Raw genomic sequence first — 144179 nt, 5'->3', positions numbered from 1 at the left:
TATGGTATATATATTTAGTCATCGCACGATCCCTTTCTAAAAATACAATTTGGGAAGACAAATGTGCAATAAGTAACTGTTACCATTTTACATTTTTTATAAAGTACTAACAATTAGTAAACAATATTGTAAAGTAGACAGTTACTAAACAAAATCAGTGTTAATACCTTAAAATTGTCGTATGGAAAGTAAATGTTCTCAACTTCATTTTTCAGACTGATAAGCTTAGAAAATTATAGAAAACGTTGGCTCGCAGTTGTAATGTTATAACAATTACACAGTGAATGAAGATTATTCACTATTCTAACTTGCATGAGCATGAGCAGTGGGATCGCTTCAGATATCCAATCAGCTCTCACATTGCAGTCGGTTTCATCAATAACAGGGTTCCCAGTGCAGACCAGACAGCGAAGGCTTGCAATTTTCTTTGAGAGTATGATCGTTTCGCCACTTATGGCTCGTTAACAGTGGTCTGGATTCAATCCCATGGAAGACTGGCAAAATTCTTAAAGGTTTCTTCAGATAGTGGTGCATCTATAATGTTTTTGATTTATTTCGAGTTTCTCAGCCCCCCAAACTTTTAAATAGGTCCGTGAACACATTTAGACAGCGTTAAGGAAATTTTATTTCCGGATGAATAATGGTCTCTTGGCAATGCAACTAATAAAGCGATCGCCGTACTGGTTTTCTCTAAAGCATTGCCAATTCGGAAAATAGCTTTAAAGACAGTTGATCCAATAACGCCTTCCCATTCAGATTTATCGCTAAAGCAAGTTAAACATTAATTTCTGCCTATTCATATTGTTTTTAAGAGTTGAAAAAACGTCCTTAACACATTCAGCCTTCTTTCCACCGCAGCATGTCGCTGCCACGGTTCAATTCATTACATCCAACAACAAAAGAAATCTTGTAAATGATGATGGCTTTCTGTCTGAAGGTAAGACTGTAGAATCAGTTGTACACCCAAACTGACGTAGTCACAGTTATTCCTGTTTATAATCTTCCATAACTAGTATGCTATAAAGTACAAAAATTAGTTAAGACTGGATATTCAGAATTTGTAAATTGCTTATATTAAGAGATTAGTACCTTAAAATCAATGTGTTATAATTACACATTGATAAAACTGTGCAATCTCTTAATTTTCTCACTATTGCATTGAGGAATAACAAATAGGGCTAGAGAAATACTGAGGTTAAGCCAAACGTATGCTACCAACAATATTCGGAAACCTAAATTCCAAAATAGTGTACAGCGGAAGTAACATGTATGCAAAGTAAGAACACGTTTAAAATTTTGCAGGCAAGGGCAGAAATATAGCAAACAAACAGAGTAAGTAGTCGAAACATTGTTGTTGTTTACGGGACATTAGAATCTTAGTCGATACTAAGTTAATGGGTATTAAGTCTGTGGGGGTGTATGTTCATGGGATCAGCTGACGTACAGCAAGTACTGAAGGCCGTGGAAGGATTCCTTCAGTCTCCAACAGAATTCGAATTCAGGCTTCTTCAAACAAGCCAAAAGTGGCGAAACCAGAGTTCTGTCAGACAGACCAAAACACTGGAAAGAAATCCAATTTTTGGAGAAAGGAGTGAGAGCAAATCGAGCGACGAACCTCATAAAAAGTTACTTTCGAACTGAAAACTCCAGCATTGTTCGTAAGAACCTCCAATTCGGTAGGAAACTGTATGGCATGTGTTTCTGTGACAGAGCAGCTACTCATAAGCAAACGCCAGATGTTGTTTGATGGTAGCTAGCCATCGTTTTAGGACCTGGTCCTATGGAGTGACGATTTGCGTTACAGATAAGGCCGTCGAGTTCGGACGATGAGAATTCCTGGGGAATATCATCTACAGCAATGTGCTGTATTCACAGCACATTGCGACAGATGATTCTGTGCTATGCTATAGTGAAATTCGGAAGACGTTGGGTTACTACTCTCGTGGGTCGCACTAGGACCATCAGTTGGACAATTACGTGATGTTTAGCTGTTATAAGGAAATAGGCCCTCTATGTTTCAGTACGATGACGCTCCATCAATAGCGCATTGGCTAAAACTTCGCTTGAGAAAATTACGTCGTGCAGGTCCCTTTCTCTGCCAGAAGTCCAGATCTAAATCGTACATTTTTAGAATGAACTGGAATGAGAGATCAGAATATGATCAATACGCCACTCTTTTACAGCTACAGCACTGGAAGCGGAATGAACAAAATTTCTGTTTCTTGCTGCAAGGAACCCCTAGTCGGTTTAACTATCTTGTTTTAAAAATGTGATGGGTGGGAATAATTTTCAAACGGCAGTGTACACTACACTGTATGTCTGAATTGAAATTTAGCAAACGCCATCTTGGGATTAAGTTCTCTTTTGACTCTTTATAGTCAAATGAAATAGTTAAATGTAATAATTCCTAATGACAACAATTCCTACTGAACCAAGGCAATAATTAATCAGAATCTTACCTGAATAAGAACTCTATCGTTTCCTGCGTTAGAGAGTAGAGATTCTACCTAACTTTCTGCCTATTTATACTCATTTTAATCTTTTCCTAGAACAAATGTAATCTGACAGCTTTTCCTTCTTGAGATCGCTGTTCGTGAAAAATATTTCCATGAATGATTGTGGCAAGCGGGAAATTACCTTTATGTTGCATTCAGTTTCTTGAGTAATTTCCTGGAATGGATATGAGTTCTGACAAAGTTATTCAGGAAATTTAAACATCTTTGAAGTATGCATTTGGAAATAAAAGTATAATCCTTTGGTGGAGTTAAACAACTTTAAGGCACCTTTCTGTAATGGCTGTGTTTATGCGTGCATACTAAGTTTTCATTCTTAAGCAAATTGAACTTCAATGTAGAATTATTTTATATTTTTGTATTAACATGCATAGTTAATAAATGAATTTGCCTGAATTATTCTTGAATTTTGAATAATTGCCTCGAGCTGTCACGAGCTACTTTAAACATAACTAACATTGAGATATCCACTGAGTGATCACTGAATTATGACCACCCCTATGAAAACTGAATGCGACACGTTGACCATGCGAAGTACGAGAGAGCGCAGTTAGTCTACCTACGTAACATAGATAAGGTGTCAGTGGTTCAGTAGGTAATAAAATTCCGAGTGTGATGGGTAAAAGGAAGGATTTATCGGACTTTGATAAAGGACAGATTGTGGGTGCTCGACGAGCTGGTGCCTCGATTTCCCAAACAGCTGAACTGGTGGAGTGTTCGTGAGCCGCCGTAGTTAAAGTGTACCAGGACTGGCGTTAAAATGCTCGAACAATGACCGGATGGCAAAACTACAGCGGTCAGCGAAAGGTTGATGTTAGAGGTGAGCGCCGGGTCCGACGACTTGTACAGGCGAACAGGCGCAGCACTGTTGAAGAGTTGACTACCAAATACAACATAGGCCAACCCGGAACAATATCTGGCATGACCATGCGTTGCACGTATGGTCCGCCGATATCAATCCCGTATGGGCTATACGAGCAGACGACACCTACGGCATCCTTTTCTAACCAATGTTCATCAGCGTAAAAGACTCGCCTGGTGCAAAGGGCATGCAAGTTGGACGTTAGAAGACTGGAAGAAGGTGTGCTGGTCGGATGAGTTACGTTATTTACTCCAAACCGTGGATGGTCGTGTACGGATTTGGCTTCAACAACATGAAGCTCTTCATCCATCGTGCATGGTATCAAAAGTGCAGGTCGGTGGAGGCGGTTGTTGGGTGTGGGACATGTTTCACTGGCAGGAATCTGGACCCCTGGTGCATGTGGACCAACGTATCAGTGGTATCCGCTATCGTCAACTGCTTGCTGGCTGTGTGCACCCCGCTATGTTACACTTTTTCCCGAATGGCGATGGTGTCTTCCAAGATGACAATGCGCCGAGCCATCGGGCACTTGTTGTAGAAATGGTTTGAGGAACACAGTTCTGACTTCCAGCATATCGAACTCCGCCGATATCAATCCCATAGAGCGCTTGTGGGACACTATGGAAAGGCATATCAGGAGTCTGGATACAGCAATCACATCCATACCTGAATTTCTGACTGCATTACAACACACAGCTTGGTTGGCCATACCTCCCGAACGCTTCTGACATCTTGTTGAATCAATGCCACGTCAGATAGCTGCTGTACTGAGGGTAAAAGGAGGACCTACGAAGTATTAGGTAAGTGGCCATAATTCAGTGATCACTCAGTGTACACTCTCTGGCCAAAAAATTAGAAACATTTTGCAACTGGCGCCAACAGATAATTAAATGTAGGGTATGCCAATATAAGTTGTACCATGGTATAATGGAAAGAATTAAGTGTGGACCTTCCTTCGTGCGAAGAGCCATTGTATAATTGCAATCCTCTCCACACCTGGTGGAAAAGACTGAGTTTAAATCCCATCAATAACGCGACGAATTTTTATAGTTATTTTTCAAAACCAACGTGGCTGAGTTAGTCTGTCTCAGACGAAGATACCATGGTTTTTGCTCCCAAAAACCCGGGTTTTTCGTCCATAAACAGCAAATCGATCACAGAACACACACTAAGTAACCAACCAACCAGTTAAGTTTGGAGCAATATAATCGCTTTAGATAGTCAATCGTCTGCGTGGTTAGCACAGTGGTTAGAATCACCAAGCTCCGCACTCTGAGTGAAAGTCCCGGTTCGAATTCCGTCAATGACGCGAGGAACTTTTATGAGCATTTTCATCAGTGGCTCAGTTAGTCGATCTCAGGCTTATATAGCAAGGTTTTATTCTCCCAGAAACTCTGGTGTTTCGTCCAGCAAACTGGCAAATCGACCAAAGAAAACACACAATTTATGGACATAATGCAAATGGGCAGATAAGATGACCTTTCTGTCCAGAAAATAAGAGTTTTTTTTCTTTTTTTTTTTTTTTTTTAGTTTCAGATAGCTATTCAGTTCTCACATTGTAGCCCATTGACTAACATTATACCCAACATTAGAAACCAGACAAAAAAAATCCAACTCAGTGATTGTTATCACTCGTTTGGTGAAGTCTAGGTGCCAATCCATCGGTAATTGGAGAAATTCTTAAAGGTTTCTTCAATTAGAGCTCTAGTTAGCCGATCTTAGAAGGAGGAGTAAGATTTTCGCACATGATTTATTCCGAGTTTTTTTAGCATTCACAACTTGCAACTACAGTAGGTCCATGAACACACTTGATCAACCATAAAAGACTTTAGCTGCAGATTGAATCGAGACACATCGGAGAAGAATGCACTGCAGTCGTTAGCGTGCCTTTAACTGACAAGCCATTTGGCAGTTGTGGTAAGTGGTGACTAAGGCAGCTAGCCCTCCAAGAAGAGGGCAATCTCATAAAGCCTTAGCATTACTTGTCTGCTTGAATCCATTCTTCCCAAATTGACAAAGTGACATATAGATGGCGCAATATTCTACCTCTTCAAACGTTCTTAAGACATTCAGTCTTCTTTCCACCTATCTTGTGACTGTCTTAGTTCAAATCATCTTACAGAACTGACTTTGAGCTATTAACTGACATCCCTATCATTCAATTAATCCAACAACAGATCAGCGTTCCATTATCAATTTTTTTTTTTTTTGAGAAGTTGCAAGAGCAGAAGACCAGACCAGTGTGGTAAAGAGGAAATGGAAATGTTACATCGTTGGCTATATGAAACCGCGAGGCAAGAGAAGTGTACCCCTTCCTGTAAACTCCTGTTGCTGTAGCAAGTTTGCATTTAAGTGAAAAAAGGGTTTTCTCTTGCGATTACTATGCAAATTAATTTTGTAAATTGTTAACAGATATTTTCCCTCCTGGGTAGCACAATTGGTAGAATCGACGTCCTCCCCCACACTGGGTGGAAAATACTTGAATTCGAGTCCCGTCGATGACGTGAGGAATTTTGATGGACCTTTTTCACAACGTGGCTGAGTTAATCGGTCTCAGGCGAGGGCCGCACAATTTTTTCTCCAGGAAACTCGAAATTTTCGTTCGAGAAACAGAAATGAGACCACAGAACACGAGCAATTTACAGATACTATATACGGATCAATACGGCCTTAGTTGTTGATGCTTCTAAAACCCTACAACAACAACAACAACAACAACAACAGATATTTAGATACTGTTTCAAGTTGTAAACACCGTGATTGCATAACGCACTGTTAGTATGCTTAACGTTGCTCGTCACCTCTAGAAGCAGTTATTTAAGGTTTCAGAGTTAGGTTAAGTATATTGTATCCACAATATGCACATTTACATACGTATAAAAAATCGTACATCACTTTTGAGTTTTCCATAAAAGGAAAACTTGCCTACAGAAATACAACCATAACTCAAAGGCGCTTTGAAGTGCATTTAACCCTACAAAATAATTATATTTTTATGCCGAATGTACATTGCAAAGATGTTTAGATTTCCTGAATAATTTCGCCTGAAATTATACGCATTCTAAGAAATTTCCCAACAAATCGAATGCAACACAAAGGTAATTTCCCCCTTTCTACGATCATAACGAAATAATTTTCGCAAACGGCGATCTAAAGAAGGAAACTGTCGAGAGATGGGAGGTATTCTTAGATTACCTCTAATCAAGAAGTGATCTAACAGTAAATATAAAAAACTTAAAACTGAGTTTTAATAGGAAGTATCTTGGGAAGAATCTCGACTGTTTGGGTATGAGTAGCAGATTTATTATTAAGGTATGATTGTGATTAATTATATCCTTGATTCGGAGGTAACCGTTAGTCCATCAGGATTTATTATATCTAATAATTTTATTTGATTAATAAAAATCGAAAAAGAATTTCATCCCAAGGATAACATTTCAAATAAGAACGACTTTTGGTTATAGCCTTCCGCAACAAAAGTGTTTCAACATCATCTCCTTTTTAAAAAGGAATACATCGATATCATCTAGACTGGCCTTTGGCAAAAAATCACAGACCAACATTACAATAGGAGAAAATTCAAAGAAGCATTTTGCATAAAACTAGTCGATTCCAACAATATAAACAGGTAGCAGGGGTAGCGTTCGATCAACAGTACAGTATCTTTAAGAATACAGTAGAAGAGGGGCATAGAAATTATTATCATCGTTAGCCATATGGTGCAAGGAAGCCTGAGGCTTATACTGCACCAGCTAAAAAATTTTTTTCTGAATTACCCCGAGAGAGAGAGAGAGAGAGAGAGAGAGAGAGAGAGAGAGAGAGAGAGAGAGAGAGAGAGAGAGAGAGAGAGAAGTAGAAGGGAATCACCAAGAAAAAGAATAATGATGATATCCAGCTCAGGACCCTGGGTGTGCCATGCCCGTACTCACCAAACGTAAGCCCCTGGGGTTAATAACATATACACCAATAGAACAACAGTACCCCATCACAAATCCCAACTAAACTCAGTGACAGATAATAATGGTTAAGGGTTAGTGTTTTTTTTTTTTTTTGAGAGCGAAGCCTCATGAGCCATAACAGTAACACTTCTTTAGTTTCGAGATTTCAAATTTTGAATATAACGAGCTTGGATTCGATCCTAAGAAGCGCTGCACAGACGAGATGTACTGGAAGCAAACTCTTGCTGAAACATATTACTGATAGTGAAAGACTTCTCTACCTAAGGACGTAATATCTTACACTGGTGTGCAAAATTTAAGGACCAGTCAGGTTTTCACCTGTAGCTTCTCATAGGAGTGGCCTTGGTATGGGAAAAGCATACCAAAGGAACCTCGTGAGGTACAGAAATGATGAATGAAACCATACGGACACAATAACGGAAACAAAACGGTACAGAGGGACTTTATTCAAAAATGTCAACATAGCACTGGCTGCCATGATACAGATGCATCACTGCGAAAGATGTAACAAAGGGAAGAGGTGGTCCTCAGTAGGAGATATGGCCACCCCTAATGTCAATGCAGGCTTTGCACCGCTTCTCCATACTTAGAACAATGTTGTTGATAAGTTCTTGCGGTAACATCGTCCATTCCTCTGTCAGCACCATCTTCAGTGGTGAACATTTTCTGGTGGGTGTGGACGTGCCGCTAGGCGTCTATTCAGAGCGTCCCATATGTGTTCGATGGGATTTAGATCGATGGAACGGGTAGGCCAATCCATACGAACAATGTCTTCACTTTCCAAAAGCATATCAACAGCTGCAGTGCGATGGGGTGTGGCGTTATCATCCATAAACACGCACTCTGGGCCAATAGTACCTCGGAACAGACGCACATGGGGAAGTATTATCTCAGTACTGCAGCGTGCACCGGTTACAGTATCGTCTTCCAGTATCTGGAGTTGTGTACGACCATCCAGGGTAACGCCTCGGCAGACGAGAACACCTCGACCTCCATATCGATCCCTTTAAGTGATGTTTGCCGAGTGATACCGTGTGCCAACCTCTCACCAGATTAGCTGACGTCCAGAATCGCTGCTGAGACTGAATCTACTCTCATCAGTAAAGAGTACCTTAAGTAAAGAGTTTGTGGTTGTAACCTTTAGAAATAGTGTTGGTCCTTAAGTTTTGCACACCAGTGTACAAGAACGAGCAAGCTTGCTTCTTATGACAGTCGTGTGTAACCATTTTGACACAAGGGCTATTTGAAGAGGGAAAAAATGTTTGCGGTTCCGAATTATAAATGATGTCCTATATTTTTTTATTTGTTACTAATGACATTACAAATTGCCCAATGCTGTTAAAGCAAGTGCCCAACATTGGAGTTGCCATTGTTATTATATATAAAATGCCCTCGTGGGTAGTACAGTTGGTGGAATCGCCGCCCACCCCACACCGTATGGAAAGGACCTGAGTTCGAGTGCTGTCGATGAGGGAAGGAATTTTTGTGGATCTTTTTCACAACTTGGCTGAGTTAGTCGGTCTCAGAAGACGGTTGCATGGTTTTTTTTCTCCCGGAAACTAGGATTTTTCGTCCAGCAAACCGAAAAATCACCTCAGAACACACGCAATTTACAGACAATATACACGGAATAATATGGCCTTAGTCGCCGATGCTGCTAAAACCCTACTACAACAACTGACATTATATTTGTTGAAAGTCATATTTGATTGTAAATAAGAAGGTAAAGGTGTAACAAGTTCACAGGAGACCAGAAGAATCATAATTACTAGAAAAAAAAATTGCTCCCTTTAAGGAACTATAAAGAGATAAATATTTTCTAATTTTTTCATACTGAATCCAGTATTGGTAAAAAAATGGTTAATATTCTGTTGTTTAATTAATTTGATTTCGCTCCTTTCAATGAGCGTAATTTTATTTAGTCGTGAAATTCTAATGGTTTCAAATTTGGCATTTATTAACATTTTCTGTCTAACGTTTCACTGATTTCAGTTAAACCTGTTGCATAGCGACTTATCTCTGCATTTATTATCGTTATTATTATTATTAATATTATTATTATAGGCCGTGTATCGGGCTACAATCCTCGTTTTATTTGAAATCAGCATTTGGAGAAGACGTCAAAGTTATAACTTACATATGAACATGTGTTTTTGTAAAGGGCGGTTCTTAGAACTCAGTTCATCTCCGCCTCGTATCTCTGTGAAGAACTGTACCACTGCAAAATAGCCAGGTCGTATTATATAGATTGATTATATAGATCGTATTATGTAGATTGGATGTACCAGTGCATCCACAGTCAAAAGGCCCGTATCAACTAAAGATGTATACGTTGCATTTTTAGAACGCATGTCACTTTGGGCTTGAATATCTGTAGAATGGTCATGAACAGGTTAAAGTGTGTCCAAAACAGCGTTGACCGACCCGTACCAGTTTGTTGTTTCTGTGTTATTGTTCATCAGTATTCTCTAATGATAGGTTTAACATAAGAATTCTTCAAGTCCCATTAGAATTACATAATCGTATAAGAGTCTGACACTTCAAGGAAGGGCCAGCCTCTTTTTCTTTTAAATATTCGACGAACTTAGTGAAAACCAGTTAGTTCACAAACTTAACTTTGTTGTCCCAATGAATAGGGCTGTAAGGCTCTGCGTTGCCCTAGACTGCAGTTTATTCGCGTCCCTCCCAAATTATTAAATGTAAAATTCTTGAAGAAAACTATTTATCAATGAGTTATGTGAAAATAATACTGTTTTTTTTTTTTTTCAAAAGAAAAAAATATATATATTATACTTCTATCAATCTTATTTTCTTTTTGCTTAAAACATTAAACATGTATTCGCATACTTATTAATATACTTAAAATATACAATGTATAATAATATCTAAATTAAAACACTCTTATACTATTTATGAAAATTACTGCTGACTGCAACGTGAAGTCTTGGAAGAAAATTAAAAAACTAAACTAAGTTAATTGATATATAAAACTGTCATTTAAACTGTCAGAGAAACAAATAAATATGCATCAGCCTGCACCAAACTAATGAAGCTCAATGGTACAGAATTCTGTACCTTTAAACTTCATCAGACTCCCAAGAGATATAGCAAAGCAAAAGAAAAGGAAGTAGTAACTTGATCATAAGGCATTTGCTACTGTAAATATTACTAAAGCTCTGATTTCTGTCATAGACTGATGGCCAGCGAACATGGATACCCAACAATGAGATTCATAGACAAATTAAACGGAATACGTACTGTCCTTATCAAATTTATTCGAATTAAAAATTAAATATGGTGCGATCATTCAGGAATATACACTGTGCTGCCACTTTATTAGGTACACCCCTACTGTGCACACAAATGGTTTTACCCACAACGTTGCAAGTCACATGACCACAGTTGTAGATATAAATGCAGCAGAACAACCTTTCTAGTATCAGTTAAGCGTACAAACCGTAGCAAGAATGGGGAAAAGGAGTGATCTAACGGACTTCGAACGTGGCATTGTAGTAGGTGCAAAATGTGCTGGACACAGCATCTCTGAAGCAGCAGTTTTCCTGAACTTTTCAGGAACCAAAGTTTCAAGGGTGTATCGAGAATAGTGCAACGAACAGAAAACATCCTCTCAATAGCACTCCTGTGGAAGAAAATCGCTTGTTGATGAGAGAGGTCAGAGGAGGTTGGCTAGAATTATGCAAGCAAACAGACGGGCCACAATGTCGCATATCAAGTCAGAATACAACCTTGGTGCGCAGAACAAAATATCGCAACGGACCACTAGTCGCGCTTTGTCGCGAATGGGCTACAACAGCCGACGGTAACATCGCGTACCTTTGTTATCAACGAAGAACAAGAGAGCACGCCTCCTCTGGGCACATCAATACCAGCCCTGGACTAACGAGGATTGGAAAATAGTTGCTTGGTCTGACGAGTCGAAGTTCCTGATGCATCATGTTGACAGAAGGCTCACAATTTGGCGAAACAACATGAATCCATGGACCCGTCATGTCTGACGACTACTGCGCAAGGTGGTGGGGCAGTGTTATGGTGTGGGGGTGTTTTATTGGCACACGTTGGGTCCATTGATACCATAGATTCACGTCTGAATGCCACACCGTACCTAAGCATCGTTGCTGACCAAGTGCATCCGTTCATGTTAACAGTTTATCCTCAGTCAGATGGTTACTTCCAGCAGGATAATGCGCCGGTGCACAAAGCCCGCATCACTATGGAATGGTTCCAGGAACATGACAATGACATTTCTTTGCTGCACTGATCTCAATCCTATTGAACGTCTTTGGGATGAGCTGGAAAGAGCTGTTCGCTGCAGGCCTACACCTCCGTTGAATCTCAAGTAACTGCGTAACACACTCATGTCTACATGGTACTCCATTCCTACCCAACGTTTTCAGCATCTTGTTCAGTCCATGCCTAGACGAATTCAGGCTGTTGAAGGCTAAAGGAGACTCAACACGCTACTAGGTAGGTAACAAAGTAGCAGCACAGTGTATCACTCATGAGATGGCCAGGTCTTGAGAGCATAATAAGAACTGGTTTGCTCTGCTGGCTCATTCATATAGAAAAGAATCAAATTTTTATAACAGTCAATATTCTGTACAAACAAGTTTGAAAGCAAGTAAACGAGCAATTACGTTAAGATTACTACAAACTGGCTAACTGCATTTTTTGCAGTTTATTACATTAAGAATAACTTTTTCTAAATGTTTCCTTCATTTGACTAGTACATTCAAAGGTAACTACTTGGTGGTGTTTCAATTGTGCAGAAGGACAAAATCAAAACTCTATTTTGAGGAGTACATGAAACGTCGCCAATATGGGGGGGGGGGGGGCGATGCTTGTAGCGTAGACCATCGTCAAACCATCAGTCATTATCAACATTGTCATAGAGAAAACCCGAGATAAGTCTCTGTCAACTGCAACAATCTGTGAATATATTATTTTCTTGTGGGCACATTCGACTCTTGAAATTCGGGTCTTTCTCAATTTCAAACATTAAACCCGATCATTCAGCTCACCTTGAGCTATCGAGTGAAGCTTGTTTTTCTTGGAGTACTATGTTCATAGTCTTTATTCTAATCTAATAATTCCATTGGTTTATCTTAAAAGATGCTGCAGCTCATCCGAACTTCCAGCTTCCACAGTTAGGAACCAGTGTGTGTTCGCAGTAACCTACTTGCCTCATGCAGCAGGAAGAAATAAGGTATTCAAATTTTCTTATTACTTTTAGTGGAAATCCCAGTGATCTCTGTCAAACAACAATAAAAATCTTCAAAATGATATTTTTACTCTCACAAAATCATGCCTCTTGCAAATAAATAAAATGTATTTTGTCCTTTTAAACGCTGTGAGAGTATTGCTGCACCACAATTGTGTAGTGTCCAAGAATTACTGTTGCCTCCTAATTTGCAACCAAAACAAAGCGAAAGGGAGTTGTTGTAATCATAGTTATGTCACGCTCGTGTTTTTGAATCACATATTTGCTATACATACTACTGTGAAAACTGACCACAAACCCTTGAGATTTAAATAATATATGCAAACCATGTGACAATAGGTATAACAAATACATTGCACGACAAAATTAACAGAACAAAATGTTTTTCATCAATATTTTATTGTAAACAGTGTTACCGAATCTTTGATATAATAAGCATCCTGGCATGCAAATTCCGAGTATCCTATAAAAATCGATCTACCACCTTACACAGCTGCATTTTACATGCCTATAAAATTATTATTCATGACTATAAAAAGCATAAGACTCAGGCTTCCTTGCATCATATGGCTAATAATAAAAATAAAAATAATAATATCACTTTATTCCCGTTTTTAGCTTGCTCAGCGGGATAATCACATCTTCAGTACTCAGGATGGCAAGTGATTGTCTTTTAGATGAATCCTTGAGATGGCGGGCCGTTGGACCCCTTGACGCCTGGTAGTCGCAGGGAGAGGTGGCACGTTGACTTAATGTGTCACGCAGTATCGTCCCGGCCCTATTTAAGCAGTTTACAGGTCTAGATAGCAAGATTCCCTCCCCCCCCACCAGAAACTGGGTTTTTTCTTTCAAATGTAGGAGATGAGGTTTAAATGAAAGATTGTTATCTAATATTATTCCTAAGTACCTTAGATGGTTTGCTAGTTTAACCGTAATTCCCTCCAACTTGATTTGTGTAGGGGTCGTGTTATATGAAGTTTATCTTTTAGGAGTATTGAGCAGGTTTTACGGGTGAGATTTTGAGGCAATGAGCACTTATCCATTCTTGAAATACACTCAGTGCCAATTTGCAAGAGTCTCCGGCCTGGCTCTAGAGTCCGAGGCCATAGTCCACACTAGAACATCAACAAAAGCCTGTGATCTAATTTCCCCTAGGTTGATTGGCTGCTAATCACCACGGTTAGCAGTCAATCAGCGCGAAGCAATGGTCGGAGCTACATAGGACCATCATTTGCTATAGCAAAGATTCATGGATAAGAGTCTCTTACACAAGTTGAGCTTTACACCTTACTTTTAAAGCAGTGCTCCTCAAACTCTCTGTTGTAAAGTACCCGTTTCTTTTATTTCCAAGCAGTCGCGGACCACAACTTTTGTAAAGTAGTGATCCTCCATGCATCAAGAATCTGCAGATAAGGGAACCACAAGATGGCAGTGATCACAGTGTGCTGAAGCGGGATTTACTCAAAGAGGTAACTACTATCAAGGGTAAAGGGAAGGGTTTTTGCTTTCGTGAAGGCGACTACAGGGGTCTGAGACAGTATTTAAATTCTATACAGTGGGACCAACTGATGATGTTACCAACAGCAAATTCAAAATGGGAAGCATTCAAAGAATTAATCTTGGAAACTAATGGGCTTTACATGCCAACTAAGAAATATTGTTCAAGGTTTAGGTCTAAATGGATGTCAGATGAACTAATAAGACATTTGGCAGAGAAGACAAATGCATTAGGTACATATAAATTAATGGGTGACATGGAAGCCTACGATAGATATAAGCTGGTCTGTAACCAAGTCGCAAAGGAGGTTAGGCAAGCAAAGGCAGATTATGAGAATCTTTGGCAAAGGATGCAAAGAAAAACAGCAAAGAGTTCTAGACCTATGCAAACTCTAGAAGGAAGGGGATGAATCAGATTGGTCCATTGGATATCGAGGGATCAACTGTTAATGATCCTGCTCGGATTGCTAACAAACTAAATGAGAATTTTGCATCTACATTCACACGTTAGGAGCTATTCAGGGAGAGGAATGACAGAGGGGAACAAAACTCTGGCAGTGAGTTAGATTATTTTGTAATAACTGAGAGGAAAGTGGAGGAGAAATTGTTGAAGATAAACAAAAGAAAGGCACCTGGGATGGATGGAATCTATCCAGTTATATTAAAAGAGGCAGCAAATGAAGTAGGCAAACCCTTAGCCCTAATTATGAGAGCTTCCTTGGACTCAGGGGAGGTACCCATGGACTGGAGATGTGCAAATGTGACCCCAATTCACAAAGGAGGATCAAAGGGCGACACAAATAATTATAGACCTGTTACTTTAACTTATGTTCCAGGGAAATTAATGGAGACACTGGCTAATGAAGCACTGCAGAATCATCTAGACAAGACTTCAGTTATATAGCTCGGACACAGCATGGGTTTGTTAAGGGGAAGTCTTGTCTGACCAAATTGATTGGATACCATGATGTGGTACAAAGCAACTTGATGCAGGGAATAACTTTGATATCATATATTTGGATCTTAGAAAGGCTTTTGATACTGTTGCATATGGAAGACTGCTGAACAAATTGGAGCAGTGTGGCATTAGAGGCAAATTGCTGCTATGGATAAAGGGCTGGTTGAGTGGGAGAAGACAGAGAGTGGTAATCAATGGACACTGCTCTTTGTGGACTAATGTTATTAGTGGAGTCCCTCAGGGTTCAGTGTTGGGTCCATTGTTGTCTTCTATATTTATAAACGATATGGTGATGGGATATCAGGCTTAATGTCCAAGTTTTTTTTGTTTTTTTTTGGCTGATGCTGAATAAGCTTGCTTTCTTGCATCATATGCCTCTGCTAATGCTAATGCTAATGCTAAGTTTGCAGACGATACGAAGGTTGGCAAAGTTGTTAATGACACTAATAACAGTATGCTGCTGCTGCAACAGGATCTAGAAAAGTTGAGCAGATGGGCTGATAGGTTGCAAATGAAGTTTAACATTGACAAATGTAAAGTACTACGTATGGGAAGCAGTAACCCCAGAGTAGCGTCTGTGGGACTACACTGACAGTGGTATAGAATGAAAAGGACCTGGGAGTAATATTGCAGGCAGATATGAAGTTTTCTGACAGTGCAAACGGTTTGCAAGAGTAGCTCATGGTGTCTTGTCAACGATATACAGGAATATTTCTAGCAGGGATAATAAGGTGATTATCCCCTTGTATAAGGCGATGGTCAGGCCACACGTTGAGTACTGTATACAGGTCTGGAGGCCTTATTTTAAGAAGGATGTGAAGCTGTTGGAACGAGTACAGAGAAGGGCAACAAGATTAGTGATTGGAAGAAAGGGTTGCTCTTACGAAGAAACGCTTAAATTTTGCCGATTACAGCGTTTGCAGACTAGGCACCTGCGAGGTGATCTGATTGAGGTGTATAAAGCCTTAAATGGTGTGAGCATGCTCAATGCTGATGGGATTCTTCCTCTTGCTCAGAATAATCACCTGAGAGGGCATAAATTCAAATTGACGAATGACGGTTGTAGGATAGGTTTGCGAAAGTTTGCCTTTATCCAGCGGGTGGTTGATTGGTGGAACAGACTTCCATCTTTTGCTGTGGAAGTTGATAGCCTAGATAAATTTAATGCTGAGCTGGACAGGTATTTGGAACGAATGGAGGGGTGAAATTGGAACTTTTTTTTTTTTTTTTTTTGGCAGATGCTGTATAAGCATCTGCCAAAATTCTTGCAGCGTGTGCCTCTACTAATGCTAATGCTAATGTTTGTTAGATCTGTAAAGCACGATATAAAAAACACCTGATACTGAGCTCCCTCAGTGTTACTCTTGTTCTTCAGATGAGAAAGGCAGCAGACTTTAACGAATTTGGCTAATGCCAAAAAATTTTAATTGCCATACAACTGGTCAGAGCATATCCAAAAAACCCCAATATTATATTTAGGTCACCCAAATAATTATATTCATCTGCCGTGCTGTGTGTCATATGTCTGTTAATTGCGTGTGTTTTATGGTCGATTTGTCTGTGTGCTGAACGAAAAACCCCAGTTTCTGCGGAAAATCCCTTACTATCTATGCCTGAGACCGAATAACTCTCCGAGCATATTCGAAACGGCACGGTTGGTGGGATGCTCACGGTCAGCCCTGGTTAGTTCATACCGAAAGTGGTCGGAGGAGGAAAACCCACGAACCGCCAGTGTGGTGTTTGACCACCACGGCTCATCGATGCTCGAGGTGAGTGAAGAATCTCGCAGATAGTACCCGGCAACGGAAGGACGACTGTGGCGCAACTCGGCGGTAATTGTAATGCTGGTGACGGAAGTAATGTGTCACAACACACAGTACATCGAAATCTGCTGAAAATGGGGCTGTGTAGCCGCAGGCCGCTCCGAGTGTCCATGCTAAACACGGTCCACCGGCGACAGTGCCTATAATTGGCACGCGAGCATCGAAAGTGGACCTTGAGTGATTGGAAGAAGGTCGTCTGGTCCGATTAATCACGTTTCCTGTTGCACCATGTGGACAATTAGGTACGTGTGCGTCGTTTATCTGGGGAAGTTATGGCCCCTGGATGCACTTTGGGACGAAAACAAGCCAGTGCCGGCGGTGTCATGCTTTGGGCGATGTTCTGCTGGGAAATCCTGGGTCCAGTAATCCATCTATGTGCTGGGCACTCTGATGTCTGCCACCTATCTAAACATCATGTCTACGTGGGTAGCACAGTGGTATCGTCACCGTCCTCCTCACACTGGGTGGAAAAGGCCCGGATTCTAATCCAGTCGATGACGCAAGGAACTTTGATGGGCTTTTTTCACTCCGTCGCTAAGTTAGTCGGTCTCAGGCGTAGATAGCAAGGTTTCCCCCCCCCCCCAAAAAAAAAAAACTGGGGTTTTTTTTGCCCAGCAAACAGGCAAATCGACCAGAGAATACACACAATTTACAGACAAAATACATATATCGGTATATATTAAAAATAATGGGTGGCCCTAATATAATAATTTGATTTGCACGTGGAGAACCAACATCATATTAGGTAGGTGGTCATAATGTTTTGGCTCATCGGTGTAATTCCGTCATGATGTGAAAAGCCCATAAAAGTTGAATATACCATCGACAGAGTTCTTATCCAGACCTTTCCTCGCGGTAGGACAGCGATTATAACCATTGCGTTATCCACTGTGGTACCCCTACCGACACATCAATAGCGAGTCGATGTATATTGAAAATGCATGGCTATCCCAACATTTTTGGTTATACAGTGAAGATTAGCTGTAATTATAACCTCTTTTTTTTTTAATTCCAAAGTGCTCCGTTATTGTAAAAAAAAAAAAAAAAAAAAGGTGAAAATTATTTCAAAGGAGTACTGGCTAAGGTCGTTTTGTCAGCTCAGAGCACCTTACCACTATGTAGCTCAGAGGGCGTAACAGTCTAAAAATGTTGTAGGTGTGAAATGTATCTATGATCCTGTGGTGAAATTTTTCTTTATTTATTTTTGTTAGGCCAGTTTGTGTGAAAGTGGCCCATCATTATTAAATTTATAATGTTACCATTTTGGTTTACATTTAACGTTTTTTTGAAAAATTTTTTTCTATAAAGTGAAGTAGTAACTGCCTTCAACGAATTTTCAACTGGGGTGCAGCAGGTGGATTTGATATCTGGGATTGGTTTAAGCAGCTTTAGGTTTTAGTAAACCAAGTTATGAATATCATTTGCCATCTAGTATACTGTTACCCCGCTAACTCAGCCCTTTCTTTGTGGCTAGATTAGGGGGGTTACACACCTCAGTTCCTGTGTGCGTTAGTTCACCACCTAGGTGACTTCTAGACACCTATAATACCTTTAGAGTTGACTGATAGAATATCTAAATTAGCAATACGGCTTCTAAGTAATATTAGTTTTCACAGAATATATACGTTGTCAAAATTACTCGTCTTTCAAAACAGCTCATAGTGGGTTACCAAATATCCATATTGAAAGCATTGTGTGGATGCTGGAGAAAAGCTGTCATATGTAGGTCAGCAAACTTTCAGTATCTTATTGGTTATTTATTTATTTTTTTTTTTTTAAGCAGGAGCATCAAAAGAGAGAGGGAAATGCAGATGCATTAGCTGTGGGAGGAGTGTCTGGAATTGGATTCTAGGCCTTCCTATGGAGAAAGGTGGGCTTTCCCAGTGAGGCTGTTTAAGAGTAAACAAAGGTTTGGGGGTCTTTGCTTATTCTTAAACCTGTCCATCAGTATGCCTTAGAAATATGATAAATTTTATGTATACACTATCCTACCAAACCATATGGGACTCAAAGTTATGAGCAAGACGTATTTATTTGTATTTGTGAATGTGTTTTATAGCTAATAGCATTTGACGTACCATTAACTATAATGAATACTGCAATGTGTCTTGTAAGAAATTTTGCTAACTTCTTTGTATATTGCGGGCTCCAGGTAAAATGGATGAAGTCAACCTTTAGTGCCCCCTTTGTTTTTTTGGTTTAGTAGTAAGGGAGTGGGATATAGGACAAATACATAAGTGTTATTGCTTATTGTAAGAATGCAAAATTAAATAAAAAATAGACTAAAAGCATGAAAAATATCTAGAAAATGAATAATAGACATATAAAATTAATATAAAATATATACAAAAATTATCTATATTTTTTGTTTCTTGAGCATTTGGTGCCATTTGAACATTGCATCAAGGACAACTGCCAAATGAGACAGTACCTTGAGAAGACTGGTATTGTATTGGAGGATTGTTTTCTGCAGCAGCATGTTCGAGAGGCAACCAGAGAGGGTAATACTCTTGATCTGGTTATCAGCAGTGATCATTCGTGTATTAAGAATTTGCAGATAAAGGAACCACTAGGTGGCACTGATCACAGTGTACTGATGTGGGATTTATTTATAGATATAATTACCATCAGGGGGTAAAGGATAGAGTTTTTGCTTCCGTAAAGGTGAGTACAGTGGTCTCAGACAGTTTTTAAATTCTGTACAGTGGGATCAACTGACGATGTTACCAACAGTAAATTCTAAGTGGGAAGCATTCAAAGAATTAATTGTGGAAGCTACTAAAAGTTTCATACCTATTAAAAATATTGTTCAAGGTTTAGGCCTAAATGGTTATCAAATGAACTAATGAAACTTGTGACAGAGAAGAAAAATGCATGAGATGCATATAAATTATCAAGCAACTCAGAAGGCTATGGCAGATTACGAGAAATCTTTGGCAAAGGATGCTAAGGAAAACAGCAAGGATTTCTTTACTTATAAATTCTAAAAGGAAGGTAAATGAACCTGATTGGTCCACTTCATATATTGATGATCCTGCTCAGATAGCAAACAAACTGAATGAGTATTTTGCATCTACATTCACACATGAGGAGTTATTAAGGTTTTAAAATGGCAGAAGGTTATCAAATTATAGCAGGGTGCTTAATGATTTTGTTATAACTGAGAGCAGTGGATGAGAAATTGTTGAAGTTAAACATAAGAAAGGCACTTGGGGTGGATGGGATCTATCCAGTTATATTAAAAGAGGCAGCAAAGCAACTAAGCAAACCCTTAGCCATAATTATGAGAGCATCCTTGGACTCGGGGGAGGTCCTCACGGACTGGAGATGTGCAAATGTATCCCCAATTCACAAAGGGGGATTGAAGGGTGACAAGAGTAATTACAGACCAGTTAGTTTAACTTCTTCTTCAAGAGGAGTGTTTCCATTTACAGTGGGTTTCCTCAGCCTGCAAGTTATTTCTTGTTAGGCATTTTTTCCTGCCATAAAGTGCGGTTCAAGGTGTCTTGGTCGGTTAAGCCTCGGGCTGTCATGCACTCCCATACTCCATCCATCCATGTCCTCCTAGGTCTTCCTCTTCTTCTTCCAGGAGGTATTCATTCCAGGATAGCCTTTGGATATCTGTTTTCTTGCATCCGTTTTACAATGTCCATACCATGTTAGACGCTTTTCTTTGATGGTGTCAATAATAGTCTTTTTCACTTCCATTTTTTCCCTTATGTCTTCATTCTGTTTTCTGTCTCTTCTAGAAGTTCCTGCTGAGCATCTCCAAAAATCCATTTCTGTGGAGAGCAATTTGTTTTCCGCTCGCCTATTCAATGTCCAGATTTCCGCTCCATACAATAGAAGACTTTGTACAATCGTTTGAAATATGTTTCTTTGTTTTATTTAGGATATTTTTGCTCCACAGAACAGAGTTTAACATGCCGATAGCCTTTCTGCCATCTGTAATTCTCTTATTGATCCATCACTTTGTAAGATTGATCCCAAATATTTGAATTTATCGACTTGTTTGATTTTAAAACCTGCAATATTTAGAACGTGTCCTGGTCCTGAAGACAACATTTCAGTCTGTAGGGTTTTTTTTTTTTTTTTTTTTGGCTGATACTGTATAAGTTGCTTCCTTTGCATCTTCTAAGTCTTGTGCTATCACCACCTGATCATCTGCAAAAAGTGAATTGTGAATATAGGTGTTCTTATTAATCGGCAATCCCATTTTATTACATTTTTTTGACCAGGATCTTAGGCAGATGCCGATATAAATTTTGAAAAGTGTTGGTGACATGAAACAACCTTGTAATAAGCCTTTTGAAGTGTAGAATTCAGGTGACAAAGCTGATCCCACTTTAATTCTGCATCTATTATTCCTGTAAATTGCCTTAATAATGTTAATCAGTTGTCCATCAATATTTGCCTCTTTCAGTGCTTCCCATAAGAGTTTTCTTGGAACACTGTCATATGCCTTTTCAAGGTCAATGAAAATCATAAAGATTTTTTTTCCTTTTGATTGGCATTTTTCAAGGATCTGTCATACTGCTGAGATATAATCTATACATGACCTCCCAGCTGAAAAACCACTTTGTTCTTCTGATACCTCAATTCGGACTTCTAAATGGTTCCTGATCCATTTTCCAAGGATCTTTAACAGCGGGTTCAGGACGCATATTCCTCTGTAATTTGAACAGCTTTTCCGATCACCCTTCTTATAAATTGATGTAATATATCCTGTTATCATTTCTTTCGGTATTTCTTCTCCTCTCAGTATACTATTTAACAGTTTTTGTATCAGAACAGCCACTCCTCTTCCTCCATATTTCAAAAGTTCCATGTAAACTCCTCCAGGTCCAGGTGATTTGCCATTCCTTCCTTCCTTCAGCAGGAGTTCCACTTCCCTAACAGAAACTTTCAGGCCCGAGTCTTCTACACCAAAATCCTCCGTCTTCTTGAACTCTTCCCAGTCTTCTTTTAAAAGTCCTTAGTAGTACTCCGTCCAGTCTTTCAAAGGTATTAATTGCAAACCACCATTGTGTTTATTCTGTTTTCTCAAGTCTTTAAGGACCTTCCACGATTCCACTGATTGCTTGAAGCCCAATTTGCTATTAATAGTTGCGCATTTCCTTTCCCATTCTTCATTTTTCGCTTCTACTACCAACCTATTGGCTATTTTCTTTTTTTCAACATAAATGTTCCTATATGCATCATTCCTATCACCCAGCCATTTCTGATATGCAAGTTTCTTTTCCTCTACAGCAGCTCTTACTTTCTCTGTAATCCAGGTCTTTTATGGTGCTTTAGCTCTTCTTTTTACCTAGGATTTCATGAGCTATTTTTTTTACAGTATTTTTTAAATATTCATAGATTTCTTCAGGATTACCTTTTATCTCTATGTTAATTGCAGCATCCAGTCTTTAGGTGAAGTTGTTTCTAATGCTGTCATCCTGGAGTAGGTCAATGTTAAATTGATCCACTTGTAGCATTTCTCCTTCCCTGAATTGTTGGTTGTCCACACATTTTCTTAATTAGCTGAATGTGGATCTGACCAAGAAAATGGTCAGATCCACATTCAGCTTCAGAAAGGTCAGATTCAGAAAGTTTCTTTTAGTTGAAAGGCCTTGAATATTCCAGCATCCCAAAATTATAGTCCTTTTCCATTTGCCGAGTCGTTTCTGAAAGTGCAGTCCATTTTCATTTTCACTTGTAGGTTGTTTAGCATTTGTGTATTTTTTACACTGAACGAGGAGCTAGCCCGTTGCAGCAACCCCCAACCTGGAGGGCCGGGGTATCTCTCTTAGTCTGGCCCCTACCCCTTGACCTGTCCGGCTTGGGAGGCCCTACCAGTAGCTAAGCTACCGCCGACTTAGCTCTGCGGGTCATCGGGACATGCAAGGGCCCCCCCCCACCACGATGCAAAAAATAATTTTGATATCATATATTTGGATTTCAGGAAAGCTTTTGACGCTGTTGCGCATAGAAGACTATTGTACAAATTGGAGCAGAATGGTATTAAGGTAAGTTGCTACAATGGATAAAAGGATGATTTAGTGGGGAAAAGACAGAGGGTGGTAATCAATGGGTGCTGCTCTTTGTGGACTAATGTTATTAGTGGAGTCCCACAGGGTTTGGTGTTAGGTCCACTGTTGTTTTGTATATTTATCAATGATACTGATGAAGGTATATCACGCTTAGTAGTAGTGGCATGTGATGCAAGAAAGCAAATGTATGAGCTTATGCAGCATCAGCCAACAAAAAAAAAAAAAAATCGCACCATTCCCTCCAAATGCCTGTCCAGTTCCTCCTTAAATTTATTCAACCTATCAACTTCCAAAACGACAGATGGAAGTTTGTTCCAGCAATTAACCACCCGCTGGTCTACATCTGTCTTTTCTTAATTTGAATTTATGTCCCCTTAGGTTCGTAATCTGAACAAGTGGAAGGATCCCATCAGAATTCAGCGTGCTCAACCCATTCAAGGCCTTATATACCTCAATCAGATCAGATAGTGTCGAAGTTTGCAGATGATACAAAGGTTGGCAGGGTTGTTAATGGCAGTGTGCTACTGCAACAGGATCTAGAAAATTTGGGCAGATGGGCTAAGAAGTGGCAACTGAAGTTTAACCTTGACAAATGCAAAGTACTGCATATGTATAGAAGTAATCCCAGAGACATGTACCACACATCTATTCTACATCTGTCTTTTCTTAATTTGAATTTATGCCCCCTTAGGTTCGTAATCTGAACAAGTGGAAGGATCCCATCAGAATTCAGCGTACTCAACCCATTCAAGGCCTTATATACCTCAATCAGATCAGATAGTGTCGAAGTTTGCAGATGATACAAAGGTTGGCAGGGTTGTTAATGGCAGTGTGCTACTGCAACAGGATCTAGAAAATTTGGGCAGATGGGCTAAGAAGTGGCAACTGAAAGTTTAACCTTGACAAATGCAAAGTACTGCATATGTATAGAAGTAATCCCAGAGAAATGTACCAACTGTGTGGTACTACACTTAAGGTGGTAGAAAATGAAAAAGACCTGGGAGTAATTGTGCAGTCGGGCGCTTCCGTAGCCAGGTGGGAAGGAGCAGTAGTGCGTATCACATGCTTTTTGATTAGACCAGGGTTCAAGCCTGTCACCACCAAATACGGAAGATGCAGAGAGGTCAGGGAATGACCACCGCATATCCCGGAGCAATATGGCCTTAGTTGGTAATGCTCCTAAAAACCAAAACAACAACAACAATTGTGCAGTCAGATATGAAGTTTTCTGAGCAATGCAAACAGGCTGCCAGGGCAGGTCATGGGGTTTTCTACTATTACTACTACTACTACTTTCGCAAATTCACAAATATTCCTTTAAAGCAGAGATTCCCAAACATTCTCGGTTCGCAGTGCCCTTACTGTCCCAGTAATTTTTTTCACGGCACCCCTAGGCCAAAAGAAATACTAATATAGTGGTTTTCAACCTTTTAATAAGTGGTTGTAACCTTTTAACAACTATATAAAGAATAAAATTATATAATAATTTTATTCTTTATATAGTTGTTTGTTATTTGGTTTTTAGGAGCATTAGCAACTAAGGCCATATTGCTCTGGGATATGCGGTGGTCATTCCCTGATCTTTCCACATCCTCCGTATTTGGTGGTCACACCTTCGTCTAATCAAGAAGCGTGTGCTATATACTGCTGCTCCTGCCCACCCGGCTATGGTTTGTTTGTTATTTGGTTTTTAGGAGCATTAGCAGCTAAGGCCATATTGCTCCGGGATATGCGGTTGTCATTCCCTCACCTTTCCGCATCCTCCGTATTTGGTGGTGATGTGCTCGAACCCTGGTCTAATCAAGAAGCGTGTGCTATGCACTGCTGCTCCTTCCCACCTGGCTACGGAGGCGCCTCTTTATATAGAGGTACTAAATAAAGATCAATTATAGATCACCGCAAAATTAAAAAGATACAATACAATGGATATTGTACCGTACCGTTTATATTGTACTCATTTTATAATGAAATAAATATATAAATTTAAAAAAATATATAACTTTAAGTAACTTAAATCCAAATTACACTGCACCCCGGCTGAAAACCACTGCTTTAAAGTATTTGTGAGCTCTAACAAAAGAGGCCCTTTCTGTAATATGTTCCTATTCATTCTGAAGATGATAGGTTGGTTGAGGTTGGTGTCCTCTGCTGGCTGTGCAATGTCGGTACTTGGTTGTATGCTCAGCTCGAAGCAGTTCACACTACCTAAAATGTGTCATCCCTACAGAAGCATGGAAGTAGCAAAAAAGTAATGTGGGAATGGGACTGAGCCATATGCATTACATACTCCAGTATGTAGATGCATGCAGAAATTAACAGCTTACCAGAGTGCAGGTTTATCATTTTGCTTCATTTTTTTAATTGCATCAAGCTTGGTTAAGAATGCAAAGAAATATAGTAAAGAAGTCTTTGCTTATGTTATCACTAGAAAGAAATGGATGAACACCATTGGTCCACTAAATATAAATGGCATAACTGTTGATGACTGCGTTCAAGTTGCTGACAAACTAAATAAATATTTTGCATCTACATTCATGGGTGAAGAAGTTTTTAGGAATGGGAATACCAGAAGTATACCAAGTTATAATTAGGAGCAAAATGTTTTTTTTTCATAACTAAAAAAAAAAGTGGAAGGAAAATTGCTGAAACTAAAAGTAAATGAGGCACCGGTACCAATGGGATCAACCTAACTATGTTAAAAGCAGCAGAAAAAGAGGTAAGCAAACTTTTGAATATAATTGTAACAACATCCTTGGATTTATTGGAGATTCTGAATTTGAGGCATTGGAATTTGTCTCCTGTTCACAAAGGGATGATGTGAGCAATTATAGACCTGTAAGCTTGACTTCTGTTTCAGGGAAGATAATGGAGTAAGTGTTTAAAGAAATATTGCAGGATCTTAATAAAGAAATTATATGGAATTCACAGCATGTGTTTTCTATAGGGGGGGGGATCCTGCTTGAATAATCTGATTACCTACTACAATGCAAATAGTAATTTGACACATGATATATTTAGATTACGGCCTCTGTAGCCGAGTGGTCAGAAGCAGGAGTGCAGTAGCACACGCTCATTGAGTAGACCGGGGTTCAAGCCCCTGACCGACTGAATACGGTCGATCTGCCAACTCGCACTGGACCAGCATGGCAGATTATGGTCCAAATCCCCTCAGCATGAATTGTTGAGGTGGCTTCCATCCTGCAGTGGGTTGATAATGGCTGCACTTTACCTTTTTACCTATATTTAGATTTCAGTAGTTTTTTACACTGTTTCAGATGAAAGACAGCTGTATAAATTGGTTTTAGGAGTAAGTTGCTGCTGTGGGTAAAGGGATGGCTGAGTGGCAGAAGAAAGACAGAGGGTGGTTATAAATGGACACTGCTCTTTTTGGACTAATATTATTAGTGGTGTCCTTTACTGTTCACTGTATTTATTAATGAAGTTAAGTTTATTATCTAAGTTTTTAAATGATACAAAGAGTAGCAGGGTGGTTAATGATAGGAATAAAGTGTCATACTACCATAGCAAGACCTAGAAAAATTAGACAGTTGTGCTGAGAAGTGGTGATTTATTTTTGGCATTGGGAAATGCAAAGTACTCCATATGGACAGCAGGAATACTCAAATAGCATTCCTTAAGGTGTACCACACTCAAAGTGGCGAAGAATGAGAGACCTGGGATAATTGTGAATTCTGACACGAAGTTCTATGGGTAGTGCAGACAGGCTGCTCATGGGGTTCTGTCAATCATATATTTAAGAACTTTGCCAGCAGAGACAAGAAGGTGATTATCCCATTGTATAAGGGAATGGTTAGGCCACATCTTGTGTTCTACTGCATACACATCTGGAAGTCTCATTTTAAGAAAGATGTGGATTGCTTGAAATGTGTGCACAGAAGAGAAACTAGATTAGTCAAGAACACAAAAGGGTACTCTTACCACAAAAGACTTCAGCTCTGTAAATTGTAGCACTTGGTTGAACTGTTTAAAGCTTTAAGTTAATTGAATAAACTGAATGATGATGGTGTTCTTAGTCTTTCTCACACAGTGCACACAAGGGGACTCTAATTGAAAATGGATGACTGCAGTGTAGCTGTGTAGAAATTTGCTTTCATACAGAGTAATTAATTGTTGGAACAAACTGCCGTCTGGTGTTGTGGAAGTGAGTAGATTGAATAAATTAAAAGAAGAAATATACATTATTAGAAAGGATAGGTATATGATGTGTGTGTGTGTGTAGGGTTTTTTTTTTTTTTTTTTGCTGATACTGTATAAGTTGCTTCCTTGCATCATTTTCCACTTCAACTACTACTAATAATAATAATTTTAAAAAGTCATTTCAGAAATTATTTGCTAAGAAATACCTGTTGTTCCCTGGCCACAATATACAATCAGTTTAGCTATAACGCACATTTTTGCAACGCAAATTTGCTCCGTTGCGACTGATATATTAGGGAACAGTGCGAGTATAATGCAATTTTCACGTTGGCTCATGCGCGATTTCATCTGTGTTAACCAGGTGAACGCAAAACTCGACGCCAAGCTGAACATAGCGACCTGCCCAGCAATACAGAGAGATTATTTGTATGTATATTTTCCCTTGCGCCAGTATATAGTATTTAATGATTAGAAGTGAATTTATTGTATACATTTGTTAAAATTGGTCTTTTAATGTTTTTTCTTTTTTTTTTTTTTTCAGATTTCTCTGAAAAGCCTTAAAGAAGGCTTCATCAACATCTTTCCCTCATGGCATCTCTCCTGTTTCGCTCTCATCTTGCACATCGTTTGGGTGGAGTGAATAATCTGATCTACTTATACAAGACTTGTATTCGTACTTTTTCCACAAGGTCTTATTTGGAAAATTCAGTTGAAAACAAGGATTTTTTTTTTTACCAGAAAGAAGATATAGAATTTCAGAAAGAATCATTTGATTGTGTGCTCAATGAATCTAATTCATTTAATTTATTACCAGAACAAGCAATTTCTCTTTTGAATATTCTTAGCAAATGGACTGTGCAGAAACACATTAAATTGGATGATTTTGAGAATGACCCAAGATTCCAGAATTTCTGTTTGTTTTTAAACAAGGAATGCAAACATCTTGATGATTATTTGTTATTGAAGGGAATTAGGAGCCTTTCAATAATGGGAATTTCTACAGACTCGTTTGTGCGAAAGGAAATGGAAAATGAATTGTTATGGAAAGCACATAAAATGACTTTGAGAAAATTAAAAAAATCATTTTTGTATTTTATATCTAGAAAGAGTATGCAAAAAGGAAATATTGAGAAAGTCTGTAATATAATAGAAAACAGGTGGTTTGAAATAACAGATGTCTCAGATATTTGTGACTTTTTACATCATCAAAGATATTTTAGCAAAACCTTTTTGAACAAAGTTGAAGACCGTGCTATTGCTATAACAGATAATATGTCAGTAGTGGAATTGCATCAGGTGATCTGTACACTTTCAGAGACAAAAAGACGTCCAACACCATTGCTTCATGCCATATCTTTTCATCTAAATCAGAAATCAGATAAATTAACTGTTAAACAGATAGTAAATATTCTCTTTGCACTAAAGAATTTAAATTTCATCAGTCCTATATTATTACAACGATTAGGAAATGATCTGTTGCCACAGATTTCCTCTATTGAGAAGGCTAACTTGATTTCTTCCCTACTGATATGCCTTGGTAATTTGAGATGGAGACATTCAGGTAATGTTAATTTTATTGTTGGAATACCTTACATAAAGAAAATTTCTCTTTATGGTACTATGATATCAGCAGTAGAGTCACCCAGCTGGGTGACACCAGTGCTGATTGCATAACAACCCAAAGTAAATAATATAGAAAAATACTGATGTTGTTATGCTTATTTTCTCTAAAAGAATAATGTAGTGATCCAGTTGTTAAAAATTGGTTCACTACCATCACTGGTTATCAGGAAATGCAAATGCTCATAACTGTGATAGTTACAGTTATGAGCAGTGAGGTAATTTTATTTGTTTTTAATGTTCACAACTCCAGCTGGTTCCAGTTTTCTGGTCACTCAGACCTAACTAGTTGAGATTCTGAGGTTTTTGTGATTAATAATGCCCTTGCCCAGATTGTTCATTAACCTAAAGTTGAAAACTTGCTTCTTGTCCAAATGGTAGTTGAGCACAGCATTCTCTTGCCAAAGTTATTGGCTGCAACTTTTGCCCGCCTCTATTTCCACGTCTGTCAAAACCAGTTGGTTCTATTGCTACTTCAACCAAAGATGAAGCTGATGTTGTGGTACTTGTGCATATGACCATTCTGATATTCACTGTCAGAGATGTAGTAATTTTGAATCTCCTCTTTTCGCTGTTCTCTGGCTTAAAATCCCTCTAATTCATGTGTTGCCTCTATCATTCTTCCAACTCCACTGATTACTTTGAAATCTTTGACTTTCTTTCTTTGAAACTTGACTTTCTCCAGTCCAACTTTCCTAACAGTAAGGTAATTTTCCTTGGTGATTTTAATGTTCAGAACTTCAGCTGGCTTCCATTTTCTAGTCACATGGACCCAGCTGGTTGAGATGCTGAGGTTTTTGCAATTACTAATGACCTCACACAGATTGTTCATTTATCTACCAGAATACTTGACAATCCTAACCACATAGCCAATATGCTTGATCCTTTTCTCACAAGTAACCTTTCTAAATACGCGGTTTAGGTGAATGGTCCTCTGGGCACCTCATATCACAACTTGGTGATGGTCTTTTCTTCTCTCGAGTCTTTCTCTTGTGGCCATACTCAACCTCTTTGGTGTTACAAGAATGCAAAATGGGATGATCTGCTAGATTTCTTTTCTTTGTTTCCTTTCTCGGATTACTATTTAAAATATTCTGATGTCAATATTTGCTCAGGTCGTGTCAATGAAATTATACTTGTAGTTATGAGATCCTTTATTCCACATTCCAACTTTAAAGTCTCATTCTTTATCTAAATATTTAAACCTTGGTTTTCCAATAAATGTGCTAAGGCTGTTTTGAGAAAAGAATGTTGTATATCGTAATTTTGCCTGTATCCAAATTTCCCAGTTCATTTTCTGTGTACACCACAGCTCACAAAACTGTATATAGCAGTTATTAAGTACAGTACAGAGTGGAAAATCCGAACGTCAATAATTTGAAACATCAATAATCCAAAAGCCAGCATTTATTTATTTTGCTGTTTTTTTTTTTTTTTTTTTGCTGGTACCATAAAATAATTGCAGTAAGTGGTGGTTATTGTGATCACATTTGCGAATTGAATTTTGTTCCTATTAAACAGCGATTGTAATTAGCGAAAATTGGAGGAATATTATGCACGGGCTATAAAAATGAAGATATAAAGCACAAATTTATACTTATTTTATCTTACCAATTAACAAAATTAAATGATACATGAAAATCGGAAGAACTAACTAAACATACAGTACTAACTAAACATGACACTTTGTAATCTGATATTTCTATTCATTGGCATTTTTTTTTTCCCATTGTAAAATCTGAAACAGTGAAAAAAGATAACTGTCAATCAATAACAAAGAACACGGCACGCAAAAATTGCAACTAATACGATACACGCAATTGAGATACAAAGTAAAATGTCTACGAAGTTTAGATATAGGAATGAAGAGATTCTGAACATTTACAGGGTTTTATTTTACCATACTGAAGTTATGGTCTTCTTTGTCTTTTAAAAGGAAGCAGAAATTTTTAACAATTAATTAAATTGAAGATTGAGATTTTAAACAGACTTTCAAAGGGAGAAAGCGAGCCTTCATTTGCAAGATTTTACGAGGTTGGAAAGTCGATCCTAGCAGAAATTAAAAATAACAAGGAAAAAAAATTTAAAGTTCACATTGCAACTTGATTCAGATGACGTTGCAAAAAAAAAAAAAAAAAAAAACTGAGAATAGCTAATGACCTATCCCTCAAAGATGCTGTTTATTGTTGTTATAGTTGGGTTATGGGAGCATCAGCAACTAAGGCCATATTGCTTCATGTATACTGTCTGTAAATTGCATGTTCTGTTGTCGAATTTCTGTTTGCTGGATGAGAAACCTGAGTTTCAGAGAGAAAAAGCATGCTACTCTCACCAGAGACTGACTAAATGAGCTGCATTGTGATAAAGGCCCATAAAAATTCCTCCCAGAATTGTTGGGACTCAAACTCCGGTCTTTTACATGCAAGATGGGGAAGACGATTATTCTACCAACTGTGCTACTAGGACTAGGTACAAGCAACAAACTGAATACTGTTCAACTAAGTTACTCGAAAAGGCAAGAGATCTGACAGCAAAGAAACAAAGTTCTAAAATGGTGAAGCAAAAAATAAGTAATTATTTTCATTAAAGGCCTATATATATGTGTTATTGTGACTGAAAGTTCCATTTTTTTTGTTACCTATGAATAAAAATATGTAAGTACAACTTAGTGTTTTTATTTCTAAACTTACTAAACCTTTTTTTTTTAGTCTCCAGAACTGTATTTTTGACAAGTTCGAAAATCCGAACAAATAGGAAATCCGAACTACCTCCAGTCCCAATTGGTTCGGATTATCAATGCTCTACCTAGGGTAGAGCATTGATAAACTTGCTTCTTGTCCAAATGGTAGTTCAGCATTCTGGTTTCTTTCCAAAGCTATTGGCTGCCACTTTTGCCCATCTCTGTTCCCACCTCTGTCAAAATCAGATGGTTCTATTGTCACTTCAGCCAAAGATGAAGCTGACCTAGTATCCTACTTTTCTTCTAACTTGAGTGTTAATGATCTTGGTAAACCACTTCCTATCATTCTCAATATACTCTATTCAATGCTTCCTGTTGTCTTCCATCAAAAGAATGTCAGAAGGATTTTGAAGTCTTGATGGTATTTTCCCACTTGTTCTCAAAACCTGCGCTTCTGTGCTTACTCCTATTTTGTCACCTTTTTTTCAATTTCTTATTCTAAAGGTGTTTTTCTTTCTGCTTGGAAATTTGGTCATATTCAGTCAGTTCCTAAAAAAGGTGACAAATCCCTGCTGCTCAATTATTGTCTCATTGCAATTACTTCTACTCATTTCTAAAGTAATGAGAAATCAATTAACTTCCAACTCTTATATTATCTAGAAACCCTCCATCTAATGAGTGATCACCAATATGAATTCCATCAGTGTCAATCCACTGGTGATATTCTGGCTTATGTTACCCTTCTATGGACAAATGCATTGGAAAAGTTTGGTGAAACCCAGTCACTTGCTCTTCACATTTCAAAGGCTTTTGATAGTGTTTGAAATAAAAGTCTTCTAAATAAGGTGTCCTCCTTATCATTTGCTGACTGTTTTTTTGTAATTGGGTATCCAGTTCTCTCTATCTTCAAACTTCTCTACTAATGATGTTCCCCAAGGTTCAGTTCTTTCTCCACTCTTTTCCTCTGTATAGGCCTTTCTCTGTATAATAATGACTTTCTTCCATTGATTAAATCATATCCATGGTGTTGTTGACGATAGCATGTTGCATGCCACCTTTCAATTTGAGAAATTTGCTCTGCAAAAACAGCTTAAATTTTTCAAATATCCATTACCAATTCCTTAAATGCTGATCTCCAAGTAATTCTCCAGTGAGGCAACGATAACTTGGTTGATTTCAGTCATGTCTTATAACTAGCAAAAAGGATTCTTCTGTTCCTATGCTTGTCTTCTATGACACTCTGATTTCTAGGCAAGATCATATATCTCTATTGGGGATTACCTTGTCTTCTAATTTCTCTTGGCATGAGCACATTGCAAATATTGCTTACTCTGCATCAAAAAAACTAGATTTTTGCTTTTAGCATTACTTTTTTCAAACAGCTGTTCACTCTATACAAATCACAAATCTGCCCTACCATGGAATATTTTTCGTGCATCTGGGACATTGCCTCCAAAACCTCTCTCAGGCTTTTAAATTCCATTCAAAAGTGGGCAGTTAGGTTAATTAATGACATCTCTAACAAAGTCTCTCCACTCTCTGTCTTATAGATATTGTGTTTGTTCTGTGCATGCCTTTTCTGTAGATACTTCCATGGGCACTGTTCTTCTGAATTGGCTTCTAGAATTCCCACTCTCTCTTTCAAACCAGTCTTAATACGTGCTGCAACCGGTCAACATCCTGTTACTGTCTAACTTCAAACTTGCATAACCAACTTTTCTTCTTCCTTGTTTCTTCTCTTCATTCAGTTTCTGTTTTATGGAACAACCTGCCTTCATATGAATTCCTGAATATTGCAATCTACAGAAATTCAAGTCTGATGTCAATGGGTATCTTCTTTCATCTTCTCAACCTTCAACCTATGCACAGTACTAAGTATCATAGGTTCTAATACCTCTTGTGCTTGGGAGTTTCATATAAAAAAAAAAAAAAAAATTTGAACAGTGATTATTAATTTTAAAGAATATTGTACTATACTTTTATACAAAATTTTAATAAATATAATGTTGCAGTTATTATATTTTATCTTTACAAGAGGCACTGTTTGCAATGCAGTGAAATGATTAAAAGCAGGTGAGCACTGTGCCAGAAGAGTGTTCCCTTTGAAGAGCTGTATAACCAGTTTCAGTAATACAGAAAGATGAAATTTACAGCAACTGGTTGCTTGCACAATTTTTTTTGTTTTTTTTAATAATCATCATTGTATATATTTGTTTGAGTTAATTAACATTTTAGTAAATGACACAATTAAAATATGAGGCGCCTCCGTAGCCAGGTAGGAAGGAGCAGCAGTGCGTAGCACACGCTTCTTGATTAGACCGGGGTTCGAGCCCGTCACCACCAAATACAGAGGATGCGGAAAGGTCAGGGAATGACCACCGCATATCCCGGAGCAATATGGCCTTAGTTGCTAATGCTCCTAAAAACCAAATAACAACAAATAACAATTAAAATATGAAAAAAGTCGTTGTGCACTAGGAATCATTCAATAATAAAATTACTTTGACACAACTGATTGAACTTCATTAAAATAAGTGTAGTATTAGTAATAGTGGCAAATGTTGCAAGAAACTAAGCGTATACTGCATTAGCAAAAAAAAAAAAAACCACCAACACCTCACCTCCTCGCATACCACCTGTCCAACCCTTTATTCGGTTTGTGTAGCTCTTTCTTGAATAAATTCACGGAAGAACTAGAAATGCATGGGTCCCCATGTCAGCCTGCTTTTGCTGCTCAGAGAGCTCCATATCTGATTGCACAGTTACCTGCAAGTCTTTATTTTCCACTTCTCTTAGATTGGTACTATATAGTACAATTAATCAGGAATTACTGATCTCCATATGAAATACCTTACATTTGTCAATATTAACCTTCAGTTGCTACTTCTCAGCCCATCTACTTGATTTGTTTAGATCTTGTTGAAGTGGCATGTCTTGGTTACTGTGCTTTACTACCCGGCCAGCCTTCATATCATCTGCAAACTAAAGGATTCCTTCATCAGTATCATTAATAAAGAGAGAAAACAACAACGGGCTTGCACTGAAGCCTGGGGAACTCCACTAATAACATTAGTCCAAGAAGGGCTGATACTTCTCCCACTGAACCAACCCTTTATTTATGGCTGTCTTTTATGTGCAACAGTATCAAAAACTTTTGTGAAATCTGAGTATATATCAGAATTATTTTTTGAAAACTTCTGAAATCTAGTTCCTTTGTTACTTTGTCATAGTATCCAGTCAAATTGGTTAGACAAAAAACCCTTTAACAAACCCATGCTGTGACTGAAGTATAATTGCACTCCTGTGTAGATTATCCTGCATTGCTTCTTTAACCAGTGACTTCATTATTTTCCCTGGAACAGAAGTTAAGCTAACAGATCTGTTTTTATTCATATGCCGACCAGGCTAGCCAGGTGTGTAAAGTGCCTGCCTGGCAACCCAAAGGTTGTGGGTTCAAATCCCATCGGGCTTGGATCAGAGTAAAAATGCAAAAACTTTGGGAGGTGCATTATGGCCACGGAAGCCGATGCACCAACAACTAACAAAAAAAAAAAAAAAAAATTAATCGTATCACTCTTTGACTACCCTTTGTGAATTGGGGATATATGTGCACTTGTCTAGTACATTGGAATCTCCTGTGAATCCAAAAATGTTCTTATAATCATGGCTAAAGGTTTTCTTCTCTTTTGCTGCTTCCCTTAATATAATTGGATTGATTCCATCCACTCCTGGGTGCCTTATTTACTTATTTGGTTTCAACAGTTTCTTCTCCAGTTTCCTCTCAGTTATCACAAAATCCTTCAGCTCTATGTTAGAATTTGATACGCTTCCAGCGTCATCTATCCCTAAAAAATTTCTCGTGTATGAATGTAAATGCAGAATATCTGTTCAGTTTGTCAACAACCTGGACAAGACCATCAATAGTTAAAACCATTCATATCTAGTGGACTAATATGATCAATCCCCTTTCTCCTAGTGTTTACATAAATAAAGGAGTCTTTGCTGCTTTTTATTTTGCATTGTTTGCCAGAGACTTTGTAATCTGTCTTAGCTTGCCTAACCTCCATCGTCACTTGATTGCAGACTAGTTTATATCTGCTGTTTATGACTTCTGTATCACCTGATAATTATATGTATTCCGTGCATTTTTATTCTCTGCCACAAGTCTCATCAGTTCATTTGACGTCTGTTTGTTTGTTTGATGATGAATGCTTCCTATTTAAAATTTGCTGTTGCTAACTTCATTAGTTTGTCCAATGGCATAGAATTTAAAAAACCTGCTGAGACCTTTGTAGTTACCTTTACGAAAGTAAAAGCCCTTCTCTTTGCCTTTGATAGTAGTTTTATCTTTAAGTAAATCCCACATCAATTACTGTGATCTCTGCCTCCTAGTGGATCCTTTATCTGCAGATTCTTAATGCATGAAGGGTCATTGCTGGTAATCAGATGAAGAGTATTGCTGTCTTTTGCCTCTCTAACATGCAGGTGGAGAAAACAATCATCCAATAAATCCGCCATGTTTTAGTAACTGACCAACACGGTTCAGTCAGTATCTGGAAAGTTAAGGTCCCCATTGTAAGACATTCTTATATATTCATACTATAATATTCATATAAAATAAGTCAAGAGCGATAAATATAGAAATAAAAATACACAGTAAAATTAGTTGAAATCATGAAACATAAGAAGGTAAAATAAGTTAAAATCACAAACATATATGTCTGTATTTTTCGTATACTTGTTATTTTTGTATATTTATTTTAATAAACTTCAGTCAGTTGTGTCTAGTAATTTTATTAGTTTAACCTTTATTAAAATTAACCATAATTAACCTAATATGTAGGTTAGTGCAAGTGCATCATTTTAACATAGCTGTCTACCAAAGTAGTTAAATTAATTAAATTGGCATCGTTTTGGTTATATCGCATATTGTGACTGCCTTCACAACGAGTTGCCATGGTATTGTACTACCTCGAATAAATAACACTTCACCAGTGGAGAAGACTATTGTTATTTATTCTCAGTGGATACCACCACCCAGACGGCACCGTTTCAAAGCTTGTTGGCTTCTCTTTGGTGGGTTGGCAGGTACCCTGGTGTTGCAATAGTGACAACCCAGTTATGAAGTATAACTTCACAATATGAGAGATACCTGTTGGTGCGTAGTGATATAGACTATAAGTATTTAAGGGCAAAGACCTAATGCTACAAGGTAGAATTGACTAATATGTAGGTTAGTGCAAATGCATCATTTTAGCATTATAAGGAACCCCTTGTTCTTCCATTGTCTAGGTGGTGGTATCCGCTGAGAATAAATAACAATAGTCTTCTCCACTGGTGAAGTGTTATTTATTTGAGGTAATACAATACCATGGCAGCTCGTTGTGAAGGCAGTCACAACATGAGATATAACCAAAACGATGCCAATTTAATTAATTTAACTACTTTGGTAGATAGCTATGTTAAAATGATGCATTTGCACTAACCTACATATTAGTCATTCTACCTCATAACATTTTGAGGCCTTTGCCCTTAAATACTTATAGTCCATAATTAATCTTTATTAAAAAACAATGTTTATAAATTGTTTTGTGTAGAGCTCTAAATGGATTGAATAAACTAAATGCTGATGACATCCTTACTCTTTTTTAGGATAGCATACATAAGGGGACATAAATTTAAATTGAAAAAAAGAAGGATGGTCATATGATAGATATGAGAAAATATATTTTCAGACAGAAAGTAATTGGTTTTTGGAACAAACTTCTATCTGGTGTTATGGAGGTAGGTAGCTTGAAAAAATTTAAGGAAAGATTAGACAAATTGTTAGCAGGGATTTGTTTATGCTTCACCCTCCATTATAGTATAGTGGTTTCACCACTTGTCACTTGTTTGGGGAGGTTTTTTGTTTGAATCCCATCATAGACTATAGGAATTTCTAAAGGTTTCTTTGTGCAGCACTGTACTAGCTAATTTCTAGCTTTGGTTGGATCTTAATTTCTCTGTATGTTTCCTGCTGTCTAATATGGCCTCTTACTACTACAGAGCTAGAGAAACGTGTATAGGGTAAAGCACAAAAATGTTATTAGAAAACAACATCATCAACAAAAGAACATACAGTTTTACCAGGCCTACAAATAGTGAAGCCCCATCTATTTGGTAACATTAAAATCCATAAGGCCCATTGTAAGTAGTAAGTTTTGCCTGGCCAAATGGCTGGTAAAATTTTTATAACTGCTCAAGGAGAACATAATCACTGATTGTTAGGGGGGGGGGAGGGATGGATAGTACAAGGGCATTCAGTAAATTATCTACCTACCTATGAAGGAAATGAGATAGAGACAAAAATCATCTTTTTATTTTTCATTGTAACTCCCCTGAACTTCAATATACTTGTTCTATTTTGTTGGCAATGAGGAAATACCAGAAAAATAATATTCTTTGTCTTGTCCATCAAAGAATGCAGAAACACAGACTTTAGTTCATTATCATCAGCAAAGCAATGTCCACATACATTTTTCTTGAGGTGTCAAAACAGGAAATAGTCACTGGGTGCCAGACCCAGACTCTTAAGGTGGATGGGTAAGTTCTGTAAAGTCAGTCTCTCAAAGCAGCAGCAACAGCATGTGACCTGTGCACTGGTGTGTTGTCCGCAGCGTTTTTCCTCTATGACATCCCTTAGGTTGTAAAGTAGCGATGCATATGACACTCCAGTGACTGTCTGCTTGTGTTCCAAGTAATGTACAAAATTCCCTCAGCATCGCAAAAAATGGAGGGGGGGGATCCTAATGTTGCCAGCTGAAGGTTGTCTGAAATTCCCTTGTTCTTCCATTGCACTGATTCTTGCTTGGTCTCAGGATCCCAGTGATGAACCCATGTTTCACTGTTGACCATCTTTGATGGATTCTCTACTCCACTTGAATTGTTTTGACCAGAATTTCACTTGGTACTTTGCAGGTGCACTGTTGCCGTACACACCCACCATCGTTTGATGAATGGCCATTTTCTTCATTTGTAAGAAACTTGAGGACTGAATGATGCTCCAATTTCAGCAAATCCATAATTTGATACAGGTGTCTTCCTTCTTTCTGTTACAGCAATGCAACCTGAAAATACAGCAGGATCAAAATTAGTATTGATTCTAGTTGAGATATGTAGGAACATGATGATAAATCATGACTCATTGAAATATTACTATGGAAAGTACTTTGGTAGGTAATTTATTGAATGTCCCTTGTAGGTGTTTTTTTTTTTTCTCTCCTCCTCTTGGCTGATGATGTTATACTTACTTTCTTAACATCATCAAAGTACTTGAACAAGAATGCATAAAAAATGGAGACATTTTAGCAAGTATCTGAGTTAATGACATATTTACTAACATTCCAGTTGATTAAACTGTTAGCATCATAGAAAGAAAAATCACAGGTTTGAAGTTAGTGTTACAAGCCAATAAGATATTATCTTATAGAACCCTATACATCTCATCAGGATATTACCTTATAGAACCAATATACATCTCATCAGGTTATATTCTCAGGTATACAGTAAGCCGATGAATTCAGGTGTACAGAAAGCTGCTGATACATAAACTTTGCATTTTATCACCCACACTAAATTAAAACATCTGACATTCCTAAATGGATGTCAAATGAACTAATTAGACATGTGACAGAGAAGAAAAATGCATGGGATACATATAAATTAACATGTGACACAGAAGCCTATGATAGGTATAAGCTGGTCTGTAACCAAGTTACAAAGAGGTTAGGCAGGCGAAGGCAGATTACGAGAAATCTTTGGCAAAGGAGCAAAGAAAAACAGCAAAGAGTTCTTTACTTATGTAAACTCTAGAAGGAAGGGGACGACATCAGGTTGGTCCACTTGATAGCAATGGTTCAACTGTTGATGATCCTGCTCAAGTAGCTAACAAACTAAATGAATATTTTGCATCGACATTCACACATGAGGAGTTATTCAGGGTGGGGAATGCCAGAGGTGTATTCAACTCTGGCAGTAAGCTAGATAATCTTGTAATAACTGAAAGTAAAGTGGAGGAGAAATTGTTGAAGATAAACACAAGAAAGGCACCTGGGGTAGATGGAATCTATCCAGTTATATTAAAGGAGATGGCAAAGGAAGTAAGCAAACCCTTAGCCATAATTATGAAAGCTTCCTGGACTCAGGGGAGGTATCCATGGACTGGAGATGTGCAAATGTGACCCCAATCCACAAAGGAGGATCAAAGGGCGACACAAGTAGTTAGACCTTTTAGTTTAACTTCTGTTCCCAGAAAAATTAATGGAGGCACTGGTTAAAGAAGCACTGCAGAATCATCTAGACAAGACTTCAGTTATAGCTCAGACACAGCATGGTTTTGTTAAGGGAAAGTCTTGCCTGGCCAATTTGATTGGATACTATGTGTGGTCACAAAGGAACTGGATGCAGGAAATAACTTTGATATCATATATTTGGATCTTAGAAAAGCTTTTGATGCTGTTGCACATGGAAGACTGCTTCACAAATTGGAGCAGTGTGGCATTAGATGCAAATTGCTTCTATGGATGAAGGGATGGTTGAGTGGGAGAAGACAGAGTGGAAATCAATGAATGCTGCTCATCATGGACTAATGTTATTAGTGGAGATCCTCAGGGTTCAGTGTTGGGTCCATTGTTGTTTTCTGTATTTATAAATGATATTGATGATGGTATATCAGGCTTAATGTCCAAGTTTGCAGATGATACAAAAGTTGGCAGGGTTGTTAATGATACTAATGACAGTACACTGCTGTAACAGGATCTAGAAAAGTTGAGCAGATGGGCTGAGAGGTGGCAAATGAAGTTTAACATTGACAAATGTAAAGTACTACATATGGGAAGCAGTGATCCCAGAGTAACGTATCAACTCTGTGGTACCACACTGACAGTGGTAGAGAATGAAAAGGACCTGGGGATAATTGTGCAGGCAGATATGAAGTTTTCTGAGCAGTGCAAGACAGTCTGCAAGAGTAACTCATGGTGTCTTGTCAATGATATACAGGAGTTTTTCTAGCAGGGATAAGGAGGTGATTATCCCCTTCTATAAGGCAATGGTCAGGCCACACCTTGAGTACTGTATACAGGTCTGGAGGCCTCATTTTAAGAAGGATGTAGAGCTGTTGGAACGAGTACAGAGAAAGGCAACAAGATTAGTGAATGGGACAGGGTCGCTCATACGAAGAAAGGCTTAAGTTTTGCAAATTACAGTGTCTGGAGACTAGGCACCTGCGAGGTGATCTGATTGAGGTATATAAAGCCTTGAATGGTTTGAGCATGCTCACTGTGGATGGGATTCTTCCTCTTGCTCAGAAATCGCCTAAGAGGGCATAAATTCAAATCGAGGAAAGATGGTTGTAGGATAGGTGTGCGGAAGTTTGCCTTTAGCCAGTGGGTGGTTAATTGTTGGAACAAACTTCCATCTGTCATCGTAAAAGTTGTTAGTTTAAATAGATTCAAGGCAGACCTTGACAAACATTTGGAGCGAGTGGATGGGTGAAATAAAGGTTTTTTTTTTTTTTTTGGCTGATGCTATATAAGCTTTCTTGCATCATGTGCCTTTGCTAATGTTAATACTAAAACAGTTATTAAAATGTTATTGAAGATAAAAACAGTTATTGAAATAGTAGTAGTAATAGTGGCATGTGATGCAAGAAAGCAAGCAAGCTTATGCAGCATCAGCTAAAAAAAAAAATTCTTCCGTAGCTATACCCAAAAAAGGAAATTTAGAAAGGCACTTCAGCGCACTCCATGGTAAATACCAATCTGATTTTCTGCCTAATAGTGACCTTAGAAAAAATAAATTAAAAGAACTTAAATCCAGATTATTCTCACAACAAAATTTCTTTGTGACACCTAACTTACAATCTACAGTAGTAACTGTAGCATTATTTAAAGTGAGGCATCTTCTTGCAAAAAAAAATGCAAACCACTTTCTGATGGTCAATTCATCAAAATGCATTTTTAGAAATAACAGATTCTTTTTTTGAAAATTTTAAAAACAAAAATGAAATTAAAAGTTCTCTTCAAGATCTGCAGTTATCTTGAAATACTCTGTGATGCGACACATAAAAAAAAATGAGTAAAAATGTGAGCAAACAATGCGTGCTCATATTGCTAATTTGTATCCTTTTATTTACAATTGTATGAATCTACTGACGTCGGTGATATAGCTCAATTGCTCTTTTTTATTCGCATAGTTTTTGATGATTCTGCCACTAGAGAAGAACTGCTGGGTATGGTTTTGTTAAAAGAAAGAACTAGAGGTCTTGATATATTTAACACATTCAAAAATTTTATTGATAAAATAAATTACCACTATTTAAGCTCTTATCAATTACAGCAGATGGAGCTAAAGCAATGGCAGGGCATCTTAACGGATTCATTGCATTGTACCAAAAGAATGATGAATTCCCAGGTTTTTTGAGTTACCACTGTATCATCCACCAAGTGTTAGCCAGCAAAAGATTAAATACTAAAAGTGTTATGGACATAGCTTTCAAAATCATGAATTCCATCAGAGGATAATCTCTTCAAAAGAGACTTTTCAAAATGCAACTCGAAAATGAACCAGATCTGATATTACACACAGATGTGAGGCGGCTGAGTCAGCGTAAGTTTCTATAGAGATTTAGAAATTTTCTGAATGAAATTAAAAAATTTGTTGATCAAAGGGTAGATGATTATCAGCAGCTACAAGATACAGAGTGGTTGTGTGATCTGTCTTTTTTGGCCGATTTTACCACTAAATTAAGTGATCTGAATTTGAAATTACAAGGAAAAAATAAAAATGTGGGTGACATGATTATTAGTATTTCTGCATATAAATATCAATTTTTGGCAATGGCTAAGGATCTCAAAGAAAAAAATTTGATCATTTTGCAGATATGCGAGATCATTTGCAAAAATATCCTGTTTTGGAATTTAATAGTGAGAAATATGTTTCTGAAATTGAGAAAGTTGTGGATGATTTTTAAACCAGATTCAGTGACTTAAAACCAGATTCAGATTCTTCACAATTAAAACAATTGAAGACATTGTTCAATATATTTCTTATCCATTTAATCGAATTATATGAAACAAATTGCAGAAAAAATCGCTGAGATTTTTCAAATGGAGAAAATATTACTTGTAAATGATATTATTACATTGCAAAACGATATCTTCTAAAAGCCAGGTCATCAGAAAAAGACTTTTGGAAATATGTTTGCCAAGAAAAGTACACAACTATAAAAAAATGCAGTGGACTTTTAATTCCTTTTTTGTTCCACATATCTGTGAATTGACCTTTTTGTATTTGAAACAAACAAAGACGAAGAATCGCTCTACTCTTATGGATTTGCATGCAGAAGATTCTTTATGGTTGGCTTTATCACAGTATATCCCCAATTTTGAAAGCTTGGCAGATGACTTGAAGACACAAACTTCACATAAATTAAAAATTTAAACACGTATGAATTTAAAATAAAAATTCTGAATTGTATTTAATTTTTAAAATTTATAAACATTTTTCAACATGTGTTGATTAACTTTTTTAACAATGGAATGAAATTCTTGAGATGGTAGATCACGGCACATTTTGAAGAAAAAAAGTCTATCGCATCACACATTAAGTTGGCCGTCCTCCTGCACTAAAGAATCAGAATTGGCTGAGCGTGCATAGCTGTGCATTCAGGCAATAGTCATAGGATCTTTGCGGTAATGGGGGTAGGGTAAAAAGACTTTGAAAAAAGAAAATTAAAGAAGCCTTTTACATTAATGTTAAGAAATTTAATGTTTCTGTTTAAAGCAACCTGGCTTTAAAAAAGGCTTGGGGCTTGCTGGGAAACATGAGGCTGTGAGAACACTAGACATTGGAGTGGATATACCTCATATGATATGATGTCAACAGTTAAAGGCCAGTTTATAATCTTTGTGCTTACCCACTGTGCATGTGAACATGAAACCAGTAAATGGGTTTGCTCGTGTATTAAAATTATTTATCGTGATGTACAAAGTGTGTGAATAGATTTCTGGATGGATAACACATGCAAAGAAAGGTCTCATTTAATGAATGACATCTAAATATATTTCTTGACTAAATGTCAAGAAATATATTTAGTACAAAGAGTACGAAAAGTCTGTTTAAGCATAGGTAATGCATCTCCATCATTCCAATACCCAGGTAGTATGTATGCATAATTTTATTATATCTCATATTGTGAATACCTTCACAATGTTGCCTAGATATTGCACTACTTCTAATAAGTAACGCTTCTCTGGTAGAGAAGACTACTGTTACTTATTCTCAAATGGGCACCACCACCCAGATGGCACCTATTCAAATCTGGTTAACTTCATCAGTGGGCGGGCAGAAAAAATATATTGAGCTTAAACCAAGAAACATAGAAATATGGTCAAGAAATACAGTCGATTCCGGTTATTTGGGACACATCGAGACTAGTGCATTTTGGCCCGATTAAGCGGCTGCCCCAATTATCCGAAGTTTCACGTAAATAGTTAAAAATACAATGCCCCCCCTTTACAATTGGTTCACTGTACAATCAAATCACGTTACGATGGAGTCACCATTGTAAAGTACCATTCACTATACGATGTGTAGTAAGCACTGATCATTGTGATCACGTTTGTGAATTGAATTTTAATTCAATTAAATAGCGATTCTAATTAGCGAAAATAGGAGGAATATTATCCACAGGCTAAAGATATATTAAGCATAAATTTACCCTTTATTACCTTACCAATTAAAAAAATTAAATGATACGTGAAAATCGGAAGAATATACGTGATAATCGGAATAATTAATACGTACTGTAATATGTACATACAAACTAGTTGACATTTCTGTTCACTGTCATTTGTGGGTGGGGGTTAAAATTTAAAACAGTAAAAAGATAAGCAATCAATAACAAAGAACACGGCACACACAAATTGCAAGTAACACGATACATGCAAGTGAGAACGGAGTAACAAATTACGAAGCTTTAAAAATAGGAATGAAGAGAAGATTCTGAAAATAATTTTTTTTTTATATGATTGAAGATTCCATAGAAGTGTAAACACATTTTACCATAATAACCCACAGAATTCCAGCTGTCGGCATTATTGCAAATTCAATAAGATCGAGTTTGCTATCAGTTTATGATAGATTTCACTAACACAAAAGCCCAATAAACAGGTGACTGCTAATTGTTTTTATTGTTTTATGGTTGTGACCTCCAGAAATCTGACCGAACTACATGGTACGGTCGGAGACAATCGTAGGGTAATCTCCAGTGCTGCGGTCTCCTGCCCCAATTAAACGGCATTTTGTCCCAATTAAAAGAAGTAAACCCTGGCTATTTTCTCGATTGGGTTCTGTTTTTTAAGATTTGCCCGAAATAAACGGCTGCTCCGATTAACCGGTGGTCCAAATAACCGGAATCTACTGTATTAGATTAAACAATGCACACCATCAAGCATCTCTCATATTGTGGAGTTATAGTTCATAACTAGGTTGTCACTATTCCAACAGGGTACCTGCCCACCCACCGATGATGAAGCCAACCAGCTTCGAAATGATACCGTCTGGGTGGTGGTGGTGCCCATCTCAGAATAAGTAACAGTGGTCTTCTCTACCAGAGAAACGTTACTTATTCGAAGTAGTGCAATACCTAGGCAACCCGTTGTGAAGGTATTTGTAATATGAGATATAATAAAACGATGCATGCATACCACTTGGGTAATAGAAATGATGGAGATGCATTACCCATGCTTAAACAGCCTTTTCATAATAATTGACATGATTAAAACATCATTTATGCTCACATAAATTTTTTTAATGTAATAGGTTACATCTCCTGTCTTCAATGGATTATCTCCCTCCCTTTTAAATTTCTGCATGTGGCCCTGCCATGAAAAGCAAAAGAATTTATTTTCTCCTAAAAAGTTAAGACACAATTAGTGTAACTCACAAGAAACCCTTGACTGGTATTCAAGGAGAAAAACCTGTATACACAGACACATTTCAATAAAACATTTGTATCTAGCTACTTAAATGAATTCCATCTGACTGTGGTATCAGGTCCATGTGACTGCCGAGTGAAAGTGGTGTGTCGGTACAGGAAAATTGTCAGTTTTTTGAAAGTGGGGCAATATGCAGTATTCCATAGTAAATGGTGGTAGTAATCAAAAGAAAAAACTAAAAAACCATGTGTAAATTTTCTGTAAATTTTTTGGAATGTTTATAAACTGATACCTGACAACCAAGTAAGATTTCAGTTCTCAACTTGGTAATGTCATGAGGGCTTTAATCTGAAACTGGACTATAACTCAAAACTATTCTGAAAGGCTATTCAAAACTATTTAAAATGGATGCACTATTCAGTGCATCCATTTTAAATTGGTAGCACTTTAAAATTGTAGAAGTTGCTTGGATCTGACTTATAAATAAATTTATAAATGCACTCAGTTGACACACCAGATCTGCTAAGTATTATTATTATTATTTTTTTTATTTGAACCCATTATTACTTTATAAAATTCAGATCCAAGTAATTTCTACATTTTTCAGGTGTTATTACTTTAAATGGATGACCATTCAGAATAGCCTTTTGAGTTATAGTCCACTTTCAATTTAAAGTGTGATAACATTTTAAGGGCCTGTTGATGGAAAGTCACTTGGTTGCTAGGTACCAGCATCGTAGTAGTTGTATTGTTAATAATCTCTGTTACCTTATAACCATTCCCCTTCTGTCTTTAAAAAATACCATTGATGCCAATGGCACATTGAAACATACTGTGGGCACTGATGGCAAAAGCTTGTAGCTAGTGTAGTACACCCTGCCTACCTGTTGAGCTGTATGCTTCCCAAGAGGACAGTTGTGTGTTTGTTCCAAATAGTGTTTACACCAGTAAAATTATTTGTTGTAATTACAGTGCATAATTAAATATTATGTAAATTAATGATAAATGAGTGAGAAAAGAAAGCAAATTGTTTCTATGAAAATTAAGTTGTATTCACTAGAAAGACTGTTGGATTTCTATTGAATTATATGTGGGAAAGACAACTGTAAAAGAATGGAAAGAAAATGATAAAAAATCTAGTAGAATTTTGCACTCAGTTTATTTTTCATGGATAATTAAGTTCTTGCTTCACTTTAAAGAAACCAAAGTCAAAGTAACAGTGCATTGTGGCTGTGGTTTATGTTTATGCAAGAAGGACAACATGAAACTCCATTCAGTAGATTCATAAGAGCAGCATAAAAAAAAAAAAAAAAAAACAGCTTATCTTCTATCAAAAGAATGGTGGTACAGGAAGTTTTAGAGCAAGTGATGGGTAGCTTGACTATCAGAAAAAATGTTGAGTGGAGAGAGATTATGTGCTGTATCAGCCTGCTGCTCAAAAATTTACCCAATATGTAAGGTTATTTATCACTACTAATACTAATACCAAATCATATATACCATGATGTTATCTATAAAAAGCACAGCCTGCTGCACCAGGATACAAAATTGGATTATTTCAATATGACAGTTTGTTGAAAGATAAAATTATGCACAATGCGGAAATCATATACAACATAATGTGGAACAAATGGATTTAAATACAAAGAAGAGATTGAATCAAATCCAGGTCTAAAAATTATTCAGCCACCAAAAACACCCAACTTAAAATTATGTCATACAACAGCTTGATTGTATCAAGCTGTTGTGTAACATAATTTTGTTGTGGCCGTTGAATCGTCTAAAGATTACTGATTATACACATGCATTAAACATACACGTACAGTACATTCATATAAATGAATGTACTGTACGTGTATGTTTTAAGTGGAAATAAAATTCTTAAGGTATGTATGTATACCCCCAGGGACTCACATTGGTGAGTATGGGCTTGGCAGACCTGATGTCCTGAGCTGGGGGGCGCCTCCGTATCCAGGTGGGAAGGAGCAGCAGTGCGTAGCACATGCTTCTTGATTAGACCGGGGTTCAAGCCCGTCACAATCAAATACGGAGGATGTGGAAAGGTCAGGGAATGACCACCGCATATTCTCGGAGCAAAATGGCCTCAGTTGTTAATGCACCTAAAAACCAAAATAACTAACTAATCCTGAGCTGGATATCATCATTCTTCTCTTTCTTGGTGATTCCTTTTTACTTCTGACTCTCTATCTCTCAGGGTAACTCGGGGATTTTTTTTTTTTTTTGGCTGATGTAACATAAGCCTCAGGCTTCCTTGCACCATATGGCTAATAATAATAATAATGATGATGTATACTTTTTATGATTCTCCACTTAAACAGACTTTTAAAAGTCGGTTTAAGTGGAGAATCATAATCAAATATTCCTGATCACACTGGATAAGAGGGGCTTCTACTGTATTTAAGGCTTTCTATGGATTGAGGAAATTAAATGCTGATGACATCCTTAATGTTTCTCAGATGACACTCACATAAGAGGACATAAATTGAAAGGATGGAAAAACAGCTATTTTAAAATTTGTTATTCCAATCAACTGATAATCAGAGAGTAATTGATTGTTGGAACAGACTCATCTGGTGTTGAGCAGTGAATAGATTGAATACATCTAAAGATGATTAGATAAGTTATTAGAGGGAATGGACAGATGATGTAGGTAGTTTATTTTAAGCTGATGTATAAACCTGAATCCTTACATCATTTGTCACTACTAATACTAAATGTATAGTATTTTTGAAATCAAAAATACTGGAATAAAAAACTTAAAATTTGAATTTTTAGACCAGAGTACCAAACATATTTTTATAATTAGATAATAGACTCTTCTCTGTTTTATATTCTTTTGCTTTGCTATCTTGGAGAATTTTGTCCCACCAATATTAGTAACAGGCTTGGGCTTATAATCAAGAATGGAATGCAGAGAAGTATATTTTATCTAATTATTTCAGTTCCTTATTATTAGTTTGTATTTATCAAAAAATCTCTCTCTCTCTAGTACATATTCAGTTAGTCCATATAAATTATACTATATGGTATTGTTGTTACTTTTTTTTATGTACAGCCACAGTATACTAACAACATATACATGATGAGGAAAACAACATAAAAGCACCCTGCTACATGTTCCTTCCCATAAAAACAAAGGCAGCCATGAATCCTCAGATATAAATGAAATAGGGTCAGTTGGAATGTATTATTATTGCTTCTTGTGTAAAAATACCTTTTTTTTTTTTTTTTCATTTCAAAGTATTATGTATATCAGATGTCATGATATATCAGAAGGATTACCAAATTTTTTCATTGGAAATTTTTATGAAATAAGTACATAAATATTGATTTCAGATTGGTTTGTGTTAATTAATTTGTATTTCATATTTTACAGAACTCCTTGAAAAATGTGGAAAGTGGATTCAGGAACATTTAGATTCTTGTGGATCTCGTGAATTTGTTTCATATGTGTTGACTCTAGCAAAAGTAAATTATATTCCCAAAGAAGGAAAGACCATTTTCAGGAAGTTACAGCCTAAGCTTGCAAGGGAAAACATGGATGGAGATTCTGTTTGGTTGGATGTGGTGTGGTCATTAGCAATCCTTGGGCAGTTGAACAAAAATCACTTAACTTCTGTCTTTCAACCTAACTTCTATCAGAAACTAATTGGTAATATTTTATTTCTTCTCATAATGAGCATTTTGTTTAATAATGAGCATTTTGTTTAATAATGAGTATGTATACTCATAAATTAGTTAAAACCTTTCACAATAATAAGGACAATAATTTATGAATATTTTTAATTAATTATTTTTTCTGGTTAACAATATTATATGGATCCTAAAAATAAAATATCATTTGTATATATTCCTGTATATTTATATGTTTTTCAAAAAAGCTTGTCTGCTCTGATTGGTTATATAGGCACTTTTTAATTGAAATTTTAGATGCCTATTAATGCTGCTACTAATAGATATTTCTATCAAAAATTATTTTTACTAGTCACTAAAACTAGTACCATAAAAAAGAAATATTTTTCCCTTTGCTCTTTGAACTGTGTTTATGTATTGGCAAAATATTGACACTTCTCCAGTCTAAAGGAATATCCCCTGACCCCAAAGATGCCCTTATGATTAACCTTAATGGTTCAATGCTCTCTCTCTCCCTCCCTCCCTCCCTCCAGAATTACTTGATATATACTATAACTCCAGGAGCTTTAGTTTCCTTGGCTTTGAAGGTTTTCTAATAAACTTGTACAACTTTAATATTGCTTTTTATGCTAAAAAGCAATATTAAGCAATAAAAAGCAATTTTACATCTAATCACCTGCTGATGAATTGAACAGCCCATTCTGTTCAATTCATCAGCAGGTGAGTAGGTGTAATGGAGACTGTAGATTGGACTCTGGTATCACACCCATGATGCAAGATTCCAATATGATTTTTTTGTATTCACATATGTGAAATCTGTGGTACTTTTATAGATCAACTTACAGCTGTTATAGACTTCAGTACTTTTCATTGCTCTGTAACTTTTTCATACCATGTTTTTCTGCACTGTTAACCCTTTACAATCCAGCATTATTTTCACTGTCTTATTTTTGTATTTAAATGAGCTAATATATAAACAACATGACAAAACAGTTTAAAAGTTCTAATGCAATATATATTCTTGGAAGAAAATATTCACAAAATATTTCATCAAGATAACTTAAAATATTTTTTTACATTGGAGCACCTACTTTGAACTCCTTTTGCTGGTAGGCAGAGAACAGTCTTGAAAAATTTTTGCTGGTACCCCACCGCAGGTAACTTAATAACATTCAAACGTGCATGTGCTAAAGCACATTACGTAAGACATCAGAGTCAGAAGGAATCTTGGATCACATTCACATCGCCGACCGGGCTAGCCGAGTGGGTAAAGTACCTGCCCGGCAACCCAAAGGTCGTGGGTTCGATTCCCGCCTCGGGCTTGGATCAAAGTACTGCAAAAACCTTGTGAGGTGCAATATGGCCACAGAAGCTGATGCGCCAACAACTACCAAATCAAAAAAAAAACATTCACATCTTCTATCAACCAGGCTTCATCATCTAAGCTTGTTTGGGATAAAGTCCGGAAAATGAAGGGGAAATACACATCACACCCTTCCTCGATCCTGGAGTATAATGGATGTGCAATTGCAGACCAAACTGCAATTGCAAACACTCTTGGGGAGATATTTGCTAAAGTGTCTGCCAAAACAATTTACCACCCTGAGTTTCTGGCCCTCAAACAAAATGCTGAAAGGCAACATTTGAAATTGTCATCAAAGAACTGTGAAGAATATAATCAACCCTTCACAGAATGGGAAATGAAAGCGGCACTATCACTATCCTAGGCGAGTGCCGTAGGGCCAGAAGACATCCATTATGAGATGATTAAACATATTTTGTCTGAATCTCTGGATCAGTTGCTCTGTTTGTACAACAGAGTTTATCTTGAAGATGAATTTACAGACTCCTGGCATAAGGCAATCATGCTTGCTTTTCCAAAGCCAGGAAAAGATCCAAAATTTCCAAGTAATTGCCGTCCAATTTCTCTGACAAGCTGCTTGTGCAAGACCCTGGAAAGGATGATGAATGCCCGGCTCATGTGGTATTTAGAAGCGAATGACCTCTTTTCTAAAGTTCAGTGTGGTTTCTGAAGGAACAGGTCAACACTTGACCATCTTATAAAACTGGAAAATCTATCCGAGATGCTTTCCTTAAACGCGAACACCTAGTGTCGATTTTCTTTGATATCGAAAAAGCGTATGACACGGCTTGGAGATTTGGAATCTTAAAGGATATCTATGATCTGGGTCTGTGGAGCCATCTAGCCCTCTTCATTAAAAATTTCTTATTGAACCGATCATTCCAAGTTTGTGTCGGCTCTGTTTTCTCTCAATCTTTTTGTCAAGAGGAAGGAGTCCCCCAAGGGTCAGTGTTAAGCTTTTCGCTATCAAAGTTAATTCTGTTACTGAACAACTTCTCCAACTGTAAACAGCACCCTCTTTGTTGATGATTTTACCATCTTCTGTCAGTCATGCAACATGAGGGTTATTGAACGACAATTGCAGCATGCCATTGACCATGTCAAAACTTGGGCAATGGCTAATTGTTTCAGGCTCTCACCTCAGAAGACCGTCTGCATACACTTTCGTCGCAAACGGAACCTTCACCCTGAACCAGAACTCAAACTCGGACAACACATCATTCCAGTAGTACCTGAGACAAAATTCTTGGGTCTCACATTCAATAAGAAGTTGGCATTTTTACCACATATCCGTCAACTGCGATCAAAGTGCATGAGGGGATTGAATCTCCTTCATGCCATCTCCTCAAATAAATGGGGGGCAGACCGATGAACTTTACTCCGCCTTTATTGTGCACTTGTTCGTTCAAAATTAGACTATGGGTCCCAAGTGTACGCATCGGCTAGAAATAGCATACTATGGTGGCTAGACCCACTCCACCACCAAGCCATCCATACTGCTACGGGAGCATTCAGAACATCTCCTGTTCAGAGTTTATACATTGAAGCAGATGAATTACCACTATTGCTCCGACAAAACAATTGTCACTAAAATATACCTTTAAACTAAAATCCCTGCCAGACAACCCAATGTGGACTTGCGTTGTTGAGCCACGATGGGAAATGCTTTATAAAACCCTTCAGACTGCTAGTCGATCCTTTGGCATCCGTGTCCAAGAGCTGCTCAGAGAGCTCAATATCACGGTAGACAATGTTGCCCAGTCACCAAGGCATCTACTTCCACCCTGGCATGCTCGCTTACCATCGTGTGACTTCTCCATTAAAAGCTGGGGTAAGGCCATAACTCCATCCTCTGTCTACCAACAACTCTATGCTGCCCACCGATCCAATTACTCTGATTTTTTGCCTGTGTTCACCGATGGCTCGAAGTCAGAGTTGTCTGTAGGATCTGCTGCTGTCTTTCCAGATAGTACTATATCTGGGAAGATTCCCCACGAATGCAGCATATATACAGCTGAGTTGTATACTATAGCGCTAGCCTTGGACCACATTAAAACCCATAAGCACCAAAGCTGTATGGTGTACACTGACTCTTCAAGTACACTGCAGGCTTTATCGGGGATGAGGTATAATCCTCATCCGTTTGTGATCCGGATTCAGCAGACATTACATTCCCTGTTTGAGTGTTCATTCGACATCCGTTTCTGCTGGATCCCAAGCCACATTGGGATCGGGGGGAAATGAACTGGCAGATGCTGCAGCCAGATCACCAGAATCCCACAACACTTATTTCCTGTAAGTCCCCTATACAGACTACAGGCAGCTAATACAAGCTAAATTACTGTCCCAGTGGCAATAATCTTGGCATGAGCAAGTCACAAACAAGCTCTATCAGATAAAGCCTGTAATCCGACACTGGCAGTCTAGTCTGTACAGGAACCGCAAAGAGGAAGTTGTTCTAGCTCGTCTCCGCATAGGACACAGTCATCTTACACATGCTTTTCTGCTGAGAGCAGATGACTGTCCTATGTGTGAGAACTGTGCACCATTTTAACTATTCATCACATTTTAACCGTGTGTCCACGTTTTAGACACAAACGTGATTTATAGTTTACCGTTTTTAGTCATCTGGCTGAGTCTTATACACCCAGTCAGATTTTTTCCTACAATGACCATGTGTCTGCTGTTTTTAGCTTTTTAAAATCAATAAACGTTTTTGCTCATATCTAAAATTTACATTTTATTGTGATTTTTTATTGATTTATCTTTTATACCTTTTATACATTTGTTATTATATATTTTGACATGGTGACCTAACTAATTAGGTCACCAAAGTTTAATTTTTTATATATGACCTGGTCTTGGCACATTATAGCCTTAGTTGCTAATGCGCCAATAAAATCTAAACCAACCAACCAACTGAAAAAAACGATCAGTACACACAGATTTATTTTTTCCGATTCATTTATATGAAATATAAGTGGATGGCACTACAGTGGGAAAACAAAATTTATTAGATACACTGCCAGTTGTGCTGGCTTTCATATTGAGGGGGGAGAGAGAAACTACTTGCCATTAACAATTGAATATAAACATCAATTTAGTTTTGCAGATCGTTTATATTGAAGCTTTGGGAAAATAAATTTCATAACCAGGAATACCATCAGTTGCTTCAGTTGAGACATTTGGACTTGAAGACAAAAAAAAAAAAAAAAAAACACTGCCTGCCATTAACAATTAAATATAAATTTATATTCAGTCTGTGTTTCTGGTAAAAAAAATTGTGATTATTCAATCTATGTTTCTGTTGCACCACCTGCTGTTAACAATTGAATATAATATTAATAAACATTAGTTTAACTTTTCAGATTATATGAAACTTTTCTATTTATATGAAATGTAAATAGGTGGCAGTACAATAATTGTACCAACACAGCAGGAAAATAAATTCCATAATCAGAAATGCTAATGGTTCTATCGCTGCAACATTGGATTGAAGTGGAATTTTATGATGTAGTGATTGTGACATCAGACTTCAAAAGGTTAAACTGGCCAGCTCTGTATTCATGTGTCATTGCATTCACCTTGTGCTGTATTTTCTTAATGGTATTATATGCAGTTATGGCTTCTGTGACTATTGCTTTAAAGATAATCCATAATTCTAATATATTCACCCTCACTCTACTAAACTGCCCAGTTGATAAAAGCCATGTACTGCCTTAAACTCTCATAGACCCTTTTGCTGAATCCATGCCTTTATCTTTGGTAACTGCAACCCTCTTTCTTCATTGTCCAACTTAGAGTTGAGTGATTACCTTCTAATGGTTCTTGTACTGTCAGCCCCATGATGTCATTTGGTTCACTGGTGATGATCCAGTCTAGAATATTCTTGCCCCTAGTATTATAATACAAATAAGTTTTTTTAATAAACAAATTACAATTTTTTTAATAAACTAGTTTCCCTTCCACATGTTATAGTCAATAAGAGGAAATTTGAAATTGATTATAATAAGACATGCACACTCGCTCCCCTATTCCATTTGCATTTAGTTGCTCTCATCATACCCTTCACAATCTTCTGGTTGTAGTATGCTCCCACTCTCATTTTGCCTTTGTTTCCAGCTTGTCTCACCATGAAGATTCCATGCTGGCACATTGTCAGCTTTTGTGGCTACAAACAAGAAATTTTAAGGTTTGTACATGTATTATTTTGACCCATGTCATAATCTAATTGCATGTCTCTGTTAGCCCTATATCCCCTAACTAGCAGTTTCCCTGAATCTTTAAAGTATCCTCAATAGTATTGGTAAAGTCTCTTGCACCACCTTTGTTCAAATGTGTTCTATGTCTGTAAAGTAGGTTCTTCTACCTACTAAGGTATGCCGTGGTGATAAAAATTTCTCCCAAAAGCCTTACAGAGTCGGTCAAGACTTAAGTTAATTCAAAAGGTTTTCAGTACAATAGTCTCTCATATCGTGCCTGAGAAGAATTGTAGGCACGTACATTCTGAGCTTACTGACAGCATTTTTTCAGAACGGTTGTATATTCAACCATTGCATCATCAGTTAGTGCACACTAAATGATATTAGTTCACACATGGATAAAATTTTTGTCTTGACCTCCCTTAAAATTTGGCAATCGTCTAGTAACATCAAATGTAGCTTCTGGGAAATGCACCCTGGTTCTAGTTCACCAGTCCTTATAACAAAACATTTACCCATTTCCATGATAGTGGAATTGCCCAATAAAAATAAATCTTTATTAATATCGAATTACTGTGTCCACAGTAATTCGATATTAATAATGAATCCAGAGCACACAGGCCTCTTTAATCATAAAAGTAAATCCTATTGAACCAGCAATATGTATTTGATTGTTCTGTTCTGATCCAAATTAGGGATGCATCACCTGAATTTTATTAGATATTTGAGTATTAGCATTAGTAAAGGCATATGATGCAAGAAACCAAGCTTATATAGATAGCATCAGCCAAAAAAAAAAAAAAAAATCCCATTTCACCCATTCGTTTGCTCCAAAAGTTTTCCCAGTTCTTACTTGAATTCATTTAAGCTATCAACTTCTACTACAGATGGAAGTTTGTTCCAGCAATCAACCACCTGTTGGCTAAAGGCAAATTTTCCCACATCTGTTCTACAACTGTCTTTCCTCAATTTGAATTTATGCTCCCTCAGGTGTGTAATCTGAGCAAGAAGAAGAATCCCATAAGCATTGAACTTGCTCAAACCATTCAAGGCCTTTTACACCTCAATCAGATCACCTCGCAGGTGCTTAGTCTCCAGACGATGCAATTTGCAGACCTTAAGTCATTCTTGGTATGAGCAACCCTTTGTTTCCCATCACCAATATCTTTGCCCTTCTCTGTACTCTTTCAGCAGCTCCATATCCTTCCTGTGGCCTGACCATTGCCTTATACCAGGGGTGGCCAACAAGTCGATCGCAGCTTTAATTTCGGTCGATCACGACGAATTTTAAATATGCAGTCATCCCTCGATTTTCACGGTCAGGTACACTATCAAAATTTTATATTGCACAGTGGGTTTCACTACCACCTCATTATTTTTATTTTATTTATTTATTTTTTTTTTTTAAGAAGCTTCAAAAATAGGAATGAAGAGTAGATTTTGAAAATTTATTTTTGTTTTTTTTTTCCTTGATTGAAGATTTCATTGAAGGAGAAATGCATTTCACCTTAATAATAATAATGTAAAATACCACAGAATTCCAGCTGTTGGTATTATTGCAAATGCAATAAGATTGAGTTTACTACCCATTTATAATTAGATTGCACTAACAGAAAAGCCCGATAAACTGAAGGTGCAATTTTTTTTTGTTTTATGGTCATGACCTCCAGAAATAGCTTTAAAGAAATATCACAAAAGCATTCAAAACCGATTCTTATAACGATATAACCAAACACAGCAATAAACAGTGGTGTGTTTGTCCAGTTATTTTGGAAACAACTTCTTCATTAGGGAATCCTCTTCATCAGTTATCCTACGTTAGCTGTTTGGACAGAATATTTTTCCGGTTCGTGCAACTTAGTGTTTTAATTGGTAAGCATTGCTTTTGCTGTTTCAATAACTGGACAGTACTTATATGTTAATTTAATACCTTTTGATTTGAAATGAATACTACGATAAAGAGTAAAACGTATCATTTTCATCTAGAGTGGGAACTAGAATACTTTTTTTAATGGTGAAAGAAAAATGTTGCTGTTTGATTTGCAATGCTTCCGTGGCTATACCCAAAAAAGGAAATTCAGTAAGGTACTTCAACGCATTCCACAGTAAATACCAGTCATAGCATCATTTAAAGTGAGTCATCTTCTTGCAAAAAAATGCAAATCATTTGCTGATGGTCAATTCATCAAAGACACATTTTTATAAATAACAGATTCTCTTTTTGAAAATTTTAAGAACAAAAATGAAATTAAAAGTGCCCTTCAAGATCTGCAATTATCTTGAAATACTGTGATGCAATGCATCGAAAAAATGAGTAAAAATGTGAGCGAACAATTGCGTGCTGGTATTGCTAATTGTGTGTCCTTTTCTTTACAACTGGATGAATCTAGAGATGTCAGTGATACAGTTCAGTTGCTCGTTTTTATTCATTAGCATTAGTAGAGGCATACGATGCAAGAAAGCAAGCTTATTCAGCATCAGCCAAAAAAAAAAAAAAAACACACCACTCCCATTTCACCCCTCTGTTCGCTCGAAATACCTGTCCAGTTGAGCCTTAAATTTGTTTAGGCTAACAACAACAAGTGATGGAAGTCGGTTCCACCAACCAACCACCCGCTGGCCAAAGGCAAATTTCCGCACATCTATCCGACATCCGTCCTTCCTCAATTTGAATTTATGCCCTCTGAGCTGATTATTCTGAGCAAGATGAAGAATCCCATTGGCATTGAGCATGCTCAAACCATTCAAAGCCTTATACACCTCTATCAGATCACCTCGCCGGTGTATGGTATGGTTTTCGATGACTCTGCCACTAGAGAAGAACTGCTGGGTATGGTTTCGTTAAAAGAAAGAACTAGTCTTGATATCTTTAACTCATTCAAACATTTTATTGAAAAAAATTAAATTACCATTATTTAAGCTTGTATCAGTAACAACAGATGGAGCTAAAGCAATGACGGGGCATCTTAACGTATTCATCGCATTGTGCCAAAAAGGACAAATTCCCCGATTTTTTTGAGTTACCACTGTATCATCCACCAACAAGTGTTAGCCAGCAAAAGATTAAATACTAAAAGTGCTATGGACATCGCTTTCAAAATCGTGAATTCCATCAGAGGACAATCTCTTCAAAGGAGACTTTTCAAAATGCAACTCGATGAAAATAAACAAGATCTGATATTACACACGGATGTGAGGTGGCTGAGTCGGAGTAAGTTTCTACTGAGATTTCGAAATTTGCTGAATGAAATTTAAAAATTTGTTGATCGAAGGGGAGATGATTATCAGCAGCTACAAGATACGGAGTGGTTGTGTGATCTGGCTTTTTTGGCCGATTTTTACCAGTAAATTAAGTGATCTGAATTGGAATTACAAGGAAAAAATAAAAATGTATGTGACATGATTATTAGTATTTCTGCATATAAATATCAATTTTTGGTAATGGCTAAGGATTTCAAAGAATAAAAAATTCGACCATTTTTCAAATACATTGTTCAGTATTTTTCTTATCTATTTAATGTCGACTTAGATATGAAAGAAATTGCAGAAAAAATCGCTGCAATTTTTCACAGGAGAAAATATTACTTGTAAATGAAATTGTTACATTGTGAAAAGATATCTTCCTAAAAGCCAGGTCATCAGAAAAAGACTTGGAAATATGTTTTCCAAGAAAAGTACCCCAATATAAAAAAAAAAATGCAGTGAACTTTTAAATTCCTGTTTTGGTTTCACATATCTATCAGCTTTTTCGTATTTGAAACAAACAAAGATGAAGAATCTTGTACTGTTACGGACTTGCATACAGAAGATTCTTTACAGTTGGCCTTATCCCAGTATATCCCTGATTTTGAAAGCTTGGCAGATGACATGAAGACACAAACTTTGCATAAATTAAAATTTATAAACAACATGTTTTCAATATGTGTTGATTAACCTTTTTGACCTTGTGCAATGAAATTTTTGAGATTGTAGATTTCGGTACATTTTGAAGGAAAAAAGTAGATCGCATCACAGATTAAGTTGGCCACCCCTGCCTTATACAAAGGGATAATCACCTCATCCCTGCTAGCCAAATTCCTGTATATTATTGACAGGATCCCATGAACTGCTCTGGCAGCCTCTCCACCCTGCTCAGAAAACTTCATATCTCACTTCACAATTATTCCCAAGTCTTTTTTCATTCTCTACTATTCAGAGTGTAGTACTGCACAGTTGGTGCTACCCATATGCAATATTTTGCATTTGCCAATGTTAAACTTCAGTTGCCATCTCTCTGCCCATTTGCCCAACTTTTCTAGATCATAGATCATGTTGCAATAGCATACTGTCATTAACAACCCTGTCAACCTTCATACCATCCGCAGACTTGGAAAATAAGCCTAATATACCTTCATGAATATCATTGATAAATATAGCAAACAGTAATGGGCCTAACACCCTTGGGCACTCCACTAATAACATTAGTTCATGAAGAGCAGTGTCCATTGATTACCACTCTGTCTTCTCCCACTCAACCATCCCTTTATCTATAGCAGCAACTTGCTCTTAATGCCATACTGCTCCAATTCGTACAGTAGTCTTTCTTCCATGTGCAACAGTATTGAATACCCAGTTTTATTTCCATATACCCAATTGCTGACTCTTGCTAACTATTGGTAGAACTTGACAGTAGTAAAGTATAGTAGACCCTTAGTAGGTACCAAACTATCAGCAGCATTCTATTACAGAACAAGTGTCATTGGTTGAAAAAAGCATGACAAAGAATAAATGGACCAACCAATAAAAGTCCAACAAGAGTAGGCACCCTGGTCACTCATTTGAATAGTCACTTTCATTTGAATAGCACAGAAGGTAAAATCACCCGGATAGAATTTTATAATTTGTTTTTTTCCAGCAAACATTAACCTTTTTTGGTAATACTGACTCCTTTTCTTAGCTCCTGGAAGCTTCTTCTTATCTTTGGTAGCAAGCCTGGGAAGAACTGCTGTTGCTTTTGGATAAAGTATCCCAAGTCTCCTATACCCAGACAGCACAGGCATTTTCACAGATGAAGCATCAAATTGTTTATTTCTTTGAATTCGGTGAGACTGTCAAATTGGAGACTTAGGATACCGTACCCAAAAGCAATAGCAATTCTTTTGAGGCTTGCTACCAAAGACAGTAAACTTCCAGGAGCTGAGAAGAGGAATCAGTATTATCAGAAATATGGAAATCCTAATTATGGAGGATGCATTGGAGAGCAATGATATGACAATTAAATACCATTCTTTTTTATTTGGTCAGGGGGAAAATAAATAAATATTTGAAGATTTTGCATTCATGAAAACATTATACTGTTTATCTTATAGAGCTTTGCTGGCATACAGATTGCTGTAAGTCAGGTACTCATAACTATGGGAGGTAATTATCATATCTTGTATATTTTCAATTTGTTCCTTCAGTACATTGGTAATAATTGATTTATCATTTAAAAATAATTTATCGTGTAGATGAAAGTTAATCACATAAAGAAGTTTAAAAACTTAATTTTCATAGAGTGTAATTATCATTGAACTAGTCAGTATCATAGCATAAGTTTGATATTGATTTCTTTGGGTATTTTAACCTTATCACATAAAGGAACAACTGTTATGCGATAAACTAGGAGGAGAGTTTACTGTGTACCGGTTGTCCCATCAAACCTTTTTTTTTTTTTAAGTATGCTGTCCCCCACTTTACCTGCAACCAACTTTTCTGCAAGTGCCCCCTAGATCTTGACCAGTTTGTTGAGGTGTAATTAAGTTGACAATTGAAATAGTTATTTAGTGGAACATTTTTTAGTATTGTCCCATCCCACTTTTTAAAGCTTCATATGCTTCTTTCTCACAAAACAGCCTTTGTAAGGCCACGAACTACAGTAGGAATGGACAACTAATGATTGGATCCAACTTTTCCGTTTGACCCATAGTAGCTTGCTAAAATTGGTTTGAAGTCTATTTCTTATTGCCTAATCAAAGAATGGTCACACCTTCCAGTCATCTAGCTCAACCTTGTTGACCACCAGTGTGATGAATTGGAGTGTGGTGATTAGATTGCTGTCAAAATCACCTTCTTCTAAACTCCTCTTGCAGCAACTTTTCAGGAGGAATAGAGGTGAATTCAAACTGACACCTGAAAACAATGAAGAAAGGAGAATTTGAACAAATCATTCTGAAGCTCTTTTTTTTGTGGTTCACACAGATGAGTGACAAAGGAAGGCTGATTTCTGAACAGATTTTACAGGCTGAGGCCTTAGAATTTCATTAACATTTTAATGAAGGGGAAGAGCAATTTACCACAAATATTGGTTGGTTGAATTGTTGGAAAAAAAGTTTGGGGTTAGAAATCTGAACATCACCGGGGAAAAATTATCAGCTAGTATGGAAGAAATAGCAACATTTACTGTTAAATTAGCAAAAATTATTTAAGAAGAAAATTTAAATTTAGATCATATCTACAATTGTGATGAAATGAGCTTGAATTATAAAATGCTCCCATCCAAAACACTTGCAGCTAGAAAATAAAAATCAGCTGGTTATAAATTAAGCAAGGAGAGAATTATGGTACTGGCATGTTCAAATTCACCAGGGGTCGTAAGTTTAAACTGACTCTTATCAGAAGTCAAAGAACCCCTGAGGTTTGAAAAATGTGAAAATTTTGCCTGTTAACTATTGAAATCAAACAAATGTGTGGATGGATTCAAGTTTCTTTAAAACATGGTTTCATGAAGAATTTGTCTCTAGCACAAAAAAAATTTGAACGAAAAGAAACTTCCCAGTAAAGCACCTTTAATTTTAAACAATTCTCCATCCCATCCAGATGAAAGTGAATTAGTTTTTGGCGACATCAGAACTCTGTTTTTACCACCTAATGTGACATTCTTTCTTCACCCTCTAGATCAAGGTGTTTTCTTTGACTTTGAAATGCAGCTTTTTGTGACGTTTCTTGAAACAGGGACCAGAATTGTTGAGAATCTTAAAAAAATAAACATCAAAGACGTTATTTATGGGTTGGCAGAAGCATGGAACGATGTTGAAACATCTACTCTTATTAAATCCTGGAAAAATATTTTATATTCCCAAAATGAAGCCAACGAGAACAAAATGGTAAATAAAGATGAAATCGGTGATGAAACCCTTTTAGAACTAGCAAATAACCTTCCTGTTTTGGGTACTCTTACTACAGAGGATATTAAAGATCATAAAGCTTGTTCATGATCATAAAGCTTGTTCACGAACAAAAAGATGAAAGTGAAGATGATGATGATGAAGAGTGCACAGAAACTACAAAAAAAAAATTACACACACAGAAGTTCTAAATGTTGTTGATTCAGCTTTACATTAAACTGTACAGCAGGAAGATACCACCTCCGCCAATGTTTTGTTAGTTAGGCACCTACAAAATATAGCAGCTGAAAACAAGAAGCTTCTATGAAACAGAAACCCATTAAGGAATTTCTTATATATTAAAGTGTAGTGCTAACAACTGTAAGTGTACATTTTTTAATTTTTATACATGTTTTTTTTTTTTTTTTTAATTTTTGCAATAAATAAAATTAAAAAAGTTTTGTGTATAATTTAAAAGTCATTATGTTCAATAAGTAGATCTAACCTGAAAATAGAGTATACATCATCACATGAATGTATTCAAATCCAGTTTATTTCATAATAATTTACCAAACCTTCTGTGTTATCAGAGTTTTTGATTATCCGAGGTTCCCTCGGTCCACATTACCTCAGATAATTGGAACTCTACTGTATATTAAAAATTGATTTATTTTAAGAAAGTTAACTAAAAATGGGATTTTAATTTTTAGAGAAAGAAGATTTTTCTAGCATGATTTGTAAGATGAAACTGATGACTCTGAGTGTACTAGCCAAAATTGATTTTCCTGATTGTTCACAGTTTCTACATGAATCGTCTTTTAAATGGACTGAGGTGAGTTAAAGTGATATTTATAATTCTAAAAAAAAAAATCACCTTTGAGATGAATTTAGAATTGTTATTTTTATTTTTTTTTTTTATTTGATATTATTTCAAACATTTTATATATTTATCATAAATTTAGTTTTGAATTTGAAAAATTTTTCTGTAGATAAAAAAATTTCATTAAAACTTGCTTTGCTTCTGTTATGGAACATTAATTTGAATAGTAAAAATATAATTCATTATTGTATGAACCCAGGCTTACATTTTCAAATGAATTAACCTTAAAGCAGTCTGAGATAAGGCAGTATTTCCAGTTCAAAAACTGGCTCTGACATATGCATTCAATTTAGTTACATGAGCATTAGGAGATTGTAAAATTCTGCCATGTATATAGAGAAAAAAGTAAATTATGCAGTTTACAGAAGTTTCTCTGTGAACTGTAAAATAAAATGAGTATGGCATTAAGAAATTGTGATAAAATAGTAAAAGAACTGAAATTTGCATCTGTATAGAGAGATATAAGTGGAAGAACCATACCCACCAGAACATAAAATGCTGTTTGTACTGGCAGCAGATTCTTTAAATTAAAAGTGCATATATCACTATGTTTTGTCGTTTAAATGAAGAGTGAGTTCACCTTGTTAGATAAATGAGCACACAAAACATTTATATATGGTTCACAAAAAAATTTTACATGTCTCATAAATGAAGCAAAGCTTATCATCCTTTTAATGTATGAAAAGACAACCATGTTATGCCTGTTTTGGCTACAGGTGATTACATAATTGCTGTAATTTCTGGAGCAATATGAGCTTCCTCAAAAACAAAAAAAAAAAAAAAAAAAACAGCTTCTCTCAGTCCTGGTAAAGTAAACAGATGGATTTCAAATATTTGTGTAGCTTCACCTGCCACCCCCAGAACTATCTGCCTAATGAAAAAACAAATTCAAACCCATTGCCCAATTAGCTGGTCAATCAGTCTACTATTCAATAAATAATAAACTCCTTGCACCACTACAATATATCCAACCCAGACAGCATGTCAACCTTTGTCACCAAGACTGCCAGCACTAACTAATTCATATAGGATCAGCATTTTGGAGTAAAGCTCATTGTGAGGTTCCCTGACTAGATATTAAATCAGCTTTTGATGATGTTAATAAAAGAAGCAGTGAAAATTCTGAAAAATAATTTTCAGATAAATACCACCTATCTCTTATATAGCCTCAACTGCATATTTCTCATGTTCAAATCTAGTTCCAAGAATATCAGTCATAATGTCTACAGGTATACCTCACAGAGGAATACTTTTAATGATCATCTTTGCAGCCTCACTACTGTAAACCACTTCCAACATCATCTCATATGCAGATTTAAAAATCTTTATCACCTCCAAACCCAGTGACAGCATAGGAAAAAATTAATCAGGATAGTGAATTAGTGGCCACCCTGGTCCACCACTTCTAAACCCTCAACTTAATCACCAATATGAAGAAATATGTGCAAATTCTGTACCTTCCAAAAGAATCCTAATTCAGCAGATATTCACATTTAAGGCACTCCATTACCAAAAGTGGACTCTCCTAAAGATCTAGGCATTTGGCAAGAGTCTCCTTTTCCTGCCACTGGGCATGTATGATTAAAAAAATTCAAAAACCCAAATGACTGATCAACCAAGAAATAATTACAATAAGCAACATGGCAGTCATCATAAAACATTTACATAAAGTGCTGTACCTATCCCATCCTTACAAAGCAGAAATATATTAATATATTTAATATATTAATGTATTAATATATTTACAGAAATATAGTAAATTTGCTAATTCCTGCTCTTTGACAGAAGGCTTTGGTCATCTTGGCTGTATTTTTGGCACTAAATATTTATTTGTTTGTTGTTGTTGGGATTTGGATGCATCACTGACTTTGGCTATATTGCACCATTGTGTATTGTCTCTACAGGTGCATGTTGTGTGGACTGAAAAGCCTGGAATAACTTGGAGGGGGGGGGGCTACTTTCTTTGCTTGAGATCAGCTAACTACAGCCTCAATCAAATAGGACTTTATAAATTCGCATCTGTATAGAGAAATTTGGAGATCTCTCCAAATGAGTGGCAAAACTAGTATACTGCCCTGGAGGACATTTATTTATAAAAGGACTACTCTCAGATTTATTTATATTTGCACTACTCTCAGGATGGTAACTATCACTTTTTTGCTATTCAACCATTTGGAAAGGTTTAAATCCCATAATGATGTAAGAAACTTATTGGAGTAGGGCTGAATTAGAAAGTCATTGCGTCAATGTCAAATGCTGCTGTAGTTATGCATTCATAATTTATGTTAAAATGAAGATTGATGCAATAAAGCATCATATGTTTAAGAGTGTAAATATTCTATATAATATTGGTGTAAATACACCGTAAAAAACTCTTAAACGAAAAAAAAAAACTACATTTGTAGTTTGAAGGGGCATCATTTTATCTGTATCTCATATTGTGCTCCTCCTTCACAACGAGTTGCCATGTATTGCACTACCTCAAATAAGTTAGTTATTTTGGTTTTTAGGAGCATTAGCAACTAAGGCCATATTGCTCCGGGATATGTGGTGGTCATTCCCTGACCTTTCCACATCCTCCGTATTTGGTGGTGAAGGGCTTGAATCCCGGTCTAATCAAGAAGCCTGTGCTATGCACTGCTGCTCCTTCCCACCTGGCTACGGAGGCGCCTCTCAAATAAGTAACGCTTTTACCAAAAGAGAAGACTATTGTTACTTATTCTTGGTGGGCAACACCACCCAGACAGCACCGTTTCAAGGCTTGTTGGCCCTTCATTGGTGGGTGGGCAGGTATCATTTTATATGAGATACAGATAAAATGATGCCACTACAAATGTAGTTTTTTTTTTTTTTTTTTTCGTTTAAGAGTTTTCCATGGTGTATTTACACCAATATTATATAGAAAAATTTATTATATATATTTTTGTTTTTATGTATGCTAAAACCAGTTATTGTACCTGAGTTCAAGGTCACATTGCCATAATTACCATTGTCTTTCTCTTAGAAGGTAGTGATAGCAGCAACACCTGTACTTCTTCCCCAGAACAGCATTTTCCATGCAGCAAACATGTGTTTTTAAGACTACAGCTCCCTTTGAAGTAAAAATTGCTAATTTACTCAAAGGCTGCAACCACTAACAGGATCTATTTTCAGTAGTCCTTATGCTATTTTCCCTCCGTATGTCATTTGTCCTTTGCCTACATCACTTCTGTAAATCTGTTAAAATACCAACCCAAAAATCAACACAGAAATAAGTGATTGCACAAAATGGAGCTCTTTGGTCACAACTAATAGTGCCATCTCTACCCAGCCAAAGTAGGACTTCTGAACAAGACAAGCTCACAATCAGTATGCCTTTATCAGGTTTTCTATATCTGGGACTACAGAAGTCACCACAGGATTTTCCATACATTTTATATCAACAAGAAAAAAAATTTTCTTGATAAGAAATCATCAAATTTTTTTGCAAGCACGTAAACCAACCTCTAGGAATCCAACTAAAAGAACTATTAATAATAATAGCATAAATAATGTTGCAAATCTAGGACATATAAATACCACCATGGACCAGTCAGTCTTATGGTCTCTCTACGCAAACTGGGAATAACCCCAGGGGCTCACATCTGGTGAGTATGGGCTTGGCACACCCAGGGTCCTGAGCTGGATATCAACATTCTTCTCTTTCTTGGTGATTCCTTTCTACTTCTCTCTCTCTGAGGGTAACTTGGAAATTTTTTTTTTTGGCCAGTGCAGCATAAGCCTCAGGCTTCCTTGCACCATATGGCTAATAATAATAATAAGGAATTACCAAACATCAGCTTTCAGCAACTATATGTAGTGCATAGATCTCAATACCCCAATCATGTACCAATATATACAAATGGGTTAAAATCAGAGAACCATATGGGAGCATCGGCAGTTCCTCAGAAGTTATGCTGTTGCATCAACTTTCAAAAGAATTCAGTATTTATTATTTATGCTAATTCTGCAGTGCATTCACTGTAAAATTAGCAGAAGTTTAGATAGTCTTAGAGCACTTCAGAACCACACAAAATTTGAAAAGCATAATTTACTCATTACTTAAGCATAATCCAAGCCATACAAATCACAAACGCTACAACTCACCTAATTCTTTCACAAACTAAACAGATACTAACAGACTTAACAAAAGAAAAACAGGAAATAGCTTTTAGCTTTTTACTAAATTTTAATTCAGGATTATGGACAGAAACTGCAACTAGTAGTCTCTCACAGATGCCCATTAAAGGGCCTGTACAGGATTATACTCATATAAGATGAATTAGCCTATACCAGTGTTTCTCAACCTGTTTTTAATTATCATCCCCCTAAAGGGCTTTTTTTAGACAAATTTTTTCCTAATTGCCCCCCATGTAATTTTAAACAAGAAAATACTTTATACTTACTCTTTTTATTCGATGGGATCCCCGAGTCTGATGCTTCTTAGCTAAAAGTTCAATGCTCAGTATGATGTTAGTAAATTTAACTCTATTTCCTCTTGAACCTATATCAGTTCTGTTCCTTTCCTTTGTTAATATTTTATTTACTGAACTAAAACCGCTTTCATCCATATATGACATTGGAAAACAAAGAAATACTTTGGCCATTTCAGACCACATTGTTGGATAAAGAAATTTAGTTTTTTTGATTCCCACAGCTCAGCCATTCCACCTTTTTCGAATTTATATTTGCATTCTTCTTTACATTTTAATTCAATGAGTTCTTGACTTTCTTCACTAGCAGACTGGCATCGCATCCAATTGGACCTAACATCCATGGCTTCACTTCAAAAGAAAATAAATATGAAAATCTATTTTTCATTTCACCTTTTAAAGAACACATGATCTGAACAATTCTTAAAATCATTCTTGGTGAGAGATTCATTGATTTCAGCTAACTCTTGCATACCATGAAATTGTTTTCTCATTAAATTGCTTTCAAATATTTCCAGTTTTGCAGTGAAGGCTTTTAATACGTGTTTGCAGTCTATCACTGTATTTAGTTTCCCTTGAAGTTCAAATGATACTTCATTAAGTTTTTGAAAAATCCAAGCCATATAGTGTATGTTGTCTTTTTGTTTGCTGATCTCCTTTACTAAATCTTCATCTCCTTCACTTTCTAAAAAACTAATTATTGTATCAAAAAGGTTTACAAATCTTGTTGGACAATTTCCTTTAGAAAGTCATCTGACTTCTGTATGTAAAAGAAGCCTCACATACTGTTCTTCATTATCAACACACAAAAATCTTCATTATCAACACAAAATTCTCTTGCTATGTGACTATTTTATTGATGGTTTTAATAACTATTCTGAGAGATTGATAAAGAACTGGACTAATATTTTTTGCAACCAGATGATGTCGGTGCACAATACAGAGTATTGCAAGAACTTCGGGACATACTTTCTTTAGATGGGCTATAAAACCTTTGTCTTCCAACCATGGAGGTAGCACCATCATATCAAATTTTCCAGTGGTACTTGTTTTTCATTGAACCATGTTTTTACAGCAAAATGGGTGCTCCAGTACAGCCAGTTTCTATAGATTTTACAAACAACATTCTTTTTGTAGTTTACAATCTTCATCAAAATAACGAACTTATGCCATTAGAAGGCCTTATTGTCAGTAACTGTGGATTCATCAATCTGAATAGGAAATTTTCTCATTTTTAGTTTGTCAATTAGATGCTCTTCAATGTTAATTGACATCGCATTGATTTGCCTTTGAATTGAATTGTTGCTCAATGGCAATGCTTTTAAAATACTGGAAGGATTTTGATGCATCACTGGTGAAGTTACAGTCTCTAATACGGGCCGTGTAACAGTCTCAGCATTTGTATGAGCACTACCAGTTTTTGCAATGATTTCTGCCATTTTATAAGACTCAATCATTCCATTATCATTTGTTTGTGTTCTTAAATAAGGAAGTAACAGTGTTATGTTGCTCAAAATTCTGTTTTAAATTTTAAAAATATTCGATGTGTTTACCAACTTTATCAGGATATTTCCTTTTTAAGTGATAAGAGTCTTGGTGGTTTCATAACCTCATTTGAATAATAACTAATACACATAAGATGCATGGACTGTCTTAGAATTAGTAAAGGCACATGATGCAAGAAAGCAAGCTTATATAGCATCAGCCAAAAAAATAAAAAAATAAAAACCTTCTCATTTCACCCATCCACTCACTCCAAATGTTTGCCTTGTTCTGCCTTGAATCTATTTAAGCTATCAACTTCTACAACAACAGATGGAAGATTGTTCCAACAATCAACCATTCACTGGCTTAAGGCAAACTTCCGCACAACTGTCTTTCTTCAATTTGAATTTATGCCCTCTTGGCCAATTATTCTGAGCAAGAGGAAGAATCCCATCAGCATTGAGCATGCTCAAACCATTCAAGGTTTTATACACCTCAGTCAGATCACTTTACAGCTGCCTAGTCTCCAGACACTGTAATTTGCAAAACTTAAGCCTTTCTTCGTAAGAGTAACCCTTTGTTTCATTCACTAATCTTGTTGCCGTTCTCTGTACTCGTTCCGACAGCTCTACATCCTTCTTAAAATGAGGCCTCCAGACCTGTATATAGTGCTCAAGGTGTGGCCTGACCATTGCCTTATACAAGGGGATAATCACCTCCTTATCCATGCTAGAAAAATTCTTGTGCAGGGTGTCTATAAATGGTGGGAACACTTTCAATAATTTATAGCACATAGAAAGATACAATTTATTTATTTATATTTATACCATGTGAAAGAGAAAACAAGAAAGTTTCCCAGTTGTTACTGCCAAGGCATGTAGTTCCATCATTCATTGCCACTTGGCATTACCTGTCATACCTTTACCACACACACGGCCTTGTTGAAAGATCGTGGCTTCCGGTCCCGCGAAGGCATTTTGTGTGCTACTGTTTGAAAAGAACAAGTGTGCAACAGACATTCAAAGGAAATTTTGAAGTACATACGGTAAAGAGCCACCAACCAGGAAGACTATTTACTAGGGGCATAAACAATTTGTAAACATGGGTTGCTTGTGTTCAGGAAAGAGCAGTGGCTGGCCTAGTGTTACTGTTGATAATGTGGAATGAATGAGAGAGACATTCACAAGGAGCCCCAATAAATCGGTGCAGAGAGCATCACGTGAGCTACAAATGCCAGCCACGACAGTATGGAAGGTTCTTTGAAAAAACTTTCTATGAAGCCATATAAATTGCAGTTGGTGCATATGTTAAAGGAAGACGACAAAGAGAAGAATTTCCAATTTTGTTGTGAACTGCAAGGACTGACAGAAGAATGTGATGACTTCTTTAATCGTGTCGTGTTTAGCGATGAGGCCACATTTCACACCAATGGGAAGGTAAACTGACACAAATGTCGAATCTGGGGCACCGAGAAACCTAAAGAGATAATTGAATATGAGCGTGATTCGCTGAAGGCGAATGTTTTCTGCTGCTTATCATGCCGAAAACTGTACAGGCCTTGCTTCTTTGCCGAGGGTGCTGTAACTGGGCACCACCAATAACGGAGGATGCGGAAAGGTCAGAGAATGACCACCACATATCCCAGGAGCAATATGGCCTTAGTTGCTAATGCTTCTAAAAACCAAATAAACTAACATGTAACTGGGCTATTTTACCTCGATATGCTTCAGCAATGGTTGATGCCTCAAGTTCAGGAAGATAGTGACGACTTTATTTACCAGCAAGACGGGGCCCCTCCCCACTTCCATAATGACGTTTGGGGGCCTACCTTAACACCGAGCTACACAAGTGCTGGATCGGACGTGCTGGAGAAAGGGATGAATGTTTCTTGAAATGGCCACCGAGATCACTGGACTTAACTCTGTGTGATTTCTTCATGTGGGGGCTACATAAAGGATAATGTTTATGCACCACCTTTGCCACTTGACATCCAGGAACTAAAGCAGAGAATTGAAGAAGCTGACACCACAGTCACAAAGGATATGTTGGACAGGGTATGTCAAGAGTTTGATTACCATGTGGACATTTGCCATTTCACACATGGTTAGCACATTGAATCGTTGTGAAGTGATGTAAAAAAAAAAACATTGATATTTTCCCTTTCACAAGGTATGTACATAACACTGATATCTGTCCTAGTCTTTGTGCAATAAATCACTGAAAGTGTTCCCACCATTTATAAACATCCTGTATATGAATGACAAGACAATATGAGCTACTCTTTCAGACCATCTGCACTGCTTAGAAAACTTCATATCTGCCTGCACAATTACCCCAGATCCTTTTCATTCTCTACCACTGTCAGTGTAGTACCACACAGTTGATATGTTACTCTGGGATTACTGCTTCCCATATTCAGTACTTTACATTTGTCAATGTTAAATTTCATTTGCCACCTCTCAGCCCATCTGTTCAACTTGTCTAGATCCTGTTGCGGCAGCGTACTGTTATTAGTGTCATTAATAACCCTGCTGACCTTCGTATCATGTACAAAATTGGACATTAAGCCTGATATACCATCATCAATATCATTATTAAATACAGAAAACAACAATGGACCCAACACTGAACCCTGGGGGACTCCACTAATAACAAGTCTAAAGATTAGTCCAAAAGCCTTTCTAAGATCCAAATATATGATATGAAAATTATTCTTTGCATCCAGTTTCTTTGTGACTACGTCATAGTATCCAATCAAATTGGTCAGACAAGACTTCCCCTTAACAAACCCATGCTGTGTCCATGCTATCACTGAAGCCTTGTCTAGATGATCCTGCAGTGCTTCTTTAACCAGTGCCTCCATTAATTTCCCTCGAACCGAAGTTAAACTAACAGGTCTGTAATTACTTGTGATGCCCTATGATCCTCCTTTGTGAATTGGGGTCACATTTGCACATCTCCAGTCCATGGGTACCTCCCCTGAGTCCAAGGAAGCTCTCATAATATTGGCTAAATGTTTGCTTACTTCCTTTGCTGCCTCCTTTAATATAACTGGATAGATCCCATCCACCCCAGGTGCCTTCCTTATGTTTATCTTCAACAATTTCTCCTCCACTTTGCTCTCAATTATTACAAAATCATCTAGCCCGCTGGCAGAGTTTAATTCACCTCTGGCATTCTGCTCCCTGAATAACTCCTCATGTGTGAATGTAGATGCAAAATACTCATTTAGTTTTTTAGCTACCTGAGCATATTCATCCCTTAAGTTGAATGGGCTTTCAATAAAACCATAAGCTAGATATTCATCCAAATACTGTCAACACTTTATTTTCAGCACGTGGCATGATTGATGATGGGTTGAATAACTACAAAGAATTAAACAAAACAAACTATTTTTATTTAACTCTCATTGGCTGTGTCACTCAAAAAAACACTGTGGATCAAAAATAAACAACTTTTCCAAGGAAACAATAAATGAATACCAATTTTCGCTTAGAAGGTAGAAACAATATACTGAAACATTTCTTCATCCCATCCATGCCTCATATATTGACCGATGAAACAAAAGAATAAATAAATAAATGCCAAGGATTGCAGAGACATTACCTCTGAAAACACTTAGGCATTTAATGCCTGTGAAAAGCAAAGGTGGTTGAATTAAATTACGCCAACTATCTTCCTTTTATCAAAATTTCTTACTCACCCATAATATAATATAGTATACCTATATGTTAAAAATCAGTTGTCTCCAGCATAAAAAGAAAATCCAGTGAGAGAAATTAAATATTAAAGAATAAGATATCGTCAGGTAGGGTTAAACTCTGGAGGGCCATAAACCAGTAATTTTTTTGCCCCCAAAAACCAATTTTTGCACCCTTGGAGGCATTATCACCTCATCGAGAATGCCTGGCTTATACAATGAACCCAAAACAAACTGTCTGCATAAATCAGATGCAAATTAATAACCAGCACTTCAATCACATCTAGACCACAATATTGTTTCCAATAATTAAAGCCTTCTTTCTCATTACATGAGAAATGAAGCTTTAATTTTGGTTTTCTTCCATATATGACCCTTGTTATATCCTTCAAAGATTGTACTATGAATATTGTGTTAAGGTTTTGTACAAATACTGAAATTATTCTAAAAGATGAGAGAGCTAAAAAAAAAAAATTACTAGGTACTGAAAGATTCCCATGGCTGATGTTGTGGCTGTGACAGGTGTTGTTACGTTCTCTTAAGAATATGCTCTAATAGAGACCTGTATGTTTTCAATTTCCTTTGAGTTGGTATAGGAACACTGGCCTTTTCAGACTATGTCCAAGTCACTTGGTTTTATGATATACTTCTTTTCCTTGGTTGCCTTGGCATTAAGTTAGATTAGAGATCATTGTTTCCCAGTTGTTTCCCAGATTAGCCATTTTTTCCCATCACAAACCTCTTGAATAATAATGGTTTTTGCAGTGAACATCTTCAGTGATGATAGTTTTTGCCATGAGCATTTAATTGTTTAAAATTTTAAAGTAAAATAACTATTTGAATGTATTTAGTTTGTTAGAAACAAAGCTACTGTGGTACATTTTACAATAAAATTTGAATTATGTATGACCTGAATATGAATTTATATATGAATAATAGTTCATTGGTTAATCATTAATCATAATCATGAACTGATCCCCTTGCATATGAAGTGGTGTCTGAATGCTGTACCTCAGAATAGTCTGACGTTTAACTGCAATCAAGCAGCGAGTATAGCAGGGCAGAGGGCAGAAGAGTAATTATCTTCATCACAGACATAACATACTTTTTTTTCCATAATTGGTGCTCTCTAAAGAGTATAAATCTTACAGTAAATCTTAATTGTTTATACAGTAACGTTAGAAGTGTCGTCAATAAAATGAGCGAATTCGAACTGCTGGTTAAAACAAGTAACGCGGACATAATAGGGCTTACAGAGACGTGGTGCCACCCGGAAATTGGGGGATGATGAGTTTCAGTATGGCTTGTATAATGTATTTAGGAAGGATAGGTTAGATAGAAGGGGTGGTGGGGTAATGCTTCTTATCAGAAGCAGCCTGAGTGCGACGATAGCTTTCCCCGGATTCAGACATTTCACATGCTAGTATAGAGTCTGTATGGTGTGAGATAGTTGGAAACAAAGGTATAATGTGAGTAGGAGTAATCTACAGACCAGGTGATTGTGAAGATTATCACAAAAGCCTCTATATGCAAATGGAATGGGCAAGTAAGCATCAATGCCTTATTATGGGTGATTTCAATTTGCCTCTAATTGATTGGAGTAAATGGGAAGGAAACTCGACATGGGGAACAAAATTTTTAAATCAACTAGATGACTGTTATTTGTATCAGCATGTCAGGGAAAGTACTAGAGAAAAGAATATCCTAGACCTCATCATCACCCATGAATCAGATGACATAACAGGGCTGACAGTAGAGGAGCCAATATCAGGAAGTGATCACGGAGTTCTACGGTGGATGATGACAAGAGAGGTAGCAGATATAAAAGGCAAAGGAATGGGTTTTAATTTCAGAAAAGGAAATTACGATGCCTTAAGGTACTACATGGCCTCTATTAACTGGGTAGATATCGTGCAGAGAATGAACACAATTGAACTGTGGTACGCTTTTAAAACGTTAATCGCAGATGGCTTGAATGCGTATATACCATTAAAAAAAATACTCCACGAGAAGGGTTCCAAGTTGGATGAATAGTGCAGTTGCCGCATTACTTGAGCAGAAAAAAGGTGGCATGGAAAGGTTTTAGAGCAATAAAAAATACTGAAGCCTATAACAGCTACAAGGTGATGTGTAATAGAGCCACAGAAAAGGTTCGACAGGCAAAGACAGTTTATGAGAAAACAGAGCAAAGAGGGGGGGATAAAGAATTCTTCACATATATAAATGCCAAGAAGAGCAGGACAAACCAGATCGGACCTTTACGTAAGGGAAAGGGGATAGTAATAAATACACCAGCTGCCGTTGCAGATGAACTCAACAGTTATTTTGCATCGATATTTACAAATGAAAAGCCTTTTCTGGCAATGGGAAATTGTGGGAGCGATGTTAAAAAATATGTAATTAATGATATTGAAATTTCGCAAGATTATTTAATGAAAAAACTTTCGAGCCTACAGACCAGTAAGGCTCCTGGAGTTGATGGAATATACCCTATAATCTTAAGAGAGAGGCGGCAAGCGAGTGCATTGAACCATTGAGGCTAATTATGCGAGCATCACTAGACTCTGGGGAGATTCCCTTGGATTGGAAAAGTGCAAATGTATCTCCCATACATAAGGGTGGCTCTAAAAGTGAAGTTGGAAATTATCGACCTGTCAGTCTGACTTCAGTAGTAGGGAAAATCACGGAGGCAATGATCAAGGGTGGAATTCAGGATCATTTGGATCGAATTGAAATTCTCAAGGATACTCAGCATGGTTTTGTAAAGGTAAAATCATGTTTAACAAATCTGGTTCGCTATTTTGAAAGGGTCACTCACGAGCTGGATTTGGGGAATAATTTCAACACTGTTTATTTAGATTTCAGCAAAGCTTTTGACTCAGTCCCACATGAGCGGTTGCTTTATAAGCTGAAACAGGTTGGAATCACTGGGAAAATCCTTAGATGGATAGAAGGATGGCTTCAGGGCAGGAGGCAGAGGGTTGTGATAAATGGCTATTCCTCAGATTGGGTTGATGTAAGAAGTGGGGTTCCCCAAGGATCAGTATTAGGACCACTGTTGTTTTTAATTTTCATAAACGACATTGATGAAGGGATAGAGGGCATGATGTCTAAATTTGCAGATGATGTTAAAATTGGTAGAGTGGTTAATGATCACTGTCAAGCTGAGCTTCTTCAGAGAGACCTAGATAGACTTCAGGAATGGTCAGAAAAATGGCAGCTGTGCTTTAATCCAACAAAGTGTAAGGTATTACACCTGGGAAACAGTAATCCCAAAAAACTTATTCATTTGGTGGAGTTCAACTAAACCCAGTACTGGAGGAAAGGGACTTGGGTGTTACGATGCAGTCAGGCATGAAATTTTCTGAGCATTGTAAAGGCCCATGGTGTCCTATCGATGATCTATCGAACTTTTGCAAGTAGAGATAGGGATGTGATAATCCCATTATATAAGACTTATGTTAGACCACACTTGGAATACTGTGTTCAAGTATGCAGACCGCACCTAAAGAAAGACATCGAGCTTCTTGAAAGGGTGCAAAGAAGGGTAACTCGCCTGGTGAGATCGGCAAAAGGGCGTCCTTATGAAGAAAGACTTCGAATATGTGCGTTGCAAAGTTTAGAAACTAGACACCTTAGAGAAGATTTGATTGAGGTGTTTAAGGCTCTGAGAGGCATCAGTAAAATGAATGAGGATGAAATTTTCAAGATTATGAATGATGCTAGAACTAGGGGACATAAATTCAAGTTATGGGGGGGAAATGTTTAGATTGGACTGTAGGAAGTTTTATTTTAGCCAGCGAGTTATAAATTACTGGAATAAGCTGCCTTCATGGGTGGCAGAGGCCGACAGTTTGGGGAAATTCAAAGGTCATCTGGATAGTACTTTCGGGTAAGGGAAGCGCATAGGATGATAGGTTCAATTTCCTTTTTATTTATTTTATTTTTTTTTATTTATTAATTATTATTATTTAGTTATTTATTTTATTTATTTATTTTTTTTGTTTTTATCATTGTTTTGTTCGGATTATTTATTTATTTTCTTTATATATATATATTTTTTTTTGGCTGGTGCAGCATAAGCCATAGGCTTTCTTGCACCATGCGGCCGTTACTAATACTAAATACAGCATAATCTTGATAATTCATCACCTGCTTAATTTATTGTGCCACTTAATTTATTATTATTTCTCCAAGTCCTTTTCTGACTTCCCTTTCATTTGTTTATATTAATTTTTACTCCTTTTAATTAATATGCTCTTAATTCATCTTTTCTGCTTAATGTAACTTTTTAAAATTCCATGCAAACAATTCAGCTTAAGTCATTTTTCACCCTTTGAAAAATAATTCTGCTTCCAAAATGAAACCTAAAAGCACCATTGAGATTGTTTAATTCTAGAAGTAGCATTATTGTTCAGGGTTTTTCAGTTTAGGAGCTCATTAAATTTGTTGCAGTAGTGAAACAGTGTCTGTGTCAAGTCAAAGAAAGATTATTTGTTGCTATCTTTATCAAGCAAGCAAATGCTGGTGGGAAGGAAAGAAAGAAAGAAACAAACAAAAGTTTGAGCATTTACAATTGCCTAAAGTCCCTTTGCTGAAGTCCATGCATCCCTAGATAACTTTGAACAACATTTTTCTGTTAAAAGAAAGCATTCTTGTTGCAGCAGAGTGTTCATTGAAAAGAAAAAAAATATATAAATTCTAATTATGGCAGCATTAACTTGGATGTTTGTGCATCTGATATCTAGCTCACTCCTTAAAGAGACTTAATGCCTTGAATTTGAATCTCTTGAATATATTAAATAATGGAATTTGTTAAATAAATAATTAGGTGAAACCAATTTAAAGCACTTCTAACCCACCAGTGGGTTAGAAGTTCTTTGAGTTAATTTGCCAGAAAATATGACATCTGTCATATATCACGGAGTCACGCAAAGCTATAGGTCAAAGGTATCCCCCAACTTTTTTTTTTTTTGCTAGGAGCCAAAGAGACGAATTTTGAAAGTTGCAGGTCACATGGATTCTCACAGACAATGGATTGCAGACTGCAAAAACAGCTGCTTACCACTGATTATGCATTTTTGTTGTCAACAATATTTATAGTTTATTTTTTTACACTTAATTAAATTGAAATCCAACAACTAATATGTGACACAATGTTCTTATCCAATGGTTATGGTAATATTGTTAAATCTAAGGAAGGTACATAAAACAAGAAATCAGTGTTATCAGTGTTAAAAATTTAAGGCAGTGTTATCCAACTGATGGCCTTCAGGCCATCAGTTGGATAACACTGCTTTAAATTTTTCTGCTGAAAGCAGTTAATGGAAAATGTAATAGTTGTGAAAGATGAAATAAAAAAACAGACTTCAGATAGCTCTGTTCACTTCTGTTACTGCCTTTACAAAAGTTGGAATCAAATGATGTGTAATTCTTGATGTTGATTAACTTCACAGTTGTGAGGATCCCACCAATGATAAATTGCCAAGATTAAACCGTATGCTTAACTGTCTAACATGTTGGTAGCTGATCAAAGAATGGAGAAATATCTTCAATGATCCACCAGAATACATTTATTAAGCTGCATTATTTATGTCTCTGAGAAATTTATATATGTTTGAATTTTTGCCTTTACTTACAAATAAGCAACGGATGTTTTGAGGAAGATCTCTTATCTTAGATTGATGTGCCTCATATACACTGGTGTTCAAAGAAAGTGCATCACCCCTTAAAATTGTAATTGTCGGTCGACTAACGTAAGTATATGGCAATATTTCTTACAGATTGCATCAGATAAGATTGGCATGCATAATTGATGACATAATATTGCATCAGCTGTTACTTTCAGCTATATAGCATGCTCTGCAAGAATTGCAGTCATTCCTTGCTTGTGTCAGGATGGAGAGTTACATGCAGTTGACGTCATGAAGAAAGAGTGCTATTGTTGCTTTACGTGAGGATGTCCTTCCCATCATATTGCTTATAGAGTGTCTTGTAATCAGTCAACAGTGAGTAGATTCTTTCCAAACTGAAGAATACTGGTTCTGCTGATAGGAAAAAAGGAACCGGACACAAACAAATCTCTATGCCAAAACAGATTGCGTTTTGAAGCACTTATGCCTTAAAAACCATAAATCTTCTTCATCTGAGCTGAAAAGAGTATGGGAAGAGAACATACAGGAGTGGTAGCAAGTGCAGTAACAGTCAGAAGACACCTCTTAAAAAATGGACTTGTACCCTGTGGTCCTAAGAACAAGCCCCTCCTCACACAAAAAATGAAAAAGGCCCGATTAATTTGGTGTAAGGAGCATGTCAAATGGACCCCCCGAGCAGTGGAAGTCAGTTATTTTCTCGGTTGGGAAGAAATTCAACCATCATGCCTCTGATGGGAGATAAACGATTCACCTTAGACGTGGTGAAGAATACTATCCAGACTGTATGGTGTCTACAGTGAAATTCCCTACCAGCCAAATGATATGGGGGTGCATTTCGTATCATGGAGTAGGTCACCTGCAGTTTGTAAAAGGTTCCATAAATGCCAATGGATACCTGGCTATATTGGAAGACAAATTGCTGCCAACCATTAGAGACCATTTCAACCTACCAGGTAACTGCATCTTTCAGGACAACTCTGCTCCTTGTTATTGGGCAAAAAGTGTAAGTAGACACTTCTGTAGTTACTTTAGCTTCATTTCTGCATTAGTGGTTCGACAGTAATGTGTTTACATTTGTTACAGGTGAAAAAATGGTTGGAAGAATGGTCCATTACAACTCTTAGCTGGCCAGGAAACAGCCCGGACCTGAATCCTATAGAGAACTGTTGGCATCGTGTGGAATCTTCACTTGCCAGAAAGAAACCAAAGACCCTTTGTGAACTTCAGGAAGCCATAATTTATGTTTGTAACCACGAACTATCAGTTGATTATCTTCAGAAATTGATCTTGTCGATGCCTCAACGGTGTGCTGCTGTCATCAGGGCCAGAGGCGGTTCAACTAAATATTAGTTTTCACCTGGTGAACTTTTCATTTTGTTTTCCATTTAAAATGATAAACTGAAGCAAATTGAGGGCTTCTAATGACATTCAGCCATAATTGTTGTGTTTACCAAAACTATTGTATAAAGGTTGCAAATGCTCATTTTGGAATATTTTGAGAGCACCTGTTAAATATTACTTAACTTTACTTTAACTATTAATAAATATCTTTTGTTTATATTTCTCTTTGTGGTGCTAGTCATTAATGTAACATACTATCGTGAAAAAGGGTTAGAAATGTGAAATTCCTAGTTGATGCACTTTCTTTAAACACCAGTGTAGTTAAATAACTATTTAACTGTATATGCTTTCCACTGTACTTATTTATTAAATAAATGTTTTGCTTTCTGTGACCACAGCTTCCAAGAAGTGTTGATGACCAGAAACTTTTTAAATCAGTTCTTGAAGCTCTTGGAAACATTCTTCCCTCTCAGGAATATATGAGGTCAGATATAATTACACCATTAGGAATTTCTCTTTGTAAGTATTCCATTACTTGAACCTGTTTCACACACACACACACACACATATTTATTTATTTTTTTATTAAAAAAGGTGGGTCGGAAAACTGCTAGCTTGGGGGGAGACAAAGACCAATAGATTGACAGTAGCCACTGGCAGAGGTGAAAGAGATTCTTGCACTGCTTCTATTAGAATGAGCAGAAGCCTGAAAAACAAGATGCATGATATTTCAGAGACTGCTGGGAGCCATTGCGGTACAAGTAAACACATGGGTTGTGTTAGGGTAGCTAAGAATAGAAACAGGTGCAGGTATACTTGCATGTACACCAGTGCTAGGAGTTTAGTAAATAAATTTGATGAATTTGAGGTATTGGCAGATATTGTTGGGATATCAGAGACGTGGTGTCACACAGATATAAGGGATGCAGAACTGCAATTTGGGGAGTACAACGTCTACAGAAAGGATAGACAGGATAGGAAGGGGGGGGGGTTATGCTATTAGTTAAGAAACACATAAAAACCAAGGAAGTGAAGCCAGTCGACATCGCGCCGACCGGGCTAGCCGAGTGGGTAAAGTAGCTGCCCGGCAACCCAAAGGTCGCGGGTTCGATTCCCGCCTCGGGCTTGGATCAAAGTACTGCAAAAACCTTGGGAGGTGCAATATGGCCACAGAAGCCGATGCGCCAACAACTACCAAATCAAATCAATCAACCAGTCGACATCGCTGGACAGTGCAGTGTTGAGTCAGTTTGGTTTGACATAAGCATTGGGAGATCAAAATTGAGAGTAGGAGTGTGCTATAGGCCTAATGACTCTGATGAGTATAATAAGAAACTGTACAGGGAAATAGAGTGGGCCAGTAAATCAGAGAGTCTTATAATGGGAGATTTTAATTTCCCAGATATTGACTGGAATTTGGGAGCTGGTCACTCACACACTAGCAGGGCTTTTGTGGATTTATTGGATGATTGTTTTCTACATCAGCATGTTCGGGGGGCAACTAGAGGGAGTAATACTCTTGATTTGATTATCAGTAATGATTCTTCATGCATTAAGAATCTGCAGATAAATGAACCACTAGGTGGCAGTGATCACAGTGTGCTGAAGTGGGATTTACTCAAAGAGGTAACTACCATTAGGAGTAAAGGGAAGGGTTATTGCTTCCGTAAAGGCGACTACGATGGACTGAGACAGTATTTAAATTCTATACAGTGGGACCAACTGATGATGTTACCAACAGCAAATTCAAAATGGGAAGCATTCAAAGAACTTATCTTGGAAGCTACTAGGCTTTACATACCAACTAAGAAATATTGTTCAAGGTTTAGGCCAAAATGGATGTCAGATGAACTAATGAGGCATATGGCAGAGAAGAAAAATGCATGGGATACTTACAAATTAACACATGACACAGAAGCCTATGATAGATACAAGTTGATATGCAACCAAGTTACAAAGGAGGTTAGGCAGGCGAAGGCAGATTACGAGAAATCCTTGGCAAGGGATGCAAAGAAAAACAGCAAAGAGTTCTTTACTTATGTAAACTCTAGAAGGAAGGGGATGAATCAGATTGGTCCACTTGATATTGATGGGTCAACTGTTGATGATCCTGCTCAGGTAGCTAACAAACTAAATGAATATTTTGCATCGACAATATCATTATCAGCGAGGGGAATGCCAGAGGTGTATTCAACTCTAGCAGTAAGCTACAGAATCTTGAAATAACTGGGAGTAAAGTGGAGGAGAAACTGTTGAAGATAAACACAAGAAAGGCACCCGGGGTGGATGGGATCTATCCAGTTATATTAAAGGAGGCAGCAAAGAAAGTAAGCAAACCCTTAGCCATAATTATGAGAGCTTCCTTGGACTTCGGGTAGGTACCCATAGACTGGAAATGTGCAAATGTGTCCCCAATTCACAAAGGAGGATCAAAGGCTGACACAAGTAATTATAGACCTGTGAGCTTAACTTCTGTTCCAGGAAAATTAATGGAGGCACTGGTTAAAGAAGCACTGCAGGATCATTTAGACAAGACTTCAGTTATAGCTCTGACACAGCATGGTTTTGTTAAGGGGAAGTCTTGCCTGACCAATTTGATTGGATACTATGATGCAGTCACAAAAGAACTGGATGCAGGGAATAGCTTTGATATTATATACTTGGATCTTAGAAAGGCTTTTGTTACTGTTGCACATGGAAGACTGCTACACAAATTGGAGCAGTGTGACATTGGAGGCAAATTGCTGCTATGGATAAAGGGGTGGTTGAGGGGGAGAAGACAGAGAGTGGTAATCAATGGACACTGCTCATCGTGGACTAATGTTATTAGTGGAGTCCCTCAGGGCTCAGTGTTGGGTCCATTATTGTTTTCTGTATTTATAAATGATATTGATGATGGTATATCAAGCTTAATGTCCAAGTTTGCAGATGATACAAAGATTAGCAGGGTTGTCAAGGACACTACTGACACTATGCTACTGCAACAGGATCTGGAAAGGTTGAGCAGATGGGCTGAGAGGTGGCAAATGAAGTTTAACATTGACAAATGTAAAGTACTACACATGGGAAACAGCAACCCCAGAGCAAGTATCAACTCTGTGGTACTACACTGACAGTGGTAGAGAATGAAAGGGACTGGTGGGTGGTTGTGCAGGCAGATATGAAGTTCTCTGAGCAGTGCAGACGGGCTGCAAGAGTAGCTCATGGAGTATTGTCAATGATATACAGGAATGTTTCCAGCAGGGATAAGGAAGTGATTATTCCCTTGTATAAGGCAATGGTCAGGCCACACCTAGAGTACTGTATACAGGTCTGGAGGCCTCATTTCAAGAAGGATGTAGAGCTGCTGGAACGAGTATAGAGAAGGGCAACAAGATTAGTGAATGGAACAAAGGGGTGCTCTTACGAAGAAAGGCTTAAGTTTTGCAAATTACAGTGTCTGGAGACTAGGCACCAGCGAGGTGATCTGATAGAGGTGTATAAAGCCTTGAATGGTTTGAGCATGCTCAATGCTGATGGGATTCTTCCTCTAGCTCAGAAAAATCACCTGAGAGGGCATAAATTCAAATTGAGGAAAGACAGATGTAGGATAGACGTGCGGAAATTTTCCTTTAGCCAGCGTGCGGTTGGTTGGTGGAACAGACTTCCATCCCTTGTAGTGGAAGTTGATAGCCTAAATAAGTTTAAGGGTCAGCTGGACAGGTATTTTGAACGAACAGAGGGGTGAAGTGGAAGTGGGTTTTTTTTTTTGGTTGATGCTGCATAAGCTTGCTTTCTTGCATCAAATACCTCTACTAATGCTGATGCTAATATAGTATATAAAAAAAAAGGAAGAAAGTGCCAATGAAAAAAGTGTTTCCTGGACTCTGGAAACTGATTGTCAATGATCATAATGAATATGAGTAATAGAGTGAAGAGTAATATTTAACATACAGGGTGATTCAAAAAGGACTTTACATCTTTGTAAGTGTATAGAAATTTATTCAGGACACTTATATGATTTATTGAACTGTCATATTGTAGCAAAAAAATCATTTTTACTGACGTAGTGCTGTAGTACTGAATTCTGTCACAGCATATGCCAGCGGCTTGCATTTCAAAAATGGCTACTTTCACAGGTCGGCGGATTGGTCGAGCAGGGCCATTAGCATGGCCACCTCGTTCCCCAGATTTGACACCTCTAGGCTTTTTTCTGTGGGCTTTCATTAAAGATCAAGCATTTATTCAATTCTTATCTACCAATTTTGCCGAGCTCAAAACTAAAATCGCCGCCGAAAGGCTAATTCTGACACTGCTGAACGAGAAGCATGAACAGAGGCCACATGTTGATTAACACGAAAATTCCGAGGAAACCGCGTAGAACTCTGATAAGACGTCGCAATCACCGCAAGAAATGTTGTATACTAGGTCATTTATTTGTGTTGTGAACGAGGAAAGGACTGATCGATTGTTCAGTATAGTGTGTAATTTCCATATTGGCCTGGCTACAATTTTAAATTCAGTATAGTCAGTCCTCATATAACACGTGTTTACGCTACACGAATTTGATCATACACGATTTATAAATAAGGGAACGATATCGTATATAACACGAACCGAATTCGCTTATGCACGATTCGCCTTTGTGTTTACAAGAAATGGCAGTCGAACGCAGAATCACCCAAATTGAACGCTACACAATAGGAATGAAGAGAAGGTTCTGAAAATGTATTTGTTTTTATTTCAGTGAAAGGGAAACACATTTCACCATAATAATGTAAAAACCCACACAATTCCACGATTCGCCTTTGTGTTTACAAGAAATGGCAGCCGAATGCAGAATCAGCCCAACTGAACGCAACACGATAGGAATGAAGAGAAGATTCTGAAAATGTATTTGTTTTTTATATCAGTGAAGGGGAAACACATTTCTCCATAATAATGTAAAAACCCACACAATTCCAGCTATCGGTATTATCGCAAATGCAATTAGATCAAATTCACTACCAAGTTTATAACAGATTCCACTATCAGGAATGCAACTGGAAATTGTTTTTATTGTTTTATGGTAGTAATCCCCAGAAATGTGTTTTAGTAAAATGTGAGGTGTTAATAGCGTGTCTCTGCCTTTATGGTGTTGTTTATTCAGTTGCTACACGCACGCAGTTTTGTTTGTGTGTATCAAGCGTGCCTCATTTTGTAATTATACTTTATTCCCTAAAAATGAGTAAAATATTTAAAAGGAAGCATCCTGGTGAAGACACTACAGATTCAGAGAGAAAAAGAAAAGCAATATCGATAAACAGAGGCGGACTGGGTCAAAAATTCTTACCCTTTCTTAAATCTTTAAAATTAAAATTAATTAATTTTAAAATTTTAATTAATTTAATTAAATTAATTTTAATTTTAAAATTAATTCTTAAAAATTAATACCCATCAAAATTTGTAGTGGCCTCATACTAGCATTTATGGCCAAAATCACACCGACCCACCGGGGTTTCCCCGGTAAGGCTTATGGCCAGTCCGCCTCTGTCGATAGAGAAAAAATATGAATTTGTGAAACGCTTTGAGCGAAATGAAAGACCATGTGATATTGCACGTGCTACAGGCCTAAATGAGGCAATGCCGAGAATTATTATCATTATCATTATTATTATTATTATCAATATCCATATGATGCAAGGAAGCCTGAGCTTATGCTGCACCAGGAAAAAAAAAGTTCCCGAGTAACCCTGAGAGAGAGAGAGAGTCAAAAGTAGAAGGGAATCACCAAGAAAGAGAAGAATGATGAAATCCAGCTCAGGACCCTGGGTGTGCCAAGTCCATACTCACCAGATGTGAGCCCCTGGGGTTAATTAGAAAGAATGCAGAGAAAATAAAAACAACTTTCATTGCAGGAACAACTCAAAAGTGTAATTAAAATCCATTAGATTAAGACAAAGAATTGGAAGCGATGGAACGACTGTTATATGTTTGGATAGAAATTCAAACAAAAAACAAGTTTGATTATGATAGAAACAAAAGCATTAGCAATATTTTATTACGTAATAAAATATGTAAGTATTTTATTACGATAATTTATTGTTTTTGGTAATGTTTTGGTTAGAAATGTGTGTTCAATCTTGGGTGGTCGGCACCTAACCCTATTTTTCCCATAGGGCCTTTTGTTTATATTGCACAAGGGTTTCTAGGAACACAACTATCATGGTATATGAGGACTGACTGTATCTTTAAAGAATCTGTTAAGTTGTTTGTGCCGCTATTCAACATACAGGACAGAAATAAACGGCGGATATGTTACGTCATGTTTGGGAGGAAATTGAGTTCAGATGGGATGTCTGCTATATCACCAATGGCAGTCACATCGAACCAAAATGACTGTTCTAGGTAAAACTTTGTTTTTTCCTACAATATGACAGTTCAATAAATTATATGTCTCCTGAATAAATTTCTATACACTTACGAAGTTGTAAAGTCCTTTCTGAATCACCCTCTATAAATAATTAATAAATTATTAATAAACAAATAAATAAATATTTATATATATATATATATATATATAAATATTTATTTATTTATTCATTCATTCATACATACATATCTAGTTGTCAGCATTATACTGGTAAGGTTTCTTTGAAGAAAATGTAGAATAGCCATAAGTGGTACGATGGCACAGCACACAAAAAATATAGAGATGTAAGTATGCACATTGTAAGATTGAGTCAGAATGACTGAAATTTGAGCACAAAATTGCATAAATATGCATGATTGAATTGAATTTATTAGAGATTAAAAGTTGTTCCATTAAAAGTGATAATTGATTTCATTCCCCACCAGGAAGTTTGGTGGGGAATGAAACATTCCCCACCAAACTTCCTGGTGGGGAATGTTTGGCCTGATGTTTTTATAGTTGCTTTGCTTCCTTTGTGGGAGGCTGTAAGGAAGTAAAGGAATATGTAGCAACAAAGTAATTACTGTTAAAAAATACTCTTATACTTTTCAACACATTTAATTATGTGTGGAGGGCAGATTTAACATTCTCAATGGTATCACTAGGTGCAACTTCTAGTGTAATTGCCTTCCCAGTAAGTGTTTTTATAAAGATTTGCATGCCACCTCTCAGACTTAGAACCAGATGTAAAGTAGATTCTGAATGTTGTAATCTGAGAGAGTACAACCATCTTCTAGTTGTTTGCCAGCAAAGTTCAAGTACTATTGACCAGGTGGGATACCTTCCTTGTCCTGGATTTTGGCTTTTACATTTTCAGTAGTATCACTGGGTTTCACCTCCAGTGCTATGGTTTAACCAGTCAGTGGATTCACAAAAATCTGCATGGTTTTACTTCACCATTGCTAAAATACTCAGACGCAGTTGTTATCCTTTAGAGTTCCCAATAGATGAAGTGGGTGGTGTAAGTTTCAGTCATTGATCTTCAGCAAAAAGAAAAAAAACCACCAAACTTCTCATAAGTCACCTTACAGGTCCAGTGTGATAGCAAGATCTTTCCATCCCTCCTCCACATGCGCACACACTCTACCTCCCAATATAATTGAATGCTGGATGAAAGAAAAAATTTTTAAAGGTAATTATTTTCTTCTGTTGAGAGAACGTTACCTTGGTATTCATAATAAATTAATTAAATTTTAATAACACTAATTAAAGCATTTGCAACAAGTGAATTTTACTGTGTAAAAAAAAGTATTATGATACATAGAACACTTCTGTATGATACTCTCCAGAAATTAAAGCGAAAACAATTTAAAAAATCGAAAATCTTACATTACAGTAAGAAATAATTAAAAATCAAATGAACATAAGTAAAAAATTAATTTAACAAAAAAATTGCAAAACGATTTTCCTTCCTGAAGCCGACAATGCTTTTTGACCATATGTTGTAATCACAGGAATGAAAATTACTGAATAGGGGTGAGCATGGAACTTAAATAGGGATTATTTGTCTTTGCACATGCACGTAAAGGACCACGAGTTGGAAATTAGATATGGCCGGCGAACATTAACAGAATTCTCATGTAATTTAATTTCGTTGGTTTCTGCAATTAAGTCTTGTATAATTACGTTGGATACTTAAGTATTTTGGCTTCGTTAGTTAAATAAAAAAGTGTTTTTCATTAACGGCATGAAAGGCTAATTCTGACACTGCTGAACGAGAAGCACGAACAGAAGCCGCATGTTGATTAATACGAAAATTCAGAGATAACTTGATAGAACCCTGATAAGACGTCGCCATCACCGCAAGAAATGTTGTATATTAGGTCATTTATTTGTGTTGCAAACAAGGAAAGGACTGAGTGAGTTTCCATATTGGCCAGCTACAATTTTAAATTCAGTATCTTTAAAGAATCTGTTAAGTTGTTTGTGCCACTGTTCAACATATGGGACAGAAATAAAGTATTTTTTGATATTACCATTGTTGGTTGATTTATTTTTTTGTATTTTATCCTTAGCTTGTACCCTAATTCTGTCTATTGTAGCAAGTGAGTAACTTCTGTTTAAGAATCTGCTGGTTAATATTTGTATTTCTGAGCCCAAAGCAGATTCCGTCGTCGAATATTTATAAGCATTGAGAAAGATAATCGATCTTTTGAAGGTGAACAGGTGATAGCTGTTAAAATGCAGAAGCATGCCGGTCTTTGTAGGTTTTCGATAGATGTTAAACTGGATATTATTCGCATCCCAAGTAAGCTTAAAATTTAGAAAATTTAAAGACTTAGTAATCGTATTCTCCCTCTCCAATGTAAATTTGAGTCTAGAATGAATAATATTAAATGAATGTAAAATGTCTTGGATAGTGCTACTATTGGTAATGACTAGAACATCATTTAAATACCTCCAGTATGTGATATGGGGTAGAAAAGGAATCAAATGTATACGTTAAATTGTAGTAGTAGTAGTGGCATGTGATGCAAGAAAGCAAGTGTATGAGCTTATGCAGCATCACCAAAAAAAAAAAAAAAATCACTCCATTCCCTCCAAATGCCTGTCCAGTTCCTCCTTAAATTTATTCAACCTATCAACTTCCACAACAACAGATGGAAGTTTGTTCCAGCAGTTACCCACCTGCTGGCTAAAGGCTAATTTCCGCACATCTATTCTACATCTGTCTTTTATGCGCCCTTAGGTTTGTAATCTGAACAAGTGGAAGGATCCCATCAGAATTTAGCGTGCTCAACACATTCAAGGCCTTATACACCTCAATCAGATCACCATGCAGGTGCCTAGTCTAGAGCCACTGCAATTTGCAGAACTGAAGCCTCTCTTGGTAAGAGGATCCCTTCATTCCCCTTACCAATCTTGTTGCCCTTCTCTGTACACGCTCAAGCAAATCTACATCCTTCCTAAAATGAGGCCTCCAGACCTGTATGCAGTACTCAAGGCGTGGCCTGACCATTGCCTTATACAGAGGGACAATCACCTCCTTTTCCCTGCTAGCAAAATTTCTATATATCATTGACAAAACCCCATGACTTGCCCTGGCAGCCTGTCTGCATTGCTCATAAAACTTCATATCTGACTGTTGCACAATTACTCCCAGGTCTTTTTCATTTTCTAGCACCTTAAGTGTAGTACCACACAGTTGGTACGTTTCTCTGGGGTTACTTCTACCCATATGCAGTACTTTGCATTTGTCAAGGTTAAACTTCAGTTGCCACTTCTCAGCCCATCTGACCAAATTATCTAGATCCTGTTGCAATAGCACACTGCCATTACTGTTATTAACAACCCTGATAACCTTTGTATCATCTGCAAACTTCGACGCTAAGCCTGATATACTTGCATCAGTATCATTGATAAATATACAAAACAACAGAAGACCCAACACCGAACCCTGTGGGACTCCACTAATAACATTAGTCCACGAAGAGCAGCACCCATTGATTACCACCCTCTGTCTTCTCCCACTCAACCATCCTTTTATCCATTGTAGCAACTTACCCTTAATACCATTCTGCTCCAATTTGTGCAATAGTCTTCCATGTGCAACAGTGTCAAAAGCTTTCCTGAAATCCAAATATTTGATATCAAAATTATTTTTTGCATCTAGTTCCTTTGTAACCACATCATAATATCCTATCAAATTTGTCAGACAAGACTTTCCCTTAACAAACCCATGCTGTCTGAATTATTGCTGCAGTCTTGTCTAGATGATCCTGCAATGCATCTCCAGTGACTCCATTATTTTACTCGGAATAGAAGTTAAACTATCTGGTCTGTAATTACTCGTGTCACTTTGATCCCCCTTTGTGAATTGAGGAGACATTTGCACATCTCCAGTCTGTGGGGACCACCCCTGAGTCCAAGGATGCTCTCATAATTATGGCTAAGGGTTTGCTTAGTTGCTTTGCTGCCTCCTTGTTGAGAGATAGATCTCCAATATTAGGCCACTCCGGCTTAATCCCATAGGCAAAAACCAAAAATTTGTTTATATGCCTTGTCTCGGAAGGTGATATAGTTGGCTTCAACTAAAAGTTTAATTAAGTGAAAATTTTCCTTAATAGGAAACTTCGTATAATTAATCGGAATCAAGTTATTATTTAACATATCCCAAAGAATATAATTTCACAAGAGGTCCTTCAGCTCTGGCAAGAACGCTGGACGACGTCCTCCAAGGGTAGAGTGACGTTCGAAATGCTGCCCAATATTTCAAGGTTGGAGCAGATCCAAAAGTGGCCTAAGCTTGGAGTCTTTCAAGCTATGGTTGTTACAGGACACTGAATTAAACAACGACTGCTTCAACTCGGCCTTGCAGACAGCGATCGCTGTGGCTGCGGGGAGATTGAAGACAGTCAACACAGTTTTGCAATGTCGATTATACAACATACCAAGGCAAAGGCTTCTTAGCCAATTAGGGGTTTCCTCTCCCCATGAGTTGCAACGGCTTTTTGAATCTGAAATTGTATATAAAGTTTTCTTGACATACTTAAAAGTTGTAAATACTATTCGTAGTGCTCAAGGCACTACTTGAACCAAGTAGGTTCAGTTTTTCCCGCATGCTTGCGGATGTTAGTTTTGTGTTGCGACTGCCTGAAGTTGCTGTATTGTTTGTATATTTTGTATATAATATTGTTTGACTTCTAAAATGATGTAAATACACTCTTTAGACTTCAAAATTGAAGTAGTTTTCTTGATTGTGGGTAAGATCAAAGCAATCAGAATTCTATAAATGTTGAGTTACAACGTTGTGTTTATAAGGATAGTAGCGACCTGCCTCCACGGGGCTAGGGATGGTAAACTTCTTGGCGGTAAGACGAGTTCTTGCCGTTAGGAAGGCTAAATAGGTCGAAAGTAGCTAAAATCGCGTTGTTGAGCCTTTGCTCAGGGAACGCTCCAATGAGTGTAAATATGATGATGATGATCCCAAAGGATATCTAATGTGTATTCGATGTATACATTTGTATATAATGAGGTAACATGTAGTGAGAATAAATTATCATTACTGCCAAGTCTACAGTTATTTAGGTTATTAAATGATGTATCGTAGTTCTTAATCCCAAATTGTATCGCCTATTTAAAGGGTTTTATAATGCCATATATATGTCTGACCAAGGATGAAAATGCCAAGTTTCTGTAGGAAACATTAGGCCGAATAGGAAATCCAGGCTTATGTAATTTTACCTGACCAAAAAGTGCAGAAATATTGTATGTTCTGGCCTTCAGTTCCTTTAACTGAGTCATAATAATGTAGTCATTTTTTTGATACGTGGTTAATGTTTTATTGTATTGTTAAGATTCTTAAACAGGGGTTACTCACTTGCTTCAATAAACAAAAAAAAAACTTATTTGCTTGGTGGAGTTCAACTAAACCCAGTACTGGAGGAAAGGGACTTGGGTGTTACGATACAGTCAGACATGAAATTCTCTGAGCATTGTAAACAGGTTGCAAAGAGGGCCCATGGTGTCCTATCGATGATCTATCGAACTTTTGCAAGTAGAGATAGGGACGTGATAATCCCATTATATAAGGCTTATGTTAGACCACACTTGGAATACTGTGTTCAAGTATGGAGACCGCACCTAAAGAAAGACATCGAGCTTCTTGAAAGGGTGCAAAGACGAGTAACTCACCTGGTGAGATCGGCAAAAGGGCGTCCTTATGAAGAAAGACTTCGAATATGTGGGTTGCAGAGTTTGGAAACTAGACACCTTAGAGGAGATTTGATTGAGGTGTTTAAGGCTCTGAGAGGCATCAGTAAATTGAATGAGAATGAAATTTTCAAGATTATAAATGATGCTAGAACTAGGGGACATAAATTCAAGTTACGGGGGGGAAATGTTTAGATTGGACTGCAGGAAGTTTTATTTTAGCCAGCGAGTTATAAATTTCTGGAATAAGTTGCCTTCATGGGTAGTAGAGGCCGACAGTTTGGGGAAATTCAAAGATCATCTGGATAGTACTTTCGGGTAAGGGAAGCGGCATAGGATGATAGGTTTAATTTCCTTTTTTTTTTTTTTTTTTTATTAATTATTATTACTTAGTTTATTTTATTTTTTTGTTTTTATCATTGTTTTGTTCGGTTTTTTTTTTTGGCTGGTGCAGCATAAGCCATAGGCTTTCTTGCACCATGCGGCCATTACTAATACTAGTCATTTTTTTGATACGTGGTTAACGTTTTATTGTATTGTTAAGATTCTTAAACAGGGGTTACTCATTTGCTTCAATAAACAGAATTAAGGTACAAGCTAAGAATAGAATACAAAAAAATACACCAACCAACAATGGTAATATCAAAAAATACTTTATTTCTGTCCCACATGTTGAACAAACAACTTAACAGATTCTTTAAAGATACTGAATTTAAAATTGTAGCCAGGTCAATACGGAAATTACACACTATACTGAACAATTGCTCAGTCCTTTCCTCGTTCACAACACAAATGACCTAGTATACAACATTTCTTGTGGTGATTGTGATGCCTTATCAGGGTTCTATGCAGTTTCAGCAGTGTCAGAATTAGCCTTTCATGCCGTCAATGAAAAACACTTTTTTATTTAACGAAGCCAAAATACTCAAGTGTCCAACGTAATTATACAAGACTATTAATTGCAGAAACCATCGAAATTAAATTACATGAGAATTCTGTTAATGTTCGCCGGCCATATCTAATCTCCAACTCATGGTCCTTTACGTGCATGTGCAAAGACAAATAATCCCTATTTAAGTGCCATGCTCACCCCTATTCAGTAATTTTCATTCCTGTGATTACAACATATGGTCAAAAAGCATTGTCAGCTTCAGAAAGGAAAATCGTTTTGCACTTTTTTCGTTAAATTAATTTTTTATTTAATTTTTTAATTGTATTAAATTGATTTTTAATTGTTTTCATTTGATTTTTAATTATTGTTAATTATTTCTTACTGTAATGTAAGATTTTTGATTTTTTAAATTGTTTTCATTTTAATTTCTGGAGAGTATCATACGGAAGTGTTCTATATATCATATTGAGGTAAACTTCTTATTCTTTAACAAATATTGATATCAATAGAACGTATTGAGCATTATAGCTCTGGTTCATACTATCAATTTCATAATTTTAAGAAGAATTAAAAGTTACTGCATACTTCAGCATCCATGCATATGCATGCGCATACAGTTTTGCAATATATAAGAAAAATTGTATGCACATGCATAAAATTGAAATTTCACACTTAACCATTGTCTTTGCTGGAAAATGGAAGAGATTATTAATTTCAAGTTTATATTTTTTGGCTATAATTTTATTTTGCCTTCAGGAGAATTAAATATTTTTATAATAAATGTGTGAAAAACAACAATTTTAATTATTTAATTTTCTTATTAAAAATAAAAATAGATACAGTAAAGTATGGAAATCGATTAAGAAAATATGTTATGTTGTTATACTGCAAGCATAATTCAAAAAAGCCAAAACCTTGTTTATGTAAATAAAAAACAAAGTTGGTCATCTGACAGGGGTAGTGCAACCTCCCATTGCACGAAACGTGTAATGAGTTAAGTAAGTTAAACTTCCACACAGTAGAACTACTTAATGATAGGCAATTTTACTGAATTCCATATTGAATCCCATCATCAGGCCAGATTTGGAAAGATTTGGTAGCCCTTGCTAACTACAGAGTATAAAATTTGTTCAAGTGGTTCTGTTGTGTGAGAGTTTCACTTAATATAATACTTTTTACCCAATAAAATTTACTTGATAGCAGAATTTCAGATGAGTTGAACACTTATTTTGCATCCATTTTTACAACTGAATGCACATTCGAGAAGGAGAAGAATAGATAAAAGGAGTTGGATTTTTATAACATTAGTGATGGTGATCTTTTCGAATGTACCTATCAGAAAAATGTCCAGTTATGTTAAAGATTGCAGTAAGGGAATGAATCATATCATTAGGATTGCTACTGAACTAAAATCATTGAGATCATTACTAGACTCTGAGATGATTCTTTGGATGGGAGAAGTGCAATTTTCTCACCCAGTCATAAGGGTGGGACCATGTTGGAAATGAGTAACTATAAACTGCCGAGTTTGATTTGTGTAGTGGATAAGATAATGGAGTTGGTGATTAAGAATGCAATACAGAAGTATCTTTATAAGATAAAGTCACAGCATAAAGTCCAAGGAAGTCACAGCATTACTTAATGAAGGGAAACTCTGGCTGAAAAATCTGATTAATTACCATGGTAAATGATTTAGATGCTGGAAAAAAAATTTTGACATTGTACAGGGTTGTTAAAATTAAAGTATCCCTATGTAGAGGGCTCTGGAGCGAGTTCTAAGGCTCATACTGAAGAGATATTTGGACAACAGGTACAATAAAGAATGCACTTGCTTTTTTTTTTTTTTTTTTTTTTGTTAGTTGATTGGCTTCTGTGCCCATAATGCACCTCCCAAAGTTTTTGCATTTTACTCTGATCCAAGTCCGAGGCGGGATTCAAACCTGCGACCTTTGGGTTGCCAGGCAGGCACTTTACTCACCTGGCTAACCTGGTCGGCTGCGCTCGCCATTTATTGGAAAAAGAAGTTAGTTATAACATTTTTCACTATATGGCACCGTGGCAATACAAATCACTTGAACAGCACTACAATTGTTCATTGTGTCCTCCATTTTGGTCAACAACAGTTTCCATTCGAAGAACGGCATTTTATACTGTACAGCAGAACGTAACATGTCAACTGGAATAGCCAGCACATGATGTCTAATGCTGTCTTTTAGATCTGCCAGAGTTTGACATCCTTCCCGATACACCCTGGTTCTTCAAAAAACCCCACAACCAGAAGTTGCATGTTGTTGAGGTCCGGTGATCGGGGTGGCAAAGATGTCTGGACACAACGGCTCTACTCGTTGTTTCCAGAGTCCTCTCCTTATCCACCTATATCTGGTTGAACATCAAGATGTCCTGTCGCTTCAAATTTTGCAATCATTTTGCGGACAGCACAAACAGTCATAGGTTTACGCCTTATGCACTTCTGATGTCGGTATTCTCTGATAGCTGCATTGTTGTTGTTCTGATAGTACAGCTTCACTAATAGTGCCTTTTCCTGCAGCTTTGTTGGCATTGCTGCTGTAGTGCAGGCAAACATCTACTGTATGAGTTTGAAGAGACTGCTTTGCTTTTATACAGTACAGTAGAGCTGAGTAGTGGCACTGTGGCAGTAACTTACGATTATGCAAATAATGTAAGTTATTTGCATAATCGTAACTTAAGATAGTTATGTGCCATACAATGACACAGCACCATATAGTGACAAATTTTGTAACTAATTTTTTTTTCCAATAAATGGTGAGTGCATTCTTTATTGTACCTGTTGTCCAATATTCTCTTCAGTACAAGCCTTAGAACTCGCTCCAGGGTGTTCTACATAGGGATACTTTAATTTTAACAACCCTGTGTATATGTGAATTTTAGTAAAGCTTTTCATTTGGTTCTCTGACAGAGACTGGTGTCCAAATTGGATCATGCTTAGATTACTGGGAAGATCCTGAAGTGTTTTTTTTTTTTTTTTTTTTATGTAAACCCAAAACACGAGAGGTATTAGAACGTATAGTACTTAGTACCATGCTTGGGTTGGAGGTCGAGAGGACGAAAGAAGATATTTGTTGACATTGGACTTGAATTTCTGTAGACTGTAATTTTCAGGAAATACGTATGAAGGAAGGTTGTTCCAGAAAACGGCGTTGAATGAATAAACGAGGAAGATGAAAAGTTGGTTCTGTGAGTTTGAAGTTGGACAGTAAATGGATGTTGGCTGGTGGCGGCACGTGTTCGGACTGTTTTGAAAGAGAGAGCGGGAATTATAGAAGCCAATTCAGAAGAATGGTGTCCATGGAAGTATCTGTAGAAGAGGCATGTAGCAGAAACAGTACATCTATGAGACAGCGAGTGGAGAGACTGTTAGAGATGAAGCGTTAATTAACCTAACTGCCCTCTTCTGAATGGAATCAAGAAGCCTGAGAGAGGTTTTTAGCATTAGCATTAGCATTAGCAGAGGCATATGATGCAAGAAAGCAAGCTTATTCAGCATCAGCCAAAAAAAAAAAAAAGAAAAACACCCACTCCCATTTCACCCCTCCGTTCGTTCGAAATACCTGTCCAGTTGAGCTTTAAATTTGTTTAGGCTATCAACTTCAACAACAAGTGATGGAAGTCGGTTCCACCAACCAACCACCCGCTGGCCAAAGGCAAATTTCCGCACATCTATCCGACATCCGTCCTTCCTCAATTTGAATTTATGCCCTCTGAGGTGATTATTCTGAGAAAGATGAAGAATCCCATTGGCATTGAGCATGCTCAAACCATTCAAAGCCTTATACACCTCTATCAGATCACCTCGCCGGTGCCTAGTCTCCAGACTCTGTAATTTGCAAAACTTAAGCCTTTCTTCGTAAGAGCAACCCTTTGTTCCATTTACTAATCTTGTTGCCCTTCTCTGTACCCGTTCCAGCAGCTCTACATCCTTCTTGAAATGAGGCCTCCAGACCTGTATACAGTACTCAAGATGTGGCCTTACCATTGCCTTATACAAGGGAATAATCACCTCCTTATCCCTGCTAGAAAAATTCCTGTATATCATTGACAAGACACCATGCGCTACTCTTGCAGCTCGTCTGCACTGCTCAGAGAACTTCATATCTGCCTGCACAATTACCCCCAGGTCCTTTTCATTCTCCACCACTGTCAGTGTAGTACCGCAGAGTTGATACGTTGCTCTGGGGTTACTGTTTCCCATATGCAGCACTTTACATTTGTCGATGTTAAACCTCATTTGCCACCTCTCAGCCCATCTGTTCAACCTTTCCAGATCCTGTTGCAGCAGCATAGCATCAGTATTGTCCTTAACGACCCTGCCAACCTTTGTATCATCTGCAAACTTGGACATTAAACTTGATATCCCATCATCAATATCATTCATAAACACCGAAAACAACAACGGACCCAACACTGAACCTTGAGGAACTCCACTAATAACATTAGTCCACGTTGAGCAGTGTCCATTGATTACCACTCTCTGTCTTCTGCCACTCAACCATCCCCTTATCCATAGCAGCAATTTGCCGCCAATGCCACACTGCTCCAATTTGTGCAGCAGTCTTCCATGTGCAACAGTATCAAAAGCCTTTCTAAGATCCAAATATATAATATCAAAGTTATTCCCTGCATCCAGTTCTTTTGTGACTACATCATAGTATCCAATCAAATTGGTCAGGCAAGACCTGCCCTTAACAAAACCATGCTGCGTCTGAGCTATAACTGAATTCTTGTCTAGATGATCCTGCAGTGCTTCTTTAACCAGTGCCTCCATTAATTTACCTGGAACAGAAGTTAAACTAACAGGTCTATAATTACTTGTGTCAGCCTTTGATCCTCCTTTGTGAATTGGGGTTACATTTGCACATCTCCAGTCTATGGGCACCTCCCCTGAGTCCAAAGAAGCTCTCATAATTATGGCTAGGGGTTTGCATACTTCCTTTGCTGCCTCCTTTAATATAACTGGATAGATCCCATCCACCCCAGGTGCCTTTTTTATGTTTATCCTCAACAATCTCTCCTCCACTTTCCTCTCAGTTATTACAAAATCATCCAGCTCACTGCCAATGTTTACTTTACCTACATCATTCTCCTTCCTGAATAACTCCTCATGCGTGAACGTAGATGCAAAATACTCGTTTAGATTGTTAGCCACCTGAGCAGGATCCTTTTGGGGACACCACCCCAGATGTGGGAACAATATTCCATTGCAGGGCGGATTTGCGATTTATACAGAGTGAGCAGCTGTTTGGAAGGAAAGTAACGCCGAGAGCAAAAGAGAAAACCAAGTTTTTTAGATGTAGAGGAAGCACTATTTGTAATGTGCTTGTGCCAAGAGAGATTAGAAGTCAGGGTAATCCCCAAAAGAGATATATTATTTTGCCTAGAAATCGGAGTGCCACTAAAGATAAGCATAGGAGCAGAAGAATCCTTTTTGCGAGATATAAGACAAGACTGAGTTTTAGAAGGGTTGAAATCAACTAAGTTGTCTTTGCCCCACTGGAGAATTACCTGAAGATCGGCATTTAAGGAATTGGTAGCGGATATTCGAGAAGTTGAAGCTGATTGAACAGGGCAAGGTTTCTCAAAATGGAAAGTGGATTGCAATGTGCTATCATCGGCAGAACTATGGATAGGTTTTCCAGTCAATGGAAGAAGGTCATTAATATACAAGAGGAAAAGAGTTGTTGGAAAGAACTGAACCTTGGAAGACACCGACATTAGTGGAGAAGTTAGAAGACGGAGAGCCATCTACCATCACCTTCAGTGAGCGATCAGAGAGAAAACTGGATAACCAATTACTAAAAACAGTTGGCAAACCATAAGATGGAAGCTTTTTTAGAAGACTTTTATGCCAAACACAATCGAAAGCCTTTCAGATGTCAAGAGCAACTACTTATGTTTCACCGAACCTTTCCATTGAATTAGTCCATGAATGGGTAACATAAGCCAGAGTATCACCATTGGATCGACACTGACGGAATCCATGCTGACGATCGTTGATCAGACGGAAGGTTTCTAGGTAGTTTAAGAGTTGGCGGTTAATTGATTTCTCCATTAATTTGGAAAGAGTAGAAGTAATTGAATGGGCGGGATTTGTCACCCTTTTTAGGAACTGGCTGGATATGAGCAAATTTCCAAGCAGAAGGAAAAACACCTTTGGAATAAGAAAGTGAAAAAAGGCGGCAAAGAATAGGAGTAAGTTCAGGAGCACAGGTTTTGAGAACAAGCGGAGAAATACCATCAGGACCTGGAGCTTTCTTAGCATCAAGATTTGTCAAAATCGTTCTGACATCGTTTTGTGGTCTTCCATCAAAACAATGTCAAAACGATGTCAAAATCGTTCTGACATCGTTTTGATGGAAGACCACAGGAGGCATTGAATGGAGCGTGTTGGGAATGGTGGGAGGTGTTTTACCAAGATCATTAATACACGAGTTGGAAGAAAAATGGGATGCTAGCAGGTCAGCTTTATTCTTGGCTGAAGTGACAACAGAACCATCTGGTTTGGATAGAGGTGGGAGCAGAGATGGGCAAAAGTTGCGGCCAGTAGCTTTGGCAAGAGACAGAATGCTCGGCTACCGTTAGGGCAAGAAGCAAGTTTTCTGCTCTTAGCCTGTTCAAACTCTAGTTTGGACTGATTAATAACTGCTTTACAATTGTTGCGAGCTTTGGTGTACGCAGAAAATGAAACTGGAGGATTAGAAACAAGCCAGTTACAATATGCAACATTCTTCTCTTGAACAGCCTTAGCACATTTATTGGAAAACCAAGGTTTAGATAAAGGATGAGATTTTACAAGTGGAGTGTGAGATAAAGGATTCCATTCCTGCAAGAATAGTTTCTGCAAGAAGAGGTTGGTGGAACAGACTTCCATCCCTTGTAGTGGAGGTTGATAGCCTAAATAAGTTTAAGGCTCAGCTGGACAGGTATTTTGAACGAACAGAGGGGTGAAGTGGAAGTGGGTTTTTTTTTTTTTTTTTGGCTGATGCTGCATAAGCTTGCTTTCTTGCATCAAATGCCTCTACTAATGCTAATGCTAAAAGAATAATTTCACTGACACGATCTGAGCAAACGTTGACATCAGAAGTTTTGAAACAGTAATCCGACCAAGGAAAAGAAGAAAAGAAGTCTCGCAGGTCATCCCATTTTGCATTCTTGTAATGCCAAACAACACGAGATTGGGAATAGCCATGAGATAAAGGTTCCATTGGAGAAGAGACAATCACGAAGTTGTGATCTGAAGTGCTTAAAGGACCTCTCACTTCGACCGTGTACTTAGAAGGGTTGTTTGTGAGAAAAAGATCAAGCGTATTGGCTGTATGATTAGGATTGTCTGATATATTTGTAGGTAAATGAACAATCTGTGCAAGGTCATTAGTAATTGCAAAAGCCTCAGCATCCCTACCAGCTGGGTCGGTGTGACTAGAAAGCGGAAGCCAGCTGGAGTTGTGAACATTAAAATCACCAAGGAAAATTACCTCACTGTTAGGAAAGTTGGACTGGAGAAAGTGAAGTTGCAAAGAGAGGAAGTCAAAGAGTTCCAAGTGATTAGTGGAGTTGGGAGAACGGTAGAGACAGCAGATGAATTTGACACAATGAGGTAAAGAGATTTTAAGCCAGAGAAGATCGAAGAGAGGAGATTCCAAATTACAAATTCTCTGACAGCGAATATCGGAACAGACATAATGGATATTACTTCTGGTATTAGTATAACTTGCAGAAACAAAATCTGTTGAGTATAATGCTTTTGTCTCTGTTAGACGTCAAAATTGTGCATACTAAAAGTGTGTCCAGGTAAATCTGTTAGATTTTTTTGACCCAGCATGAATTGATGAGTATGAGTAGTAGATATTACCCAAAAATGTTTTTTTAGAAAATATTAATGAATGTACAGTATCATAGAAAAATTGCCAAAATTGTTTCAGAAAAGCAGGAGATATATTACTATTTCCTTCGCATGATAAAGCTTTCATTTTGGACATGTTCATGCAATCAGATTGAATTATTTGTGAGTTCCTAATATAATAGTAAAACATCCAGTGTTTACTGTATGACTCTTATTTTACAATGCAATTTTAATTATTGGTTCCTTTCTTTTATTAAACTGAGTATTTTATATTCCACTTATTACTGTTACAGTGTAACATAGAATATTTTCAGAACTGTTTACTAAACTTGATTTTTATTCTTTTATAATAATACATTTCAGCAGCAGAATTTGTTATAGATGATAATGAGAAGCCAGTTCAGCTATCTCAGTTAAATAACACAAGTTTTAGTGTAGATGCACTGACATTACCTGAGGGATTCAACAGGTTAGCATTTGAATTATTCAGTTGTGTAAATTAGTGATATTTTAAGTAAGGAAAAATTTCTATAAACTCCTGCAATCTTAAATATAAAACAGTTAAGGAATATTCAGTTAACTGTAAAAAGTACTAGGATGTAAATTATAGTGATTATTAAAGAAATATGATTATTAGTGGTGGTACTACTTCCACCAGTTAATTCATTGTTAACTGGTAGTAGTAGTACAGGTGCAAGGAAGCTAACTTATACAGTATTTGGGGGGGGGGGGTATTACCCACTTCATCTGTCCATTCCCTCTAATAATATGCTTAATCCTTCCTTAAATTTATTCAGATTAAAAGTAAATTTTTGCAGATCTATCCTACAGCCATTATTTTTCAATTTAAGTGTATGTCTCCTTGTGTGTTGTCCAAGAAAAAGTTAGAATACCATCATCAAGTTTACTCAATACATTTAAAGCCTTAAGCACTTCAATGAGGTCTCCTTGCAAGTACTTTGTGTCCAAGTGCTGCAATTTGCTGAACCAAAATCGTTTGTAGTAAGAGTACCCCTTTGCATTCTTGTCTAATGTGGTTTCTCTTCTCTGCACCTGCTCTAAGAGATCTAAAAGTTTCTTAAAATGATGCTTCCAGACCTGTATGCAGTACTCAAGATGTGGCCTAATCATTGCCTTATGTGGGATAATTGCCTCCTTGTGCCTGTGCATAAGGAGGCAATTATCACTGACAGAATTCCATAAGCTGTTTTACCAACCTGTCTGCAGTGCTCAGAGAACTTCATGCTAGACTGTACAATTACTTCTAGGTCTCTTTCGCTCTCCACCACCTTGAGTGTGGTACCACCTAATTAGTATGCCATTCTTAGATTACTGCTGCCCATATTCAGTTCAGTACCAGTGTTCAACCTCGCTTACCACTTAGCCCATCTGCCTAATTTTCTAGGTCTTGTTGCAATAGTATGCCTTGATTCCTGTCAGATCAAGTTGCCCTATAGAATCAGAAATTACAAATTTTGAACCTATTATAGTCATTTATCAGAAAGCATATTAGAACAGGAATAAATGAAATAATAAAAGTACTCTCCGATAAATGCAAGCTACTACATTTAGATAGCAGTTATTCCAGAATAATATATCATTTGATTAGCACCAAACTTATAGTAATTAATAAGTAAAAAAACACCAAGGTATTGTCCCTCTGAGCAGTAGTGATAGACCTTTAGAACAGCTTATAGTGTACTGTAAATGATATACAGGAACATTGCCATTGTGGACAAAGTGGCAGTTATGCCATTGTATAAAGCAGCAGTTAGGCGACTTCTCGAATGTTGTATGCAGTTATGGAAACCCAATTTTACAAAGTTGGTAGATTTGTTGCTTAGAGTGCAGAGAAGAGCAGTGAGGTATTCTTACCAAACAAAACAAAAACAGAGGTTGTGTAAATTTCAGAATCAGGAAAACTATGCATCGGTGTGATGACCTAATTAAAGTGTTCAAAACTTTAAAAAGCTGATGGCATCTTTACTCTTGATAAGACGAAACACAAAAGGAAACATGGGAATTTGCCTTCAGCTGTAGAATAATTTGATTGTTGGAATAAGCTTCCATTTAGTTATGCAGCAGTGGGTAGTTTGAATAAATTGAAATGTATGAAGCAATTAAAAAAGATGGGCAAATGTGTGTAAGCTTGCTTCCTGACATTTTGCTAATACTAAGTTTGGGTATAGAATATATGATAGTAATATTTCACCCATTGGGCTTGAGATAAAAATTCCAGTGAAAATAAAAAATATAAATTTATTGTTAAGAGCTGCATACTTAAAACATAAATATTAATTATACATAATTGTAAAATGTATAGGGTTAAACCAAGGAAATGCACATAATGACATTTAACAAAAAACAATGTGCCACAGTTAGCTTTCAGTGGCAAAATTCTCTTTCTCAAAGGTAGAATTACTGGGAGTAAGTATGAACCTTTATTCCAGCCAGCTATGCATGTTGGAAAGCATGCAACCATTAAATGAAATGAACAGAAATATAAAGCCAGTGGTATCTTCCAAAAAAGATCAGTAATATCAGTCATACAGGTGAAGATTCGCACTCCTCCCAAAATTGTAAATTATTCCAACATAGCAAGCGTCAGGTGAGATTTAATACTACCCCAAACTTCTGTTCATTTTATACCTGTTATTGTGGATGTGGAGAGTTTTAAGCCAATGATAGCAATGCTGATCAATTGTTTTCTTACTGAAGTGACCTTTGTGAAGGTCAGTTTGGTTATGTACTTGTCAAATTACGTAGCCACTGCTAACTTCCAAGTTATCATTACAAACGGCATTTACATGTTCCCAAAAGATCTTTTAGCCATCTGTTTTTCTTGTCAATGTGGCTCTCATATTCTGGGTTGAAATTTATAGACTACTACATTTCTCATCATATGCTGGGTACACTGGAGCCTCTGGCAAAAATTGGCTTACTGTGAATTTATTTTTTTGCAACATCTTTGCAATAGTCTTTGACAGACCCAGACAAAATGATATATGGGTCACATCACAATCAGTATAACAGTGATTCCAAAGTCTTTCCCCTCTTATTTTCCCCATTCTTCATCTGAAAGTTCATGCTAATTAAAAGGTTTTTTATTTGCAATGTTTGGGCTAAAATATCTTTTATGGAATCAAATTAGTGCCTTTCATGATGCTGATTTAGCATCGGTTGTCCACTTCATTTGGAAAGGTGAACAAAGTGATCCTCACAATGCTTACATCATTGCTACAGTAAGAGATCAGTAATAATACCATTGGCTTAAGGTTTTTCATAACCACAATACCATGTATAACATTAATAGGAGTGGGCATGTTAGAATTCACGTCCATATTTATAGCCCTATTATTGCAAAATGATTTGTAACACCTGGGAGGTGAGGGAACAGTGATCCTTGACCACATGAATGCTGCTATCGATCCTCTTGCAGAGTGAACTTGGCTGTCACCTTTCTATTTTTCTATTTATAACATTGATTTATGATCATATGGTTTCCCAACATGCTTTGCTGGTGGGTATAAACCTCAGTAAGAGCCTTCCTCCCAGTGATTTTGAATGTTGAGAAAGAGGAAATCCAGCCTCTTTTTAGTTAAATTTTATTACATATCTTTCCCAGGTTTTTAACTTATATTAATTATGTTTTAGTGTAAAAACTCTTTGTTTCAAGTACACAGTTTTTAACAGTAAATGTTTTTCTAAAAATCCAGTCAGAGTAAAATAGAACTATGTTGTGTTCTGTGCAATACAGTTTTATTTCACTCTATTATTTACAGTATCATTTTAACCATGAAGTATGGCAGGCTTCTAGTAGGGTGCAGAAGAAAGTATAGACAGAATTTCATTTTTCCACCATCAGAGCAAGCAATTTGTTCTTGTTCTTAAGGGTTTACGTATTAGCATTAGTTGAGGCATATGATGCAAGAAAGCAAGCTTATACAGCATCAGCAAAAAATAAAAAAAACCCCTTCCCCTTTCACCTATCCGGTCATTCCGAATGTTTGTCTAGTTCAGCCTTAAATTTATTTAAGCTATCAACTTCCACAACAACAGATGGAAGTCTGTTCCACAAATCAAACACCCATTGGCTAAAGGCAAGCTTCCACACATTTATCATACAACTGTCTTTCCTCAATTTGAATTTATGCCCTCTGAGGTGATTATTCTGAGCAAGAGGAAGAATCCCATCTGCATTGAGCATGCTCAAACCATTCCAGGCTTTATACATTTCAATCAGATCACCTCGCAGGTGCCTAGTTTCCAGACGCTGTAATTTGCAAAACTTAAGCCTTTCTTCATAAGAGCAACCCTTTGTTCCATTCACTAATCTTGTTGCCCTTTTCTGTACTCATTCCAACAGCTCTACATCCTTCTTGAAATGAGGCTTCCTGGCCCATGTACAATACTCAAGGTGTGGCCTGACCATTGCCTTATACAAGGGGATAATCACCTCCTTATCCCTGCTAGAAAAATTCCTGTATATCATTGACAAGACACCATGAGCTACTCTTGCAGACTGTCTGCACTGCTCAGAAAACTTCATATCTGCCTGCACAACTACCCCCAGGTCCTTTTCATTCACTATCACTGTCAGTGTAGTACCACAGAGTTGATACGTTACTCTGGGGTTACTGCTTCCCATATGTAGTACTTTACATTCGGCAATGTTAAACTTCATTTGCCACCTCTCAACCCATCTGCTCAACTTTTCTAGATCCCGTTGCAGCAGTGTACTGTCATTAGTATCATTAACAACCCTGCCAACCTTTGTATCGTCTGCAAACTTGGACATTAAGCCTGATATACCATCATCAATATCATTTATAAATACGGAAAACAACAATGGACCCAACACTGAACCCTGAGGGACTCCATTAATAACATTAGTCCACGAAGAGCATTGTCCATTGATTACCACTCTGTCTTCTCCCACTCAACCATCCCTTTATCCATATCAGCAATTTGCCTCCAGTGCCACACTGCTCCAATTTGTGCAACAGTCTTCCATGTGCAACAGTATCAAAGGCCTTTCTAAGATCCAAATATATTGTTACTATATCCCTGATATGCCAAAATTACAAAACCACATAATATCCTCAGAAGAATGAAGAAAAATAGTTATATTTTTTTAATTATTTCAATTTAAAACTTTATCTGGGGACAGCGGTGAAGTAGCAGGAGTGGCACATAAGAAAAGAAAACATAAAAGGAAGAAAAAATGCATGCTATTGTACTGTAAAAAGTGATTTGTATTTCATAGCCTTGGTTATTATAGTTGACTTCATTGGTGCTGACCGCTTCTCGTATTCTGTCTTTCTCCTTTATTGTGTTCACCAATGGCACTAACAAATCTGAATTCCACGCGATACTTGTTAATGTTTGCCCATTTTCATTCATCCTTATTATTTTAATTTTCTGTTCCAATTCGATCGCTTTCCTTTCATTGATAGATTTAATAGTACCGCTGTCATTTATTCTCTTAGTCGGCACCATGATAACAGTCAAAATTAAATTTTCTGAAAAGAACTTTTTAGCATTAGCATTAGTAGAGGCATTTGATGCAAGAAAGCAAGCTTATGCAGCATCAGCCAAAAAAAAAAAAAAAAAACAAACCCACTTCCACTTCACCCCTCTGTTCGTTCAAAATACCTGTCCAGCTGAGCCTTAAACTTATTTAGGCTATCAACCTCCACCACAAGGGATGGAAGTCTGTTCCACCAACCAACCACCCGCTGGCTAAAGGCAAATTTCCACACGTCTATCCTACATCTGTCTTTCCTCAATTTGAATTTATGCCCTCTCAGGTGATTTTCTCAGGTGATTTTTCCAATTAAGAATCATAAAAATCCCCTTAATTTTAATGCTAATTACTTAAAATTTAATGGCATCCCCTTTAAGGTGCCAGGTCCAAATTGCATGAAATCTCACAAATAGAGACTAAACCAACTACAATAAAATAAAAAACCAACTTCACAGGGTTAAGGCGAAAACTCACTATTATCACCCCACACAAGCTCACATTTTACCAAAACACATTTCTAGAGGTCACTGCTATAAAACAATAAAAACAATTTGCACTTTTAGGGGTTACTGGGCTTTTTTGTTAGTGCATCTAATTATAAACAGGTAGTAAACTCTTATTGCATTTGTGATAATACCAATAGCTGGAATTCTGTGGGTTTTTAAGTTATTATAGTGAAATTGTGTCCACTTCACTGAAATCTTCAGTCATAAAAAAATATATAAATAACATAACATAAGTCCGAACTCTAAGTCAGGGACTTGAAAAATATTCAGGAACCTATGTAAAAAGTAAAGGCGATAGATAAAAAAAAAAAAAAACTTACCATGTACTACTCGTGTGTCCAATATGATGCTTCCCTTCATTTTTTATGATGTCGATTTTAAATCTAATAGGTTCTGTTTTCAAACTTTTGAATAATTTCAAGTTTTTGTTTAATTCTCTTGCATTTGCCCATTTTTGCAATTTCTAAACAACAAAAAAAAAATAAATAAATAAATAAAAATATATATATATATATATATATAGATAGTTACTATAAAAAAAATTCCAACATTCCTGACAAATAACAAAACAAAATTTGTCCTTTTGCGACGTGATGGAACACGACAATTGACGCACTAAAATAAACTAAACATGTGGTTCCCCCACTTTTTTTTAATGACTCGCGTGAAGACAGCAGGGGTTGCAAGGTAATAGGAACAATAATCTCCTAATGACAACTTATAATGCCGCTTCTTGTCGCTTATTTACAACTTGCAAAACATAACTATTCTGGTTATTACTTGAATTTTATGATTTCTGGTTGATTTTTTTTTTTTTTTTTTTCTGAAGTCTTAAAGTGTCCCAGTTAATCCGATCCTGGTAAATCCAGTGTCTTGCTGTGTATATATATATATATTTGAATAATGAACTAGATAAAAAATACACTGAAAGAAGAATTGAAAATGGTAATAAAAGAAATAAAGAAATTAAACAATCATCGGAAGCAGCAAAATGCATAATCCTCTACATGATGCCCGAAATATAACTAATATTAAATTTAAAATCAAAACTAAAGCCAGTAGCATGGCAAAAGTGTTGAGCGAAAATAATAAATTAAACAATAATTAAATCAACAAGGAGGGAGAAGAAAAGGTAACAAGACTAAAAATTGTAGCAGAACCTCTCCAAATAATTTAGAAATCCAATTAAGAATCATAAAAATCCCCTTAATTTTAATGCTAATTACTTAAAATTTAATGGCATCCCCTTTAAGGTGCCAGGTCCAAATTGCATGAAATCTCACAAATAGAGACTAAACCAACTACAATAAAATAAAAAACCAAATTAACAAAAAATAGACTGCCCATCTATAGTTCTTTATTTATTTGTCTATATAATCTGTTTCAACTTACATTGTTGTCAGTGGTGTGGCTGTACTCTGGAGTGCTAGTCTGTCTGTTCTATATTTTATTTTTCGCTGCATAAGGACCACCGCTATTCAAATTCTCTGCATTGGTGGTTCGATCCAGGGATCAGAGGGTAGACTGATCCTTCGATCGGTTTGCCATTGCAGCGATTTGTCTAACGATTGAAATGCATTGATTCTCTGACCATTATTGGCCTTGTCCTCTGTAGATATGGGGCATAATGGTTAGTCTGTTTTTGTTAATTTGGTTTTATTTTATTGTAGTTAGTTTAGTCTCTATTTGTGATATTTCATGCAGTTTGGACCTGGCACCTTACAAGGGGGTTGTCGTTAAATTTCAAATAATTGGCATTAAAATTAAATGGATTTTTGATTCTTAATTGGATTTCTAAATTATTTGGAGAGTTTCTGCTACAATTTTTAGTCTTGTTACCTTTTCTTCTCCCTGTCGATTTAATTATTGTTTAATTTATTATTTTTGCTCAACAGTTTTGCCATGCTACTGGCTTTAGTTTTGATTTTAAATTTAATAATAGTTATGTATGTATATGTGTGTGTGTGTGTGTGTATATATATATATATATATATTATGAGTTATATGATGTATTCATAATCATTAATATATGGAATTTCTGGGCTAATGGCATTACATTGGCAATGGATATGTTATGTTCATAATGTAATATATACATGTACCATATTATTTTGTTAAATATATGTATTAGATTATGAGGAAGATTTTTATAAAAGACATATCTATATAAATCTATAGAGAACACATAGATGAAATTGGTTACATTTACACAAAGGATAACATACAGAAACTTATCGCAGTATACCTACAATTTGAGTGACTTTTTTTGAGGTCAACCATTCAAATTGAAAGGATAAGAGGTTCTCTGTTTCTGTAATGATCAATATACACTATTCACTATGGCAAAATCAATTTTGAGGTTATATAACAAATAATAGAATTTTGGATTATATGAAATATAGAAATTAAGAAATTTCGAAAACATATAATGCATAATACACATTGAACATCGTTGATATGTTAAATGATGATCAGTGTATTGAAGATGCCCTCCAACATCTCACCACTGCAGCTAGCACTGCTACTACAAAATACTTCCTTGTCATAGCAGCTGTTGATTTCACTGGAGCATTTGACAGGCTCTGGTAATCAAGCATCCTCATCTGGCTTTAACAAGCTCAGTTTCTGCTAAATTTCTATCAATGCATTCCAAGCTACCTCTCCAACATAAGAATCATGGTATCATCTCTCTACTTGAAGGTTTTTATGCCCCATATATAGAGGCTGTCAGGGCTCTGTATTGGGCCCATTCCTATGGACTATCGTATTTTGATGAGCTCCTTGGTTTGGATGGCTGAGGGCTCCAGAGCTTCTCTTGAGGTTTCGGCTAACAACTCTCGGGATTCTCCAGTATTGGATTAGCCAGCATAACCTTCTTATTCCTGCAGCCTTTAAAACACAATCCATCCTTCTGAAAGGATTGCTCCATCAATGCCACGACAAATCAAGATTGATGGACCTACCATTAAGTTTGGAACCCAACTCAAACATCTGGGTGTTACTCTCAATTCCAGACTATCATTTTTACTGCACCTGCAATATCTACAGACAAAAGTAAGAAAATAAAATACACTGCCCTTGTGCTTCAACTGGCACAACCCATCACTTCTATATAAAGTTATAATCTTTCCTGTGATCACTTACACTGCAGGGGTCTGGTTTACCTGGACTGTCATCTATCAAAACCTAAGAAAACTGTGTACCATCCAAAGAAGCATCCTTCTAACAATTATCCATGCCTGCTGTATGATGAGCACCCCAGCCCTCCAGGTTGTTGCAGACATCCTCCCCCTTGACCTGGAGGTTATTCATCGTGGTGTTCACTTTTGTATCTCCAGGGCTTCCCTACCACTGCTATGGACTTCACTATAGACCTCACTGTTGATCCCAAGTTTGAGGAAAAGTGCCTTGCTGCATTTCTGCTTTAGACTTGGCAGACTGGATGGATGGACTCAACCAAGGGTCATATTACGAAAAAGTGTATCCCTAACATTAAGTCTTTCCTAAGTATCTTGCTGTTTACTCCTGGCCTTCACACCTCTTTTCTTCTAATGGGGCATGGCTCCATCAGCTGTAAATTGTTCTTCCTGGGTACCCCAGAAGATCCACACTGCCACTGCAGTGGTATTGAGGATTAGGACCATATCGTCTATGAATGTTCCTCCTGTGAAGACTTAAGATCCATCGTATATACCACCATTCAAGGCATTCCTCCACAGACAGGAACACCTCTTCTTAAATGATAACTACTACAAAGCCTTCTCATGATTTTCTCAGGATCTGTTTCTATGGAGATTACTAATCCCGCATCCTGGGTCACTGGAAACTTCCTCCTAATTCATAGGATCCCTCCACTGACCTTCTCAGGCATACACATTGCTGCCCCAACCTAGACCTCTACTACTTCCTACACCTGTTGTAAACTGGAACAGACTATTCTTCCTGCATTGTCTCTCTGGAAATATCACTATTTCCTGCACCTGACTTCACTTTCTGGACTTGTTGAACAGTAGACATCCCTTATTAGACCACTCTCAGCCTACCCCTGACTCTAATCTGCCCTGCCAGAAACACTAACACGAATGACCAGCTAACTCTCCATGATGGTAGGATCATGTTAACCTATATGGGTAGGATTTATCATGTGAATAAGCCAATCCTGCATCTCCCAGGGTAGGAGCCACTAATCCTGCATATGCTGGATAGGATGACCTTGCTAACCCAGCCACATGGCTGGGTAGGAATTTGTGACTGCCAGTCCAGGTACTTTCTGGGGGTAGAATGTTGCTAACCCAGTCCTAGAACTGGGTAAAATTCAGTGGCCTAAAACCACTCCAACACTGATTGGCAACCTCACACAGCACCCTTGCTGAATGTCTTTTCCTTGCCCCCTTTTCATGGCAAGGGGAATTCCTCCCTGGGATTCCCCTTGCCATTTTCACATGGTGGAACTAATGTTCCACTGATAACTGGGGGCAGAAGACCATCTACATCCCCTCACTTTTACTTTCAACCCCTTTATTCTTGCATACACCCTGTAGTTCCCCTGCACATTACCCTCTTTTTCTTTTTTTTTTTATAACTTGGTCTGTGTCCAGGAAGCTCAGGTGACCCTGGTGGAGACCAGCCAGAGAATAATGTTCACCCTGGACACAGTGGTGTATTTGGGCAATGTGGAGCCCTGTGGCCAAAAGCCAGAACACAACAGACTGAAACACAACACTACACACGTACAACACAACACTTTTTTGACTTTACAGTGGTACTGTATTTCTTCACAAGAGTACTTATGGCACAGATGTGGGAAACCACCGGTGGCACCTGACCCAAATGTACACTGTGTGCAAAACCTGTATACAAATTTCATACCCATCTATTCTTCATTAGAAAACATAACTGGTATGTGCTCATTGGTTAATGAACTGTGGATATTTAAATGCAGCATATATACAATTGTGGGTAGCATGCATGATTTTTTAATAACTCACTTGCTACTAGTGCACATGCTTGTATAACCATCTATGCTTGCTACACAGAAATGCATAGATACTGCATTTAAATACCTGTAATCCTATAACTTTTGAGAATTGGATGATTGTTGATTTGAAAATTGGACTTAAAAGTTTGTGAAACGCTGTGTTGATATAAAACATGGCTCCTCAAGAAGTTTAATTTATGGCCTGACTGACGTGAATAACGTTGAACATCATATAGTAACTTTTTTGTCAGGAGCAGAAGAAGACTGTTTTATCCTTAAATCATTGTGATTTTCCATGCTGAGTTTATGGGTGTTCAATAAAAAAAAAAATCATATACTTATTTGTGTATTTTCTAAGGACCAGTTATTTTTTCCCTGGACAAGGACCAGACTTATAGACCACACTTTGGGAAACTGAAAACATTTTTATTCATAATAAGTTCAGGAATCACCTGAAGTTATGACAAAGTTGTGGGATATGTGTCTGCATTTCTACTCTTAATGTTGAAAGAATTTGAAAATAATTGTTTTTGTATATTTCAAATATTTTTTATTCAAAATTATAGTATTTTTTTGTTATGTTTATAAAATATTCTATGAATGATTTCTTATAGAATTGCAGTACTTGTTTGGGGCTTTAAAGATATTACCATAAATTCCCAAGAGGTTATTGGAGCTAATGCACTTGCAGTAAAAATTTTAAGAAAATTAGGTTATACTGTTGTTGAGGTATGTGTGTGTATATATATATATATATTTTTTTTTTTTTTTTTAATTGATTTTTTTTTTTTTTTTTTTTTGTTCATACACTCATGCACAATTTGCATATTAAATGTTTTTTAAGTACAGTAGGCCATTGTTATAACACGGTTCACTTTACGCTGATTTCACTATAATGCTATCACAACTCACTATAACACTCTTTTACCAGCATACAGATTGCATTTTTAGCATGTTTAACAAAAAAAACGTTTCATCTGATGTAGTCAATAGCTTGATAATGAATAGCAAAACAGCAGTAAAATGTTTCTCACGCCGAATTGAGAAATTTTCCCTCACACAGTGAAATTTTCTCCCACACTAATTTAATTTCAGTACAGTAACTTGTTACGTAGTTTCAAGATCAACATTTTAAAAAATTATCAAGTATATTGCTTGTAATATTTGCGTTATATGCATTTATCCAGAGTCCATCACTCAGTACAGTTTTAGACATTGTCCTTAACGGACAGTTTACTCGGACATTGTATCAAAATGAAAAAGCAACAACATCTAGATACAGTACAAAGACTACAAATGTAAGAAAAAGACTGAATTTGAAAATTAAATTAGACATTTTGAAGCCATTCGATTCTGGTCAACAACAAGTAGATGTGTGCACTAATTAATTTTAACAGCGGGAAAAACAGCTGTTTCACTGGCGCCTCCGTAGCCAGGTGGGCAGGAGCAGCAGTGTGTAGCACACGCTTCTTGATTAGACCGGAGATTGAGCCCGTGACCACGAAATACGGAGGATGTGGAAAGGTCAGGAAATGACCACTGCATATCCCCGAAGCAATATGGCCTTAGTTGCTAATGCTCCTAAAAACCAAATAACAACAACAGCTGTTTCACTGCAAGCAACTAAGGCTAGGCTGGCTATTAGGATTGAAATGGAGAGACATCTAAATAATTTTATTGAAAATAATATCCAATGCAGAATTGTAACTGCATTATTATTAAAAAAAAAAAAAAAAAAAAAAAAGTGGAACCATTTAAAGCTAGAAAGGGCTGGTTCGATAGATTTAAAATCCAGGGAGGAGCCGCAAGTGCAGATCAAGAAGGAGCCAAAACTTTCAAAAAAGAACTTGTTAAAATTATTGAAGAGGGGTGTTATGTGTTATACTTCTCAACAAGTTTTTAACTTAGATGAAGCAGGACTTTTTTGGAAACGAATGCCTAAAAGAAGTTTCATATCGAAAGAAGAAAAAAAAAACAGGCCAGGTTTCAAAGTGGCGAAGGATCGGTTGACTTTATTGTTGGGCGGTAACATTGTTTGGGATTTTAAATTAAAACCCCTTGTAGTTTAGCAGGAAGAGGGCCAAAGTACAACCAAAAATTGACACATTTTTATGATTTTAATTGCCATTTTAAGTTTAATTTTGGTGATATACGTAATGTAGTTAGTTACCACACAATTATATACGTGTGTAGTGTGTAATGCAGAATATTTTATATGTACAAATATTTGAATATTAAATATTTTGACTGCCATTTGTGCATCTTTTCACTACTGCTTATTATTGATTAGGAAATATCCTGTGGCACAAACCACAACTCACAAATACGTATGTTACCTTATGGGAATACGGAGCTCACTTAGCAGTGTTTTTCAGAACGAATTATCAGCATTATGCGGGGATCACCTGTATTAATTAAATCATACATTAGTTATTAGTATTAATAGTGGCAAATGATGCAAGAAAACAAGTTTAAAAGCATCAGCCAAAAAAAAAAAAAAAAAATCCCATTTCACCTATCCATCCCCTCCATAATAGATGGTCTAGATCAGGGTTTCTTAACCCTGATCGCGTTAAATTTTAATAGGTCACAAATTGATAGCTACTACCTTGTGCTGAAGCGAGAAGCGCACAGCACATGAGATCATGCCAGAGCATCATCCTTTCACTTCATCCGTTGCTATTCAATCTTATTATGGAAAGACAAATTAATTTTCTAACCTAAAAGTTTAAAGCTGAAGTGAAATGGTCTCAGTGTGAAACAAATGTGATCGCGACCAGTTCAAAGGTAAGAATTATTTTTTATGTATGTGTTTATTTACTTTACTGCCCATGGTCCATTGCAATATGCGTTCAATGATATTAGCATATTTTGTATTTCACTGAGATTCGGTAATATTAAATTTATAGTTTTTCGTTTTTCAAATTTTCATTTAGCTCCTAATTTAATATTTTTATTTCGTTGTATGTGATTAATTCATCACAATGAAAATTTTTAGTAAATTTTCAATAGGAAACAATTTAAAATTCTTTTTAAGTTTTGTCTTTTTTTTCTTAGATTATATCCCTTGTTTAATAATGAGTAAACAAGTCAAATTATCTCATTTTTTTGGAATAAAAGAAAAAAAAATGCTCAAGAAACTAATTCAGATAATAAAAATGCAGAAATGTCTAGTACTTCAAGCGAACCAGCAGCAAAAAAAGCAAAACAAGACGAGTTTTATTTATAATTATCAAGAGAAATATATTAATCATGGTTTCACCTTCATAAAAGAAAATAGAATGGATTTACCACAATGTGTTATCTGTGGAAATGTATTGGCCAACTCTTCATTCAAAATTAATAAACTATTAAGACATTTGGAAACAAATCATAGCCAATATAAAGATAAACCTACAGATTTCTTTTTAAGAAAACACGAATTAAAAACAACTAGATCCAATTTGACAAAATTTGTTTCTACGGACAAAAAATTCTTGAAATGTTCTTATTTGGCAGCCTTTCATATTGCTAAATGCAAGAAAGTGTATACCATTGGAGACATGTAATTAAAGCTTTGCATGAAAGACATTTGTAGTGAATTATTTGGCAAAGAATATGAAGCAAAAATAAATTGCATTCCCATGTCAAATGACACTAAGTCGACGGATAAGCGATTTGTCTGATGACCTTGAATTACAGTTGGTGGGAAAAATACAAAAATCCCAGTATTATGCAATTCAATTAGACAAATCGACAGACATATCAAATGATGCAATAATATTGGTTTACACTTGATATATTGATTTTACATGTAAAGATATACAGGAAGAATTACTATGTTCTTTGAAATTAGTCTTCAGCACCGTCAGAAGAAATTTTTAAAAACATCAATTCGTATTTCCAAACAATAAACATTTCTTGGAATAGTTGTATAGGGATTTGATGGGGCTGCGACAATGACAGGAAAGCATAAGGGTTTAGTGTCACGCATAAAGAAAATTTGATCATCTAGATTTAATAACAATTCTGTTTTCTTCATCAGGAACAATTAGCTACGAAAGATATGAGTGAAGATTTACATGACATTTAAATCAGTGTGTACGAATAGTTAACCAAATTCGAAAGAGTGCAGTAAACAGCCGTGTATTTAATATAATGTGTGAAGAAATGGGTTCAGCCCATAAACAGGTATTATTACATTCTCATATAAGACGGCTTTCAAGAGGAAAAGTTCTGAAATGATTATTCGAACTTCGAGTAGACGTTGAAATATTTTTAAATGACCAGAAGTCAACATTAAGTGAATATTTTAAAAATAATTTGTGGCTTGCTAAAATTGCCTATCTAGCTGACATATTTTCGTTAACGGACGATTTAAATTTGTCAATGCAAGGAAATCAGACCAATCTTTTTATTTGTTATAATAAAATAGAAGCTTTTGTTAAAAAATTTGACCTCTGGTTAAACAAAGTTAAAAAGGATTGTTTTGTTATGTTTCCATCATTCTTACAAATGGTTGAGGACAATATGATAATTCAGAAGGAAATTTTGGATATATGTCAAGTTATACAAAATCATTCATTAAAATTAAAAGAAAAGGTCATTCAATATTTCCCACCTACAGGAGATATTCGTTTGGGCAATATGTGGGTAATAAATCCTTTTCAACAATGTCAATCAAATAATTTATCCTATCAGAAGAAGAAAATTTAATTGAATTATTAACGGACAAGAGTTTGGAAATAAAGTTTAAAGAAAACCAGAATAATTTACCTAAATTTTGGTTACACATTGAAGAAGAATATCGGACTCTGAGTGAAAAGGCAATAAAATTGTTACTTCCATTTGCAACAACTTATTTGGCTGAAAGTGGATTTTCAACAATGAGAATAGCATTAACTAATTCTATTGAACTAAGAATTAATAAATTAATTGAGGATAAACAACAACAAAGTCACTAAATATTATCTTGTATTATTTTGTTCATTATTTATGTAAGAGTTTTTAATAAATATAATTTAAAATCATTAGTCTTACATTTTTCCATAGTTGAATTTAAATAATAAAAAATGAAATTGAAGTATTCTTTATAAATCGAAATTCGTCTGAACCGCTCTCAGTAGAAATGTACTGAATGTTACTTTTCACATGTACAAGTTATTGTCAAATATGCATAATTTATTTATTTGTGTAATATACAGTGATTCCAGTCTACCAGGTTTTTAAAAATTTAATTTTATAAACATTTGGGTCACTGTACAATTACAAACAAATATGTTGGGTCACGTGGGAAAAAGGTTGAGAAACGCTGGTCTAGAAATTCCTCCTGAATTTATTCAAACTGTCCATTTCCACAACCACTGATAGTAGCTTGTACCAGTAGTCAACCACCTGTTGGTTGAAGGTAAACTTCCACACATGTATTCTTCAACCAACTTTCCCCAAATTATGCTTCCTCATGTGCGGAGTCTGAACAAGGGGGAAAAATTCCACAGTATTGACTCTGCCCAAGCCATTTAAACCCTGAGACAGATCAATCAGATCACCTTGCAGGTGCTTAGATTGCAGAACTGAAGCCTTTCTTGGTGAGACCACTCCTTTGTTCCCTTCACCAATCTCATTATCCTTCTCTTCATTTTAGGAAAGATGTGAAGCTGCTGTTCTAGCAGCTTTACATCCTTCCTAAAATGAAGCCTCCAGACCTGCATACAGTACTTAAGATGTGGCCCGACTTCCTTATCCTTGCTGGTAAAATTTGTGTATATCATTTACAAAACTCTGAGCTGTCCTTGCAGCCTGTCTAAACTGCTCAGAGAATTTCATATCAGGCTACACAATTACCCCAGATCCTTTTCATTTTCCACTATCCTTAGTGTAGTACCACATATTGTTACATTACTCTGAGATTACTTCTACCCATATGTAGTACTTGCATTTATCAGTATTAAAATTCAACTTCCATTTCTCAGCCGATATGCCTAATTTTTGTAGAGCTTGTTGCAACAGCATACCTTCATTACTGTCATTAACCATCATGGCAACCTTTGCCATGCTTTACCATTAAGCCAACCTTTGCCATTAAGCCTGATATATACCTTCATCAATATTATTAATAAATAAAGAAAACAACAATGGGCCCAGCACTGAACCCTGTGGGATTCCACAAGTAACATTAAAAGAGCAGTATCCATTTATAATGTATCAATATCAATTATATATTCATAGACTCTGGCTTCTCCCACTCAACCTTTCCTTTATCTATAAAAGAAAACATTTTCCTTAAAGCCACACTGCTCCAATTAGTACAGTCTTTTATTTGCATCACTATCAAAAGCTTACCTGAAATCCAAGGATATGATATCAAAATAATTTTTTGCATTCAGTTCCTGTCCCCACATCATATCTAATCAAATTTGTCAGACAAGATTTCTCCTTAGCAAACATGCTGTGCCTGAAATATAATTGTGGTCTTGCGTAGATGATCCTACATTACTTTTTTAACCCAGTGACGCCATTATCTTATAAATAAATATATATAAAATATAAATATATATATATATATATATATATATATATATATTATTTAAGATAACAGGTCTGCAATTACTCATGTCAACCATTGATACCCCCTTTCTGAATTGAGGATACATTTGCACATCTTCAGTCCACAAGGACCTCCCCTGAATCTAAAGATGCTCTCATAAATATGGCTAAGAGTTTGCTTATCTCCTTTGCTGCCTCCCTTAATATAATTGGATAGATGCCATTCACCCCAGTTGGCTTTCTTATGTTTAACTACAACAATTTCTCTTCTGCTTTCCTCTCAGTTATCACAAAATCATTCGGCTCCCTGTTATAGTTTGATAAACTTCTGTCATCCCTCTCTCTGTATGAATGTAGATGCAGAATACCTATCCAACCTGAGCAGGATTATCAATAGTTATACCATTGACATCAAGCATATCAATGTTTTTAATAAGTAAAAAAGTGCTGCTTTTCTTGGCATTCTTTGTTAGAGACTTCTCGTAATCTGCCATGGCTTACCTGCCCTCTTTTGTGATTTGATTGCAAACTAATTTATATCTACTAGTCTTCTATATCATTTAATAATTTATATGCATCCCATACATTTTTCTTCTTTGCTACATGTCTCATTAGTTCATCTGACTTCCATTTAGATTTAAGCCTTTTTCAGTATTTCTTGGTGCATAAAGCCTATTTCCCTGAATGCTTTCCATTTAGTATTTGTTGCTACAGAATAGTTTAGGGCTAAAGCTTCAGGTTACGTAGGGAGCTAACTAATGTACAAGTTAGTGCAATTGCATCATTTCTGTACACAGCCAACTACTTAAGTAGTTATGAATTGGCATCATTAAATATATCTCATATTGTGAATACCTTCACAATGAGTTGCTATGATATTGAACTACCTTGAATAAGTAATGCTTCACCAATGGAAAAGGCTGTTACTTATTCTCAGTGAATACCATCACCCATATGGCACTGTTTCGGAGCTTATTGGCTCCTCATTGGTGAGTGGGCAGGTATCCTGTTGTTGACAACTCAGTTGCGAAGTATAACTCCACAATATGAGAGATGCCTGATGGTATGGAGTAATATAGATTACAGAATAGTTTAGAACTAAAGCCTCAGGTTACGTAGTTAGCTTCCTAGTCCTGAGGCTTTAGCCCTAAACTAGGACATTCCAGGGCCTGCAGCAGTGAGTTTTCTGAAAGTGCATGGGCTACAGGTAGTTTTTCTTTGTGTAATTTTGAAGTTTTGTAGAAATTAATGGTTTGTACATAATTTAAATATTAATTTCTTCTTATTTTGACTTGGCTGTCCAACATTAGAATGAAATTGTCAAAAATCAAATCACAATTTAAAAAAAAAAAACTTGGAAAAATCAAGAAAAATGTCACTTATTTTTTTTTTTGATTTGACAATATCTTCTACATCTATTTATGTATCATCCAATTCAGTTTTGACTTCTGAAAGTCCAGATTAGATGTGTTAACAGGTCTAATTTTCAAAAATATTTTGTAACAGCTATTATAAACTGTCTGGAATTATTTGAAAACAGATAAGATGTATCAGCAACTGTTTAACTATTTATAGACAGTTTGTACATAAACAGACATTTCTTAAAATGTTTTTCAAAATTCTCATATATATGAATACTCTATGGAACCCACTCACAATAAACGTATACAGACTTGTACTCTACAGCACCTATTCTCAGAAAACATGTACATGTGCATACACACAAAATATTAAATTAATGGCATGTATCTAAGAGCACAGTATGGAATGAATCCTGAAAACAGACCAACAGCATGCAAAAAAATCATTATTATTATTGACAATGTACATTGATTGAGACATAAACAAGGTTTAGTTACCCATCTATATCCGCTGTATATTATTATTAGAAATTACTAGACCTAGATACCTAGACCTGCGGTGGATGGGATCTGGCCAATTATTAAAGGAGGCAGCAAAGGAAGTAAGCAAACCCTTAGCTATAATTATGAGCACTTCCTTGGACTCAAGGGAGCTACCCGTGAACTTGAGATGTACAAATGTGATCCCAATTCACAAAGAAGGATCAAAGGGTGACACAAAGTAATTTCAGACCTGTTAGTTTAACTTCTGTTCCTGGGAAATTAATGGAAGCACTGGTTAAAGAAGCACTGCGGGATCATTTAGACATGACTTCGGTTATAGCTCGGACACAGCATGGGTTTATTAAGGGGAAGTCTTGTCTAACCAATTTGATTGGATACTATAATGTGGTCACAAAGGAACTGGATGCAAAGAATAATTTTGATATATATTTGGATCTTAGAAAGGTGTTTATACTGTTGCACATGGAAGACTGCTGCACAAATTGGAGCAGTGTGGCACTGGAAGCAAATTGCTGCTATGGATAAAGGGATGGTTGAGTGGGAAAAGACAGAGCAGTAATCAATGGACACTGCTCTTTGTGGACTAATATTATTAGTGGAGTCCCCCAGGGTGTTCAGTGTTTGGTCCATTGTTTTTGTTTTCTGTATTTATTAATGATATTGATGATGGTGTATCCAGCTTAATGTCCAAGTTTGCAGACGATATGAAGCTCGGCACAGTTGTTGATGACAGTATGCTGCTGCAACAGGATCTAGAAAAGTTGAGCAAATAGGCTGAGAGGTGGCAACTGAAGTTTAACATTGGCAAATGTAAAGTACTACATATGGGAAGCAGTAACCCCAGAGTAATGTATCAACTCTGTAGTACTACACTGACAGTGGTAGAGAATGAAAAGGACCTGGGGGTAATTGTGCAGGCAGATATGAAGTTATCTGAGCAGTGCAGATGGTCTAAAAGAGTAGCTGACGATGTCTTGTTAATGATATACAGAAGGGGTGGCCAACTTAATTTGTGATACTTTATTTCTTCAAAATGTGCCACGATCTATCATCTCAAGCATTTCATTGCACATGGTTAAAAAAGTTAATCAACACACATTGAAAAATGTTGCTTATAAATTTTAAAATTAAATACAATTGAGAATTCTTATTTTAAATTCATACATATTTAAATTTTTAATTTATATGAAGTTTGTGTCTTCGTGTCATCTGCCAACCTTTCAAAATCGGGGATACACTGTGTAAGGCCAACTGTAAAGAATCTCCTGTATGCATGTCCATAAGAGTAGAGCAATTCTTTGTCTTTGTTTGTTTCAAATAAGAACAGGCCGATTCACATAGATATGTGGAATCAAAACAGGAATTTAAAAGTTCACTGCATTTTTTTACATTTGGGTTCTTTTCTTGGCAAACATATTTCAAAAGACTTTTAATGATGATCTGGCTTTTAGGAAGATATCATTTCGCCATGTAATAATTTCATTTTCAAGTAATATTTTCTCCATGTGAAAAATTGCAGTGATTTTTTTTGCAATTTGTTTCGTATCTGAGTCGACATTAAATGGATAAGAAATATATTGAACAGTGTCTTTAATTTTTTTTTTAAAATCACTGAATCTGGTTTCAAAATCATCCACAACTTTCTCAATTTAAGAAACATATGTCTCACTATTAAATCCAAAAACAGAATATTTTTGCAAATGATCTCCCATATTTGCCAAATGATCGAATTTTTTTTTTTATTTGAGATCCTTAGCCATTGCCAAAAATTGATATTTATATGCAGAAATACTACTAATCCTGTCACCCACATTTTTTTCCCTTGTAATTCCAAATTCAGATCACTTAATTTACTGGTAAAATCAGCCAAAAAAGCCAGATCACACAACCACTCCATATCTTGTGGCTGCTGATAATCATCTCCCCTTTGATCAACAAATATTTTTCATTCAGCAAATTTTGAAATCTCTGTAAAAACCTACTTTGACTCAACCACGTCACATCTGTGTATAATATCAGATCTGGTTCATTTTCATCGAGTTGCAATTTGAAAAGTCTCCTTTGATTAGATTGTCCTCTGTGGAATTCATGATTTTGAAAGCTATGTCCATAACACTTTTAGTATTTAATCTTTTGCTGGTTAACACTTTTTGGTGGATGATACAGTGGTAACTCAAAAAATCGGAATTCATGATCCTTTTGGGTAAATTTTGGCTGCGCATTGACAAGAGAGTAGTCACATGATTCAACGGATTTGTAATAACCGTATGCAGTGGGGCGCATAATAATATTTAGATTTTGACTAATCTACTCTTTAATATATATTTAAAATTTGTTGTAATCGACCAAAATTAAAGCTGCAATCAACTTTGGCCACCCTTATATACAGGAATTTTTCTAGTAGGGATAAGGAGGTGATTATCCCCTTGTATAAGGCAATGGTCAGGCCACACCTTGAGTACTGTATACAAGTCTGGAGGCCTCATTTTAAGAAGGATGTAGAGCTGTTGGAAGGAGTACAGAGAATGGCGACAAGATCAGTGAATGGAACAAAGGTTACTCTTACGAAGAAAGGCTTAAGTTTTGCAAATTACAGTTTCTGAAGACCTGCAAGGTGATCTGATTGAGGTGTATAAAGCCTTGAATGGTTTCAGCATGCTCAATGCAGATGGGATTCTTCATCTTGCTCAGAATCGCCTGAGAGGGCATAAATTCAAATTGAGGAAAAACGGTTGTAAGATAGATGTGTGGAAGTTTGCCTTTAGCCAGCAGGTGATTAATTGCTGGAACAAACTTCCATCTGTTGTAGAAGTTGATGGCTTAAATAAATTCAAGCCAGAACTAGACAGACATTTGGAGTGAGTGCATGGGTAAAATGAGAAGGGTTTTTTTTTTTTTTTTTTTTTGCTGATGTTATATAAGCTTGCTTTCTTGTATCATGTGCCTTTACTAATTCTAATGCTAATATTCCTTAAATGGCATGGTGCATAGTCAAACTGTGCTGCTTAAAGTTAATAAAGCACTCAAACCTATGTTGGTTTAATTATATTTATTGATTTGGAAGTAAGTACATAATGGAATCAAACATTTTGTGGTATTTTCTTACCACTTCTTCAGTGGCAGCTGTTTTTGTGATATCACTATCACAAAGGATCACTTGAGTTATTAGAACCTATTCCCAGAATTGATCATATATTATTAGGAAGCAGTTCAATTCTCCTAATAAATTTTAATCAGAAAATATTAAAATTATTGGACAGAATAAAGTATTATAAGTATTATTACTTCAACAATCTAGTATACAGCTTGTCACACAAATTATTAGCAAAAAATTATAAAAACAGACTGTCTAAGTTACTTACTTTCCATTTAGAAGAACCTAATCCAGATGGATTCATGAATTATTAAATATTAATAGAATGAAAATGGTCCCTTTCCTAATAAAAATGTTTAACCATCATTACAAATGAAAAAAATAGAGGAAACCCAATTAAAAAAACCTGGTAAAATAAGAGCAGAATTATCAATAATCATTTATAGAGAATTTTAAAAAAAATTGATATTACGATATGCAGTGCAAATATGGGTCTTTTCTTGTATGTAGTACTTAATTTTTTAATGTATAAATAATAACAGGATATACGGTAATCATTCACAACAGCATTAACTCATGTTGGTAGTTCCAGCATGCTATTTTAGATTTGTCATCTGAAGAAAACTATATATTTTACCCATCTTGTTCACATTTAATTAAGTGTTTGTATTTTTAATTTTTAAGAAATACAAAACATTTGTTTCAGGTTATGCAGATAAACATACATTTATTTGTTTATTAAATTAATTTCAGGTACCATACACTGAATTTGGCGATGACTTATCGATAATGAAGAAGGTTCAGTATCTCCAAAACAAAATCAAAGAGAAAACTCAAAAAAGTAAAGCCATCTCTTAGCTGTTGCTATAGGTTCTTATAATAAAGAAATGTACATATTGTATAGTGAACAGTAGTCAATTTCATTGTGTTGAGACATACAAACAAATACGCAAGAAGCGGTCAATTTTCCCAGTATAGGTTATAAATTAGGTTACATGGATTACTTATCTGTTAGCATTAGTAGAGGCATTTGATGCAAGAAAGCAAGCTTATGCAGCATCAGCCAAAAAAAAAAAAAAAAAAAAAAACCACTTCCACTTCACCCCTCTGTTCGTTCAAAATACCTGTCCAGCTGAGCCTTAAACTTATTTAGGCTATCAACTTCCACGACAAGGGATAGAAGTCTGTTCCACCAACCAACCACCCGCTGGCTAAAGGCAAATTTCTGCACGTCTATCCTACATCTGTCTTTCCTCAATTTGAATTTATGCCCTCTCAGGTGATTATTCTGAGCGAGAGGAAGAATCCCATCAGCATTGAGCATGCTCAAACCATTCAAGGCTTTATACACCTCTATCAGATCACCTCGCTGGTGCCTAGTCTTCAGACACTGTAATTTGCAAAACTTTAGCCTTTCTTCATAAGAGCACCCCTTTGTTCCATTCACTAATCTTGTTGCCCTTCTCTGTATTCGTTCCAACAGCTCTACATTCTTCTTAAAATGAGGCCTCCAGACTTGTATACAGTACTCAAAGTGTGGCCTGACCATTGCCTTATACAACTACTAGTTCCTGTTGCTAAACATATGTATACAAATTACAATTCATATGTCTTGTACTGTGCTGTATTTTTACTCGGCGTTTAATTGTTAATTGTGAAGATGTTAAATTGTTGACACCACTTTATTAAACACATTAAAAATTTATTAAGAGCTCATTAACAAATTCAGATGCATATGGAAAATTACACATCATAAAACCTGAAGCATTTCTTCAAAAAATAAGAAAAACGACTAAACTCTCACTCTAAAACCTCAAAGAAATTAAAGTGTGAAATATTCCCATTGAGGCCATGTCAATTGGTTGCAATTTCAATTTGCTTTAAGATAGTTCCAGTACAGTGCATGGCAGCAGTGGTGTATTCGGGCCGGAATGCACTGGAACAACCTTCTGGTACTTTTTTCTAAATGTCGTAATAGAAAATCATTAAATTTATACACCTAATATTATGAAACAATGGCATAATCAAAGGGGAGGGAGAAATATCTATTTTACCCATTACTACTAAAAATATATATTAGTAGTAATCTTTAAAATTATTAGATTTCTTTAAAACTTGATTTAAAAACAAAAATATAATTTTGTAATGAAACTTGAACGTTTATTACTAAAGTACAATGTGTTAGATAAAGAGATCCAACAAATGAGATATACTGTGATGTGTGTGAACGTTGCATTTTGATTTGCCATGAGCTGAATGCTAGAACTGGTTCTATGAACGGTGAGTCTGAAGTCTGATTCAGTTACTGTACAGTCGATGTGGCATGATCATATAGTCTTCTGCAGAACGACGCACAGAATTTTTTTTTGTCCTTCATATACGTATTATATATGTTTATGAAGAACATAAACCTGTATATGTCCTTAATATACGTTTATGAAGAACATAAACACATGTACATGTGAGTTCATGACCGATCTCTACTATTTAGAATTATTTATTTATTACTGTTTCTTCTAAGGTAAAAATTATTTTTACAGAATTAAATATATAAATTTAAATTTATATAATTTCAGTATTTAAAAATTAAAAGAAATTTTCATTAAATACAAAATGAGCGAAAAATGCAAGCTAACAACATTAAATAGATTTCTTGATAAAAAAACTGAAAACTGCAATAAAATATACAAACGTGGAAATAATAATGATATGACCTCTTCATTTCCATGAAGATCTAAAGATGAGAGAAACAGTAACACAGAATTAAAATTTAATTGACCCCCACATTTGGAATGCTGACATGTGGACTGAGAAAAAAAAAACATATCCTTGGCTTACATGCAATGCCAGAAAATTAGGATGTTTGACTTGTGCTGCTGTATAAAAAAAATTAAGGCCATCTAAAACGCAGGGAGTTAGCATTTCAGAGGAATGGAGTTTGGTAGTGGTATCTTATGGCAAAGATAGAAGTGCACAATTGACATCTTTACGTAAGAAAATTTATGAACAGGAAGTAGTTCAGATATACTGGCTGAAAATATTTTGCAAGCTAATGCTGATGTTATCATATTAGTATTTTAGCATTAGTAGAGGCATATGATGCAAGAAAGCAAGCTTATGCAGCATCAGCCAAAAAAAAAAAAAACCACTTCATTCCTCCTTTCGTTCGAAATACCTGTCCAGCTGAGCCTTAAATTTATTTAGGCTATCAACTTCCACAACAAGGGGTGGAAGTCTGTTCCACCAACCAACTACCCGCTGGCTAAAGGCAAATTTCCACATGTTTATCCTACATCAGTCTTTCCTCAATTTGAATTTATGCCCTCTCAGGTGATTATTCTGAGCAAGAGGAATCCCATCAGCATTGAGCATACTCAAACCATTCAAGACTTTATACACATCTATCAGATCACCTTGCTGGTGCCTAGTCTCCAGATACTGTAATTTGCAAAACTTAAACCTTTCTTCGTAAGAGTACCCCTTTGTTCCATTCACTAATCTTGTTGCCCTTCTCTGTACTCGTTCCAGCAGCTATACATCCTTCTTGAAATGTGGCCTCCAGACCTGTACACAGTACTCAATGTGTGGCCTGACCATTGCCTTATACAAGGGAATAATCACGTCCTTATCCCTGCTAGAAAAATTCCTGTAAATCATTGACAAGACACCATGAGCTACTCTTTCAACCTGTCTGCACTGCTCAGAGAACTTCATATCTGCCTGCACAATTAACCCCCAGGTCCTTTTCATTCTCCACCACTGTCAGTGTTGTACCACAGAGTTGATACGTTGCTGTTTCACATATGTGGTACTCTACATTTGTCAATGTTAAACTTCATTTGCCACCTCTCAGCCCATCTGCTCAACCTTTCCAGATCCTGTTGCAGCAGCATAGTGTCAGTAGTGTCCTTGACAACCCTGCTAACTTTGTATCGTCTGCAAACTTTGACATTAAACTTGATATCCCATCATCAATATCATTTATAAATACAGAAAACAATAATGGACCCAACACTTAGGGACTTCACTAATAGCATTAATCCACGATGAGCAGTGTCCATTGATTACCACTCTCTGTCTTCTCCCCCTCAACCACCCCTTTATCCATAGCAGCAATTTGCCTCCAATGCCACACTGCTCCAATTTGTGTAGCACTCTTCCAGGTGCAACAGTATCAAAAGCCTTTCTAAGATCCAAGATTATAATATCAAAGTTATTCCCTGCATCCAGTTCTTTTGTGACTGCATCATAGTATCCAATCAAATTGGTCAGGCAGGACTTCCCCTTAACAAAACCATGCTCCTTTCTGTAGACGTTGTACTCCCCAAATTGCAGTTCTGCATCCCTTATATCTGTGTGACACCACGTCTCTGATATCCCAACTGCCTTTGATGTTTTGAGCAATACCTCAAATTCATCAAATTTATTTACTAAACTCCTAGCATTGGTGTACACGCAAGTATACCTGCACCTGTTTCTATTCTTAGCTACCCTAACACAACCCATGTGTTTACTTGTACCGCAATGGCTCCCAGCAGTCTCTGAAATACCATGCATCTTGTTTTTCAGGCTTCTGCCCATTCTAATAGAAGCAGTGCAAGAATCTCTTTCACCTCTGCCAGTGGCTACTGTCAATCTATTGGTCTTTGTCTCCCCCCAAGCTAGCAGTTTTCCGACCCACCTAACACTGCCTCGATAGCATCAGCAAATATTCTTGCACGGAGTCACATTTGCACAACTCCAGTCTGTGGGTACCTCCGCTGAGTCCAAGGAAGCTCTCATAATTATGGCTAAGGGTTTGCTTACTTCCTTTGTTGCCTCCTTTAATATAACTGGATAGATCCCATCCACCCCAGGTGCCCTTCTTGTGTTTATCTTCAACAATTTCTCCAATTTACTCTCAGTTATTACAAGATTCTCTAGCTTGCTGCCAGAGTTTAAAACACCTTTGGTATTCCCCTCGCTGAATAACTCCTCATGTGTGAATGTCGATGCAAAATATTCATTTAGTTTGTTAGCTACCTGAGCAGGATCATCAACAGTTGACCCATTGATATCAAGTGGACCAATCTGATTCATCCCCTTCCTTCTAGAGTTTACATAAGTAAGGAACTCTGCTGTTTTTCTTTGCATCTCTTGCCAAAGATTTCTCATAATCTGCCTAACCTCCTTTGTAACATGGTTGCAGATCAACTTGTATCTATCATAGGCTTCTATCAATGAAAACCAAGGGAGCACGCCTCCTGTGGGCACAGGAACACCAGCACTGGACTATCGAGGATTGGAAAACAGTTGCTTAGTCTGACGAGTCGAAATTCCTGGTGCATCACAATTGAAGGCTCAGAGTTTGGCGAAAGCAACATGAATCCGTATACTCGTCATATCTGACAACTACTGTGCAAGGTGATGGGGCAGTGTTGTGGTGTGGGAATGTTTTCTTGCACACATTAGGTCCATTGATACCCATAGATTCGCATCTGAATGCCACATCGTACCTAAAAATCCTTGCTGACCAAATGCATCCGTTCATGTTGGCAGTTTATCCTCAGTCAGATGATTATTTCTAGCAGGATAATGCACCGGTGCACAAAGCCCGAATTACTATGGAATGGTTCCAGTAACACGACAATGACTTTTCTTTGCTGCAGTGGCCAGCTCAGTCCACGGATCTCAATTCTGTTTAACACCTTTGGGATGAGCTGGAAAGGGCTGTTCACTGCAGGTCTATACCTCGAATCTCAAGGAACTGCACGACACACTCATGTTTTCATGGTGCTCCATTCCTGTATGTTTTCAGCATCTTGTTCAATCCATGCCTAGACGAATTCAGGCTGTTTTGAAGGCTAAAGGAGGTTCAACACGCTACTAGGTAGAACTGCAGCCATTGTCTACCCACTGCAGGATTGGAAGCCTCCTCAACAATTCATGTTAAGGCAAATGGACCATAATCTGCCACGCTGGTCCGGTGCGGGTTGGAAGATCGACTGTATTTAGCAGTCGGGCTTGAACCCCGGTCTGCGCAAAGAGCGTGTGCTACTGCACTCCCGTTCCTGACCACTCGGCTATGGCAGCTAGGTGTACCTAATAAAGGGGCAGCACAGTGTATGTCTCAAATATTAATTATTTGCTTTGCAAAAGGATTAAAAATTTAATGATGATCCCAGCGTATACAGTTTTTTCTTCAGGTTGATTAGAACATTGGTCCTAGCTTAAAAACATTGTTCTTCAGAAAGCAACAGCAAAGTTTTCCATTGTCATATACTGGGCCTTTTATCAGTTTTCTAAGAAATATATAAAATGTAGACCTTGAGGTTGGTTTCATCCCCATTTTGCTTAATTGAATTCACATTATGGGTTGACATCTAAATGAATTGTTCAAACTGTTTTCAGTAGTTTATTTCTCAGTAAAATGGCATGTGGTCCCCATTGTATGATCCAAAGCAACAGTTCTCCAAGAGGCGTATCGTGTAATTTTTTTTTCCAGGTTTCCATTTGAAAATGTTTTCAAATATGCCAGAGAACAATAGATTAATAAAGCTACAATATTTATACCAAAATGATATAGATTTATATTAAATTTAAAATTAATTTTAAATTTATTAAATGATTCAAGGGTCTATAACTTTTTCAGTGTGTATTGTTAGTATTTTACAGACCATATGTGCTAACAGTTTACAGGTTATACTTCGGCTGTGCAACCTAACAGAGAACTGAAGTCGAAAAACATATTTGCCAGTCTATCTTCGGAATGGTTTATCTTCATTATTACCTCCTGAACCCCATATTGGTTTGGAGTATTCATAATGTATCAGATCTTTGAAAGTTAAGTGTTTGTCCATTATTCCTAGGAATTTGGCCGTTTGAAAGGGACTAGTTATATCTGGCTGAACAAAAGTAAAAATGAGTTGCTAGATTTGGATGAGAAAATCATGTACTTTGATTTCTGTGGGTGTGACGGGAAACCAAAAAAACTAGCAAGACTGTTATTAAAGGTGATGTAAGCCAATGGGTCCCAGTCCTAGCAGAATGAATGTTTGATCTGACAATGAAAATGGAAATGTAGCACATGGTATCATCTTCATATTCAAGGAAAGCAAGCATGGCTTCCACCAACAGTGGAACCAATATAAAATCAATTCCATCAAGGGAAAATGAGAAAAAAAGTTGCTTACTTGAGAGATTCTGAGAGAAAGACACAGGAATACTGTTTTTGTTGAAGTGAAACGAACGAGGGCAACCTAATGGTTAGCATTTTTCTTAATGGTAATATTATTCTCAAGAGATTACATAGTTCTCAAACAGCAATGTGGTTATGTGCCAAATCAAAAGATGCCTTTAGATGTAAAAACATGATTTGCAGAATCAACTATTCCCAGACGTGAAGGATTTATTTTTATTTGTATTAATACACAGAACAGGCCAACAGGTTAAAACCTAGATAAACGTGCATCTTGACAAAGAAATCTGTAACACAATGCTCAAACATAATATAGATACAATCATAAGATAATATATGCATAGGTATATATTATCTTATGATTGTATGAGTGTCTGCATACATAACTCACATTTTACATACATTTACTTGTAGTGTATTTAATGAATAATTGTTGTTTTGCTGGGGATTTAGGAGCATTAGCGACTAAAGCCATATTGCTCTTTGATTTTCTGTTTTATGGACGAATAACCCGAGTTTCCAGGATGAAACACAATGCTACCCTCGCCTGAGACCAACTGAGCCACGTGAAGATGGCCTGTTAAAATTCTTCATGACGGACACGAACTCAGGCCTTTCCACCCAGTGTGGAGAGGATGACAATTCTAAGAACTGTGCTGCACACAAGGGCACTGAATAATTAATTAAAAATATGTTGATTTCATAAACAAATGTAGATTGGTGGCTATTGAATGTTTGGGTAGCGCATCATTGCTATGCTGTGGTCTGGGTGAAAATTTGGTGGTCAACTTCCTGATAAACGCACTTCTCCAGACACCTAAGAAAAGGTGAGGCAATGAAAATTGGTCTGCAGTCTGAAAGTTGGCTAGAATTGTGCTACCTTGATTCAACTTTATAATTGTGCTACCTTGATTCAACTTTATAATTGTGCTACCTTGATTCAACTTTATAATTGTGCTATGTGAGAATGGTCTCTTGCTGAATACTGTTGTAAGCATGATCAGCTGTTTAGTAATGAAGTACGAGAATGTTGCAATTTTGAAGTAAAAAAGGGGTATTCCATCGTTCTTTTATTGCATATGATTTTACCTATGAGCTTGTCTTCTGATATATACTTGGAAATAAGTTGGAAATTCAATTGTTCTTTGCATGGGTGTTCAGAAGGACAATGCAACCAGTCAGCCTGTTCGAATATTCTTCGTGAAATATTTTTGGGACATCTTTTGATCTTTAACTTTAGTTATGTTGTTCTCAGATCTATTTGCATTTTTTAATCTGCATGATTTTGTTGCGTGACTATGGTGAATTCTGGAAAGATGGCATGGGACATTAAAAATTAGAACAGTGATGCGACAGGGAGGGGTGTATGAGAAACAGCAAGAGTAATCAGGATTACTAAGCTCCAAAACATTGTGGTTACAGCAATGAGAATTACATTGTTAACGAGACAGGGTTAGATATTATGCATTATTGATTGCGAATAACTGGGTTGGATTGTCAATAACTCTATATGTACTTCATCTAAAAATTAATTCTTAAAATCGTATTTTAAAACTAAATTTTCCTAATGTAACATCCAGAGGATTAATCAATTCTCATAACGTTTCTTTGAAAGGATCATTTTAGGTGACAGAGCTATAGTAGTTTATGACCAAAAGAGAGCATGATGAGAATGCTGTCAAGCCACATGTTCATTCGGACCTTTGAACGTTATCCTAAAATAGAATTAGCATGGGCGCTTGTTATCAATCGTATTGGGATTCTAGATATGTTCATATTTGAGACAAAGCCAATTTGGTTAAGTGACAGTGAAGACATCTCTAATTGTTACAAAACGGTGGCGCTACACCTGACAGGTGTAAATTTCTGGAAAACGTTTATGACTTTTTTAAATTTTGCTTGGAATTTACCAATATTTCATCTTTTCTTAATGATTACAATATTATCGTGCTTTTTTTATTATTTTTTTTTTTATTTTTACTAAAAGATTTTTTATTGCCAACCGTTGTTTTGTAGGCTCATTATTTTCGAGATGTACCTCACAGGTGTAGCGCTAGAACCACCGGGTTACCAGTTTTAGCATTAGCATTGGCACATGATGCAAGAAAGCAAGCTTATATAGCATCAGCCAAAAAAAAAAAAAAAAAAACACCCTCATTTCACCCATCCACTCGCTCCAAATGTTTGTCAAGGTCTACCTTGAATCTATTTAAGCTATCAACTTCTACAACGACAGATGGAAGTTTGTTCCAAACTTCCATCTGTCAACCACCCGATGGCTAAAGGCAAACTTCCGCACATCTATCCTACAACCGTCTTTCCTCAATTTGAATTTATGCCCTCTCAGGCGATTATTCTGAGCAAGAGGAAGAATCCCATCCACATTGAGCATGCTCAAACCATTCAAGGCTTTATACACCTCAATCAAATCACCTCGCAGGTGCCTGGTCTCCAGACAATGTAATTTACAAAACTTAAGCCTTTCTTCATAAGAGCAACCCTTTGTTCCATTCACTAATCTTGTTGCCCTTCTCTGTATTCGTTCCAACAGCTCTACATTCTTCTTAAAATGAGGCCTCCAGACCTGTATACAGTACTCAAAGTGTGGCCTGACCATTGCCTTATACAAGGGAATAATCACCTCCTTATCCCTGCTAGAAAAATTCCTGTAAATCATTGACAAGACACCATGAGCTACTCTTTCAGCCCGTCTGCACTGCTCAGAAAACTTCATATCTGCCTGCACAATTACCCCCAGGTCCTTTTCATTCTCTACCACTGTCAGTGTGGTACCACAGAGTTGATACGTTATTCTGGGATTACTGCTTCCCATATGTAGTACTTTACATTTGTCAATGTTAAACTTCATTTGCCACCTCTCAGCCCATCTGCTCAACTTTTCTATATCCTGTTACAGCAGTGTATTGTCATTAGTGTCATTAACAACCCTGCCAACGTTCGTATCGTCTGTAAACTTGGACATTAAGCCTGATATACCATCATCAATATCATTTATAAATACAGAAAACAACAATGGATCCAACACTGAAACCCGAGGGACTCCATTAATAACATTAGTCCACGAAGAGCAGTGTCCATTGATTACCACTCTCTGTGTTCTCCTACTCAACCATCCCTTTATTCATAGCAGCAATTTGCCTCCAATGCCACACTGCTCGAATTTGTGCAGTAGTCTTCCATGTGCAACAGTTGTCTAAGAGTCTAAGGTACCAGTCGGCTGATAAAAATAAAAAAAAAAACACTTGTGGATATCGGAGTTTTGCTTTGCGGGTGAACGAACTCGTGGTTCGTTTTAAACCGTATCAAGTTCTTCAAAACATTAGAATAGGTTTATGTTAAGCCAAGGCTACTAGATGGCAGCATATTATGTCTGCAAATTGCATGAATTCTGTATATTTGCCTGTTTGCTGTACGAAAAACCAGAGTTCTGATTAAAAAAAATAAATAAATCAGTCAACCTACTGAGTGCCGGGCACTCAGGATGAACGCTGTGTAGTCGCGAATGGTCATTAGTGTAGTATATCAAATAGAGAGCGTTACGGTAACTGAAAAAAGTGTCTAGTATCCCAGCTTGGCCTAAAACTGAGGAACTAACGAAGACGTTGTCTATTTGAATCTTTCCAGTTGTGAATGACAAGGGTGGGAGAAGCAATTAAAGTCTCGGGGGAGAAGCGACTGGCAGGTGATAGCCGTGCAAGACTATGCGCAGGTTCCTTGCCACCACCAGCGCCTCAACACTGGCTCTCTGAGTTCCTCCTTGCCGGAACAACTCCAGCTTTGAAAATTCTTAAAAAATACTTCTCGCCGCAAAATTTATAAATGACCTATATAGAATTATTAACTGAACTATTTAGCAACCTTTTGGTCACAAAAAAGGAGAGTTACTCAGTACAAAGAAGTGCGCTATCGAAGTGCAATAAAAAGTTATTATTTTTTTAAATTTTAACACAAAAAAGTAAAATAGATTTCAATCGGAATAGTTTTTTCCTGATAAGCACCGAATAACGCATAGCAATGTGATTTTTAAATTTTTAGCTCTATTAGCGAAGAAAATAGAGGGAGGGCCATGAAAATTACTGACATTTTCCTGTCTGGCGCTGCCATTTTGAATTTTAAAAATATTTCAAAATTATGTTTTAAACCTACTCGTTGAGCTCTTACCAATGGTGTATAATAAGCTATAGTTTTGGTTTTGCGTCCTTGTGTTCTTTTTTTCTCTCGCTTCGGATTTGTGTTCGTCGTACTAGTGCTCTAACCTCGGTTATTGCATAGGTTGTCGACAACATTTTTGTCCATCCCACATTTACCCCCCCCACATTTCTCAGACAAATTTTTGTTAACAACCATCAATATGGCGTTATGATGGCCCACATGATGAACAAACCCATGCAAAATTTCAAGTCAATAGGTTGAGTGGCTCCAGAGATACAATGCTGTGACAGACGGACAGACAGACAGACAGACAACCGAGAGTGACATTATAAGGGTCCTTCGTTAGACTATGGACCCTGAAAACGTACATGGAATCATTGCCTAAGACTAACTAACTCATAAATTCGCTTGAGAAATAAAATATTACTTTTATTTATATTAAAATGCGAAGTATGTACAATTCCCTCACTGTCAGCACAGTCGTCGACTACCATACTAAGCTGAAAATACCTGCTTTCGTCCGATAACCGAACTTAAACAAGTTTAGGGCCGAATAGTACTTCAGAGAGCTAGCGGAGTGCTTATAATCACTCCCGTGGCGAAATGCCCGAGTTCGAATCCCGTCAATAACACGAGGAATTTTTATACCTTTTTTTTTTTTTTTTTTTTTCAGTGTTTTTCTCCAGGAAACTCGGATTTTTTTTCCTCCAACAAAAAGGCAAATCGATCACATAGTACACACAATTTACAGACATAATATGCTGGCACCTCATAGCTTTTGTTGCTTTGGCTCTTTACACACAAACACTCTTTGATGTAAGCATTACTTAATAGTCTTTAAAGAGCAGTTACATTACCTAATAACAGTTTGAACTCTGACTGAAATATTACCTCGTTTGAATATTTTGAACATCTTTTGAGAATTGTGGACCTTCGAATTCGGGACTCCATTTTTAAGAAAAAAAAAGTAAGTTTATATAAAAGTATTGAGATCTGCCTGCTACGATTAAATGTCAGGCTGACTATGTTAGACCTGAATAGTCATTGTACGTCCGATTCAATGTACAATAACGATTATATTACGATTTAAGAAGTTATCGATATATCTAAGCAAGAGTCAACAAGAAAATTTATTGAAACATCTAACATCGCCATCTGATACACGGCACGAGAAGGAAATTTCTCTTGACCCGGAATTCAATAGATAACATATAAGAAATAAACGTCGGTTCTGGGTTGTGTATACATACTTTTAATTTCAATGTATTAAATGTACGTGATCGATATGTCCAGATTCATGTACTTACAGCAGCTTTGTTATTGAGTTAAAAAGTCAGTATTTCGCTTCAGAACCAACAGAAATATCCAATCAATTTTTGTTATGACAAGAAGCGAAAGTTATTAATATCATTCTGTTGACATTACACGAAACTCTGTGCTCTGGGAACAGAAAAAAAAAAAAAAAAAAAAAACAGAGAGACAATGGCATCATTTATTCCAAAATAAACACAAATTCAATGGGTTTTTAATGCATAATTGGATTAACCTTTTTCTTCCAATTCTAATATGTAACTTCGATAACACAAACCGACCTATATGTATAGCATCTTTTCAATATGGGAAACACAAATAGTACTTGACTAGACATCCATTTTATTCTACTCTATATTGTTAGAACTAACAAAGAAAGTAACCCATCTCTCTTACAAAGGAATTATTTCCTTTGTAAGAGAGATGGAAGACAAAAGGAAGGAAAAATTAGCTTAATTAAAATGCATCATAATAATGAGTGCACTGTAAAATAAACATTAAATGATTTAGCAAAGTTTCCTCTTGGTATAATCAAGTAAGGTATCTAAGCTTCTCAGCCCCACCTCACAGAGTATTAGAACCTGCTCCCGAGGACCTCTCCATCACCGCGGTGATGGATCGATGGCGGTGATGGAGGACCTCTCCATCACCGCCATCGATCCATCACTCCAGTGTTAAAACCTTTCTGTGCCTGCTCAGATGACTGTCCTGCCCTATAAAAGAACTTCTCCCTAGACAATAATTTGACTTCCCAACACTGTGTTCTATATTTATTATCCTGTGTAAATGCGTTAATATTTGTGCTCCGATCTTTAATAAATAATAAAGTGAACGGCAGACGTTATCAATCCACAGCAGGATGGAACCCTCCTCAACAATTCCTGTTGAGGAAAATGGACCCTCATCTGCCACGCTGGTCTAGTTCGGTTAGCAGATCGACGGTGTTTAGCATTCAGGGTCTTGAATCAATTCAAAGAGCGTGTGCAATTTTACTCCAGCTCCTGGCCACTCGGCTACAGAGGCCGTCTCTTTAACTGTCCTATAAAATGTTTCTTTAATCATCTTTAATCATACTTAAAGGCACATCACGGTGATGTGCCTTTTTATCTTCTTAAAATGTAACCTTCTTTACTGCTCTCCTAGCGTATGTATGCTGTGTCGGGGCCGATGTAATTTATTTATTTATTGAATAATAATAATAAAACATTTTTATACACAAAAAATGTTTTATTTGTTTTATAAAAAAAACATTTTTATAAAACAAATTTACACAAAATCGAATTTTGCAGCTCACTAATCATTATCAACAATTTCAGTCAGTTCATGCGTACTGATGCGTTTCAGGGAAGATTTTTGCCTGGTAATATGGCGACATTTATTTTAGGTTCATTACATAGCAATATAAAGTCTCCAAGAAATCCATAAATCATTGATCCGAAAACCGATAAAGATGACGTGAAATAAATTTCAGACAAGCGTGCAGTTTTCTGTGACTGCCACTGAACTTAACTATAAGCAAGCATATAATCAACCAATAACGGCTATTTTGTAACGAATGAAAAACTAATTCTCATGGACTTATCCTTTGAGCGATAACCTAATCCGTTGAGTTGAAACCTAACTTTACACCGTTTCCGTTATCGGAATGACATCTCACAACCACCGCAGAAATACGTGCTGAAGAACACCAAGAGCGAAACTCAAAGTGGATAATGGTGTGAAATAAACGGAGTGACCACTTTATTAAGTACATTACCTAAGATAGTATTGTCCTATCCCCTTGGCCCTTAGAACAGCCTCGATTCTTCGTGGCATGTACTCAACGAAGTGTCTGATGCGTGCCACAGGAACGTTGCTCCATGTTGACTTAATTATTGCTCCTCATAATTGAAGAAATTTGGATGGCTGCAGATTTCTACTCCGAACAGCTCATTCCACCTCATTTAACAAGTGTTCTGCTGGTTTGAGATTTGGTGAGTGTGGAGGCCATCGCGGTACGTTGAATTAACTGTCATATTATTGGAATCAGTTCTATAGAATTGTTGCCATATGATATTCCACATTATCCTGTTGGAAGGAATAATCCAACTGCGAATATAGTTGTGAAGGTATGCGCATGTTCGAAAACAATTTCCAGGTAACTTTTGGCATCCAAATTTTGCTCCAGTGGTATCAACGTACACCACAGAAACACTCCCCACATCATTAAGAAGTCATCGTTGTTGACATCTGGATGGAAGGGTCCATGAAAGTCGGTCCTCCGTTTAGCTTGAAGTAGCTGGAAGTGGGATTTGTCAGATTAAGCAATGCTTTTCAAACCTGTACTGTTCGGTGTTGGTTTTCTTGAGCCCACCGCAATTGCACCTTTTTGTATTTATTTATTTATTTATTTTTTTTTTTTGTCAGGAGTATAATCCGGTTCTGTTGTCGTTTGCAATACCCATTCGTGACAAGGTACGATGATTTGTTTTTTTTGAAATGCCTTTTGATTACCGCTGTTGCACTGAATTGTTATTTGATTGAAATGTGGCCTTTGTGTTACCCTGAACGGCTTGTCAGCCTCCGTGTGCCTCTCCTATCAGCAAATTGTTTCAACCACTATCGCCTTTGGTTAGATATTATTTGATTATTGGACTAATCTCAATATACTGGAAAAACAGTCGTTAGTGAAAACCTCAGCAGGATTGCAGTTTTTCGTAGATACACATACCAGCGCATTTTGACGCTGATTGTCATGCCACATTGAAAGTAATATAAATCTTTCACTTTGCACTATCGGGAATGAATTATACAAATATAACATTCTTACATATTTATCTTGCCCGTCTACTTTATATGGCATGATACGAACACGTGACTCTCTTACTGAAGTAGCGCTCCATTTCTTGAAAGGTAGATTTACCTAACAGTATAGCCGGTCAGTGTACAACATTGCGTATGGTGAGATAAATCACTAACAGTTGCTGCATAATACACATGTACTGAGGAAACGGCAAATAAAAATTGTCAAATATCCTCTATTCCCGATTTTAGCATCATCGGTGGTCGGAGAAGCTACTTCAAGAGTTTTCATGGTATGTCCTCTTCGGGGTTAGCACAATGGTTCCGTACTCTTTTATTATTATACCATGTGCAAAAGTCGTTGGTTTAAATCTCATTCTGTCCGTAGAACTTTTATCGGCTTTTTTCTGTTTTCTTTTTTTTCCGGAGAGGATTATATAATCTTAATAATTTAACTTTATTCTTTTTTTGCTGTTGTTGCAGTCACTGAAGAAATGGAAGGGACGTCCTACGCAACTTATCTAAAGGTGCGAGATTTAAGGACATTGTAGTATAAATGAATACATCTAGTTCCTTCAGTGAAGGAGTTAATGAACTTAATGGCTATTTAGCATGTTCTAAAACATACAACTGGAGAGAACGGTGGGAAGGAACGTGATAATGAATTCAGTCACCATCATATTCCTCGAACCACTCACCAACAAATATAACGCAATGTATATTTGCATTTTCGCCTTGAAAGTAGCCACTAGATGTCTTAAAATTCTGAAACTCCTCTTTTTCTACTGCAATTACTCGCTTCGGAAGTACATATGTTATCCTTTCGATCAATCACATTTCATAAATTTTGAATATTGTAGCCTTGAACATTCCTAGACTTTCCATCTCTCTCTCTTTCTCAACAATCCCAGTATAGACCGAAATCATTGGGGAGTACATTTTGGATTGGAAAATGGACTATTCTCTGTGATGAGGTGAGAAAGACCGAATAACGGGTCCTTGAAACTAAAAAGAGAGAACTACTATGCTATAATCTTCCTGTTTTTTTTTTTTTTTTGATAATATTTATGCTACCATCACTTTGTTATTACAACAGATAGCTTTCTGATAAAAATTTCACAAAAACGCAAATGTTTCTAGGATCCTGTCGACTTCCTTTATTATTAGATGCAAAAGAGACTTTCATTATAAGTCTTGTTTAAACGAAATGCGAAATAGTTTTTTCGAAAAATTCAGTAGAATGAATTCTTTTCAAAGTCCGCCTATGCTTAGAATGGATTGGTTTACAACTAAAGAAAATAGTTGCTGGAAAATATCTGAAGTTCATTATAACCGGATTTCCCTATATATTCCTTTAATTCCTTTCTGGTATAGCTTTAAACTTTAATTCCTTTCTGGTATAACTTTAAACTGCATAATGTGGCCTTAGTAACCTTTGTACCATTAAACAACTTACCAAGCCAACCAACCTTTAAAATGCAGTTAAACTGCATTCCCATTTAATCAAATGCCACGCTATAAATGGGTTGGTTGTTCTGAGTAATCTTCGAGAACAGTATCATCATGAAGCGTCGATATATGGTGCCTGTGAATTGTTTGTAATCTATGGTCGGATTGTTTGCTTTGTGGGATAAAAACCGAGTTTTCAAGGGAAAACAAGGATAGCATCTCTGCAGAATCGACTAACTCGGTCAAGGTACGAGAGAAGCCTATAAAAGTTCCATTCGGTCTGGCTAAAGGATGGAACTTTTATAAGCAGAATCGAACCCAGTTATTTTCTGCTTGGAATGGAATGACAATAGTCATAGTCACTGTGCTAGCCTCGATAACTTTATAGCAGAGCTATGTAACTAGAATTTTCTGTTGGACTTCCAGATGAATTAATTAAATCAAATGAAATCAAACCACTCTTATCTAGAAAAAGCTGTAGCCATTTTCAATTCTATTTATATGAAAACATGAGAATTCTAAAGTGCGGTTAATTCTAGAAATAATTATTTAAATCTTTTATTAAAAACAGCGACCAATCACAACCCGAATAATCGTGACTGTGATAGCTATCACAGTCACGATGCCATCCTTGTTTTCCCTTGAAAACTCAGTTTTTATCCCACAAAGCAAACAATCCGACCATAGATTACAAGCAATTCACAGGCACCATATTGCTAATATTTTTAAGAGAATTTCTTCCCTGGCAAATTCTGGTTTCAGAATGTGAAAAAGAAAAACCGACCATAACAATATACGCCATTTACAAACACAGTACATTGATGCATTATAGTCTGAGTTATATTTATACTTTTCAAAGCAGCACAACTAGGATGATTCTACAATGTCTAATAATTGTATAATCAAAGACTTAGTTTATGAGTCTCGTTGCTCAAACGCAGAATTTTCACGTAATGTTTTTTTTTTTTTTTTCTTTCTTTCCTATGGCATATTGGCTGATCATGCTCATTATTATAATTTAAATAAACCTAGTAGTTTATTTCAAAAAAGTGAGAGAGCTCCCTCTATCGATAGTTTTAAAACTGTACACTGACGTCAATAACATGCAGGTCACGCAAGTGACTTTACCAGCGGCTGACAGAAAAACTAAATTTTCCCATTTGCTTCGTTGTGGTGATAGCTCAGCATGCACTCTTGTATACTTATTATATGGAGTGTAGTGACGCTGATTGCCACAAGCACGAGAGAAAGGTAGCCGGTAACATGCAAGAAATATTAAATTCATATGCAAGCGTATAAGTATAAGATGTATTTAAGCTATGCAGAGAGTGAAAGACAGTTTCTTCGGATACATATTCATTTTACTCAAAGATTTCTTTGCATGCGTTTTAATATAACGAAAGTTACCTGCAAATAAAAGCCCGATTGGTTAATTCCTTGCATACTTTCAGGTTTCGATGCAGGAAAGCCAGAAGGGATTTTACTAAAGGTAGATCCCACTTCAATATGCCACAGAAGTGGGCGTTGAAAATATGACACCTAAAGAACTTATCTAAAAAGACTGGAAACAGTAGGTAGCCTTCCCCTCCATCAAAGTGACTGACAGTAATACAAAAGGAACATGACAGAAAGGAACTGGGATCCGTTATTAAGAAAGAGAAGTCGTTCGCGTTTCTCCATAAATCACTAGCCACCGCTGAAAGAGGCTCGTAGAAGGACAGGAGAAAAAGACAAACACCGTGTTTTTTTTTTTTTAGCCAAATTCAGTTGGCACAGTATGCTTTTTAGAGGAAAAGTTCTTTATTACTATGTAAGGATAACTCTCGTTTTTCACATTCTCCGCTTCGGAGAAACAAGGTGAGAATTATTTATTTTTTATTTACTTTGAGGTTTCGTATAGTAGTATTTAGAACTATACTTTTCATTGATTCATCTCTGTGTATTCAGAAAAGATAGCGAACGTTTCTCATGCACTTGCAAGTTGATCTTAACTGTCTTCTTCTTCTAAATGTATAGGTGGAAGGCAGTGAGTCACGAGACTAGAGAGTCAGGAATGTGCACTGCTTTTGGATGTTTTCTCATCCGGTGCTACATTAAGCAAGGTTGCGGCATGACAGCGAAGAATCATTTACGTTATGACTAATTGTTTAACACTGATAGTGAATGAAACTTCATAATTTAAAGACCACTCCAAAACATTGAAATATGATAAAGTGAAAGAAATGCTTTTAAATATAATCAAAATTGTAAGAGAGAGTGAAAAATATTCCATCTATACATATGGAAATGTTTACCATTTCATGAGAAACAAAGTACTGTAAAAAATATTATTGAAGTGCCACCAGCGTCCTATAGCCGTCTTCATTCAGATAATGGACAAGCCATTGTCTCCACTTGTAGAGATATTGTTTTTGTCCACAACCATTTAAAACAAAAAAAAATCTTCTGAAATTCTATGCATTTCTAGGAGTTCCTTATGAATGTGGGCATGCTGATTTCGAATATAACCTTAGTCTTTTCAATCAATGGTCCAAAAATAAAAGTAACCCATTTGTTATTTATTTTAAGTGTTCCTTTTAACTTTTGTCATATTTGAAAAGCTTGTTTTTCCAGCTGTGTTATTACCCAACTGTTTAATACCAAAGTTTTATGCTACAAAATTAGACAGCGCGATATGCCTTTTTTCAGTAGTTCATCATTTATATATTTGTTACCATTTCATAATGTCTATTTATACGGAATAAGAGATTCACATTTTTTATTTTACCAAGGAATAACTACTTACCACAACTATAATAAGCTGTGTTTATATTTTATGACGTTTACATTCCCCAAAACTATTCTGTATTCCTCTGAAACTTGATTCTGAATATGTGAGAGAGGCATCTAATACCATCATTAATCAGCCCTGCTTGTTGAAAAGTGGCTGATTTCCTCAATATATTTTCGATTATCCAAAATCTACGACTACTGGTTGACCTTGTGGAACAGATAAAAGTCACAAGGGCTCATGCCTGGGAAATGGGAAGGAAGAAATTTCTCAGGGATTTCTCCTTGCCAGTATTATTTTAACCCCTTTCCAGCACCAACAACATGGCATCTTGCATTGTGGTATAAGATTATTGGCATTGTCTCCAAGAATTGACGGCGCTTTTGTCGTGTTAATTGGTAATCTTCTTCAGGGCCAAGTGATAGTAACGGCATTTACAGTGTGCTTCGTTCTAATCATAGGTAATAATCACCATTATTTTGAAATTGTGTGGTTGTTGTTTGAATACTTTTGGGATCGTGGAAACTTGGGTGACCATTCACTGAACTGGCACTTAAGTGCTCTCTCGTTGTAACTTGAGTTGACGTTTCATCAGTGCGATTATGGATTTCACAAAACAAGAGCAACGATCTCGTCTCATAAAATTTTCTCAGAGCACCTGCAGCAATCCTCCGGCGAAATAATTTTCCACTTCACATACGCTTTTGAAACTGCTGCTATCATATAATTGTCCTTGCTACTTGTATACATAGAGTATGCCACGCGATTACTGCTCGCAAGTTTATGGTTTTATGTCAAAGAGAGTAAAGCTATGAATCATCAGTGTACTGTGCCCGTAAATTGTATTCATTCTATAATCGGTTGTCTGTTTTTTTTTTTTTTTTTTTTTTTTTTTGCTAAGTGAAAATTCGTGCAATCCATTTTTGAGACCGACTGATCACCTTGGAGGCAGTGTAGAAAAAAATGTCAAAATAAGGTCTTCAGGGTGATTGGATCCAAGGGAGAATGACAAAGATCGGAAGCAGCCTTGTTCCCGCTAGGAGTGCAAGAGCAAAGTACACGGCAGTATTTCTACAACTTTTTCAGAAACCCTCATAGAAAGTATATGGCACTTTCAAAACTACAAAAAAAGAAAATCTTTGCAGCGAAATGGTAGCTCAAACAGGAATTAGTTAGGGTTACTTAATGCGTTATTCTGTGAATTCTGAGATATTTCACTCCCATCGCGCTGTATACATAGATTGAACTCTTCGCTTGTCAACTAGCCAGTCATACTGCAAAAAAAAAAGAATGGAATTGAATGTTGAATTCTCAGGTGGATCAACAGATTTGAGCCACATGAGAATCCGATTTGCAGTTATATTTAATTTGATATTCAATTTATAATTAAAAATGTGTCACACTTATTTGAGGGTTAACCCCATTTAAAAAGGTATCTATTAAGTTACCCATTTAAAAAGGTATAATTACTATCATGCAATGCAGAAATTCAAAATAAACAGGAGTTTTCTCCATCGAGCTATTTGGTTACATATTGCCATCTCAGGATTAAAATTTAAAAGACACAAGGTAGGCCTTGTGTCTTTTAAAGTTTGCCTGTTTGAAATATTATAGCTACCTACAATATGGAGCAGAAAGTTTTCATTGTGAAAGGGTACTACACAAATGAAAATTTTCTGGTTAAAATGCAGAAAAATTCAGCATAGAGTTTGGCTTGCGTGAATCAACAAATATGTATTTCTTGGCTTTTAGTTAAACAGTTTGAAGAAAGGGTTGCCTTATCGACCAGTGAAAAGGACGTACTGGGCATCGATCAACACACCCCACCCCTTGATGTAGTGGGAGAAACATGCATTATTCTTAGTACTCTTAAATAACTATGTATGGCTTCATACACTATGTAAGGCGTGCCTATACTTCCAATTATTGGAGTTGTTTTGCAGCGAATAAATTAAATAAATTTCTATTTATTCTTGTGACAGCCGAGGTGAAACGCAAC

General features: G+C 36.7%; 1 protein-coding gene, 1 long non-coding RNA gene and 1 pseudogene across 2 annotated transcripts in view; 1 reads left to right on the top strand and 2 right to left on the bottom strand.

Annotated features, from left to right (window-relative positions):
* The window catches only part of LOC150080259 (uncharacterized), a 4129-nt gene extending 1637 nt beyond the window's left edge, over positions 1-2492 (bottom strand). The window contains exon 1 of the long non-coding RNA XR_016547393.1: positions 2460-2492. This is a non-coding gene — a long non-coding RNA (uncharacterized LOC150080259). The remainder of the gene's footprint in view (positions 1-2459) is intronic.
* Positions 2493-28028: 25536 nt separating this feature from the next.
* LOC150080257 (FAST kinase domain-containing protein 4-like) lies at positions 28029-123377 on the top strand. The gene is made up of 7 exons (XM_090380668.1): positions 28029-28602; positions 48715-48990; positions 62371-62492; positions 79570-79690; positions 100388-100493; positions 111650-111764; positions 123273-123377. Exons 1-7 carry the CDS (start codon positions 28029-28031, stop codon positions 123375-123377), a joined length of 1419 nt encoding a protein of 472 aa, XP_090236794.1.
* Positions 86163-86485, bottom strand: LOC150080258 (polyubiquitin-like; annotated as a pseudogene).
* Positions 123378-144179: the final 20802 nt, after the last annotated feature.

This window comes from Mastigoproctus giganteus, chromosome 9, assembly GCF_048544385.1.
Source record: "Mastigoproctus giganteus isolate SK-2022 chromosome 9, ASM4854438v1, whole genome shotgun sequence".
NCBI classification, from domain to species: Eukaryota; Metazoa; Arthropoda; class Arachnida; order Uropygi; family Thelyphonidae; genus Mastigoproctus; species Mastigoproctus giganteus.
The sequence above is the reverse complement of the archived record's forward strand: the minus strand, read 5'-3'. Positions and strand labels throughout refer to the sequence as shown.

Excerpts from the sequence above, each read along its gene's own strand:
- LOC150080257 (XM_090380668.1), top strand. The coding sequence starts at position 28,029 with ATGGGAATTTCTACAGACTCGTTTGTGCGAAAGGAAATGGAAAATGAA. Across the intron at positions 62,493-79,569 it reads CGTCTTTTAAATGGACTGAG|CTTCCAAGAAGTGTTGATGA; the intron begins GTGAGTTAAAGT and ends CTGTGACCACAG. Across the intron at positions 111,765-123,272 it reads TAGGTTATACTGTTGTTGAG|GTACCATACACTGAATTTGG; the intron begins GTATGTGTGTGT and ends AATTAATTTCAG.